The sequence below is a fragment of the Varanus komodoensis genome, unplaced genomic scaffold (genome assembly GCF_004798865.1).
Source record: "Varanus komodoensis strain SLA01 unplaced genomic scaffold, ASM479886v1 scaffold2, whole genome shotgun sequence".
Taxonomy (NCBI): Eukaryota; Metazoa; Chordata; class Lepidosauria; order Squamata; family Varanidae; genus Varanus; species Varanus komodoensis.
This window is the reverse complement of record NW_025335568.1, coordinates 34510092-34626560: the sequence shown is the minus strand read 5'-3', so window position 1 is coordinate 34626560 and position 116469 is coordinate 34510092. Positions and strand designations below refer to the sequence as shown.

At 41.2% G+C, this 116469-nt stretch overlaps 3 protein-coding genes across 4 annotated transcripts in view; 1 reads left to right on the top strand and 2 right to left on the bottom strand.

Annotated features, from left to right (window-relative positions):
• The window catches only part of ATP4B (ATPase H+/K+ transporting subunit beta), a 9026-nt gene extending 828 nt beyond the window's left edge, over window positions 1-8198 (bottom strand). Inside the window, 7 exon segments of the mRNA XM_044428549.1 lie at window positions 35-196; window positions 286-375; window positions 1234-1290; window positions 1637-1839; window positions 4004-4117; window positions 6326-6454; window positions 8087-8198. Of these exon segments, the coding sequence (XP_044284484.1) occupies window positions 35-196; window positions 286-375; window positions 1234-1290; window positions 1637-1839; window positions 4004-4117; window positions 6326-6454; window positions 8087-8198 (867 nt within the window).
• Window positions 8199-16516: 8318 nt separating this feature from the next.
• On the top strand, window positions 16517-89777 carry TMEM255B (transmembrane protein 255B). The gene is made up of 9 exons (XM_044428547.1): window positions 16517-16631; window positions 45806-45948; window positions 46984-47046; window positions 58842-58931; window positions 71976-72056; window positions 77952-78037; window positions 79004-79163; window positions 88387-88530; window positions 89480-89777. The coding sequence occupies exons 1-9, from the start codon at window positions 16517-16519 to the stop codon at window positions 89645-89647; spliced, it is 1050 nt and encodes a 349-aa protein (XP_044284482.1). The 3' UTR covers window positions 89648-89777.
• Window positions 89778-93136: 3359 nt separating this feature from the next.
• The window catches only part of GAS6 (growth arrest specific 6), a 58811-nt gene continuing 35478 nt past the window's right edge, over window positions 93137-116469 (bottom strand). For both annotated transcript variants that reach the window (XM_044429428.1, XM_044429427.1), the window contains 9 exons: window positions 115494-115619; window positions 113814-113935; window positions 112618-112736; window positions 110414-110603; window positions 107672-107836; window positions 105767-105935; window positions 102990-103162; window positions 100975-101203; window positions 93137-93741 (listed from right to left, as the gene is read on the bottom strand). In XM_044429428.1, coding sequence (XP_044285363.1) covers window positions 93590-93741; window positions 100975-101203; window positions 102990-103162; window positions 105767-105935; window positions 107672-107836; window positions 110414-110603; window positions 112618-112736; window positions 113814-113935; window positions 115494-115619 — 1445 coding nt within the window. In that variant the 3' untranslated portion in view covers window positions 93137-93589. The remainder of the gene's footprint in view (window positions 93742-100974; window positions 101204-102989; window positions 103163-105766; window positions 105936-107671; window positions 107837-110413; window positions 110604-112617; window positions 112737-113813; window positions 113936-115493; window positions 115620-116469) is intronic.

Below are 116469 nucleotides of genomic sequence, written 5' to 3'. Positions count from 1 at the left end.
GAACTCTTAAGTTGTCAATCAGTGCTGTTGCTGCTTAATTTTGTATCCGAATTTTGAATTCCACTTTTCCTTCATATGGGTCATGTGGATTATCTGAAGTAATTCCAGCACCAACAACTCTGCATACCATGCTTACATCTGTGTTTTTGGGAATGTTGAGAAATTTCACTGCTACAAGTGGATTTCTGTAGGTAGGCTGAAATGGAAATGAATGTGTAAAATGTTAACCATTTTGTTACTTAAAATACCTGATAAGCCTGTGAGAACAATTGTGGGAAAACATACCTGTGCTTTACATCCATAGTAGGGGAAATAGTGAAGGTTAAAAGTTCCATTTACAGGATAATATTGTATGTCCAGCGGGCTGGTGTCATCCTGTTGGTCATAAGTAAGCCAGCTGTTAGCACTAATATATGAAGTAGCATTTAGTCTTAAGGCATTCAGTCCTGCAGCACAGGAACTGCTATGTGTAGGCACGTAATATAGCCAAATGTCACAGGTTGCATGTTACTGGAAGAATGTTTTCATTTATTTGAAATGAAAGTGGAAGTCTGCCCAATATCATATCAGCAAAATGCCCTACAGTATAACAGATCTGTCCTAGTACTGCTGCAAATTTCAGAAGGAAAGATGTTTAGTTTTGGTACTTTTTTTATTTGCAAACTTGGGTATATTAGAAAGTGTTGACATTGGATAGCATTAATTTTTGCAGAAGTGCATAAATGAGGCCCTGATTAACTTTTGTAACTTCATCCAAAGAAGAGCAGTTTGCAAGATGATTTTGGTGGGAAAGAACACTTTTCTGCTCCAAATTCTTCTATAATGAAATGGCTTTTGGAGTGGGGGCTGAAGCAGAGCCATTAGCATTTTCATTCTACACATTTGTGAAGCCATTAAGATTACATTTCTATGTAAACATGGACTTTGGACCGCCAGTAGAATTTCTAAACAAACATGCACACATTCTGGATTGTATGCTATCTGAATAAAATAACTTCAATATTAATATTATATTTATAGCCCACCTTTCTTCCTTTTGCAAGGAACTCATGGTGGCTTACAAGGTTTTCCTCCTCTCCATTTTATCTTCACAACAAACAACAGCAACCCTTTGAGGTACGTAAGTTAGTATATGATTTGCCCAAAATCAGTCCATGGGGATTAGAAACAGATCTCTGAAGTCCCAGTGCAACACTCTAAATGCCATGCCTCATTTTGGTAATGCATGCTTACCAGTCTTGTGCAGTTCACTTTTGGTGCAGTGCCTTTGCCAGGAAAAGTATTGATAATCTGTAATAAAGTAAGGTTCTCCTTAAGTACCACAATGAGAACTCTATAGATTAAAGTCAATATACCAAATATTTCATTTCTTTTATATCCTGCCTTCTTCCCTACAAGGAGCACAGGGTGACTTACATAATCTTCCTCCTTTTCATCATCATCTTCACAACAACCCTGTGAGGTAGGTTGAGAGCCAGTATGTGGTCCAAAGTTACTTGGTGAGTTTCATATCCATTGTTTGAGTTCTGGGCCAACACATTCCACACTGGCATAATGGATATCTTATTCCCAATAGGATTTCCTCTTCTAGGCAGTTACTGTGATTTTACCAGATAAAATATATTTTGGTACTTACTCTGTTCATTTTTATTATTAAACATGGACTTCCTTCTGGAAAACCAAATGTTGAATCCACTGCACCAGAGCAGTTCCCAAGCAACTCTTCTGGAAATTTGCAAGAATATTTTGTGTTTTGTGGTCCGTCAAATTGCTTTTGCTTGAAGTATCCAGATATTTCGGAACAGTTGATATTATCTTGTTGTGCAGTTTCATTATATGCTATATGCATTGATTTGAAAAACAAATCAAGTTTGTTACCATTACTTTTAGATTTTGCCTAATGTAAATATGATTACTGTGGAGCTACCTATGAAAAACGTTTGGACAGATCAGTCTGTAGGTGCCAAGCCAGATTCAAAGTGCTTGCCTTTCAATGATCTATACCAGCCTTAACCTGAATACCTCTAGTCACAGTTGATGATAGCCATCATCCATGACCATGTTGAATCAGCCATATCCACCAACCACTGACCATGTTGAATGAGGATGTTGGGACTTGCTGTTCCATATAGTTTGGTTTCTATATTATAGAATGTCTCCTCTTGTACATGTGCTATGCTCTCCAACACATCCCCGTTTTAGATTTAATAAGATCCCGTTCCAAATTTCATCTTAGGTTGAGGCTTCCTTAGTCTCCACTAGGAGATGGGCTTCCACAAAAGCAGCTCTGCTGCTCTGGGTTTTTCAAAAAGGTGATACAGCCTTTTTGCATTTCTGTTGTTGTTAAATAACTGATTAAAAGCTGGGTCAGCTGCAACTTTACCCAATTTGCAGGGATGGCGCTTGTGCTTCTGCTTTGTTGAATTTATTTTAATTGTATTTTATCAATGGCTTTGGTTTGAATCTGCTGTGAAACCTTTGGATAAACAGGTATATAATTTGTTTTAAAATACATTATTTCCAAGTTAATAAAATATTTTCTCTGGTGGAGGGAGTATCTCAGTGGGACTTAGGATAAATCCTGAAAATGAGAGCGGGAGAGCATGTTCTCAAGTTGTACATCTATTGATATATTAATCAAAGTTGTGTTTTAAAAAGACTGTTCTGTTGAACAAAAGGGACAACAGTCTTACGTCTTTGCACTCTAACATGTGTCAAAAGATTAATAGGCAATAGAGTTGGAAGACTAAGGACATGTTTTTCTTTGTGCTTAACAGTGCCCCTGAAGGGGAATTTGTGAACCTAGAGATTTCCTCCCCTTCATTTCCCTAGGTTGATCCCCTTAACAGCAGCCTTTGCCAGCCTGGTGCCCTTTGGAAGTTTTGGACTTGAACTTCCAGCAGCCCTTGCCAGCAGGACCAATGGTCAGGATTCCTGGGAGTTATAGCTTGTGGTTTACCAGTTGAGGAAGGCTGCTTTACTGGCATTTTGTCTCAAGTGTGTGCTAAATTCTAAAAAATACAGACAGAAGAGTTCTCCAAAATGCTTCCATTGATTTTAGCTATAGTACCAGTAATCAAAGAGGCAGAGAATTGTAATCCAAACTTGCTTGATTTATTATTGTGATTCATTTGTCTTAGTCATGTTTGCTGTTTTTTTACTTAGTAAACCAATTCACATTCACTTTTTGATGATGCTACAAGATGAAGTTGATATTTTGGGAGTTTTTTCTTGTGTTTATCATATGTCGGGCATATAAGATGATCCCCAGTTTTTGCTTTACTATTTTCAATTTCAAGAGGCTCTTATACATTGGTGTATATGGGTATTTGTCAGCCGGAAGCTTCTGGATTCTTGTGACATCACATTACCATATTCTAGTGAATTGTCACATTCTTACTCCAATTTGGAAGTCAACGGCAGCCCACAAGAGGGCTGGCTGGCTGGATTCAGTCAAGGAGGACTGCTGGCACCAGCATTGTGGCCAGGCATGGAGGACCAGGCAAAAGGAGGCCTGTGCGGGCAGTGCTGTGTCCAGCCACGCAGGGAACACTTCCCTTCTGCTAGCGCAGAAAGGAATGCTCCTCTCCCAGCAGGGGTGGGGCAGGTGCCAGACTTGAACAGGCTTGCAGCTGCATACAAAGTCACAATGTGACACAATGCAGGACAAGCTTCCCTGATAGCAGCAAGAAGTGTTTTTTTGTTTTTTTTTTAAATAAAAATGAGCTTGTAAATACAATTGTCTTTATCACCTTTTAAAAAACAATGACTATAATACAATTGAATTTTTTTACCTGGCATATAGAAAGACACCCCCCCACCACCACCCCATTTTTGTTTCGTTATTTCTGGTTTCCAAGGTTGTCTTATATGCTGGTATATACAGTAATATACATTGGTGTGATACGATGCAAGTTCAAAATCTGCTGCTGAGGATCATAATCTTTCTTGTACCCTTAACACAGTTTTAATCAACATTTCTGTCCAAGTTACTATATATTACCTGAAAGAAAAGTCTCAAGAATCTTAACATAGCGAATCCAGGAGTCCCGGTCAGAAGCGTTGTAATAAATTTCCAGGCCTTTTTCTCCATAAACATCGGGTCGTAATGTTACCCCTTTGTGGAAAGAGCAGTTACAAGTACCAAAGTAAATAACAGAAACAATACCATTACTTTTAATTACATTTACATCCTGTCTTTTTTTCCTTTTTGAGGAACCCAAGGTGACATGTAGTCCTCTGTTCCAAAGATGTGATGATACAATAATAGTGAAATACGGTCATAATGTCCAGTTCCAGTGAGTACCCTGCCTGACATATTTTGCACTAATTGAAGTTTCTGGACCATCTTCAGGGTAATATGTATACAATACATTGATTTCAGTAATCTAACTTGGAGATTACCAGGGCATAAATTATTGAAGCCAGGCTGTATCTATCCAGAAAGAGTAACAGCTAGAATAACTGCCTAAGTTATTTGCCTGTAAGCATGAAAATGGGAGCTACAAGCACCCATAAGTTCTGAACTTGATTTTTTAGGGGAAGTGCAACTCCTTCCAAAATAGGCTAAACCCTGCTTGCTCAGATGGATGATAAACCATCCACCAATAGTACCTCAGTCTTGTCTAGAATGAACTTCAGTTAATTGTCCCCTGTCAGTCCATTTACTGTAGATGGGCATTGATCAAGCATTTCAGCTGCCTCTGTACCTGACGAAAATGTGAAAAAGGCCTGCATGTTATCAACATTTTAATGATGTAGCACTCTTAATCTCCAGATGTACTCTGTGGTTTCCCATACATCACATAGTTATATGGGGGACAAGAGGGGGGTTTGGGGGAACCATGAGGTTGAATAAAAAACCTACAATACCACTTTATGGAATAACCATTCAAATATGAATGGACCTATTGCAAAACTAATCTGCCCACACCTCGCTCAAAAAACTTCTAAAGCATAAGATTGTTAATAGTGTGAAAGCAATTGGGAGGTTCAAGAGAATCAACAGGAAGGCACTCCCCATTTCTTGCTAGGAAAAGGTCATCTGGTAGGATAGCCGAGGCAGTTTCTTTGCCTAAGCTGTGACAGAAATGAGTCTAGCCTTACAGTGCATTTCATCCGAAACTGCCTGGATTTGATGCGTTTGAGACCTTGCTCAAGAAGGGGGTTTTAGCTACTAACTTATATTCACTCATATCGACTGAATCCAAGGATGCTTCCCCCCACCCCCCGAAGAACTCTTCACCACCACCTTAAAACTGCTGAATTATTCCCATAAGGAAGATGTTATAACCTCTGACCTACACAATCACACCTTCCCTGATTGGTATAATAAGCCACAAGGGGCAGGGGTCCTGCAAAAAGGTAGCTGATCAAACTATTAAGAAACTTGGGCTTGGAAAACAAAGTTATTCAGCAATATCTGATAATATAAAATTTTGCATATACAAAACTCATGCATTAAACTAAAGTCAGGTTTACAGTTCTGTTGTATGCTTTTTCACTCAGAAGTAACTCCCAATGTGCTCAGTAGCATTGATCTCCTAGTAAGTATTCAGGATTTCAGCCTTATAGCGCAATCCTATACATGTCTACTCAAAAGTAAGGCCAGTGAGACTTAATCTCCAGGCAAGTGTAAGATTGCAGTTAACAAAAAGACAAAAGGTAAGGAGATCTACATTTCCATATAATGGCCTCCATCTCATGGTATTTTGTCAGAAATGTGAAGTTATATGTGCTACAAGATCTTACCAGTTTTACCATTTTACATCTTAAAATGTTAAAGTACAGTGGTACCTTGGCTTACGAATATAATCCATTCCATGACTCTGGTCAGGACCCAGATTGGTCATGAGCCAAGTCAAATTTCCCCTTAAGGTTCAGTGTAAATAAGGTTAATCTGTTCTGTAAATATTTTTTTAATCACAGGGAAGACGGGAACAATCGCGGGCGTGCTCAGGGGAGAGACGGGCGCGATTGCGGCCATCTCCCCCGAACACGACCTTGATCATGCCTGTCTCCCCCCCCCACACACACACACACACGACCGCAATTGCACCTGTTCAGGGAAGATAGGTGCGATCGCACTCGTCACCCGATGAGGAGTTCGTGACCTGAGCAAAATTTTTCCTGAAATTTCTGTTTGCGACCCGATTTGGTTGTGAACTGAGGCATTCGTGGATCGAGGTACCACTGTATAAGCACCAAAGTATAATGGTGTTTTGTTCATTTAGCACTCAATCCCTCAAGAACATACATTTAACTTAATTATAAAATAAGTGTTGATTGTACCCTTTCAGTGTAATGGGCAAAGATGTGATAGTACCTGGTGATTTTAGCTGATCTTGGTAGTCTGGTGTATACGGATTCATGGTCCTCATTAAAGAATATAGAGAAAGTGCGAACAGCCCAACCATCACCACATAGAATGCAAAATAGTACAGAACAATCCATACTATTAAGAAAACATATTAGAAATACGTTAAAAAATTTTTACAAAACGTTTTTCAACACAAAATAAGCATTACTGTCTGGGAACAGATTCCACAGTGCAGTTAAAGTTTCACGCACTCTGAAATTACATATCAGTAAATGAAAAACCAGAGTCTAAATTGGATTAGCACTTGTAAAGCATATCAGCAGAAGAACAGATATACAGTCTAATGCTAAAGAAAGAGCACAAAAATCATCCTTGTTTCTGAAGCTGCTCCATGATTCAGGAAACCTCTGTACTGAAAGCTCTTCTGAAGAGATGCATTGAGGCCTTCCAGGTACAGCTAACTGACATGTTGGTGGAAAGATGAGTGTACATTCAGCAATGCTATTTATCTTATGGAAGTTGGACGCTCTTAAATAATGGATCCTATAGCTGAAATACTGGTAACTAGAAATCTGCCCACAGGTTTTTGGGCATATTTATTTATTTATTTTGGATTTATATCCTGCCCTTTTCCTACAAAGGGCTCAAGGCAGCTTACATCATTCTCCTCCTCCATCTTACCCGCACAACAACAACCCTGTGAGGTAGGTTGGGCTGAGAGTCTGTGACTGGCCCAAAGTCACCCAGTTGGCTCCATGGCCGCACGGGGACTAGAACCCGGATCGCCTGAGTCCCAGTCCCATGCTCTTAACCACTACACCACACTGGCTCCCACTAAGATGTGTGACAGCAAATTCTTTCACCTTCTGTGTGAAGATGTTGTGGAGATTGCCAGTGCTAATTTTCAGATCAGATAACTACTGCTTGAATGTGTTATTGCAAGAGTAAAAAAACAAGGAATGGGTCATATGTTGAAATAGAAAAAGAAATTTGCGGTTTCTTACTTTACAAGTAATACCATCTGAAATGAAAATGAATATACACGTATACTAAATCTAAGATAAAATGATGCCCGGTAACATATCAAAGGTCATCTCACTTTCATTTTCCTTTGTGAAACATTTTCCTTTGTGAACTTGGAAATAGATGGAAAAAATACATTGGAAAAAGATGGAAATATTTACAAATAATGACAAAGACCAGATCCAACAAGCTACACTAACCATGTCCAAGCCATTGTATGTGAACATTGATTAATTTTTGACCTCTCTGCACCTGTTTGGTCTGCCCTTGGATCAATCATGAACTCTTTCTTGAAACTTCTTTGATGCAGTGGTTTGCTATTGAGCACTGGAGAGCTAGTATGAGCATTTCACTTGCGTTCAAAGAAGTGGTTTGGAGAGGCAAGCTGGATCTAGACCAAAGAAGACAGCATCAAACATGCATTTCTTGTTTCAAACTAGCATTTATGGATCTTTTGTATAGTTCTCCATTCTGTTCACACTTTGTATACCTGATTGCTTTATTATCAGTAATCTTTCACTTATATCAAGCTGAATGCTAAGGCATTATAGCAAATATAATTGCAAAATGGGCTTTAATAAGTAATTTGCAGCTTTTCCAGGTTTGTTCCAAGAAATGTAGTGGGTAACTAACTGTCTTGTTGATATAAAGCATCATGCTGATGCAAAAGTTTAATCATACAGGAATACTGAAAACAAATTCTAATACCAAATCACATTCTCACTGATTTTTGTGACCACATACCCCAGTTAATCAAGGTTCTTCCCATGAACTGTCCTGTGTCTGGATTCCACATGAAATGCTGGAAATTTTCCATTCTTTGGCTACAGGTCTTCTTTTCATTCATAGTTGCCATTTTCTCTCTACCCAAATACTAGGAACGCCTGAAAATAAGGTCTTCAACTGGTGCCCAAAGAGCTGACAGGGTAGTTCTTATGGTTTTATACCTTTTTCCCCTGAAGGTCATGCAGATTATATCTATCATCAGCAAAGCTGATAATGGCCGCCCCACAGAAACATTTTTATATGACTAGTGATAAGCAAAACATTCAGTTTGGAACAGGAAAGAAATTGCTATCAAATGTTCTCTTCTGTCTGCCTTGATATTACGTATTTTGCACAGAACCTGTGGTACATTCAACACACAGGATGATAACATTTAACAGCTACCTTGGATAACCCAGGCCCATTGTAGCCATTCTGCTTTATAGATTTTCTCTCTACTGTCTTGTACAGGTATTATTCTGGACATTTCCATGATGGTTCACAGCATCTTAGATAACTGGCCATTTGTAAAAAATCTATAGAGGCAATTAGTATCAGCTACTAATACTGTTCCATCCCCCAAGTGGTAGTGACCTGACCTAGCAAAAAAATGTGGTGAGAGGGCCTAAGGGGTCAGGGAATCATGGTATACCAAACTAAATAGAAAGTAGTCTAATGTTAAAATTTTATACTTAGATACCATGGTATAAGCTGCATAGGAATTACGTTGTAGAATGCTTACATTTAGTAGAACAGAACATGAAATGAATGCTGAAAATTCAAAAAGCAGAAATGGAATATCTAAATGGGTCAACAATCTGATTTCTATTTGTCATCCTTAGAGCATCATATCACATGCCCAGGTAATGGATAGCTTACTGCAGGCAAAGTGCTTGTGTTCTCTCCTGTTCTGTTTAAATAGAATTATTCTGTAGAATGCAGAAGAATGCACAGAATTAAGGGGACCAAATAAATTAAGAAAGTTTTAAAAATTACCTGCAGGAGAAGGGCAGGGTTCTTGCCTTCCCAACTGATTAACAAGCTGTGCAACTACTGCTACAGTAAGTCATCTGGGGAGGTCTTCCTCAGTCCCTTCTGTGCCCTGCTCAGACACAGGAAGGGGGTTGCCTTCTTGTGGAGGAGAGCACAAGCAGTGACAACCAGTGTTAGAAAAGGTGTCCCATACCTGGAACAATATATAAAGCGGAGGATTACTCATCCTTTATCACTGTTCAGAATAATTTTTTTACAAAATTCAAGTTATTTTTATTTCCCTGGAATCTTACCTTGGTGATCACAAAACATGCACAATTTCTTCACTGCAGAACTTGCTGCCAAGGGAGGCTGTTTTCCCTTCCTTTCTATTGTCTTTCCATCAGCAGGAAAAGGTCCTTTATTCAAGTGCATATTTGGGGTATAAGCAGATCTCTTGGCTTGGATGCTTTTTTTTTACTCTTACTGTTTGTGTTTGGTTGCTTACATTGAGTTTAATGTACTTTTTAATCTGTTTTTATTATGTTTTATGTGTGACTGTAAGTCACCTTGGGTGTGATGTCTGGTAGAAAGGTGGGTATAAGTCAAATAAGGAAATAAATAAGTTTCTATAGCTCTAATTATATCAACCCAAGACACTGGGTCTCATTCAGATATATCTCATGTCTGGTAGTGTTTAGGCTGCATTGTGAATTTATGCTGTGCTTTAGACCTGGGGTATGCTTCTCTTCTTGTGGCAATGTACCCATAAGTAAAGCTTTGGACCGCTAGAGAAGCATTTGCCCTGATGTTGGGCATTGTATATCCAATTTCATATAAGGTCCTTGAAATACACCCAAGAATTTGTTCCTGTTATTCATGAATGCAAAGATTCTCATTATTTCATTGTTATGCTCCTCCAACCAAATCCTTATTTCAACTCTCTGTTGCTCTGCATCACATTTCCATGTCTGCTCCTTACTTATATAGGAAATATCTAGGTACACACGCACAAACGATTTTGTCACGGCTCTTAGGAGGTATTTTGTACCTAATATCCCTTTGTTGTACTTTGTACATTATTTGAACATATTGTTTGCTTTCCATGTTGCTTTTTTGCCCTTGGGCTCTCCTGTGCAATGAAGGGCAGCCAAACTTGCATGTGAAGGTTATGGGTGAAATTCTAGGAGTAATACTGAAGATGAGGAAGATAACAAGCACCAAATAATCCAGGCCAGGCTTCGCTTCTGGTAGAATTTGTTAGAATGCATAGGCGAGTCTGTAACTCTATCATTAGAGGCATTGTGAGCCACTTAAAAGATTCAGGGCTCCACGGCACTGTTACTGTGCTTACCCCACCAGGAACTCCCTGTTTGTCACCTGGCTGACAGGCCAGGAACTGGAGCACCTGATTCTGCGGAGGCTGCTCATGGAAAGGCTCCATGTTGGCCCCAAAGTCTTGCCTGAAATCCCATGAGATTTTACAAACTTTCACAAGATTTTGCCAGAGTTTTGCTTTGCAAGACTTGGCCTCAATCTGCTAGCAGCTGTTGCTTAGTCACATGCTGGGTATAGTATTCCTGACCAGGCAGCAGCTGCTTTTCGTTTAAGAAAAGTGCTTGCCACATTTTAATCAAGGGAGAAAACAGTGGGGGCTTGTTCCCTCTCATCCCATTGTATGCTTGGAGTGTGTGGGAAGGTTTAGGGCTGAGCAATGGCACCTGGGTGACACTCCAGGAACTGAGAAATGCATTTGGGGCCTGAAACCCATGGGATCTGGGCCTAATGACACCCTGTTTACTACCTTCTCTTTCTCCCCTGCTGCCTGAATTTGGGATTCTCTGTCAAATGACAGTAGTACATTTACTGCCTGAGTATAGAAGCAAAATAAATTAAGAGGTCTGTGTCCTCCTGAAGTTCATTCTGGAAAGTGGCTGTATAAAAATAACAAATGTAAGGCTGGTTCAACCATGCACTTAATATCACATGATTTCTCTAAATCTGCAAACCTATTGAAAATAATTTGGTTGTCTTCAATACAGTAATGGGTTTGTTTGTAAGACAATGTGCCTGGTTTTGCTTCCACTCCTAGCCTTCTGTACCATATCCCATACTCCCATATCATTCTAGGAAATACCCGAACAGTCGTCATGAGTTTTGTGTGTGTGGGGAGGCATGATGCATTGTAAAATGGGATGTCTGAAAATTGGGGATTCTGCTTTGTGCAAAGACAACATTGGATACAAGCCTACATCTTTAATTTTATGAATGATATCAACCCAACATACATTCAAGCACACTATGGGCAGGTTTTCATACCCACGGAGTGAAATTGAGCCCCATGGTTGTCAGCTGCCTAATTAGCAGAACTCCCCTTGCCAGTATAAATTTGTTGTGAAGTATGAATCTGGAGAGTTTGGTTAACAAACCATCCAGCATCTCTAGGACAAACCAAAAGTTTCATAGTGGTGTGTAATCACCAAGTATGCACAAAGGGTTACTTTATGAAGGAGTAGTAGTATAGTATAGTATTAGTAGTAGCTCCTTCATGGATCACTGCCTTGTGGCGAAGGGGCTTGCATAGCTCAATGAAGCTATGAGCTATGCCGTGCAGGGTCACCCAAGATGGACAGGTCATAGCGGAGAGCTCTGACAAAACGTGATCCACTGGAGAAGGAAATGGCAACCCACTCCAGTATCTTTGCCATGAAAACCTCATGGACAGTACCAAAAGGCAAAAAGATATGACGCCAGAAGATGAGCCCCTCAGGTCGGAAGGTGTCCAATATGCTACTGGGGAAGAGCAGAGGGCTAGTACTAGTAGCGCCAGAAAGAATGAAGCGACTGGGTCAAAGTCGAAAGGACACTCAGTTGCCGATTTATCTGGTGATGAGAGTCCAGTGCTGCAAAGATCTATACTCCATAGGAACCTGGAATGTAAGATCCATGAATCAAGGCAAGCTGGATGTGGTCAAGCAAGAGATGACAAGACTGAACATCGACATCTTAGGAATCAGCGAACTAAAATGGACAGGAATGGGTGAATATAATTCAGACGACCATCAGGTTTTCTACTGCGGGCAAGAATCCCTCAGAAGAAATGGAGTAGCCTTCATAGTCAATAAAAGAGTAGGAAATGCAGTACTGGGATACAATCTCCAAAATGACAGAATGATCTCCGTTCGAATCCAAGGAAAACCATTCAACATCACAGTAAGTCCAAGTTCATGCCCCAACCACTGGTGCTGAAGAGGCTGAAGTTGACTGGTTCTATGAAGGCCTACAACACCTTCTAGAATTAACACCCAAAAATGATGTCCTTATCATCATGGGAGATTGGAATGCTAAAGTAGGAAGCCAAAAGATAACCAGAATAACAGGCAAGTTTGGCCTTGGAGTACAAAATGAAGCAGGGCACAGACTGGTAGAATTTTGTCAAGAGAATATGGTGGTCATAGCAAACACTCTTTTCCAACAACCCAAGAGATGACTCTACACATGGACATCACCAGACGGTCAACACAGAAATCAGATTGACTATGTGCTCTGCAGCCAAAGATGGAGAAGCTCTATACAGTCAGTAAAAACTAGACCAGGAGCTGGCTGTGGCTCAGATCATGAGCATCTGGTTGCAAAATTTAGGCTTAAGTTGAAGAAAGTAGGGAAAAGCACTAGGCCACTCAGGTATGACCTAAATCATATCCCTGATGAATATACAAAGGTGACAAATAGAGTAGAGGTGAGAAATAGATTTAAGGAATTAGATCTGATAGACAGAGTGCCTGAAGAACTATGGACGGAGGTTCGCAACATTGTACAAGAGGCAGCAACTAAAACCATCCCAAAGAAAAAGAAATGCAAGAAAGCAAAATGGCTGTCTGAGGAAGCTTTACAAATAGCTGAGGAAAGAAGGGAAGTGAAAGGCAAGGGAGAAAGAGAAAGATACACCCAATTGAATGCAGAATTCCAGAGAATAGCTAGAAGAGATAAGAATGCCTTCTTCAATGAACAGTGCAAATAAATAGAAGAAAACAATAGAATAGGGAGGACTAGAGATCTCTTCAAGAAAATTGGAGATATGAAGGGAACATTTCATGCAAAGATGGGCATGATAAAGGACCAAAATGGCAGGGACCTAACAGAGGCAGAAGAGATTAAGAAGAGGTGGCAAGATTACACAGAAGAACTATACAAGAAAGAGCTTAACATCCCTGATAACCACGATGGGGTGGTCACTGACCTTGAGCCAGACATCCTGGAATGTGAAGTCAAATGGGCCTTAGGAAGTCTGAGCAACAACAAAGCTAGTGGAGGTGACAGTATTCCAGCTGAGCTATTCAAAATCCTAAAAGACGATGCAGTTAAAGTGCTATACTCAATATGCCAGCAAATTTGGAAAACTCAACAGTGGCCACAGGATTGGAAAAGTTCAGTTTACATTCCAATCCCAAAGAAAGGCAATGCCAAAGAATGTTCAAACTACCGCACCATTGCACTCATTTCACATGCTAGCAAAGTTTTGCTCAAAATCCTACAAGCTAGGCTCCAGCAGTATGTGGACCGAGAACTACCAGAAGTACAGACAGGATTTCGAAGAGGGAGAGGAACTAGAGATCAAATTGCCAACATACGCTGGATTATGGAGAAAGCTAGGGAGTTCCAGAAAAACATCTACTTCTGCTTCATTGACTAAGCTAAAGCCTTTGATTGTTGTGGATCTCAACAAATTGTGGCAAGTTCTTAAAGAGATGGGAGTACCAGACCATCTTATTTGTCTCTTGAGAAACCTATATGTGAGTCAAGAAGCAACAGTGAGAACTGGACACGGAACCACTGATTGGTTCAAAATTGAGAAAGGCGTTTGGCAAGGCTGTATACTGTCGCCCTGTCTATTTAACTTATATGCAGTGCACATCATGAGAAAGGCAGGGCTAGATGAATCACCAGTTGGAATTAAGATTGCTGGGAGACATATCAACAACCTCAGATATGTAGATGTTACCACTCTCATGGCAGAAAGTGAAGAGGAACTAAAGAGCCTCTTGATGAACGGAAAAGTTGGCTTGAAACTCAACATTAAGAAAACTAAGATCATGGCATCAGGTCCTCTCACTTCCTGGCAAATAGATGGGGAAGAAATGGAGGTAGTGACAGATTTTATTTTCCTGGGCTCCAAGATTACCACAGATGGGGACTGCAGCCAAGAAATTAAAAGACGCTTGCTCCTGGGGAGGAAAGCTATGGCAAATCTAGACAGCATACTAAAAAGCAGAGACATCACCCTGCCAACAAAAGTGCGTATAGTCAAGGCTATGGTGTTCCCAGTTCTTAAGGCCTCCACAGGCCTTAAGAAGCTGGTTACACTTTTATTCCTATGAGGAGCTCAGGGAAGTATACGCATCCCCCTTTTATCCTTGTAATGAACATATGATACAGTTTTTAATATATAATTAATATTCCCATTCTTTGATTTCCAGGGCAGCTTGCAAATAATAAAAAACTAAAACAACCAACTCAGAAATTAATAGGACACTAACAGGTTAAGGTACAAGAGACCTGCAGTGGTAAGTCCTGCCTTGCTAACCCTTCAGAGTTCTTTGAGAGTGTCAGTAAGTATGTGGAGAGAGGTTATCTGGTAGGCATTGTTCACATGGACCTTCAAAAGCCACCTTACAAAGACACTCAAGCATACTTAGCAGTCTTGGGATAAAAGGAGAGGTCCTTTCATGAATCAGTAACTGGTTAAAGAAGGCAGAGATTAGGAACAAATGGACTTTTTACAACAGAGGCATGTAAACAGTGGTAGCCCACAGTGATCTATTTTGGAATCGGTGCTTTTTCACTTGTTCAATTATACATTATGAATGAGCAGTGAGTGAAGTAGCCAGGTTTGCTGATGATAAAATATTCAGGGCAATAAAAACGGGTTGTAAGGAGTCCCCAAAGGATTGTTCCAAATTGGGTGAACAGGCAACAAAATTACAAATGTGGTTCAGGGTTAGAAAGTCTAAAGTGATATATGTTGGAGCAAAAAATATATACTCATAGATGCAAATGTCAGTGACCAGGGAAGAGTATTGTGGATAGCTAATCAAAATATTGATGCAGTGTGGCAGCCATGAAAAAGGGGCAATTTCACATTACAGGTGAATGGGATTGAAAATAAAAGTGCCTGTATAATAATGTTTTGATAACATTCTATGGGGCAGCCACACTTGGAATATTGTGAACAGTTCTGATCACTGCATCTTAAAAAAGTATAGAGCTAGAAAAAGTGCCGAGAAGGCAAGACTCACTGGAGAAGACAATCATGCCAGGGAAAGATGCAAGCAGAAGAAGAAAAGGATGACCAAATATGAGACAGTTTGAATCTATAAAGGCAACCACTGCCTTGAACTTGGGAGAGTTGAGCAGGGTTGTCAGAGACTGGACATTCTGGAGGGCTTTCATAGGTCGGAGACTACTTGACAGCATGTAATGGCAACAAAAAAGTGCAAAAAAGTACACCCAAAGTGTTCAGGGCCTTGGAACAATTCTCCTGTGAGCTAACGTTAGAACATTTAGCTTAAAGGGAAAACAGTGAGCACGTGAAGATGTGACAGAGGTGCCTCAAACTAAGGAAGGTGCACAGGAGGTGGGCTAAGAAAAGTCTTTTTCTCCCTTTCCCATAATACTAAGGACGTCAGAGTCATCCAAGGAACCTGAATGGGAGGAAATTCAGAACAGGTAAAATGAAACATTTCTTCACACAGTATGTAGTCGCTGTGGAATTCATTCTTCAGGATGCAGAGATGACTTATTTTAGACTGCTTTAGAAGTGGATTTCAAAAATTCTTGGAGAATGAAGTGATCAATGGCTATTTGTTGTAATGTCTCTGCTACCTCCTAGATCTAGTTGGTGGGGAGCAATGGGAAGAATGGGAGCTATTGCATCCAGGCCTTGCTTTTGAGCTTCTGCAGGTGTCTGGTGGATGGCTGTGGAGAACAGAATGCCAGACAAGATAAGCCTTTGGTCTGAAGGCTGAGTGTGGATTGAAACCTGAATCTTACCTGTCCTATTCTGACAACCTGCCCAGTACACCCAACTCTTAGGTTAGACTGAAAAGCAGTGGTTGGCTTCAGACAACATAACAAGCTATGGTGGCTTTTCAAACCATGATTTAAACCATTTAAACCACCATCATGTTGTTTGAACCCAGTTGTGGTATTTCTCCATACTAAGTTTGGTCTTTAGAAGCCATGGTAAGAAACAAAGTTTTGTTCTATGGTTTCACTGTACCGCCATGGCTTGTTATGTTGTCTGATCATAGTTATGTAGGCCTTGTATACAACTGCTGCAGAATCCTCTGGAGAGTGACAACTGCAGGAGCCACTCCAGTCACCCAGCTTCTGTGTGTAGACCAATGAGGAAGAGGCAGGGAACACATACAGGGAGAGATGCAGCTTGAGATGGAATTTCAGGTGCAGAGGATGATGGGATACATGCCAACAGTGAAAGAACTTAGCAGAGAAGATGGAAATCACAATAAAGTAGAAACCACTTGTCTGTCAGGTAGGTCATGATTCTAAAAACCCCGTGAAACATGGTAACTTAAACTTACAGAAACTGGGCAGGGATGGATGTGTAGGGATATGCTCAGAAAATGAGGTAAGGAAAAAGGTTTAGTTACCATTTATTTGTCCTGTGCTCTGGTCTCAATCTGATTCCCCCCTCCATTTCTTTTAATGTAGCAAGATGAGAGATCTATTCAAGAGTGTCTAGTTTGGCCTCAACTCGTCTTTTTAAAATGTTCATCAAAGACAGCTGTTGTTCTTGAAGTTGTCCTTAATGAAGCTACTTTTACCTCATGTTCTGTAAAGATAAAACACTCTTGCTCTTGCTAGTATCAGATTATACACTGCCATCTTGTGGTGACAGCAGTAAACGATGAATGTTTGGGTCTCAAACTGTCCTTGAATGTGAATTAACATAGCACACAATGTAGTGGTTTTCTAAGGATGACTTGGTTCTGATGACACAACAGACAGATCACCAGCTGTTAATTAACCCTTGCAACCCTACCTGCCATCCATCATTATGAATATTCAAGTCCTGGCAGGGAGTTGCTAAAGCTTGCGTCATTTGAACCCAGGTGGCAGGGTTTATTTGAGACAAACAACCCTCACATAACCCACAATTTTAAGGTTGTTCAGTTCCTTACAGGTAAATTAACCCATCCTGCTCTGTGTTGTGCAAAATGGTCCAGTGGCTTCCTTGTACCATCTGATTTCAAATACAGATGAATTACCTTGCTTACTTGTGTGACGTATTACTTATAGAAATACATTTTTTAAAAATCAGCTGTGTCAGGTTGAAATTTTTGCTCAAGGATATTCATCATACACGTGTTTGGATGTTTTTTATCCCCCTGAGAAGACAGTGCATGCCACAATAGTAACAGCCTTCCCCATAAAGTTTTGCTTTTATTAAAGGCATCTGTCTGCCCTATTAGACTATCAGAGAAGGCCTTTACCTCTTCTCTGTGAAGAAGGACAGTGAAATACGTAAATACATAAATAACTAAATAAGGCTAAGTCATTGGATTGTAGTTTTCTAGAGAGATTTTGACCATCATGGCCTTGATTAGCACTGACTTTTGATTTATAAATGTAGTTATGTGGCCAAGTTCAGACATCCAGACCCATGGGAGCTGTTTCTGTTGCTGCTCCACTGGAGGGACTAGGTGTGATCTTTAGGCACATGAGTCTCCGGCACCATGCAAGTCTCCAGCACCATGATACTCCAGTATCATGTTTGTTAAGTGTGCTTATAGATGGGAAGATTAGACAGATTGCCATGAAAAGTCATGTGTATACAATATATGTGCAATTTGCTAAGCTCACACAAAGCATCACGTGGTGTCAAATCATGAGACTTCTCCTGTAGTGCAAAATATGTTACCCACAGCCTGAAATATCTGAACTGGTCAACCTAAAGGTGTGTTACAATTAGATAACATAGTTCTCTCTCTTCACTAAAGTGAAATAAGCATATCCAGAACCAATTCTTTTTTTCTTCCTTTTTATAAGAATAATTATTTTTTAATTTCATTTGCAATTTCACTATTTTATTACTAAGTGATTGCAGAGTGTTAAAAATGTTCAGGCTGTAACTTAGCCATAAAATGACACAAAAGCAGAATGTATCCTTAGATTTTACATCTAAGCTTGTCATTGTTCTTTGTAGAAATGAAATCAACAATCCTATATATATATATATGCCTACTGATTTCAACAGGATCTAATCTCAAGTACATGAGCATAAGGTATTTTTATTTTCTTTTAAAGAGAATATTGCATCTCATCCTTGGTAGTCATTAGAGGGCACCAAAAATTTTTCTGTACTTCTTTTATTTCCTTTCCCCCTAATCTTCATGATACTGACATGAATAGGAAAAGGTTATTTTACTGTGACTGCAAATCTTCATTTATTGTAAACATTTGCAGAAAATGGGATTAAGAGTTAAGAGTTGTTCAGACCATCGCCTTTAGTAAGATTAATTAGCTTCAGATGGCTGCTGCTAGGATGGTCTAGTTTTTAAGGCAGCCCAGAGAAGCCAAATCCTTTATCTGATTTACAACTCATAAAAGGGAAGGTTGATCTTCTAACTGCAGTAATGATTGTCTGACCCATCCAGCAAAGGATATTGGCTTCCCAGTGAATTGTGGCTTGATTATCTATAGCTACCAAAGGAGAAGGAGAAGAACAGTCAATAGGTAACATATCACATCAGTAAGACATAGTTTATTGGCATTCCTGTAGGTGGCAATATCAATACTAAGTAACTGATAACCTTTTCAGTGTTTCATTTAGTTTAACTAATTCTCACCTTTCAGCACAATTCTGCTTATTTTCCTTAGAAAATAGAAACAGTACTTTTTCAAAAAGTACAGTTGGGGTAATCAGTTCATTGATACTCCGTATTAGGCAAGACTCTCTTGTCCTGGGCAAGCTGCTTTGGCCAGACATATTTAGACACAGTCTTGTGAGGTAGGTTGGGCTGAGAGGCTGTGACTGGCCCAAAGTCACCCAGGTGGCTCCATGGCCATGACATCCTGAACACATTATTCAAATGAAATAGATCTGCAAGTTTTATTTTACATATTTTTATGCCATGACTACCAGTCAGTGTCTATATAGGCCACTGATGTTCCTCCCCTCAGGCGGGTAATCTGAGACATCTGGTGAAAGGTTGGAACTGGTGCCTTATTGAGTAGGAAGCTTTGTGAGAGAGCTGCATCAATCAATACAGCCTCAATAAATTACACCTCTTGATTTGGGGGCATCACTTACTGAAAAGCCAGTGGGTAATTATTTAAATTATTTTACTTTTGGCTGCCAAGGAGGAGGAGAGATGCTTAGGGTCACTCTGTAAGAGATGAAGCTAATTATTTAATAGAAAGAATTTTGAGGATTATCTAAAGGACTGTTTTCCTTGCTTCTCCTCCTTCAACTGTCTATGCCTCTTTATGGTTTCAGAATCACCACAACAGACAAGGGACCAAAGGATCAATGTAATATTGAGCAGTGTATGTCAAACACTGTCTAAATATGATGAAGACGTAGTTACATGACAAAGTATCCTGTTAATTATTTGGCCGAAACCTAGTCCTGACAGAATTTTGGCCATCAAATAAATGGATCTTGGCATTAAGACCAATGATTCAGGATGCCTGATGAAATTTAGCATATGCCTAAATGCTCCCTCAGGTTTATATATAACTAAGAGAGCCAGTGTGGTGTAGTGATTAAGAATGTGGGTCTGGGACTCAGGTGGTCTGGGTTCTAGTCCCCACATAGCCATAGAGCCATCTGGGTGACTTTGGGCTAGTCACAGACTCTCAACCCAATGTATCTCAGGATTGTTGTTGTGGAGGTAAGACTGAGAGCAGGAAGAAGAGAATGTTGTAAGCTACTTTGAGTTCTTTAAAAAAAGTGGAATATAAATCTAATAAATATACAGAGAAATAAAGCATCAATCCCCCTAATACCTGTAGCTGTTTATTTTACAGTATTTAGCAGGACTGGCAACCCTTTTGGCCAGGGGTATATTTAGTGATTTGAGAAACAGTCTCAATCACAAAATGGCTGTCATGAGATACATACAAAGGAAATGAGAAGTAATCTGCCCAACAGGTCTAAACCACAACATACTTAACAACTCCTTTGAACTTACAGTTTTCAGCACCAATCGAAAGCTTTTTCACAGCAAAATGCAAGAATTAAAGTGGGTGGGGATAGGACCCTTGGTGGGTGTTAAGAAAGGTGTCTGAGGGCACACCAATGTCAGCCTCTGGCTATATGGATGAGACTAAGGTTCAGCTTGGTTCACAGTATAATATGTAGCTGTTTTCTGGCTTTTAAAAAGTCCCATCACTCCTCTCTCAGAGCCAAAGTACTGCCACACCACTTGTGAAAGTAACCATAAACATACCAGTGGAGTCTCACTTTCCTGATTTGAGAGGAGTAATTGGATAAATAATTAAAACAGACTTGATCTGCTCATGGGAGTTTTGAAAGTGTGCTGCCAAAAAAAAAAAAAACCAAATTGAGTGGCATCTGTTGTTCACAGCAGCTCATCCTAAATTAAAACTGATGACTCATTGCTAATCATAATTTTCCACAGTGTCGTGACTTCAGAATTTTAATTCTGAGTTTTTGAAAATGGCCTATGCCTATTAATCTTAACATTAAATAAGAATAGGTGTTGCCCTTCGGCACCCACATCTTTTCTTGTATTATCAGCTAAAATGGAAGTCAGTCTGTATCTATATCACATTCCTCCTTTCTCTAGACCCCCGTCCCTGCAGAGCAGGCAAGTAGTGGTGGAAAATTACCACCAGAGTACAAGGCAGAGCCCCCTAGGGCAGGTAATCTAGACATTCATTTCTTGTTCAGTTTTCCCTGAGAGAAGACTTTGGGATTCGGGTATTGCTCCTGGCTATGTGGAAATTTGCATGGATATCTTGGGTATCTTGCATTTGTTTCTGAAATGTGGACAGAGAAGCAGAACTCACCTCTGCCACTGCTCCTATGCTCCTACCTGCCTGCAACAGTTTGATGGGGCACTGAATATTCAGATCTTGGAGGACAGAACACATTGGATTGCATCCTTAGATGCTGCAGGGAAACATGCAGGTGGCACATCTGCCAGCATGAGCATGCATTTATTGATTGATTGCATTTGTATGTCGCCCCATAGTCAGAAGGCTCTCTGGGTGGCTCGCAGCGCAATCATAAACAGTGATACAGAATAAAAATAGAAAATATGGTGCCAACTCCAGATGTTTGAGGGCCATTGGCAAATCACCCTCCGTGAGTCTTTCTCATCACCACTGTTGCAGCTGTTCTTACTCATCCTTTTTCTTATCATTGACAAGAAACACTGCGCAAGCAGACAGTTTTGTTTGCTGCTCTTCTTCCCCAAGCAGAACGAGCACGCTGCAGTGGTGAAGAGAAGGAGCAAGACCAGGGAGTTCTTGTTAATGGGCCCCTGCATAGATATGGGCCCCAGCAGGTATCTGACTAGACCTGACTTTGACACCATGCCTCTGTGCGTTCCAGGCTAGTGGGAGGGAATGCACTGCAGCACTGCGTTCCAGGCTCCTTTGGAGAACAATTATTTTGAAAGCGATCTTGAAAAATAGCTTGGAGTGAAATGTTGGCTGGACAATCTGTACTAATAATGAAAAAATGGAGAAGGCAAGATTGTGAAGAAAAGAGGGGCAAAAATTAAGACACATGATACTGTGCTATCAAGGAGAAGTGAAGGGGGAGGAGTGACTCAATTTAAAAACTATCATCGGACAACCCTAGCAGAATCTCTTTATGTAACCTACAACAAAGTTAGAAAAAAGCTTATAAATCACCATTAAAAGAGTGATAACTGTAATCTCTCTCTCTCTCATTGACTACCAGCTCAGTTAAAATGGGAAATGCTGTGAAAAATCACAAGGGTCACCTTTCTTGCAGTGTTCATGGTATTAAAAAAAAAAATCTCCCTTTTCTCTTACATGCTCATGTGAGGTCTACATCCCAAAAGCTTGTTCGCTACCCTCTGAGATATTTTCACCCCACCCCAATCTCCAATTTTTGTGAGACCAAAAAGTTATTTCTGCAGCCTGAAATAAGACAGCCTGCATGTTGGTTTAATATATATGTTTGGTTCATACTCACCTGTTAGCACTTTCTAGAGATGAAGGGGGGTTTTGACCCTCTTCAGAGTGATGCACTTTGAACACTGCTCTGGCTTATCTGGATCCTGACTGGCTGTCTATCTAAACCACTGATGATTCCTCAACATTTCTTGATGATTTCAGGAAAGAAAATTTCCTTGGCTTTCTGTGTTTGTTTGTTTGTTTTTTTGTCTGGAGAAGCCAGGGACTGAACCTGGGCCTCTCCACATGCAAGGTATGTACTCCACCTCTGAATGGTGCTTTCTGCCCATGGAGCCTCCTGTTCTTCAGCGCAGATACTGAAAATTAGACCAGCTCTGCAGGAATATGCAACAATGCAACTGTCCTCCAGATGCGTTGGACTACATTTTTTTAGCTGGCACAGACTGACGGGGGTTCAAATCCAAAACATCTGAAGGTGACCAGACTGGGGAAGGCAGAAAGAAAGCCTTTGCAGAAGGCACTCTTCTGCTTGAAGGACTCCTCAAGTTCAGTTTAAAGTCAAATTGCCACACAGAAGAAGGACAAAAGGAGCCTTACGCTAGTCCATCAGCAGTTAATAGCTGCACACCTGCTTGAGCAAGCATACAGAACAGCTGGCCATAGTCTTCCTCACTCTGTTTCTGTTTCAGTTGTAGTAGTTACTTCTAACTTTACAGGCACAGCTTTGGCAAATCTGTGACCAATTGTGTCCTTTTTTGTTTTGTTTTTTGATTGGGCATTAATTGGCCACCACATACATGGTGCTGAAAGAACAAGCTATACCTCACAGGATTTGAATCTTCCTTGCACTTGTTTCTGCATGGCAACAGACTGCTACTTTGCCATCACTGATGCTAGTTCAAGAACAGTATACCATACATTCATCATGCTGCAGATAAAGCAGCATCTAGGAACTCTTTAAAGATTTAAATTTAAATATTTAAATTAAAATGGGAGACAGTAAGAGGAGGATGAAGTATTTTTTAATCAAAATACTATAATTTCAAAAGTTCAGCAGCATGTTGCCAGCACCACCATCAGTTTTATTTATAAACATGAATTGTATGGCATCATTAAAAAAAAGTAAACTAAAATAAGTTTCTTTTCCCGTAACCTACATAATACAAAAGTCAGGAAAAGAAATGTAATAGCGACAACATTGCATTTATATCATGCCTTTCTTCTTGTAATGAACCCAAGGCAGCGTACAAGGTTCTCATCAACCACAACAAATTTGTGAAGTAGGTTAGACTAAGAGTCCATGACTGGCCCAAAGTCAGTGAGCTCCTTGGCTGAATGGGAGCTAGAACCCAGATCTCCTGAGTTCCAGTCCAGAATTCTTGATACTCCATCACACTGGCTCTCAGTTAAAAGGGGCTTACATCCTTCACAATGAAGTTCACAAAAGAAAACTTCCCTCTACTCTCAGGAGCCACCTGCAACCCCTGCAAATCTTCAATCACTTTCTCTAATGTCCTTCTCTGTAGGAGTACCACACATAGTACTTCATTTCCAAAAGAAATTCACCAGGTGTCTTCACTTTTTTCTTTTCCACACTAACTGATAACACTTATTTCACAATTAAATTTTTTGAATAAGCTGGTTTTATTATGGTTTATTGATTTGATGTTGCCACTTTGAGTGTTTTTAGCTGCCAGATGATAATTATAAGATTGATTGTCTTTTAAATGGTTTTATTATTATTTGATTGTTATAAATTTATTTTATTCTTACTGTTTTAATGTTTATTGTCTGACTGTTCAACTGAATTGTTTTAATCTAATGTTTTAGTGTGGTGCTATTGTAAGCTGCCCAGAGAGCCTATTGGCTAAGGGTATGGCATGTACGTATAAGAAAGAAGAAAGCATGCAATTAATTAATTAATCCTTTGCATGTATAGACAGAAAAAAGCATGACTGGCTGAAGGCTGCAGATAGCTGTAGGACATCCCTGCCCCCAGGACACAATCCTATGCCTATCCTAGGCAGAAAAAGTTTCTCTAAATCCAACAGTCCCCAGAAAGCCTGGAGAATGCTGGGCTGTTTTATTTCCTATTAAACATGCATAGGATTGTCAATATGTTGATTTATCCAGGCCAAACATGTGAAAGCTTGCAAACAGAGAGCCAGTGTGGTGTAGTGGTTAAGAGCATGGGACTGGGAGTCAGACGATCTGGGTTCTAGTCCCCGCTCAGCCATGGAGCCAACGGGGTGACCTTGGGCCAGTCACAGACTCTCAGCCCAACCTACCTCACAGGGTTGTTGTTGTTGTGGGGATAAGATGGAGGGGGAGAGATGATGTAAGCTGCCTTGAGCCCTTTGCAGGAAAAAGGCAGGATATAAATCGCAATATAAACATAAATAAATAAATAAATGTTGTGCCTATAATACTAACAGTGCAATCCTAAGCCTGCCTATTCACAAGTTACTCCTGCTACATTTAACTGGACTAATAAAGGTACATAGGCTTATAAGTGCAATGAAAGCCAGTGTGCTGTAATGGTTGGGATGCTGGCCTGGGACTCAGTTCTAGTCACCACTCAGCCATGAAGCTCACTGGGTGACTTTGGGTCAGCCACGAACTCTCATGGGGCTGTTGTAGGAAAAGAATGAAAAGGAGGTGGAGGACTAGGTGAGTTGCCCTTGGTCCTTTGCATGGAAAAAGATGTGATGCATAAATATGTAATACAGAAATAAATCAAGCCAATGGGAGAGAGGTTGCAAACTGGAGAAAACAATGGCAGAATATTATGTACAGATAGAGAACGATGGGAAGCAATTTTTGAGCTACAGTTCCAAAGGTAATGGGTCTTTTGTATTCTTTGCTTTTGGAAGCAAAATCTAAAGAAATGTGTCCTGGATTACTTACAAATCTGAACAGGGTTTCTGGTCTTTCAGGTTTAAGTAGAGTTTATCTAAATTGTGTCATATCTGTGTTGGTCACATCTAAATAATTATAGCTGCAGACAGTGCCATCTGTGCATAAAATAATTTTCTGTAATGGAAAAACATGCTGTTAGACCATGAAAAAATAAGTGGAGGATTTGATTAGGCACAGAACACTTCACTGGAGCACTAATGTACAAGAGAAAATTCTAGTGGATGAATAACATTTCCTCTTATGTATACCAGTAACTCTAATATCTTCATATGGTATATTGTTTCAGATGCATTGTTTAATAAGCCTATATCATTAATTGCATATTTCAGGCAAGGGCTGATGCAATCCAGTTTCTTTAGCGCTCAAATGGGGTTTTTGCTGGATTATTGCTCCTTATAAGCTACTAAGTAACATCTCTTTTGGTCAATATTATTCTTTTGAATACCTAGTTGTATTATAGACTGATTCTTGCCTATTCTGGCAGGTAGAAAAAAGCGTAAGGGTCTTTGATGAATGTCATTCTTATTGCTTGCTTTTAATTGGATCTACAAGTAAATGGCAAGGCATCAGGTGAAACTCTTGTCTGGAGACTTAAAACAAGTAGTGTGTTTCTGTCATAAAAAGGCATTACGTTTTAACATAAAGAGTAACTGCAAGATCATTGGATTATGGCAACTTTAACAGTTTTATCCAACATCAGTCTAAATTGATTAATTTTCATGGTCTTCTTTAAGTAGGCCAAATCACTGGATACAACCATATATGTTTAGGGTAAATGTGGAGAAGGAACTAGTTCTTCTATGCAATCCATAAAAGACCTTTTTTCAGAATATACAAGACTATGCTTAAGTGGATGAAACCTGTTTTACCAGACTAGAGAACATCTGACATACTTAAACTCCTTAAGCACTTAAGTAATTTGACAGAAGTCATAACATAACAAGTCATGGTGGTTTCTTCTGCAGGAAGAAGTGCAGTACCTTTGACATTGCTTGCCTCTCCTGTGTTCCTTCTGTGATGTAAAATTTATTAGTGGTGATGCTAGACAAAATCTGCTTACATTTGCAGCAGGATAAGCTGGGCAAAGCAATAATTTATATTCAGGACCTTTCCAGGTTTTACCAATAAGTTCACAGTTATCCAGTTGTTGCACACAGTCCAGACCACTCCTTCAAAATTGCACAGGGTGGGAACATCTCTCCAGCTGTGGCCGTGCTATTTTTTCCCCGGGAAAATAGTGTTCTTCCCATACAGAGCATCTCTAATTTCATTTGGTTGCATGGCCCTTCTACGAATTGTAAGTGGACTGTTTCATCTTAGTGTATACTAAATATTTGTATGGTTATTTAAACATGTGTTGTCTTGTAATTATAAGTGAATTATAGCATCTTGCCTGTTGCTTGCTGCTACATGTGATGTGAATGATGCCGGCTCCTTTTTCCTATGACCACACTACTTTGTAACTCTGAAAGTTTATTTTATTTTTAAATGCTTTCAGAGATAGGTAACCATCACTGAGTTCATCTAAACTATTTTTTAAAGTAGTGAACATCTTTGAAGGGTTTGTTCTCTTTTTTAGCAATGTCCTGGTATATTATATTTAGTTATTTCAGTAAGGAACTAAAGCTGTGTGCATTCTCTCTCTTTCTATCACTGAAGGGCACATCTAGTTCATTTTTTGTACAACTATTCCCTCAGAAGACTACTTTCCCCAATCAATGTAGACTGAATTTCATGTGATTGGTTTTGAACTTGTCACATTATCATACAAATGAGGCATAGATTCACAATTTATTTAAACTGGCTTATACCTCCTGTCATTCCTATCTGGATGCTTGCTTAGGATGATGGAAGCTGTAGTACAATATATTTGCAGAGTGCCAGTTTGGAGAAGGTTGGTTTAAAACAGGGGTCCCCAACCCCCAGGCTGCAGAGAGGTACCAGTCCATGGCCCATTTAGAACCGGGCTGGACACCAGGAAGTGAGCGGCGGGTGAGTAAGCGAAGCTTCATCTGTATTTGCAGCCACTCCCCAGTGCGAGCATCCGCTGGGAAGCAGCTGCAAATACAGATGATCATTAGGGTCCTCTTGGTCTTGAAAGGAGGAGGGAGCGGCAGCAGAGCCAGGTGGCAAGTGAAGCGGGGAAGCCGGGTAGGGAGCCTGCAAGCAGCGAGGGAACTGGCAAGCAGGTCAGAGTGGGCTGCAGGCCGGGCTGTGGGGGGCTCCCACTGAGTTTGTGAGTTGCATAAGTATTTCATTATATATAACAATGTAATAGTAATAGAAATAAAGTGCAGAATAAATGTAACTTCCAGAAATGGTCCCTCGTGCCAAAAAAGGTTGGGGACCACTGGTTTAAACAGTAGGTAAGCCTATGCAATCTTGAATCTGTAAAACATGGGTCCTCAAACTTCGGCCCGGGGGCCAGATTTGGCCCACATTTATCTGGCCCGCCATGCCCATTTGAACCCACTGCACCTGCCGCTGCCCACCTTGCCCTGCGTGTGGAAGGCAGAGGTTTGCTTGCTCGAAGAAAACGATCTCCAAGCGAGCGAGCCACTGCCTCGTATGCCCGCCTGCCCGTGCCTCCCCTCACTGTGAGCCCCACCCCTGCCTCAGCGTGCGTGCCCACCCGCGCCACCCCTGCCCCCGTGCCCACTGGTACCACCTTTCCGGCCCACGCCCAGCACCGGCACCTTTCAGCTAGCCCCCTGGTGAAAAAGTTTGAGGACCCCTGCGGTAAAACATTTTGTTCTGATACAGCAATTGTGGAGTGTGTGGATCTCCTATGTTAGTCTATCGCTGTTGAAAAAAGCCTATTTGCCAACTTCATTAACAGGATAACAGGAATGGTGCACAGCTGTCAAAATGCAGAGCCTAAGTTGTGACAGCATTGTGAAATCCCATTCTAAAGGACGTCAGCCAGATTTCTTCTTTGATCAATATCTCTTGCTATAGATGGTTACCAGTCATCATTTGTCACTGACATTTTATTCTGCTGGACTGTAGAATATTTTGTGTGATTTTTAAAAAGAATTCTGGTTGTCTGTGAAAGGGAATTTATTATAAACTAAAATAGTTCATAAATTTTAGTTGTGCTTAGTTGAGTACCTTCAGCTGGAGAAAGTAGTCAATATAATGAAAATTAAAGCAAAGGATTTTGTGATAACAAAGATTCTCAGTCTATCATTTGTAGTGTCCAGTTGAATCATGGGCTAGAAATTATTACAGAATTGCAAATAGTGTTCCTCTATCATTGTTAATATTCTAGAATTCTCCCTCACTTTTTTCTTTTCAAATGTAGGCATGTGTGTTTTATGACAGGAAAGCCTTTAAAGACAGCAGCTAGGTTAACATCCATTTTAATTGTTCACTCTTCAAATTTAATTATAAGGAAAGGTTGCCTGGTGGGTTTTGAAAATTTTTGAAAAAGAAGGTTCCAATTATATCCATTGCTTTCTCTTGGCCTTTATCTCTGAAACCGCCCCTTGCTACCTTTACGCTGACATTTTAGAATGTAATTGAGTTATCTTTCTTCAGCACGGTTTTTGTTTAAAATTAAATGCAACCCCATTCAGTGAAAGCCATTTTGACTAACGGTCACGATAGAAATCTAATAAATAAATAGAGGTAGCACATTTAAAATGGTGGGCATATAGGCCCTCCATATACCTCACCTTAATTAACATATGGTGCACTGCTATGCCCCCCAAAATAGTATTTTTTTTTCCTGAGATCTTTCTTTCTAAATCAAAATATTCCCAGGTTGGTTATGATTATTCATGGCTTTCCATGTCTGGTTCTAAAAGCATCTTATGCTAAATTTGAGCACTGTGCAAATGTTCTCAATGGAGGATAGAAACTGGAAAGAGCCATGCTTAATCACATGCATTTTGCCTCACTGATGCAGGCAAAGAAAAGAAAGCACTCCCACATAATTTTCACACGAAACCTAAGCCTTTCCTGAATTGATCAAGCATCTTTTTAAAAATGGGATGGAATGCCCTTTATTCAGTGATGACTTTATTTTCACATGAAGTCTGATTCAAGCCAGAATAACATAAATCTAAACTGTGCTTAGCAATATTTGTGAGCGGGAACCAATCATCCACAGTGCTGAAGGTGGGCACGTCTCGAAGTTCAGAACCATCCCTTCCATTACTACTTCAAGGTTTGAAAGCCAGTTCTGTGCTGAAGCCCGGGTGCCAGAGACTGAACCTGGAACCCTCAGTATGGAAAAGAGGGTGTCTTACCTTTCCAGGTAACTCGATAAAGGAAAAATCCTTCTAGTATTGAATTACCCACCATAGACAGAAAGCTGGCACTAAGATACAGAAAGCTGAATCTGAGATGATGTTACCCGGAGCATTGGCTCCCAACCATTTTTTTTACTTGCATAACCCTTGGCAGCCTATTTCCATAATTTGTACCCTTTGTATTAGCAAAATGTTCGTAATTAATATAGTTGCTGTTATTGCATATCTATATGTTGTAACTGTAAATAAATAAACCAATAATAGAATTAAAAGGCAATGGAATAATGTGAACAGTTAGTGCATATATATTTACATTAAAACTCGAAAGAGTTTTCCACCATTATGCAATTTTTGTGTACCCCTAAATTCCCTGGTTTGTACCTCTGGGGATGCAAGTACCCCAGGTTGGGCATCTCTGACCTAGAGGATGTATGCTTCAGCTACTGTTTTAAATAAATAAAGAAATACTGGACAGCACAGAAAGGAAATGTATCGTTAAAGTGATGTTCAAAAATTAAGGCTGTCAACTTAACCAAAGCCACCTATGCCTGTACTAAAAGCAGACATTCAGAAAGTGAACTTTCCGTTCTGTTTCGAAAAAAGATTAAACTGTTTTAAATAAACTTCACCTCCACCTCTCAGCACCACAAGTCAACGCCCAGAGAAAAGAGCCAAGGGCTGCATTTTTCTTCTAGGCAAATAGCCACGACACGGGGACGGGTATGCACATGATCTGGCAAAGAGTTTCTAATCACAGTGTGGGAAAACAACCCAACTCTCATTTGCTGCATTGCCCCTGTGACTTAGGAAAAGCCAGCGCCGCGCAAAGGGTGGCCGGATGCTCCCGCGTAATCCTGGAGAAAAGCGCTCCAAACGATCGTTTAGCGCTACCGTGCGGCTCGGGATGAGGCGTTGAAGGCGTACCAAAGGAGCGAGGTTAGCGCGACTCGCTCCTCCCTCTGCGCCGACACGCCTCTTGCCCTGCCTCCAGCGCCTCCCTCCCTGCTCCTTTTCCACGAGCAGCTGCGCCCGGGAGCCGAGTTTGCATGCTGCCCGTTAGGTCCCGCCTTTGGAGGAGCGCGGAGCTCCCGAAGGATGCCGCCTTCTGCTTCCCCTGCCTCCATGACGGACCCTTTAGCCATGCTGGACCCCACAGGTGAGTCCTACCTGAGGCGGACGGCGTGGCGGGGAGGAGGACCCAAGAAAAGCTGCTTTGGCGTCGCCTTCTCTCCCTTTCCAGTGTTGCACATTGTGGGGCAGCGGGAGGGGGATTGTGCGGGTGCGTTTTGCCAGGGGGGGAGCGGTGCGTGGTTAAATGGAAAGGGACTTTTGAGGGTGGGCGGCTAGAAGGGCTAGGAAGCCGTGCCGTGTGTCATCTCGTTATCTGTGGGCCGGGCCTATCTTGCTTCTTTGCGCCACCATTGTAATGTGGGTAGGATTTTATGCACCGACCGTGTGGTGTAGTGGTTAAAGTGCTGCACTAGGACTAGGGAGATATTCAAGTCTCCATAAGAACACAGGGAAGTGAATCGACGGGTCCATCTGATCCAGCATTCCATCCACACAGTGACAAACAAGCTAATGTTGTCGCCATTCCTAAAGTTCAGGGGCAATGCAACAGGACTCCGGCAAGCACGATATGAGCACAACAGCAGACTCCTGCCCAAGTTCCCCAGCAACTGGTGTACCCAGACACAGCACCTCTGGCTTTGGAGGTAGCGCAGAGCCTTCCAGACAAGTAGTTATTGATGGCCACTTGGCCATGTTGCTTACCGAGTGACTTTGGGCCTTTTGCTGACTCTCAGTCTGATATACCTCACAGGGTTGTGAGGATGAAATGGAGAGGAGGAGTAGGATCATCATATAAGGCACCTTGGGTTTCTTGCAAGAGGACAAAAAAGTGGGATATAAATCTAACAAAGCAGCAGCTGCTAGGATCACTTCGTACCTCTCCCCTCATATGATATAGTAACTTTGAAGGTCTGGAGCAAACTGCTTTTTCCCGATGGTGGGTGGGTGGCCCAGGACAAATTTGTAGGAGAAAGCAGGCCTTAGTTCAGAAGGAAATGCTGTGGAGGATAGAGCCCTGAGGGTTGCTACATAGATATCCATGCAGTTAAAACACCCTACGACAACACTTTTGTGAGTTTCTGCCTGCATTTTTGTCCACAGTGGTTTGTTGCCTGCTTTCTGGCAGTTGAGGTTCGGAGCTGTAACTTTTTCTGTCATGAGAAAACTGCAGTGTAAAAAAATCTGTTATCCAGTATATAAATAAATAATACAAAGGATAGGGGCAGGATCCTGCTTCATGTTTCTTGTTTGAACTCTCCATCCTAAATGTTAGGTTATGTCACTTGGGTAGGGGTCAGTGGCTTAGTTGCTTCAGAAATGCTAGCAATTTGTAGAAGTTATGCAAACTTGCTTACATAGTATTTTTATTATTTTTAATTATAATTAGTCAGCCACTTTTGTCAGAGTGGCTCATAGTATAATAGGAGTCAATTGTTTATATCTAAAGTGCAGAAGCCTTTCTCCCTATTTCACCTTATTTTCCCTTATTTGCAAGCAATGAATTGACTAAGCCACAATTCTTCCTCTCTCCTTCTTTTGCATACACACAGGTGCTTTTTAAAGGAATTTTGTTGAACTTGCGCTTAGACACTGATTGGCTTCAGAGAAATAATAGGATTCATACTTCTTCTCTTGCTGTTTCTGTATTTTGTCCCAAGCCTATAGATGCAGTCCCCACATATGTCCCTCATCTGCTGTGGAAGGCTGAGCAGATTCGGGGTATGTTCCAGGAGGAGAGGGAACAAACAATGGGGGTTCCTATTGCATGAGTGAAAGCCCACAGATAATGTTGGATGGAGCCCCAAGTATGTGTCCAAGGGGCTTGCCGCATTTCCCATACACAAAGTTCTGGACCACTTACGTATCCCTCCTTTACCTCTTTAGAAGCCACCCATGTGAGCCTGGAAGTGTTTGGCATACCAAGCGCAAAGTTTGTGGGCTGGATGTTTCTCAGTGATTTAGGAAAATACAGTCTATTGAGTGGAAAATCTGTTAGGGCTTATCAGGATACTGTGGTTTAATGCCAGGGAAGATTAATTCACAAAATCAAACAATATGAAACAACAGAAAATGGCATACCTTTGAGTACGTGCAGAATGCATCTCCTGTACCAATGAATAACCTTCTCCTCCTATACCTATATGAGATGCATAAGGGTTTGGGGCAGAAATGCTGTGACTTTCAGGTAACCTCAACTCTTCCACTGGTTTTTAGAATAAATTTAGGACGCTTCCGTGGATTTTCCTTGATAGAGCAAGCGTTCTGTTACCCCTTTATACAGATTTTCACTTGTGAAGTAAAACTTTTATTTAGCATTCATACTTACACAGAAATAATCCTTCTTTTAAAAAAAATCTATTTCATTCCAGTTAAGGGAAACATTAAGTTGGAATCATCCCTTAGCTTGCAACAAACCATATGTAAACTCTTCCTGTGGAACAGTTTTAGCCATACCTTTCAGGTACACAGTTCTGATATACAACCATAATGTGGTAATTTGGCTTAATTTATGTATACACATTATAATGTTCTGCTTTCTTGCTGCAGTTTTACAGATTCTTTAAACTAAACCTCCAGTGTCCCACTGTTGTTAACATAAATTAGAACTGTGATAAATATTACATGTTCAGTGTTTAATGATAAAATGTTCAAATTGTGTGGGGAAGTTAAAGAGTGTTAAGAGTTTACTGTAGAAGAAATGAATTAAAGGGAAAGGCAAGTAAATTTCATAGTACATAAAAATATGGAGAAGGGATAAAAATGGTATGGAGGAAATTTGTTGTCTTACCACTACATAACATGTGGGCTAAATGGTATAAAATTGTTTTTGTGGAGGAGGAAAGAAAGGGTATGCACATATGTACCAACTATAGTTTGGTTTCAAGTCTTATGGAAGCCTATGAAGCAGCTTGTTCTGGATCTGACAATTTTATAGCAGCAATGAGAAGAGATTATAGAATTCCATTCCACTAGCAATTGATAGTTCGAAAGCCATCGCTTTGCATCTAAAAATACAGGTCAATTCCAGCAAAAGTCAACGATTTTTAAGACCTGTGGATTCCAGTGGGAGATAGGAGCATATGGCTTAACCATTGTTTTACTGGAATTACAGAGATGGCTAAATCATGCCATCTCCCCCCCCCCCCCGCTCTTCTGGAGTAAAATGTTTTATCTTGCTAATTCTCCTAAAGGACAGTGCTATAAGTTTACTGGTATATTGTACAAACCTGCTAGAAGAGCTGTAGTTTGTGAAATCATTCCATGCTATTGCCTAACAACTCAGAGACTAGGTTCACGTGATACAACAAACTATTCTGTGGTTTATATTTTTTGGCCACAAGCCACCCTGAAAAACCATAGTTTGTTCTAAGGGTTGCTTGACCCATGATGGGCCATCATGCTTTTCAAACCCTGGACAGCCATTGTGGGGATTTGGTAGTGAGCCTCTTGTCAAGAGTGGCCAAAAAAACCCACACACCCCTCTGTACAAACTCGCCCTTGCTGTACTCTCCACCAATGCCCAAGTGGCACTAGTTCACCACCATTAAAAAAAAAAAAATGGCCGTAGAAAACTGCATGACTCCATGTGTAATTTTAAAAATTATAATGATTATATTTGTCTTTCATTTCTGCACTCTTATGGCTGCCTGATGAGTGCAGTGTTCCTGGTCAATTTTGTTGTACATTTAGCTGTCAAAGGGAGCCCCAGAGTGTAGTAGGAAACATGCATAGCAATTGACAAACTGAGAATGCATATAAGCTAATTTGCATACCATAGCCCTGAGATCACTTGCCTAGCTACATACTGTAGCTGAAAAGCACTAGTAAAGGGGGGAAAGCAGCAAAGTCAGGTGCATCAAAAGGACAGAATCTCTCTCACCTGGCTATGTGAACCTCTGGCTTTCAGGGTTTCAATACCTGCATCTCAGCAGCCACCTTTTCAGCACTTCCCAAAGTCTTCAGCCAATTCAGAAAGGAGAGGCTTTCCTGAATTTTTGCAGCTCCTTTTCAGAGCACTTAACTACTTCAGTTACTGTGGTTTCCCATCAGTTCAGAAAAGAAATGCAGAAATGTATGGGAAATTACAGACTGGAAAATAAGTGGAGGGGAGATTTGTGGACTTGTCCAGGAACCACAGTTACTGTGGCAGTAAGGGCTCTAAAAATGAGTTGTGAAAAGTGGGGAGAGTTGGTGGCTTAATATCAGAGCAGAATATCAGCAACCCCCCCCCCCCCAGTTGCTGGGAAACCAAGAAAGACTTCCTGAAATAAAGATGTTTTCAGGAGGTGCCAGAAAGAACACAATATTGGTTCCAGAGAAATGGAGTCACTGCACTGTAAGGTCTTCTCCAGGTGGACTGCAGTTGGGCCATAGATCAGCAGAGAACCATGCCATCTGATGACCTGAGTGACAGTGCAGGGAAAGGGAAAAGGCCCTCTCGGATATCTTGGTTCCAAGTCCTCTAGGGCTTTGTATGCTAGTACCAAGACCTTAAACCTGGCCTCATAGTGAAAGGGCAGCCAATGCAAGTCCCTCAGCAAAGGAGGTAGCTTCTGGCACTAGCCAAGCTGCTGCAGTCTTCACCAGCTCCAAGCTATGGACCAGCCTTAAGGGTAGCCCCACATAGATTCATTGCAGTAATCCTGTCCTGAATTTACTGGTGCCTGTAACACTGTCAACAAGCTATCCTTTCCTAGGATTGGGACATTATTCTGTTTGGGACAAGAAAAGAAGAATCTAAATTAGAAAGTGTGAGAAAGTGTTATTGTGGAGTTAGGTTTAGATTTATAGCCTACTATTTCAAATATTTTAGGATTAAGCATTTTCAATATTTACTCACACTGATCTCACAGTAGAAGCTTTAAACATGGGGTTAATTTTTCTTCATGGTTATTCTGATGTTGTGCTTATGAAATAATAGGAGAAGTAAGACTAGACCTAAGGTACACAACCTTATTTGTGTAAATAGCATTCTTTAAAAAAAAAAAAAAGTCGGTGGGCTTCTGTTAGTTAATGGATCATGACAAGTGGGACCTGCAACGAAACATTGCAGTACGAAGAGCTCCTGCTCAAGTTTCATGCCAGATTTCTGAATCTTTCTTCCCTTACTTCCTCAACCCAATAGGAAGCATTCTGTGGTTACTGAGCATGCTCAGTCCTCAGTGGGCTTGTATTTCAGAGTTTTTTCCCATTAGGATTCATTCCAAAGTATTTTTGTACTAATACAAACCTTGAAGTTCTCCTGAGAAGGCTGATATCTCATGTTTCTCAGTGGCACCATTTTGGCTACAGTTGTATTTACCCCCTGAATTCTCTAATAGAGAGAAATTTGCAGTATTGTCTTTGTTTCATTTGTAGGAGGTTTATTGATGTGATGGGCCAAGGCTATTTAATGCTGCAATCCTGTGCCTGTTTAGACAGAAGAAAGTCCTGCAAAGAGTCCTTTAAACATGCATAGGGCTGCACCTTAAGAAGAACAAAATGCTGTATTTCTGATTGCAACTGTTGTGATAGTCACATGAAAACTGGGTTTATATTTCCATTTTAGCTATCCTACCTAGATTACTACCTTAAGACAATATACTTACTTGGCTTTTTCTTGCCCTTGACTGTCTCAGTTTATATTCTCATAAAGAAATATAATGGCACATAAAAGAAAGGTCAAACAAGTTATTGCTTTCCTAACGCTCATTAAAGCCAACATGTATTGATTCCTGTCTGTATAGTGTTAGTATGAGGTAAGCAAATCTTTTCATTACATGTTAAAGTAAGTTTTCTTTTGTGCTTTCTTGACTGGAGCTTGAAGGAAAAATGGAAAAAGGAAATCTTTAGTCACAATTTTTTCCTTTGACTGAAAGTAGTTCATTAAAACTGTAAAATAAAGATAAATGTGCATCCTGTTATTTTAGCCTGCCATTAAATTATTTATTGGAGAAGTAATTGACACCAAAGCTATTGAGACACAATGATACTAGGTTGCTACTAAACTAATGAAGAAATCAATTCAGGGTTTCCTTCTGCCCCAACTCCTAAAATTCAACAAGCTAAGGATTATCAAGTACTTTGCTGTAAAAAAAATATCATAGCACAGATAAGGCACTGCATTGATAATGGTTTTAGTCTTGGGGTTTGCAGTCATATCTGGTTAATTTCTTTCTGCATGCTGGGCAAATCAAGCATTTAATCAGAGGAAGCAACTGCCAGAAACCGATCTGATATCACCATCAACTCATTAGCCCATCATATTTAGTTTTAGGATCCATTAATATACCTTAATTTTATGAGTTGTTAAAACACATGCAGCTTAAAACAATCCAGGACAATAAGGTTCTAAAGTGATGAGTACAGTACTCAATTGTTAACTCAGGGTACAATCCTATCCAAGTTTAGAAAGGAAATATAGCCCTTTTTCTGCCTAACTTGCTAAAGATTGTGCCTTATTTAAATATTGGCATTGCTGCCAAATATTGGCTATTTAACATTCCAGGGTTTCTGTGCATACGTGCATGGATTAAATGAGGAACACCGTCCAAACTATATGGTTCAAAGGCTAATTTGAACATGTAAACATTATGCCAAGAAAGCATTCATTTATTCATTGCATGTATGTGTCTCCTTATACATGTGAATTACTTTTAGGGTACTTTACATATGCTGATTGCATGAGATCACACACACAGAAGGTTCAAAGTGAGACCATTCTAGGCATAGACCAGACATTTGTAGGAATTAAGTAGCACGGACCATGGGTGGAAGGCTTGTTTGAATCCTTAGTAGTGCACTCTATTGCATGTTAAGCCCTGTTGAATTCAGCAGAATGCACTCCCAGGTAACTTTCTTTAGGATTGCAGCCTGTAGCAACCAGCTGTGTTGGACTACATCACCAGCCAACATCTGGAGAGAGTCAGTTGTAAAAGTCTTCATTTCTGTACTTCTGAAGATAAGGAGAGTCAATTTACCTCCAAATTGTTATTGGAGGGATACAATGTGATATGATACAGTATAATATAACATACTAGCAGAGGAACAAGACAAAGAATGAGGAATTTTATCCTATCAACAGAATGAAGACTTGCAAAAATGAACCTGATTACAGTACTCCTATAACAATCCAATAAAACTGTCTAGGGCAAGTGATGGCAAACCTTTTCAAGACCGAGTGCCCAAACTGCAACCCAAAACCCACTTATTTATCACAAAGTGCCAACACTACAATAAAACCTGAATACTGAGGTTTTAGTTTAGAAAAAACAGCTCACAGCCAGTCCAAGCAAATACCCTTGGCAGCGTACTGACATGCTATGTGAAAGCTCAGATGAGTCGTGGCTAATGAGTCAAGGCTCGTTCTTCTTCATGGTCTCTGTGCATCACACATAATGGGTGCTGCGTCTGCGCAGTGCCTATTGCCGGGTAGAATACAAAAACTTTAACAAATTTTGGCAAGAGCTCTGCACATCTCCCCCTTGGTGCTATAAAATGCGGAGTGCCCACCATTTCCATCAGTCTTCTTTCGACCGCCGATCACTTTGCCTCGAGCTGTTCATTATCGTCCATTACATCCTCTTGCTCTTTGTTCTAATCGCCTTTTTCTCTTCCTCTTCTAGTTAAGATAATCCTCCCTCCAAGTTTTATTACCTTGCCTAGTTAAACAATCCTTTCCTTCCTTAACAAAAAAAAAAAGTTGTACTTCTTACCTCTCTACTATCCTTTCAATCCATGCGTTTCGCTATCCGCTCTTCTCGATGGCTCAGCATGCGGCCTTTCGAAAGTGCTCTAGATGCGGGGCCAAAATGTCTCCAATGGACCCGCATGAGCTTTGCCTCCTCTGCTTGGGAGAAGGACATCACACTGACAAATGTGGTCATTGTCAGGCATTTACTAAACAAGCCCAGGAAAATCGGGAGAATTGGCTGAGGAAGATCCTTAATTATTTGTTTTTCGGCGCCAGGCAAAGACCTTTTTATTTAAACAGCATAAAAAATGTTTTAATAAATAAATAATAAATAAATAAATCATGTCGACTGCGACTCTCATGCACTCGTCGGATCCATCGCCCTGCGCTGAAACGCCTGGCTACGCTCCTGCAAGTTCCCCGACGAGACCAAGAGGTGCGACAAGGGAATGCCCTTCAACGGTTCCGACCTCTTCCATGACCACACGGACTATAACATTTACAACGCTCAAGCTACTGTTCGGAAGATGGAAATTCCGAACTCCAACCGTCATAAGTGGCTGCAATCTCGCTACCCTCGCTACCAGCCTTACCATCGCTATCAGTCGCTCCAGCAACTACCTGGCAACAGACACTGCGCAGGCGCAGCACCCATTATGTGTGAATGCACAGATGACCACTCGAAGAACGACAGTTACAGGTAAGCAACCTGCCTTGATGTCATCACTGTCCTGAGATCTTGTATAATAGGACGGCATACAAACACTTTTAATAAATAAATAAATACAAATCACCTGGTGCCGCTACTCCTTTCCGAGCATACGCATGCCCTTTTGTGCGCTGTTATCCAATGCTTGGCTGTTGGGGCAATGCTGGGGCGACTCGGCTTGCGTGCTGACGGAGAGGGCTCTGTGTGCCCACTGTGGCACGCATGCCATAGGTTCACCACCGCTGGGCTAAGGCATCACTCCATTAGCACCAGCACCTTTGTTGTGGATGAAAATATCTGCCTTAGACCAGGCAGAAAACCACCTTTCCACTGAGCTTAACGTCTTCCTGAAGCACATGTGCCCAGGGAACTCCCAGAGGAAGGGGTGGGCAGCAAGAGCAGCCCTCCAGCCAGTCCACCTGCACCTTCACAGCCATTCCCATTTGCTGGGGGTCAGAGCTATCCCATGTGGCCTGAACAAGCAAGCTTGTTCCCCTTGGTGCAGTGGACGATGCTTTTACACCGCCACTGCTGAAGTGGGGTTCAGCTCCCAGTTCAGTTATCTTCTGGATGTGGAATGCGGCAGGCACCAGTCTCTCACCCCCAGCAGCAAAATGTCTTGAGCCAGCCCCAGGATTTCCTAATACAGTGGCACCTTGGTTCACAAACGCCTCAGTTCACAACCAAATCAGTACACGAACAAAAATTTCAGAAAAAATTGCCTCCGTTTGCGAACTCCACATCCGGCGACGACCACAATCATGGCCATGTTCCTGCACGAACACTATGCTGATCGCGCCCATCTTCCCCGCTTGCAGTCATATACAGACCTGTGGTCACTTGCCATAAAGTATTATTCAATAACAATATTGAATAATGGCTCCAAAGAAAGTGCAGAGCAATCATGGTGATAAAAAAAACGTGCAGAGTGGTAATGAAGGTGACCAGAATGTGCAGAGCAAGAATGGTAAGAAGAAGGTTTTGAAGAAAATAACCATTGAAGAAGGAAATCGTAGAAAAGCATGAGAGTGGTATTCGTGTGACTGATCTGTCCTCCAAGTACAAGATGGTGAAGTCGTTACTTTGTTGTTCTTTGTTACTTTGTTTCAGATTTTTGTGATTAAAAAAAAATATTTACAGAACAGATTAACCTTATTTACATTGAACCTTATGGGGAAATTTGACTTGGTTTGCGACCAGAGTCATGGAACAGATTAAGTTTGTGAGCCTAGGTACCACTGAATTGATTCAGAACAGCCCAATCCTATGAATATAGTACTACTGTTCTATGTTTCTATTACTTATCCTTGGTTTTATTGCACAAAAATACATGCTTGATGTTTCATTATTTTAATTCATATATTGCCTCAATTACTTTTTCCCTTCCCATGATACTTCTAACTATTAAAAAGGTAATGTCTATGAAATTTCCTGATACCACTCTAAGAAAAAGAACTCATTTAATAAAGTACAATACAGTGAGTAGAAAATCCTGCTTAAGATGGGACAGAAAGTTTTTGAAGAGAAACCACACAATTTCAGTGTGAATAAAGCTGAGTTGTAAATGTACACTGAAGTGCAATGATAGGTAAGTTTATTACAAAACCTTTTACAACCAGCCCAAGTGACATATCTTTACTGAAGAAGTCTGTGTGTATAGCTGGAAAAGCTCAGAACGGTAGTTGCATTAGCAGCTGTATCTGAATTGGCAGTCATTTTGGATTCCTGAGCCAAAATTGAATGGGTTTCACCACTGCATTTCATCAGTACCATACTGCTAATATGCATGCAAAACCACCTGGTGGTTCACTAAATCTAGTTTCCTGTCTCATTTTATAGCAATTAGTGCTCTTTGTCTCTGGATGGCCTGTAGTGATTTACATCTGTATCTTTCTGCTTCATAGGTCTACGACCTGGCATGCTTGAACAATAGAACCCTCGCCTCATGTTCAAATTCTTCACTGTAAAATGGACTCTTAACGAGAAAATCAAGTAATATAAACATTTTTGTTGTCTTGGCTTTATTACAGCCTTCAACAGAGAAAGCAACACACCAAACACTGAAATAGTTACCTTGCTTGTTGTTTCAAATGTGATGCAGACCAAACCTTACTTATTGGTTTATTGAATTACAACTCATCTTGTCTAATTTTTCCATTCCATTTCCATATTTTTCTTAATAATGTACTGCTCCTCCATAAATTAGTAGGAAAATATATTTTCCTCTAGAAGACCAAATAGCTAGTAAGGCATGGCAGTGTATCCAAAGTAAATGGCCAGAATCCTCCACTATCTTTAACTTTCTGCTTGATGTAGCTCCATGTTTTCCTCCCAGCATCCCACATCTTTCTAAACACACCTATTGAATGAACTTTCCTTTATCCTGTTATCTCACACATCTTATTTGTAGATTACTGTCTTAGAAAGTTTAACAGTGTTAAAGAGGATACTGTCCTAATCACTTGGTGCAATGGTTTGGTTTGGTTCGGCTAATAACATTATTATTCCCCTTGAAGTGAAAATGGAGACATGGATCTGGGGGTGCATGTTTTTTCTCTCTCAGGAAAGGCAAGGAGATGGGGGACAGGTGTGAGCAGATAACATGTGAAAACGCTAATATGAATAATCAATGCTAAGGTATACTGACAATGAGGACAACAGGATATCTATTAGAGGCAGAAGAGGTTACAATTAAAAGAAAAAATATGGCAGCCAATAAAGCCTTTGGGAGATAATAGTGAGGCACTGGACAACTGTTATATATTGTGGAAAACTGGCAGGCTCCAAGGAACTGGCTTTCAGTGGGTGATGTTTTTCATTTGCAAAGGAAAGCAGCCAAGGAACTCCAGGCAACAGGCTACTCTTTTTGGAAAGTATAAGAACCCCTGACATTTTGGAAGCAAGAGGGAGCAAGCCTGTGCTTGTTCTTCCAACCCATCCTTCAGGTTAGGTTATTACCATGCCATTAATGATGGCACATTTGCAAATAGGAATGGGTCAATTGCTTTTCTGTTGGCTGAGTGTACTGCACTGCACTTTCTGTCACCGCACCTGCTGCATTTTGGGTTTGGGTGAGCAGACCTTCCTGTTGATGGTGAAAACTATTTGGTTACTTCTCTTTGGAAATAAAGCTTTACACTTTCATCCAAGCTTGTTGTAATTGTTAACTCACCCAGCATGATCAACTGAGATTTCTGATTTGGTAAAAGGAGTGTTGCAAATGTAGCTACATTTACCATTTTGTTTCCTTTTGGTCCTGGCCCCAGCACTGCCCCTTGAAAGATATGGAACATGCAAACTGAAAATATCCTGGGGCTGCATCTGATCTTCTTGTATCCTCTGTGCAAAGTAGAAAATTTGGGGTAGTGGGTCATCTGTTTGGAGTCCTGGCAAATATCCAGCATTGTCACCCCTGGAACAGGCCCAATGATGGTGTTACATCTCCAAGACTGCCCTGTCCTAGACAAAATTGCTATAGATTGTAATTTCTCCAGTCTGTCTGACTATATATAAAGAATTCAGTGATGGGAGCCTGTGTTTTTATTCTCATCTAATTGCATTGGGCAGCTTATAGCTGTAGGAAATACCTGGCTGGTTGGCATTCAGCGCTGGTTGGCATTCTTCTGCAATGCTGAAGCAATCAGAGCTGAGTCACAGAGCCAGATATTGCAAAATCCCTCACTGCTCTGAGCCTCAACCTCCCAGGAAAGAGTAGAAACCACCGGAATTCAGATGTACCAATCAGCATCCATGGTGGGAATTTCAATTCACTGGGTGTCCGTCATTGCAACCTGGTCATCAAAGGTGTAAAAGGGAACGGTACCGTGCTCTCTGGGTCAATTGGCCATTTGCTGTGATGGGACTTTTCTCGAGAATAAAACTTAGATTCTTTCCCTTTTTTTTTCGTGCTTAATTGGGCAGAGCATGCCAGGATAGGAACCCTTGTGTCCAACAAAGCCTTCCAGATTTTTAGCTTAAAACTCCCATTATCCCTCAGCAATGATTATGCTGGCTAGGGCTGATGGGTGTTGTAGGCCAAATCAGGCAGGTACGCCAAGTTGCCCACCCCAGTTGGGTTGCACTTGTTTGCAGAGTGGAAAATTCTTCATCAAAGTAATCCTCATGGGCTGACAAAGATAAATATACTTTTCCAAAGCGCATACTGAGCAGTACTTAAATCCAGTGCTTTTTTTTGTAAAAAAAAAAAAAAGTGCCAGAACTCACATCTTGTTAATCTTTTATTTAGGTTTTTTTAGGGTAATCTTTTATTAGCAGGACTGGTGGTTGAGAAGTAATTAGTATTTTTTTTCATTTTTAAATTTGGGGTCACACTTTTACACTAAAAATGAAAGATTTTCAATTCACCAACTTTTTTTTAAAATAAAGAAATTATTTACCTTTTGCACGTAGCCAGTCACTCTACACACACCAACACTGTGTAATGAAACATAATGGTCGCCGCCTGCAGTAAGCACTCAGCACACAACCACATGACCAATCACAAGCCGAGCAATGTCAAAAGCTGAGCAGCACCATCACAACCAGTGCGGACACACAAGCAGCCCGCATGCACGATTTTAATGATTTTGCCGCTGACCTGCTACGCCCAACAGGGCAATTCAAAATCACCTGGAAAAATCCGTCGAAAAAAGGTGCCGGAACACCGTTCCAGTGTGTTCTATGACAAAAAAAGCCCTGCTTAAATCAATCGGAGGGGTTGGTTGTAGAAGTGGTGTTACCTACCTTCTACATTGTTTATGTTAATACTTCTCACAGTGAAGTATGAAGTGCAGCTATCACCTTGCCAACCAAAGTGGTCAAGCAAAATTATAAGCTCAACTGTAATGGTTCAAGAACTTCCATGACTATTCCCTAAGGGTTTCTTAACTCAGCATTTAAGAGTAAAAAATGCTGTTGATAAGAAGTTAAGTAGTAATGGTATGAAATAGCATACCACAATGATAGGCAAATTTGTGACTTCTGCATGATTGCAAATTCTTAAATGGAGGGAAGTTGATTACATAGCCTTCTTCATTATCTAGAACTTTTTCAGCTCATTTTAATTAGTTGTTAAAAGATAAAAGCTCAAATCAGCTAAGGCATGGTTGACCATTTCCCTTGGTACCCTAGAGAAAAGTATGAATTTAAATAGCTTTGGGTCACAACTGCTATAGTACAAAAGCATTGGCTTATATCAAAGATAATTCAAATTGCATTGGAAAAGTGTTATTAGTAGCTATTTGTTACATCTCTGTCCATGTGTAATGAGCAAATAAACAGTTGCATATAAAATCATTTAAAACCTTCACTTATGCACATATCTGTCCTTGATTCCTCCATGCTTCTGTTTGGCTTGCACCATGCAGTGCTATAGATGGAATTAATGCATACTGCTGGGTCCAAAGAGCCAGCATTATTTATACCCTATCAATTGGAGGATATGACACATTCCACTGTGTTGAGTGACTGGAGAGCTGAACAAGTTGCTTGCAATAGTTGTGAATGGAGTGTGTCCGTGTGGAATTGCTCATGTTGCCAACAGTCGACTTAAAGCAGGTCATTCCAGTACTGTGTTCTTTGCTGAATTTTATTTGAATAATGGCAAGGGTTACAATAAGGATTGCCTTAACAGTGTTGCATGCTTGCTAAATGCAGTTGGGAAAAATGTGCCACACGTATTGTATAGTGTAGGTATCATAGAATGGTAGAGTTGGAAGGGGCCAGAAGGCCATTGGGTCCAGCCCCCTGCTCAGTGCAGGACACCCAGGTTAAACCATCCCTCTCTGATGGCTGGCCAGCTGCATCTTGAATGCCTCTAGTGTGGGAAGACCCTTCAGCTTCCCTAGGTCATTGGTTCCATTGTCTTACTGCTCTAACAGTCCGTAATTTTGTTCCTGATATTTAGCTGGAATCTGGCTTCCTGTACCTTGAGCACATTATTCCATGTCTTGCACTCTAGAATGATTGGGAAGAGATCCTGTCCTTCCTCTTTGTGACGGCCTTGTGACGCTTCTTTCCTCTAACACTTTACAGCTACTTCTCAGCATTTGCCACTTAGGGCAACTGCTTGACTTTGCCTAATTGTAGCAAAGTCTTTGGGTTCTAGAACTGCCCACCACTGTCTTTGATTCCATCCAGCTCTGGCATGTGGCCCCAGCTTCTTACTCTCATGCGAATGCAGTCTTTGACAGGAAAAACGTTTGCCTGTCTTTGGTAGTATCTCCACTGGAGCCCTTTTCATGTGTGAAGTTGCTATGGGGGCACACAGTAATCAGTGTAATGCAATATACATAATTTGCTTTTTTCGAAAAAAAATCTGCTATGTACACAGCATTAATGGTTCACAGAACTGGAGCTTAAAAAAAAATTATTCACGGTCATGTCATCCCATAAGTGTGCACTAAAAAATAACTACTCCCCCCCCCAAAAAAAAATCTTGGAGTGGGAGGAGAGGAGCATGTCATGGTGCCAATGTTAAGGTGTTTTTTCTGTATACAAATGCCATGAAGATCACTGTAATAAAAAGAGGATGAGAGTGGAACTCATGCAGAAATTGCAAGCACTGGGAAAATAATAAAAGTAGTTAACAATGAAATATTAAGGGAGAAATTAGTGCTTCAGGTTGTGGTGTACATCATGTTTCCTTTGCATGAGTTATACATTTGGTAGTATATAATTGACCATTAAGAATATTAAACTTAAATATGAAAACCTGATGTCAAAGTCACACTTGTGAAACTCACTGGATGGCCTTAGTCAAGATACTGTGTCTCAGCTGTATGGTTACTATACCATTTTGAGCAAATGTGGGATATTGTAGCCCACCCAGGGAGCCATGTAGCTAATGGGGTGGGTTAGAAATTCATTAAATAAATAGTGGCAAATTACTGCCTTGGGATTTGCATATATTCTGTATGCATTTATGATATGTTTGTTCACAGGCCATTTTGCAAAAAGAAAGAAAACTTCTCTTTGGTTCACAGTGGCTCTGCTGGTAGTATCTGTTTTCATACTGACCATAGGCCTTGCAGCTACCACAAGGACCGAAAATGTAACCGTGGGAGGATATTACCCGGGAATAATTGTAAGTGGAGCAGAAATTTTATTTTAGATTTTCCAGTATTCCAAGTGTTATTCTGTATAATGGACCAGCCACAATAAATCTGTCTCTTTCGCTCCTGCCCACCCCTACCCCGAAAGAACTGTAAGCATTACTGAAGAAGCTGCTAGTTACCCGTACCTAAATATTTGTGTCAGTATTGCTCCCTGTGATGCCAATGTTATTCCACATTTATGGTTTCTGAGAATCACTATTGGGAATATTAATAACCTGTCTCCCTTCAATTCCAGCTCTGTCCTTAGTGATATTTCATAGAGAAAGCCTAAGTGACTGTGATTACTCACTATGTTTAACATACACAGATTTATAATGCCTTGCTGTAGGAAGTACAAAACAGGCTTAAGTTCATATATCTGCGCTATAAGTCAAGGTTGGATATGCACATTTTTTTGTGATTACTGCCATTGAGGATATAAAGAACTGCCTTATGTTTCGTTAGGGGTCCTCAGCATTTTGGGTTCAGTAGCTTATTTGGAATTTTGAGACTGTTAAGGATGATCTCATCTAAGGGTTTCTGTTGTAGGATACTTGCCATTCAAACTGCTTTTTTGGTGGGCATCACCAGCCACAGATATGGGACTCTGAACTCAGAAACCAAAAGCCACCTGTTTGAACCACAGATGATACTGGAGGCCAGTACTTTTTGTTTTCATATACCAGCCTCCCATTTACAAAATGAAGGTTGTAAAGAAATCTTAAAAAATAAAATAAGCATAGGTAGGTACAGGGAGCCTCTTGGATGCTAAGAGAAGTATAAACAGGTTGGAGATACACAAGCTCAGCCAGCAGTTTTCTTGGGGCTTCATAAAAATTGCTTGTGATCTGCCATCTGAAATCCTGTAAAATAAAGTGTCTAAGACATGTGAAACATATACTTAAGACCTGGACTGTGGTGCCTAGTGCACTTCTTCTTCCTATATATCATTGTAAAAAAACTCATTGTATTTTTTGTAAGCAGCTAACCTGACCTATTAATTCTCAGTTTGTTCTTTGCCATAGCTTGGGTTTGGATCCTTCCTTGGGATTATTGGTATCCATCTGGTAGAGAACCGGAAACAAATGGTAAGCAAGCAATACTCTAAATGCCATTTTAGAAATCTAAGCTATTTGAAGGTGCAATCCCATCTTTGGTTAGACAGAAAAAATGTCCTCCAACTACCAGCAATCTTAGGTATGTGTAGATTGAAAAAAGCCCTATAACTCTCCTACATCTTAATGTATATGGCACCTAGCATATTGTTTTGAAATTCTTGTTGATGCACCTCTGCTATTCTTGTTCAGACCTCAGACACCACACATTATTTTCTACCTGAAATGGAGCTTACTAGCCAAATATTTTATTAAAAAATAAATTGTCTTTCACTTTTATGACCTGTTCTCTTGACTTGCTGAAAGCAGTGAAGTCCCGAAGCAGTGGAAGCTGTGTTTCCAGGAATTCAAGCCCTACCTGTTTTCAGGTATCCCCTCTTTATTGCCAGGAAGGTAGCAGCCATGCAACTTCCTGGATGAAACTTGATTGTCTGGACAGTCTCATTCAATAGCTGGTTTTGGATTGGAAACCGATGGGATGACCTTTGCTGGGAAAAGACCAGGGAAAGAGCAACCTTGTTGGTTTTCTTGGACCTCTCTGTGGCCTTCATAATTGCCCTTGACCATGGTGTCCTTCAGTATAGGCTTGGTGGATTACAACTTCCACCAGCTTACACACCAAATGTGCTCTTGGTAGTCTCTTAAGGGTAGTTCTGGTGCAGTCATTCATTCTCTGGTAACTTCATATTTAGAGTACAATACATGAATGTGCCTTTGACAGTGGTCCAGAAGCCTGAACAAGTACATCGTGTGACTGACCAAGAGCAGTCCCTGGGTGTCAAATTTTGCTCCTGTTGAAAGTATGTCATACCTGTGGAGCATTTCTAAATAATGTGCTTAACTTTTCCCATATCAACTTACCACGTCCATCTGTTGATGCCCTCTTCTCAGTCCCTCTGCCAGCTCAGGTGAAGCAGGTGGCAACTGAGAAGATACTGTTTTTGTTTAAAATACTTTCTCTGGAACTCTTTTCTGGGGCAACTCAGTTGGTGTCTATTTGATTATCCATTTCATTTCAGGTGAAGACCTTTTTATTCTCACAGGTTTTAAAAAAACCTGATTGCTGTGTAGCTTTTGGCAATGTGATTTTCATCATTTTATATGTGAGCTTCTGAAAACTGTTGGGTAATACAGGAATTTCTTAAATACATAAATTTGACATAGTGCTGCACTGTCTACCTTGTAACTAGCTTACAGAGGACAAGATGGTTGCAGGAGAGTAAAGGAACAGAATGTTATTAGCAAAGGTATTACAGTCCAATATACCTCCAGGACCAACTTCAGTCTAGGCAAAACTGTTACACACATGAAATTCATTTCTGTTAAGGGGGTTTAATATGTCTGAGGTATTGGCACAGAGTTTTCAAATAAAATAATGAGTTTGGAAAGTCATGTTTAAATAATAGCAATACAGCAGTCTTGATGGCTTCTGAAATCTTGTTCTTTAATATTAGATGTTATCTTTCATTCTGGCTGTTTTCTTTATTGCCCTCAAGGGGAACTGTAATTAAAGCAGTGAAATGTGTTTGAATATTGTGATCGGTGAAGAAGCCTCTGTGAGAAATCATGTTCTTGGCTGATACCCATAATACCTCAATTGGTGTTCTATATTGTCAAATTGATTTGTACAATTTTATCATCTTTTTTCTTTAGCATGGAGTAGTATGCTTTTTTGGTATGCTTAAGCTGTAATAATTCTTAACCAAGTGTTTCTATTCATGCTAATTAAGGGAGTATTAAGTGGGTCCCCATGACTTTTGGAGTGCTGCTTCCTAATTGAAAATTGTGTTTTGTATTCAGTACCATGGCATTTTCTGCCTTATGCCTTTCAGAGACCCCTTTCTGATGAGTTCTTAGTGAGGGCAGAAACTCATGCAAGTTTCAGCCCCTTTCTTCAAACTGAAAAATCAGAACCTGCAGTGCCACACTCCAGTTCACAGAAGGCAGCAGGCAATCTCCAGCGAATTCCCTGGCCCCGTGTTTGTTGTGTGCACATCAGTGGATCTCATGTATAAGCTGTGCTGGTGCTGTTTTTAATGCAAGTTGTTCTCCACTGGTTCATTGGAACTGTCTCAGTCTGATAGTATTTAACCACAGGGCTGGAACTCATCTGTATTGTGGCCTGTCAGATGCTTGACCAAATAGTAGGCCAGGCAAAACAGAGGCTTTATTGGGTCCCTACTGGGCTATATATGGATGATTTGCATTTGCCCTGGTAGACCACACATTTCTTAAACAAAGAGCCAAGTGCTGGCAAAAAGTGCAGAGGAAAAAATCTGCTTGATGTTTAGTTTCACATAGGAAAATGATCTTTCCTGATAAGTTAAACATTGGACTTAGAATATAAAATAAAACTGATCACTTGCATCCTCTTAGGAAAAACTGCTTTACCATCTTGCACAGCTACACTCACTCAATTGGGTGATCCTCTCTGCTGCCTCTTTAAAAAGAGCAGGGAAGTGACATCACCAGTGGAAGCTTAAGATGACCACTCCTTGCCATTCTATTTGGCCAAAGTTAAAAGAAAAGTGAAGTAAACTAAAAATAAGCAGAAGTGAATCAGTGATATTACAAAGTGTGAGAACATGACTTGTTTATGAGCTCACACACTATCAGCAACCTCAGGGAAGCAAAATCTGAGCAACAAAATCTGAGGCAGCAGATGGGAATTCTGAGATAAGTGAATAAATGACTGTTCTTCAAGCAAAGAGTGCTGCACTGATCTTTATAAGCAAAGGAAAAGGATCAGATAGGAATTTATTGTACATTTGTGCATTATCCCTCTCCCAAGAAGATAAAAAGGTACCACTTCGGTGGGGTTCGAAGTGTTCCGTGCACTTCGGTGTTTAGTCATGCTGGCCAAATGACCATGGAGACTGTCTGCGACAAACGCTGGCTCCCTTGACTAGGAAATGGAGATGAGCACTGCCCCCAAGAGTCAGACATGACTGGACTTTAAAGTCATGGGGGAACCTTTACCTCTATCTTTTACACAAAGCAGTAGCCCCTAAAGTCAAGCAGGGAGTAAAACCAACAGACATAATGGAATTGCTCTGCATGTTTTAATGAAAGAGATCATTGCTGATGAACCGTGCAGCTTCTGTCAAGAAACATAGGAGGAATAGCTAGTAATCTTCTTTTAGAATCTTTGTTGGGTGATGCTGAAAAAAAAGGCACACCCTTTGATCCTAGGCCGCAAAGTTTAAAGAAGCCAACATACAGGCAAGAATAGGGATAGCCATTCCATCTGGTGGTGTGTATTGATAGAATAGTACATTCCATCACAATAAGCAAGACATCAGAGAGCTCCTGATGTTGCTAAGGTTAGAACCACTTTCAGAAGCTGAAGATTCAGGAGGATAATCCTGGTTGTGAAGCAAACAGTTGGAACATCAAACTAGGAAAATGAGATTCTGTAAAATGAACACAGTATTAACGGGGCAAGTCTAGAACACCAAACACACAGAGGAGATGCTTGAGATCATTAGTGGCCAACAAGAAGAATTAATCATGAAGACATTGAGCAAACTGTGCTGGTAGTGGTGGAGATTAGGCAAGATTAGGATCAAGTGACATGATTAACTAGAGTAATTAGGATTTCATTGTCATATAGATGGGGATGCACCTACAAATATGCATCTGCATTAGACCAATTCAGGTATTTGCTAAATGGAGCAGACATTGTTGTATCAGAATTTTCAGACATTAAAGATGTGAGGAATGGTTTAGTTGTATTTCTGCCCTTGCTATGGAACCAAGAATGTGATAAGGCAGAAATGGTCATTTGCATGCCCCTGTAATTATGCATTTTTATATGCACATGCAGTTTTATTCCTGCAGATGTTAGATTTTTATAGGCAGCACAGATGGTGAATCTCATAGTTGAAGTTACAAAGTCAGCCCATCATAAAATTTTCTGATGGGTAATAGGCTCTTCATAAAGTGCTGACACTGAACAATTTGGAAAACCAAAATACGGTCACAATTTATTGTTCTGATTTAGTGGCATCAACTAAGGAAGCAAGTTTTTAAAAGCAGACTGTGAAAATTTCCTTTTTAACAATACTCCTCAGAACCAATACAGCATCTCTACATCCCCGAGAGAACTGACTGTCATCCTTTCTAGACCATGGCTTAGGGAACTTTAATTCAAATGTGCTAACCTCCAACCAGTCTAAAGAACCAAAGCTTCCTCTTGCTGGCTCTTCACAACATAGATTTTCAGCTCTAATTCTTCATTATCTCTCTCTTGCCTGACTCTTGCATGCTGTTTATAAAGTAGTCACTGTAGTTAGGTCACACTAGTCCCTGATCTCCACTTCCATCCATTTCTGTCCCAAAACAAAACTCAGGTGGAATGATACCATTTATTTATTTATTTATTTAATGTTTTTGTATGCTGTCCCCTTGCTATATAGCCATGGGACGGCTCACAGAAATAAATAAATATAATACAATACATAAAATATAATACAATTAAAACCTGGAAACACCCTGGCTTCACAATTAAAACCTATAAATATTAGACATTGTTAAAATATTGTTTGAATAAAAAGGTCTTAGCCTGGTGCCGAAAAACAAATAACGACGGTGCCAGGGGGACTTCTACCATGCAGAAGTCTGGCAGAGTTAATTGTGTTACTGTGTGCACAATCCCTCACAAAGAGCTATTTTGTTTGATGCTTAGAGCAGGGCTTTTGGCCCTCTGCGTGTTTTGGCCTATGACTCCTATTAGCCATGGCCAGTGTTGAGAAACAAGTTGCCCAACCCTGTCTTAGAGGGTTTTTTCCACAAATAAGGACCAGGAACTGACCAATAACTGCATGGTTGGCAGCTGCAATCAAGAATAGTCACTGTTCCCATTTAGCCAGGATTCGAAGCGGCTATTAAAGAATGATCTCAGACCCTGGTTAATAATGACTTCTGGTTATATATAGCCAGAATTAAAGTGGTGTTGACCTAGCTCCTAACCATGGCTAAGGAAGGAGGGGAAAAGAAAAGAGTAGGTGATACCATGGTTGATTTCTGATTCCTTGATCACAGGGAAGAGAGAGCCAGTGTTAGCAGCACAACACACTGGCACATCATTTCATACATATAATTAGAAATGAGTGTCAAAACATTACTTAGAGCTTAAGCCAGAGAAGCTGTTGCTATGACTATTATATTGTGCATATTTATATTAAAGCTGAGTAGATCCAGGAATGTATAAGCAAGAAAATTAGGTACTCAGAAATGAAACTTGAAACTTTCTTCATTTTAACAGGTAAAGTAGGAGGGATGGCCCCAAGCTTTGGTCTGATGGCACATGATGAAGCAACTTACAGAAGTTCAGCATGTGTTGTGGGTCTAGCCAGTGCCCTGATGGTACACTGGTCCAAACCCGCTGGAGGAAATGCAACCACTGTAATTGGCATTGAAGAAATTCCTGTTACGCTAACATCTGATTGAAGCAATGGAAGCCCTCTGCTTTCTTGCTTTCCTCTGTTCATGCAGTAGCTTCAGGAGTGACGGCTCAGCCTTCTGCTGCCGTTGCATTTCTCTGAGCGGCAGCCGTGACGACCCTGAACACCGGCTGAATCATGCCGAACGTTATGCTCTGCTTCTGCAGTACAGTGAGACTTCCAATGAAGCCATTCATCAAAATAGCTAACATTGCTTTTAAAAAGAAGCAAAGTGCCCATCAGTAGGATATACTCCTATCAATCAATAGGACAACGGTCTCCGGTTAGCAGTAGCATCACTGGGATGGGGTACAAATAAAACCTCTGCCTTAGAGCTGGAGACTGGTGGCAAGAGGGCAGGACATGTTTTCTACCTACTTCAGCATTCCTAATTACAGACCCTTAAGCAAACCAATTAACTCCCGGATCCTGCAATAGAGTGATAATGTGCATCAGCCCTGGCTGTCCTTGAACTTTCTGACATTGCTGTGTTTGTTCTGGACTTCTCTTATGCAACCAGCCCTGAAAACCTTGTGTCTTTTTCATTCCAGCCTTTGCTTCCTTTCAACAATCCACAAGCTTGTGAGTCAGCATGACTTCTAGGCTTGGCATTTTCTTGACTTCTACTTCAGGAGTTATGCCACTAAAACACCTGGTCTCATTTGTACCTTTCATCTGTCCTGTATTTCCAAACATGTTTTGTGTTTGTTTTTAAAGACTTTCTTTCCTCACTGGGCTTGCAAAAGCACACCTGCTCTTATTTTCCAGGTCTACCCAATACTTCCCTTGACACCCGAATTGGTAAAAGAGGAAGTAAGGAAGACCCAATACTGCAGACAGAGTTCCCCAAGGAAGGGCCTGCTGCAATTCAGACACCCAGGAAAGTCACTTTCTTGAATGCAGCAACCCCTTATTAACTTTCCAGCAGGCATTCCCATGGTTTCTGAGGCTTTCTTGCTTCTCAGTGCAAGAAGGGGAAAGAGGAAATAGAGTTTGCTGCAAAGAAACAGCAGTGCTAGTACTCTCCAGGGCCACCGCTCTCACAATACCTCACTTCAAGGAAGCACCTCACAGCATGGCATAGGGAGGTACTCCAGAAAATCCTGTAGGAGCACCTCTGAATGCTGTGCTTCAGAACTGGTGCTTGGTAGCAGGAGCTGGGCAGAGCTACTGTGATTGTGACAGGCAGTCCTGTGCTTAGGGTAGCAGATGGGGGCATCATTCTTTGCCCCCCCCCCATATAGCTGCCACCTAAGCCAAATGATTCCTCATTATTCATGGTAGGACCAGCCCACCTTTCCTGCTAGTTTAATAGCAAAAATCCAAAAGCTTCACTAAAGCAGCAGGATCCTAACGCAATCACAGCATTACTAAAATTAGCACATCCAGTTAGATAGTCAATCCAACTTTCTTTTCCTTCTTAGCCACCAAAGACATATGTAAAGAGTAGCAAGAGGTGCAGATGAACTTTGCCTGAGACCTTAGAGCACCCCCCCACCTCCAGTTAGAGTGGACCAGGTTGCATTAGACAGACTGATGGTCTGGTTTGGTATAAGCCAAACACACAGGACTTCTAATTTTTCTGGAAGGGCAACTTAGAGAAGTATTGACAAGGTTATGCCTTCAGTTTAGGTATTGCAGAAGATGGTAGCTTTGAGGAGCAAGGCTCAGGGCCAAATCAGGTGTTTCTTTAAATGTATAGCTAGCAGCTACATCTACATCTTTTTCTATGTATTTTTACTCCAGGAAGGTGCAGGGGGCTTCATCCAAGTTGCATAGGACAAATGTATAGCATAACTTTAACAGAACCCCTGCATGATGAGCCCAGTCTGCATTGTGCTCACCCCAGCTCTGCAATTTCTGTGGCAAAACAGAGCTCCATGAAGCAAATTACAAACACTGGCAGGAATGCCCTTTGAGCTCAGCCAGCTGCCATTGCAGAATTTGGCAGCTTTGAAGCCCAGAGGTAAAATAATAGAATCTGCTTGTTGGGAGATCTAGTTTGAGGATACCTTCCTTCCATATCTTGTAGAAGGATTTGCATAGTTTACTACAAGTTTACTACATATTTAAAAAAAATCCAAATTACAGCACCTAGCAGTCACAAGTTGCCATTATTAACTTGAAATACTGAAGGAGTAGACAAGGCGAATCAACAAGCTGCATTTGTTTGAAGCCATTGACCACCACTGTTTCTCACTGTAGACTTTCCACATGAACATTAGGTTTTATCTTAGTTAAGCATGCTCTTAAGCATTCTGTTTAGCAAAAGTCTACCTAACTATCATGCAGCCATTCCTAAACCAGCTTTATATTACAGATGGTGACAGTAAATCACTAACTTATATGGATGGCCACTTGCTTCCTTGAGAAATAGGGGAATTCCTTTTATTTCCAGAGCTTAAGCCAATGCCCCAGTTCATAGGCAGCTAAAACATAAAATTGATGCCAAACTAGACTGGGTTTACTAATGCTTCTAAGTTCGCTTTTTTGCCCGTCTCCAAAATTGTATTCTTGAGTCAGTTGCCAATGTGTTTCCTTTTGTCCCAGCACTGGAATTACTTTTCACAGTGGCTCAGATATTGCTGCTGCTGCTACACTGCATGTCTATACTGCCTGTAGCCAAAGCTCTCAGGGTGATTCACAACATTTAGATCACCCATCCAGATTTCAACCAGGCCTGACCTTGCTGCACTTCAAAGATCAGGCACTTCAGGCTATATAGAAGCTATGAAAATAATTTCCCTCAGGCATTTGCATTACGTATGGGCTCCCACGAGAGGGTCATTGAGGCCCCATCGGTGAGGGTGCTCAAAGATAGGCTGGACATGCACATGGTGGGCATGTCGTGAGTGGAGCCGACTGGAGCTGGGGGTCAGACTAGATGGCCCGGGAGGCCCCTTCTGACTCGCGCTGTTTCTATGTACAAAGGAATGTGTTCAAAATCTTTTGTCCCAGGGTACTACATTAAAGTACCCTGACTTGAAATGCCTGCTTTCCCAATACCATCTTGGATTGTGGCTGGCTTGGCAGACGAATCCATTAGAAATCATCACTTTGCCCTTGGTCTCCTGAACAGTGGAAAATGCAGTCTTTACATTTTTAAACTATCTGGATGACTATTTGAGCAAGTGAGGTGCTTTATACATTTTAAAGAAAATATAATTAAATGATCTTACAAATATTGTCCGTTTCCTACAAGGAGTAATTTGACAGAAGGGTAATTACAAACACATCTTTTCTCACTAGAAATCCACTGTAATTGTGCTCTGGCACAATTGCAAGTGCTCTGGCTAGAATAGGCATAAATGAATAATGGACACCCAGTACCCATGACAAAGTCATATCTTGTCTGGCATGACAGCCCCTGACTGAACTCTCAATTACAACAGTTCTATTACTGAGCCACCGACCTTTGGAAAGAATAGGTTGATGGAGCATAAACTGCGAGACTTGGAGTCTACTGTAGCGATAAGCTGCCTTAATAGCAAAGAAGTAGGCACCCGTGCAAGATCTCATGTCTTTTAATGCTTCACTGTAGAGGTACAACTCACATTTCAGTATATTGGCGATTGGGATGGGGAATCTGCCACACGGCAGATATGACTTAGTATCACAGTAAATTAATGGGTAATTGCTTATCCACTGTCTGCTATGAGCTGACAAAACAGGTGCCCCTATACTGATAGCAGCAGTTGAAACAGGATGCAATGAATGTCAATCTCTGCATACCCTTTACTAGGATATTAACCTATATTGCTGATTAGTTGCTATAGTAACAAATGTGTTTTCTTGGTCATGACTCTGCCAGGCAGTGTAATATGGATGGGACTGCAGCACTAAACCTATCTAGCGATTCTGCTGTGTATTAGTCTCGCAATATACAGAAAAGAAACATGAGTTTATTTCCCTGTCTTCAGGACAGCGAGAAGTCACACATCCCCAAAATCCTACCCTGGTCTCATCAGATAAACAAGCTTTACATAGCACAGCCTTCCCCAACACAGTACTCTTCATGTTCTTTGGATTACAGGTTCTATCTGCCCCAGCCAGCACAGTATTGGAAGATGGAGTTGTAGCAACATCTGGAGGGCACCAGATGTAGAGGGTAATAATGTATGAACTGGCCTCTGATTAGGTCTAGAAGAGTTAGCTTTGTGATGATCACTACTAGGGAATAATAAATTTATCAGCCCTCCTCTTTTCTTTCTAAACATGTAATAAATCTCTCTCCTTCCAAGGACACACTCCTATTTCTTAGAAGATGACTGTTTTGAACAGCAGTATTTAATAATGAGTCTGGGGATTATCTTAATAGGTAGAGAGATATTTAGCAACAAAAATAACTGGCCTATCGTTGTATATGGCTTTTAAGTATGGACCTTTTAATTCAGCATCATGAATAAATAGAAGCATGCTTAAGAAGATACAACTCAATAACAGTGAGTTCTACAACATACAGTGGAATAAAGCAGTAAAATAGATGATACCACTTTTGGTTGCAGGTGAGGTATGAATGTTTTGAATTTTAAAAAGCTGTTGCAAGTAAAACAGCAACTCTAGCGCTCCTCTTCTGTTTAGATGAAGTCTTGCCCATTTGCTGCTGTATTCAGGAATTACATAATTTTAATTATATAATTCTGTAAAAATTTAAGGCCTGCAGCCTTATTGCAGCTGGTGTTACAACTCCCCACTCCCAGGATATTCACCTTATTCTGCTGTGTTGGGTAAAACAGGCCTTAGCTAATTGTGTGAACTAGTCCTAGACTTAGTATGAATGGGAAACTACTTTATATTCTCCTATCTCACAATAACCATATTAGGTAGGTGTTGTTTTTCCCTGTTTAATAAAATAGGCTACTGATTCTGAGGAATTCATTCAAGACTCATCACAATATTTGCAAGTCTTTCATATTCATCTACAACACATTTATTTGGGAAGGTTAAAAAGTATCTCAGCATTATAAAGTCAATGCGGTACAGTGGTTAAAGGGTTGGAATTGAGACTGGGGCACCAGTTCCAACTTTCTGCTCAGCCATGAAGCTCACTGGGTGACTTCGGGCCAGTCACTGACTCATTGCCTAACCTACCTCACAGGATTGACCATAAAATGAGGAGGATGATATATATTGCCTTGGACTTCTTTGAGGAAAGATGGGGTATAAATGTGGTAAATAAACAATGAAATAAAATACCCTTTTGTGCTGTGTGCTGGGGGGTAGATTGAATGGACTGAGTGAGGGGTTGTCTAAATTTGTAGGGAGTTCAGAACATTTGGAATTCTGAGGGTGCTCTCACAAAAAGATTGTTATGAGTGGGGTTATTATGCATAAAAGGCTACCATTTTGTGCATGGTGAGGTACAAAACATTTATTTCTCAGAAGGCACTGCTAAGATTAGAAGAAAAGTAATCTGCCCAACAAAGCAGAGATTGAGGGTCTCAGTTCCCAAACACAAAATCCCTCTTTTGAAACCAAATAAGCATGATGTTTCAGCACTTTGCTTTGAAGCATACCAGCCTCCCTGTTAAAAAGAAAAATCTTAAGAAGAAAAGGAAAATGGGGAGGGGGAGGAAAATGGGGAGGGTCCAAGGGACATGTCCATTTGCACATTGATACTCCTGGCACCACATTGAAGACCCCTGATTACACACTCCCTGTCTGCACAGATCACTTACAGATTTGAATTATTTCCTGAGATACTTTTCTTTGGTATGTTCTTAGCTATTTACAGGCTTATTTAATGCAATGTTTTAAATAGCGTTTGTTGAAAATCTTTTGATGGACTGTATTACGCATGTGTTCAAAGTTAACCGCACTTGCTAGAATTTTTGCTTCCTTTGATATAATATGAATGATGAAATAAATGCATGAAACAAATGAAGTGCTATTCCTTTGGTGTGGCTTGCTTCTCCAGAAGCCTCCACCAGCAGAAGTAAGGTGGGTGGCTATTAAGAAGAGGGCCTTTTTGGGTTGTGAAGTGAAATCTCCACGAGGCTAGTCTAGCAATTGTTTTAGAACCCGGTGAAGACCTAATTTCCACTAGTATTTCAGTTTCTAATTTTGAATGTGTTGTTGGCTTTTAAATCTAAAAGATTTAAGATTTAAGCAGACTTGCTGCTAAGTTTTCCTTTGCTTTTTCAGTTTGATTATATGCAATAATTTTAAACATTTAAATTTTATGTTATCATTTATCATATGGTTTAATTGTTGTGAGGTATCTGGAGAGATTCAGATAATTGGGTGGTATATGTGATAAATAAAATTTAATCAAGTTTCAACAGTTGTATAGAAAACATGATTTGTCCCATTTTCTCTTTCTAGTTGATAGCATCCATCGTGTTTATCAGCTTTGGAGTGGTAGCAGCTTTCTGTTGTGCAATTGTCGATGGTGTGTTCGCAGCACGACACATAGTATGTATGTTATTTGATACTCCTTTCTCCTCTATTGACTTGAAAATACTTATGGCACGTACTGAGCACCTGCTTTCATGCAAAAGGTCCCAGTTTTGATATCTGGCAGCTTTAGATAGGGCTGAGAAGTACTCCTGTCTGAAAAACTAGAAAGTTGGTACCACTAGGGTAAGTAATATTGAGGTGGGTAAACCAGTGGCTTGCCTTCATATTATGCATATGCCACATGATAAATATGTAACAACAACAACTATGTTAGTCTTTAAGGTGCCACAACATTTTGTTGAATTTATTAAGGACTTCTACTCATTGCAGATCCACAGAAATCTTCTGTTATGATTTCTTGGTCTTAGCTCATCCACTTCTGCATGAGGTAGTCTCTTCTGTAACTCTGCACTTGGAGTCAAATAACAAGTCACATGCTAATACATGCAAGAGTGCCCCACTTCTCTGTGTTAAAAGCCCCTCAGAACAGCCTCAGATTTAGCATATAAAGGGCAGCTGGGCCTTTAGTATTCATAGAAGGTGCTTGAGTGTATAGTGCAAGCACAGCAAAATACATTATCCCAAGTACAACCACACTGCCAGGTGGGTCAGTCTCATGGTCAGGTGGCAGTCTGAAGCAGAGAGAAGGTATAACCTCAGCAGGGTTGCTCACTGAGTTAAGAGTGAAACTGGGACCTTTTTGGTACATGGTTTTTATTACTGTGAAATGGTTGGGTGGTTTTTTGAATCTGAGAGAGTGAAACAGCTACAGATGAACCAACAGGGCAGGTTAGATGAACCAGAGGTGGAGACAGACAGTGCACTGTATCTGTTTAAACTATTTTTGAAGCTTAATGAATGGGAGAAACAACAAATCCAATCACTTCCACAAAGGACTATCAAAAGACTCTAATTATATCTTATTTGATGTCCAGAAAATATGGGAAAGCAGAGACTCAGTGTTTCCCAGAACAGTATTTTTTAGCATGAGCCAAACATGACTTTTATAAGAAATCTACACTGGGACAGCAGTATAGTAATGGAGCACTATGTCAAATATAACATAAGCCCTTTATTTGGATTGCAGTCACAATTGCATTAGAAAGGGGTGGAAATGGGATATAATAAATCTTTTTCACTGAGTGTCTTTATTAATGCAGATAATTTGTTCTCATTCTTTCTTGCTTTTAAAAAGAAAAATAATGAACATTTGTCACATTCTCTACTTAATAAGGTACTTTCAGTTTTGTTTTGGTTTCAAAGGAGAAGATAAAATAGAGGGGAAATCATTTGTCACTACATTTGAAAATGGCATAAATTCAGCAAAAACACTATTTTAAAAGAAAGATATCTTTGAAGAAGGATGGGTAGGTAGACCGACCGACCGACCGACCGATAGATTTCTACATGGTTTGTCCCATTCAGGAGAGAAACACTTCTCTTAATGGAAAGCTCCATCGAGAGGCACTTATAAAATTAGAAATGGATGTAAAAGCGCTTTATTTAAATACCCCGTCTTGTTTGAGAAATTATAACACAGACTTAAATTGCTGTGTTAACTTCATTTCTGCATTTGAAGCCATTCTTCACCTTCTAAAAAAAGTACGATGCCTGAATCAAATGAAATAAATACAGCTGGAAGTAGCTTGTAATTATATTAGTTTGGAAAGAATATGGACATTACAGGAATCCATTATCTGTGAATCATGTTTGCTGAATGGATATTGTTACCTGGCACAAGAGCTGGCCCTTACACACTGCAACCCGATACCCTTGCAAAACAAAAACAACCTCCCTCTTCTCCTGTTGCTGAAGAGAAAAGGGTTGCTTTCACCTTGTAATTCTTTCTATGGCTTGGGGAAGAATAACAACCTTCCAAGTGACCCCTCTTCACCTAAAGGCTTAAAAAGAGATGCTATCCACAACTGAGCATTTTCCATTATAAAATGGAAAACTTTGATTCCCCCCATAGGGATCCTGGTCGTACGCTCCGCATTTACTTATTACGACCAGAGGTGGCTTACATAGAAATCTGCCTGCCGTTATTGCAACTGTGAGGCAGAATACCAGGTGAAGGTAACATGAGCTTGGAGAAGAAACCAGAGAGGGTAACTAAGCTAGGAGAAAAGGTAGTGCCAGCCAGTCTGGAAAGGTATGCATGTGGTATTGAGTTAAGCAAGGGGATTGTAGGCTAGGAGCTTTCAGGGTTTGGAGGGCAATATCCAGGCAGGTCTTATACCTGTTATTTTAGAAGCACAGCTGTGTTTATGGAAAGTTAATGCTTGAATATTCATGGGTTGGATGATTTGAAGTGAGAGGAGCAAAGTGAGGTGGTAGAAAGGATTGAACCAGGTAGGAAACCAGTTTCTATCATCATCAATTTTATTTTATTTCTATACAGCCAAACAGCTGAAGCTCTCTGGGTATTCACAGTATGTTTTGTCTTGGGTATAGTCAAGACGATGGGGGTAAAAGGGCACAACCGCTTCCAATCTTCCAGATGAAGGCTGCCAAAACCTTTCCTGGAAGGAACATGCTTCTTACAGTTTATTTTTAGTTCTGTTTCAAATATTTATAGCTGGCCTTCCATCAGTGTCCTCTAATGAGGATGTATAACTTTTCCCTCTCACTTATTATCGAAAACACAGTAAGACCCATTGAAACCTAAGCTAGTAATTCTACCAGTCACTTTCTCAGTCATTTACAACAGCTACTTGGCACTCTAAGCTTTTCTACACAAGGCTTTTGTGGTTTGCGTGTGATAACTTACTAATGCTTGTTTAGAGATCCTTTAGGTAACAGCATGACCCTCCCATTTCATTTCTATTTTTTCAGAGCACCTCCTTTATTTTAAGTACAAAAATGTGGATTTGTTTTAGAATGGGGAAAATGGTATTGTTCTCCTTGTCCATTTGGGGCACTCCTAGAGGTTATGTAGTGCGGAAGCAGGAAAGAAACATCTTTGTGTAGAGGTTGGCTGTCAGTCCACTACAGAAACAGTAGTACAGTAGATACAGTAATTAACATCCTCATGTAGAAAAGCACTCAGTCCAGTTTCTTTTCCCTCTCACTGTAAGTTGTACTGTGTGACAAAAAAAGTCACATAATTTAATCTCACTTCAGTGCAGATGGCCAACAAGGGGCAGAGAAGGCGAATTACAGCATCATGACAGTAGGTGACATTTTCTGGAATTTATATCTGGTCTGTCCAGTTGAAGAACTTCATACTGTCTGTCAGGCATACATGTCAGTGTTCCCTTTTGAGGCCCAAACACATACAGTCCTTGGTAATCTAATAATTTAAGTACTAGATTTATTTATTTATTATGTAGTTATTTATTAAAAGCTTTTGTATGCCGTCCTATGATACAAGATCTCTTTAACAAGAGTTAAAATTTGATCCTCTAAATAAATGAATATTTGAAAAATATATTTATCTGCTTTATGCATTCCTGAAACTTTGCATATATCCTGTGCTTAATCTTTGTAGCTTGAGAACCACAAAACTTAATTAGTAAGCAAATTGGAAACCTTTAATTCTTCTCCTTCCAATGTCATTCACTGTGAATTCTTTTTAATGGGTTCAGCAAAAACCTGAATGTGGTGTATTCAGTGAAGTGGAACTTCTTAGAAGTTGACTTTCTTTTACTATGAATGCTTTTGAGAAATTAGTGAATTCCATGGTGCCATCTGGTGGTTTTATTCTAGAATAGTAGGAAATTCACAGAAATAATGTTTACCGTTATTACGGCACCTTCGGAATTGTAGAACATGATCTAAAATGGAGGTATGGATCAGAGTATGATGTATGTAGCATGCTAATTTTAACACTAAGGGGATTTTATTTTCAGAGTGAATCTCATTTTTCCAGATCTTCAGTCAGGCACCTTTCCTGCTCACATATGTCCCCTTACATATGTTAATGTATTTTAAGAAAAGTCAATATTATTAGGAAAATGATACTTTTTATTACCTTTCTGTAAAAATAGAGACAATTCCCTTGATAAATGGTAAGGTAATAGGAAACTGAAGTCAAATAATATGCAGTGCCTCCCTTCAATTAAATTAGCAAACTGCTCTGGAGGAAAGTCTTAGGCATATTTTCCTTTCTTCATGGTTCTGCATGATGCAGAATCATAGCTAATTGTTTTTAATATCGTTTCCATCATGAGTGAGTCATTAATATAACTGCCTGGCTCATATGGTAATTTGTTAAAAAATTAAATTAGAATGATTCATCCTTAATGGGAAAATAGCATTAGTTAACTCGTTTAAAGCTATGTGGCCAGTTCTGAGTTTTTAAATGTTGTTGAAAGAGCACTTCAGGAATAGGTGATAATGCTTTAAAACTAATGTCAAAAAGACATACATGCTTTATTATTTAAAATATGTGTGTGATTGTCCTGGTATATTTTCATTCTGAAAATATGTCTCTAGCTATGTGAACTGATGACTATCCCTTTTCCCTTTTATACTATTAATAGCATCCTTCTGTGGGTGCTTCTGCATATTACAGTGTAGAAAAGAATTGGCTCCAAGTTAAATTGGCCACTAGGGTTTGCTAGAAGGCCATTTCAGTTGGTAACAGAAAATAATATAAGGGCAAACTGAGCTTTTCTCAGGCAGAAAGTAAGTTAACACAAATGCAGTTTGAACCTTTTTACTGGAAATCAAAGAACACATAAGCAGAAGATAGTTTAATGAGATACCTTAGTGTTTCTTTAATGTTGAAATAACTAGACCCTGTAGAGTGAGTGGCATATGCCCCCTGTTTACGAGCAGCATATTTTCTCGAGTTTTCCCATTCTTTCATTTGAACAAATGGACATAGATTTGTTAAATATTAAATGAAAAGGTAGACAGGATTAGGGTTGCATTTCTATACTCTCTTATCAGGGCACAAGACCTACTGTCCTCAATAGCGTTCCATCGTAATAGAATATTTGGTGTATAAATAGGGGAAAAATCAAGTTGAGTGGCACTACTGTCGAAGAAAAAATCCCTAAGGCACTATTCACTATTTATGAAAACTGGCTTGAAAATCATATTTTTCAACCCAGGAACAGTGTCATCATAAAATATAAACTTCCTAAACAGTGTACAAAAACTTTTTTCATAGTAATTTTTCCAACTGTTGGAGCATTATAAATATGAACAATGAATGCTGCTGTTTTACCCTGTGCTTTGATAGCAAATGTAGCAGATGCACAGAGTGGATTTCATAGCCTAAGAAGAGATGCTGAGATCATGAAAGCATTCATTATTCTCATAAAGAACTCTGATTATCTGCCTCTGCATCCCTACCACATCTTGCACAGGGACCTGGCTGGGTTAGAGGTTCAAGTTATCGGCCTCAGTATTTTATCAGAAGAACACATGTTCAGAAAGTTTGTTATGGAGAGATATGCCAACTATTACTTGAACAGTGGGCAGGAGAAAGGGATTATAGAAAAATGCAGTTATTGTGGCAGAAACATGAGTCCTGTGTTGTGTAGTGGTTATGAGTGCTGAGCTGGTACTCAGGAGACTTGTGTTCTAGTCCCCACTCAGCCATGAAACCCACAGGGTGAGTTCGGGCCAGTTACTGCCCCTTAGCCATACCTACCTCACAGGGTTGTTGTGCAGATAAAAAGAAGAGGAACTTTGTAAGCTACCCCAGGTTCCTTGCAAGAGGAAGAAAAGTGGGATATAAATCCAATCCAGTCTTCATCCTCTAAATCATGTTGACACAGCTCCGTATTCCAGACAAACATGTCCTAAATATCATTTGGCTTTTGTGGGATTGCCTCATAAGTTCAGATTCACTGTGAGTACTGCTATATATCCTGACCCTAAAGTAGAGATGAGCTCTGTTCACAGGGGCAGCCATACTGTATTTCTGTATTTCAACTCTGGAAAGAAGAAACTCAAACCCTTTAGAGTGAGTTGGAGGTAACCTAACTGGGGGGACATGCTGTGCGATCAGGACTAAAGACAGACTCAGTGTTTTTATCATTTATAGTCAAAAGGGTGGGCTGTATTGCATGGTATAGTCGTCTTTTTCTTCTTCGGCTGGAATCCATATCATCTGTCAGCAAAAGAGTGAATACTTCTGCATTCCTCTAGAGGTCGCAAATGCTCTTTCTGACACTGAAACCTTTAGCAGTTTAAAATGGCGCACCCAATTAAGGGTTCTTTTCTTTTTTTCTCCAGTAAAACACATACTGGTTACTTTGGCTAGTTGCCAGTTGCTGCAGCATACTGGCAAATGTACATGCAGCATCCATGGCCAATATAACAGAGACGTCCAGCTTTGTCCGGCAATTACTGGCTTAGTGGTAGAGCTGCAGCACAGTTGAAGAGAGTCTTCTGGAGTGGCCGCTTCTCTCCACCATTGCATGATGCTTGCTCAGCGGACTCTCAGCCTGGACCAGAAAATGGTGGTGGTGAGAAGGAAGAGGAGGAGGAGACACTGCTTCTCTCTCTGTCAAGCAGGCAGGTGGTGACCAGTGTGAGAAAGGAGGAGGAAGAGCAACAGCAACCAGTGAGAAGGTAGGGAGGTGGGTGGGAGCCAGGCCCTCCCCCTGTGCAGGTAGCATAAGGGGGGGGGCTCCCGCCCAGTCCCTCAGTTTCTTTTTGACCGCTTTGAGTCTCTTTGGAACAGATCCCCTCTCACAAAGCTTACCTGGTTTGCCATTTTGTCTCTTTCTCTCTCTCTCCTCTATTTAAAAAAAAAATACTTTTTTCCCCCGCTCATCTCTTTTCTTGTCTAGAGAGAGAAGCCCGCTCTCTCTCTTTCCCTCCTTAACAAACCTCGCCGGTCTTCTCTTCCCTGTGCCACATGCACTCCCATTCAAGCCACATGGCCAACTCTTCCTGAGCAGCCCAGATGCCCGCTAATGACAGGCACTCCAGGTGCCTCCTCTGCCTTGGCGAGGGGCACATCGTGGAGACCTGCCCTCACTGCCAGACCATTAAAAAGCAAACACGCTGGCAGAGGGCCACCCGCCTCTGGCAGGCTCTATGGCAGAGGGCCCTCACCACTGTCCACCCCTCAGAGGCAACAACCCTCCTGCTGAGGGCACATCCAAACCCCGCAGGGCTAGGAAACGGGCAGGCTCCCTGGCCGAGGGCCCCTCCAGCACTGCTACTCCCATGAGGAGGAAATGGTGCCTCGCCGCAAAGGACTCCACCCCCCAGGCAACTGAGGCCGCCATGGACCGGCTGAGGTCCCCAGCCTCTGGGACCTCGCTGAACGAGACCCCCCATCTAAACTCTACACCAAGATGCTTTGCCCTTGTAGCCATCCACCTGACCGTAGCCTCAACGTCACAATGGAAGCCTTGAACAGGAGGACCGAGGTGACCCACAAATGGGAGCTGCATGCCGAAGTTGTTGAACGGCTCTTCCAGATCTGGGGCACCCGGCTGGTAGACCTTTTTGCCACTCCAACCAACACAGTGTATGACAGCTTCTGCCCCTGAGCCGGACCAGCCAGGGTTCAGTTGGACATGTGTTCCCTCTCTGTTGGGAAGGAACCCTGTATTGCCTGTTCCTGCTTCTCACCAGGGTGCTGGCAGATCTGAGGGAAGGCATATCATGCATCCTTAATCATGCTGTGGTGGCCCCAGCAGGTGTGATTTGCCCACCTCCTCTGCCTGCCAGACTGCAACTTCATACAGATTCCATCAAGACTGGACATCATCTCTCTGGACCGAGATGATCCTGCATGCAGATGTCAGTACCATCCATCACACAGCACAGAGGACTGGTTGGTTGTTCACTGGCCTTCCCCCCCAGTTCTGAGGCTACAATGGTGGTTGGAAGAGAACTGGGGGAAATGGTGGGGGGACCCTTCTAGGTATATGAAGGGCTGCCCCCAGAACGCATCTAGCTTGGAAATCTTCCCGACAACAGACCTCACACAGGCGCAGAGCCCATATGTGTGAATGCACAGATGACCACTCAGTGATAATGAGGGGTAAGCAGCCTTTACTTTACAAGGTCTGCTTGGGGAACAGTCAGTAAACCCTGATGGACAACCAGATGAATATGAGGCGATGTGGATGACTGGTTGGGCAGCATGAGAGCAATCCTGACGTGTGAGTTGGACATTAGCTTTCTGAAGTGGGTGCTTAGGTATGCATTAGACCCTTTTCTGCAGGAAGGACCTTGCCAGCATATGAATTCGTGTATTAAATCTATGCCATTTCACAGTGGTCTGAGCAGTGGTTTGCAATTAAATCCTCTTAGCAGTATCTGATATGGTTGGATGCCTAGGGAATTGCAGGCATCCTAGGATGTGCCTTTCATGCTGCTCTGTGGCTTGCAGATACTGTCTAGTTTCTAGATTTGCCTCCTCCACCTCTTTTGGTTTCCAGCATGACTGTTGCTGCATTATTTTTCCTTGTGTAGTTCAGTCCAACATTTCTCTAGTGCAGGACTCAAATCCCCATTCCTGTTTCCTACATTAGTGCTTTTTCCAACAGAGCTGTTCTTTCTGTGTTTGCAAAGATCCCAAGAAGAGCCAGGCTGGGTCAGACCAAAGGCCTACTTCATAGAGCATTCTGTTCCCATAGCAGCCAACCAAATGCCTATTACAAACACATAAGCAGGATGCACACACAATAACACCCCCTTGTTCATGTTCCCCAGCAACACTCGGCACAGAGGCATACTGGAGGGTAATATGTAGCCAATGCCAGTAATAGCCAATGATAGCTTTCTCTCTCATTTAACTCTCTTTTAAAAACATCCAGGCTGTTGGCCATCATTACATTCTGTGGTCACAAATTGTATAATTTAACGATATTCTGGCTTTTCTGACTCTCCCACCATTTAGCTTCATTCAATCTCTCTAGGTACTAATATAAACATTTCCCTACTCCCTTTTTCCATAACTTGTATAATTTTATATACATCGGTTGTATTCCCATTCTCTCACCTTTTTCCTAAATGAGGAAGTCCTAAATGTTGTAACCTTCATCACAGAGATATTGATCTAGTCTTGATCATTTTGATTGTTCTTTTCTGCTCCTTCCTAACTGTATTATCTCCTTTTTACATGCACTGTGCAGAAATCTGCACAGTATTCCAAGTGCGATCACACGCAGATTTGTATAAAGAAGTTATACAGTTTAATTTTCAGTTCCTATCCTTATAATGTGCAACATGAAATTCTCCTTTTCCACACCTGTCACACCTGTCTCCTTTTCCACACCAGGGTCAATGTTTTCACCAGGCTATCGACAATAACCTCAAGATCCTTTTCCTTGCCAGTTGCTGCCAGCTCAGACTGTGTCCGCATATATATAAAGTTAAGCCTTTTTGCCCCAAAGTGTATCACTTGCCTGTATTGAGGTGCGTTTGCCATTTCAGTGCCCATTTCTGGTTTGGAGAGATCATTGCCTTTTTGTTTTGACCCCCATATTACTTGAGCATCTTCAGCAAACCTTGCCACCTTGCTGCTTGCCCCTAAATCCAGGTCACTTACAGGTAAGTTAAAAAGGTGCAGCTCCCAATACAGACCCATGGAAGATGCCACTATTGACATGTTGCAGCTTCCACTGCTCGTTGTATGAGTGTCTCATTTGCCTCTTCTGTGCAGGCAGTTTCACCTCTTCACATAGTCTTATTTCAGAAAAAGAAAAGCATTTCTTAAGTCCCATGTACTGACCAAATAAATCAGAATCCACATCCCCCTTGGCACTGGTGTTCATGTTCAGAGCAGAAACAGAGGATGCACCTCTCACTATCTCCAGCGTAGCAAAAACTGACTCAAAACTTTTCTCATTTAATGATTTTGTTCTGCACTGGGTTCCTAATCCCACATTCATCTATTCATTTCACTTATGAATTCATACAAATATTTCAGCGCTTTATAAAAATTGCAGTGAACAACTGTCCTTGCCAAATGCCTATAAGTTCAATTAACAGAACTTTTCATCTCCAGGCACAAGCTACATTAAATTTGCAGTGATTATTCCTTCTTATGCCAAAGGGCTGGCCACACAAAGACTCTTTTTGGAATGAATGTGCAAAAAGGAAGAAAAAACAAACAAGCCCTGGAGTTTTTGACAAGGTGCTTTCTCCTGTTACAAGGACTTTTCTTTTTCTTTCTTTTTTTTTGTGGGAATATTATTTTTGACTTATTCAAGCTTTCACAAAGATTTCTTTGCACATGGTATTTCAGTAAAGCACAGGTGGAAACTGTTTAGCCCCTGAAGGCCATATGACCTCCCAAACCTGCCTACTAAATGACATCACGGGGTGGACACCCCTTCCTAAAGCTCCTCCACTTTCCATTTAAAGTCCATGACATCATAGGGATGTAGAAAGAGAAATTCTGTGAGAATGTCCATGAGAAAATCAGTGCAACATTTGAACACAAAGAAGTTTCTCTCAACCATAGAGAAAGGCAGCCCTTCTTTACCACTGAGAGGAAGAGAAAGGACCCTCTCTGATGAATGATCAGAGAGATGAGTCGAGATTCTTCTTTCCTGTTGAGAGGTGGCATTAGCAGACAATTTCCATGGGCCAGATGGGGAAATGCTGCAGGTCGGATTAGGCCAGTGGGCCAGAGGTTCTCTCTTGCTGTAGTGAAGGTCATGCATAAAATTAAAAGTGAGCATATTTGCTGGGTAAGATACTTAACTGTACTTTTGAATTCTGGACTAAAACAGGATTACTGAAACTACAGCTATTGAGAGGACAAAATTGGTCATGGTTTCCTACTCCATGCAAATAGGGTGGCAAGTATACATGTGCTACCTTACCTTGTGAAAATGTGAGAGGAAGCCTTCAGTAATATTTTGTCTTCCTTTTAGCTTATAGTTTTAGAAATGTTTCAAAATGTCTAGTAAAGTTAAATAGGTAATAAACTATAATTACTGTCAGTATAGGAATGTATAATAAAATTTACAGTAATGTAAACACAGACAAAATTAGAAAATAATGAGTGGCTTTCCGTACGGTTCCTGTTTGCCCTCTCCCTTCCTCCTCTGGCAAGGCAATTAAAAAGGTGTCAAGTATGATTTGTCTGAACAAACCAGGGTAGTAAGCAACAGTGTCAAACTAGTTTGTTCAGACAAACTTGTTTTTCTCAGTTCAATCAGTATAATAAACCACACTTAAAATGAAAGCAGATGCTTCTGATCTCCTCACAGCTGCACCAAAGAAGCAGAGGAGGAGTGGACAAGCCTGAGACTTGTAGTGCTAATCCACAGTTTAGTATTACATCCAAAGGCAGTATTTATAAATCTTCATGCTCCTAGGTCAGTGAAGTGAGACGAAGAAGAAAGGGATGTTGAGTGCCCCATTTTAAGGTTGGGGCAAACAATTCATATGAAGTATGAATCTGGGGTAAATGCCTCTGTCTTGAAGTTTTGCAAATAAACTCCAAAAGGGCAGGTGAATCTTGTTTGTGCAAAGGCTTTGGGCCTGCCTTGGGTGAGTGTGGTAGAACAACTCTTTTTAAAACCTTCCAATATTGAAGGCATGCAGCACAAAACCTTCTGCACCTATTTGTTGGATATTTAACAGGCTTCATCTTGAAGGGATTACTTGTTTTGCAGATTTAATCCAACTCTGCAAAAAATAAAGAGGTTGTCAGTCTTCCCTCCCCCATTAAAGTCAATTGGGGAAGACTGAAAGGTGACTTTCAGTGGAACTGAGGCTTAAGGGCTGTCTCATTTTGAGGCTCTGATATGAGGCAGCCTCCTCCTCTGTAAGCCGGAGAGGCAGGTTCCCAGCCAAATAATTCTTCAGTGTGAAGCCCTAACATACTGCAAAAAAAAAAAAAAAAAAAACAGATGCCAGTATTACTTCTGTATATTAACACATACATTTATACCATTTTTCAGAGCTACTAGCATTTATCATGATTTTTGAAAACTCAAACACTAATAATCTCAAAGAAAAATATTTGCAGTGTTGGATGCTAAACCAGAGCCAGTAAGGTTTCAAAAATCATGTTTTCAAGGCCAGTAGCCAACTCTGACAGAACTGCATCTGTTATTTTTGTTTATCGCTTGGGCCTCCCAAGTTGATGTTGGATTAGTGTGACAATACAGTGCAGATCACCTTGATTAGCACTGCACAACCCATGAGGGCCAGCTTAATATTGATGTTTTACTATTAATATGGATGTAGACCTCGGTCTATACACAAATGGATATTGAGAAAAGTAGACATACTCTCAACTCTGAGAACCTGGGCATCTTTTGTGGGCCAAAAGCATGAAGTGATATTAGCTTTTTTGAGGTGTTATGTTGGAATAGGTTATATCAATGTATAGAAGCAAACCAAGTACAATTTTGGAATCTTGTTTAGAACCTTTTAGACATTTCAGATTCACAGGGCTTTTAAGTGAGCATACCTGAACTTAACATAGCAAGCGGACAAACAGTAGGATGGTTTGCTGGCACATTGGGCCAATGAGATACAGTTCAAATAGTTCAGACTGGACAGAGTGCCATTGGTGAGGAATGTAATTGATTCTGGAGCAGGTGAAACTCTGGAGTGCTCTGAGGTTCAACTTTTGAAAACTTGGGTTTGCTCTTTGGGTGTGTTCTCGGATCCAGTGCTACTCCTGGCTGCTCTACTTTGATTAAACAAGGAAGTAATTCATTAAGCCATTGGGAGAAAGTAAGTGTGTGTGAGCCACAGCTAATTCCCAGTCTTCCAAACTTTCATATGAAGGATTATCCAAAGGTAACCAATGTTTTCCCAGGAAACTCGGCACTTTCATAATTGCCCAGCTGTTCTTGCTTGGAAATACTTTGTGAGCTCCAATCTAGATTTGGTTTGCCACAGCTGAGCCTTCCAAATGTCACTGAATGGATTGGGCCCATTTTTGGAACAGTCTATGCATGCATAGATTATTTTTCTAGTGTATATAACCCATCTTGCAAATCTAAAGGAAGCATATGGAGAGTGTTTTGTGGATATTTAAATGGACTTCCAACTTTAACTTAAAACATGAAGAGCTTGAGAGAGATGGGGTGGCTGATGTTAAGTCAGATATTGTGGTCAGGCTTCAAAATACATAATTATGAATATCATTTTTTCCTCTTCTTCCAGGAACCCAGGCCTTTATATAATAAACGATGCCAGTATTATTCAAGCGGAGAAGGATTTTTATATGATGCCTACCAGACAGAGGTAAACTACTGCAGTTCAGTTAATTTGCAGCTTTATGGAAGGGAAGGTTACTTACAAGGTGACTGAACACATGACTGTTTTCTAACCTCAGCACTCAGTCACACACCCTTAGCTATCGTATTTGTAACAGGAATATTTGCTTTGGCATCAACTTCCTAGCCTCATTCCATTCTTGTTGTATAATGTTTCCTTGAAATTAGACGTAGCAATTTTTTTCCTGAGAATTTTTTACTGAGTGGCAAACTGTCATATGTACCCAAGTTAAGTTAATAGTCTTATATTGGGCACGAAACAACAAATCTCCATTGTACTGAACTGACACAGTCGATGAATGTCTGCATTTTGTATTCATGGGTTTTTTAAATCATTGTTCTGCAGCCAAGAGGAGGAGATAGCAGGTTTAGACAATCAGACTTTTAATGAAAACAGACTGAAGAAACATCTTTGTTTCTGTTATGTTTTATGAAAACAAATTTTAAAAGACAGAAATAAAGTCAGCCCTTAGGTGTCATCCAAACTCTACACCAAGAAATGGTGCTTTCTGTGCCATAATACTGACACACATTAATAATATTTGCATATCTGCCTGATGCACATATTTTGTTCTACCTCTGCTAGTAGTAGGAAAAGGAAAAGAACTCATACTGGAGCCTTGGTTTTTGACTTTAGGAAATACTTCTCTGCTCCACATAATGGCTTCTGAAGATCCTGACTTTTCATCTTAAGGGCTAGAAACTTAGTTTTTTAGAAACAAAGCTAGCACATGCTGCGATTCCAAGGTCTGAGCATTGTACCAGTACCCGATTCTAGTACTTCATTGGAAAACTTCCTGAACACATATTGCAGGCCACCGAGAATAAGTCCCAAACATTTTTCAAATGATTTTTTAGATATTTATAATACCCAAGTACAAAATGCATATGTCGCATATCATATGTCAACTGTACTTGTGTATGTATATAGTTTTAGGTATGCATCTACTTAAAATGTATGAAATAGATGTATGGGTAGGGGCTCGGGTTTGCTCTTTCATTATGCTTGCTTTTTAAAAGATGACTAGTTAAATGCCCTTAGGCTTCAGTGCTTTCCTATCAGGAAGTACGTGGCATTGAAATCAGTGAGAACATGTTTTTAAAATATATATTTATTTATAATTCTTGCTTTTAGAATTGAAAGTCTTGTAAAGCAGTAAAACACATAAAACTTGCATGGTATTAAGAGCTTAAATCTGAATAAAAATAACTGCACAATCAAAAGATGCGATTTGAAGACGAATCAGAAAAACCATCAATAAAAGGAGTGATCTTATTAGAAGAAGGCCAGAGTAAATACATTTCCGAGATCTTCTGTCTGCTGGAGCACTGCATGCTTACAACTCCAGAAAGGACTCTCAATGTGTAATCATCCACTTAACTGCTCTCACTGGTAGGCAAATGAGAAGGGCCTCTTTTACTAATTGTAACATGTGAGCAGGTTGATATGGGTGCAAGCAGTCCAAGTAATTTCGTCCAACATTGTTTAGATGTAAATGAAGCCCAGAAACCCACTGGCAACCAGTGCAGCTTTTGCTGTCAAGGTATTAAATGATAACATGGTCCCAAGCAACCTTCAGGCAGCCACATTCTGCACAAGCTGGATTTTCTGATTCGTCTTCAAAGGGAGCCCCACCAGGCAGCATATGACTGCAGTCCATCCTGATGTGACTTCTGTACGCATCACTGCAGCAAGGTCCATACTCTCTGGATGGGGCTGCACCTGCCATTCCAGGAGGACTTTCAGTTTTGTGCTGCAGGTCTTTTAGCGGGAGTGGAATGCCATCAAAGACCAGTTGTGAACCTCCATCCAAAGCAGTTTCCTAACTAGCTTATCATGTCTGGTCTCCATTTCAGCTTTTTATCTGCACTCACCCCAAAACAGCCTCCAAACACCGACTGATTCATGAGTTCAGCCTGTATACTGACAACACTTCAATCCAACCCCCCTGATGACCTCCTGCAGCATGTTCAATTAGATATTTAAAAAATGGAGGGGGTGGCAGAACAGAATTTTTGGATACCCCACAGCCATGGGTTGAAAGAAAAGTCCCCCACCTGGAACTGTTCCTCCAGGAAGGACCAAAATCATGGTAAATCTGTGTCTCCCAGTCCCAGTCCTGATAAAGGATCCTGAAGGATGAGAAGGTTGATCATTTCAAAAGCTGCTGAGAAGTCCTGTAGAACCAATAAGCTTGCACCCTTGCTAAAAATAGACATGTGTAGGGCTCCATTGTTAAGCAGCAGAGTAGCAAATATGCATGTGCAGAGTTCAGATCTGACATATTGTTTCTGTAGAAAGCATTCTTGTCTGAAGCAGCTTTATGGCTATGACTTACCCACAGCTTTTTGTTAGGTTTACATATTATTAAGATTGCTACAGTATGTAAGCATGGAAACCAATATGTGGCACAGGCCTCCTGAAGATGTCACTTTTGTCTTATTTCAATTGGTGAGTGGATAAAAATGTGGACATTATCTGGTGAAATTGAAAGAAGAAAGTGCAAAAGCAGTCTGCAGCTGAATATCAAGAAAACAAAAATCAGGGCTGCAGGAGAATTGCAGAACTTTGTTAACAATGAAGAAATTGACATTGGAGAAAGACTGTGCATACATTGGCTCATTCAAATGGAGACTGCAGCCCAGAAAGTTGAAGAAGGGACTTGGAAGGGCTGCAGTGAAGCATCTAGAAAAGGTCACGCATAGGTGGGTTTCACTGGAGACCAAGGCCAAGACCATCCATACAATTGTATTCTTGATCACTATGTATGAGTGTAAAAGCTGGACAGTGAAGAAAGCTGACAAGAAGAAAATGGATGTATTCAAAACATGGTGCTTGGAGGAGAGCTTTCCAAGTACCCTGGACTGACAGACAAATAAGTGTCTCTAGATCAAATCAAGCCAGAGCTTTCCCTCAAAGCAAAAATGACAAAGCTGAGGCTGTCTATATTTTGGGCCCATCACGAGAAGGCAAAACTCTTCAGAAAAGACAATCATGCTAGGGAAAGTCAAAGGCAGAAGAAGAAAAGAAAGCTCCAAAGTGAGATGGGTTGACTTCTCTTGAATTCACAAGACCTGGGCTGTCATGGATGGGACATTTTGGAGGACTTTCATTTATAGAGTTGCCGTAAGTCAGAGATGACTTGGCAGCACATAATCACATCCTGTGAACTCTCACTTCTGTTTCCATGTTCGAAAGATCCTGTTTTAGACTCCTAATTCATCCCATGTTTCTCCTTGTACTTCACCTGTATATTCATTATCATTACCTAATTTCCCCAGTCTCTGCAACCATCTCAGTAGTCCTTTGAAAAGTAGGATTTTGCAAGTTACATGGACACACTCGTTTATTATCAAAATAGCAGAATTTGGATATAATTTCTTGATGTGGAATTTAATTTTTCACACAACTCTGTATCAGCTTGCTCTTTATTTCCAACAAAATGGAATTGCCCATTGTTAGGAATTAATCAATTAATCATACTGCCTAATGGCCAAAGCTCTCTGGGTGGTTCACAACAGCATATTAGAAATACAGTATAAAATACAGCATATTAAAATGTTATAAAATTTACAATGCAAAATTAAAACTAAATTTTAAAAGCTTAAAAATATAATAACTAGAAGAAAATCTGAGGACCTATTTTTTAAAAAAAGCTATTGGACCTCTGTAGAATAATTAAATGTCCTGCAGTAGACAACAGTCTTTACCTGGCCCCAGAAAGATTAAAAAAAAAAGTTGATGCCGGGCAGTCCTCAGTTGGGATGAAGAAACTGACATTGTGACTTACGTTGGATGTATAATATTTCTAAAATTGAAATGCCAAAGTGGAGGTTAAAGTAGCAGAATATGGGAAATTAATAAAGCAGATCTGGAACTGAAAAAACAAATAGCAGTACAGTAAAACCTTGGATTGCAAGTAACTTGTTCTGTGAGTGTTCCGCAAGATGAGCAAACATTTCTAATAAATTTTAACTTGATAAAAGAGCAATGTCTTGCAATACGAGTAGTACATGACACCAAACATCACATGATCACAACTGAGCCAATGGTTCTTCTCTCTCTCTCGCTGTGGTCCTACAACTCCCAGCATCCCTCCAGGAAGGGACGGTATGCTAGGGATTACAGAACTGTTTTTCTGTCTAAACATCCATAGGATTGCACTGGAAGCAGCTTTAAGCTGACAGCATTTCCTTGTTGGTTAACGCAAGGCATATGCTCATTCTGAAGACAAAGGAGTTGTTTTTATTAGAGTCTTAGGTTGTTTAGTGCTGTGCACTGACATTGACTAACTTAAATCAGGTTCTACTTAACTGTTCCAATGATTTGGTGTATATTTGGTGTTTTGTTGTGTAGATCTGTTTAAATATCATGTCAGGTTTTAACTGTGGACTTCAAGGCTTGTGTGGGAGGAGTGCATGGTGTGTTGTACTACAAGGTTAGAATCTTGCATCTGCTTTACCTTTCAGTATCCCCCCCCCCCAGGGAGATACTGAAAGGTAAAGCAGATGCAAGAGGTTATGGAGGGGATCTCGTCTACGGAGGGGGAGGAGAAAAAGACGGAGCAATCCCTCACTTCAAATGAGAGTAGGGAGATGTGTAAAATGTGGCAAACTGCAAAATGTTGTAGAAAAGCACCATCCAAATAAGGCTGTAGCAGTGCAAGAGATGAATCTGTTTAACAACAATGTAATGTCACATTTCCACAAAATCCTCAAAAGGCGGCAAAAGCAAGTGTCATTGGATAGGTTCCTTGTTAAAGTTGTACGAAAAGAAAAAGATTCCATTGAGCCAACAGGTAGCAGTGAATCCGTTAGTGATAGTGAAAGTCGTTGTACGCAGTAGCCCTCCTCTCTCTTGTCTCCCTCCCACCAGCCACGAAGGTTTTCAAAGATAAGTGCAGGTTAATTTGTTTTACTTTTCTTTATATTTTGTATTTTCTTTATTATTTTGTATTATATTGCAGTACTGTAATCATTTTATATGAATATTTTTGGGTTGTGGAATGAATAATCTGAGTTTCCATTATTTCTTATGGGGAAATTTGCTTTGATATACAAGTGCTTTGGATTACAAGCATGTTTCCGGAACTAATTATGCTCGCAAACCAAGGTTTTACTATACTTCTTGCAAAAAGCCAAGCATGCATCATCTATGTTTTTTTCATATCTCAGAAATTGCTTACAGATATCGTTACTGTTAATTATGGAAATAGTTACCACTAGGAATACTAGATTAGCCTTCTCCAACCAGGTGCCTATTTCTAGGCTTCTTCATTTAGTTCAAAAGTGGGGCAGCCTCAGGCAAGAATTAAAGCTCTCTCTCCATTACAGGAAACAGGCTATTTTGGGGGATCCTATGCATAAACCCACTTTTCAGGGAGTTGTGTTGGAATATTTAGGTGCAATCCTGGGGAAGTTGTGACCATTTTCAGTGTTTTAGAATGGAATTTTAGTATGTTCAATTTGTTTCTAAAATGTGCCCACTTCTGAGCCCTCCCACAAATGTGCTATTGTAATACTGTGGCCTGTTACACTCTTTTCAAAAGAATTGGTCTGTCTGACATTTAAGTTTGTAAACACAAAAACTTCAATTCATAGATCTGTGAAGTAGCTATTTCATTTCCCACACATATGACTGATGCAAAGTGGTGCTTGTATCAGAGGCACACCTTCGAATAAGAGGAAGGTGCTCCTTATAACAATCAACTTGCACAAGTAGCACTGTTAATCACCTCTTGTTGCCAAAATGACCCCTTACTAGTTTAGAGCAAAGTTCTGGCTGCAGCACTTCCCCAGATGCATGTCACCAGAAACTTAACTAGCCTTAATAAAGATACGGAGCCTTCTTTTCTTCCTTCAGGTAACGTGTTACACCTTAAACAACAAATGTCAGCTGAAGGTGAAGAGTAATACCTGCTACTGCTGCAATTTATACAACTGTGAAAAGTAAGTATTTGACCGATAATAGCAGAAGGCTCTTGCTGGGTGGAGGAGGTGGGTTTGTGGAGATTCTCCATTCACAAAGTGTTTTTCCCCCAGGCATGTATTTCTAATCTTCTTAAAATCTGGGAAGAAACAACAGTATAGCTTGCCAGTACTATTAGCTGGCGGTCTAATACAACCCAATTGATGTGGATGACCAAGTATAATACGCGGATGACCAAGTATAATACGCCAGTCTGGCCTCTTCTATTCCCATTCGGATGGTCTATTGCTAAATAGAAGTTCAATGGGGAAAAGGCAACAGTGGTGCGAGGGTTTATGTTCTGCCTGCTCTGCATGTAAATCCTTTCCTCTCAAAACCTCCTCCCCCCACACAGATGCATGTACAAGGAATTTAATGTCCTGCAAGAGACTGAAAATGATGAAAAGTAGCACTGGAGATTCTATGACTACAGCTAAGATGATCGCTCCAATTTTCCACCAAGATTTTGGCTCTGATTTACATGTATGCTTTCTACCCCGATTCATTCTCATTTTCTCTCTCTCTCTCTCTCATTCAGACTGCTGGTTACATGCAGCTGTTAAAAATGTTTTTGAACGTTTTATGTTACAGTATGGAAATTTTGGCTTACCCAATTGACAAGGCATCGGGCAGCACACAATATTTGAACAGAGATGTTAAAATGCCACTCAGCATTCAGCTTATTTATCGCCTTCCAAGAGAAACACTCATTAAAACAATCCTTCAGTCATGATCTTTAGCAACTTGTTGTAATACCAGGAATCCCATCCATTGGCCCAAGAGCAATCGTTGAATGTGAGGAGTGAGGGAGAAAGTGGCTGTTTTCTGTCAGAGTTGAGCAGACGGTCACTGTTTCTGAGTACCCCACAGTATGGGAATGGGGTGGGGCTGGACTGGGATGGTGTTCCTGCTTCCATGAACTGCTTCCTGTTTTCTCTTCTTGCCAGCTCAGAACACTCTACCAGCTATTACGAGTTCCTGGGCGTGAGCAGCTGCCAGGATGTGGTCCACTTGTATCGGCTGCTCTGGTCCTCCACGGTCTTGAACATCATTGGATTGTTTCTTGGCATTGTCACAGCAGCCATCCTTGGAGCATTTAAAGATGTGGTAATTAACCCTTGCAAAGTCCATGGAATTTTATAGTGATGGTGATGAGTTAAGTCAACATGTCAAAGATCCCCTTTATAGGACAGGGCTAGATGCAGGTTCAAGAGAGAGTATTTCTAGGTGCGTGAATTGTTACTGAGTTTTAAAGACTCCTTTTAGCAGCCCTGTTTGCCCCCCTTGCTTGCTCCATTCAAATGACTGGTCTTACTGCCAACAATCTGACTAACTAACATATGCAGATTGAGACTGGCTTGTCTACATGTTCAGCAGCCCATGGGTACTGCACCCCCATAAACTGGATCTCTAAGTAGCAGCCTGCTTGATCATTCCGTCTGAAGCACTGCTTTATTCATAATCACAGTGAAACATGTCAGGTGGAAAGCACTAAGGAGATGGTTTATGCCCAGCGCATGGGGCAGTATCTGATGCCGTCATACTACTGGTGCAAATTCCATTGTGCTGGCAGAAACTAGGCTCCGAACTCTGCACAAGGGGAGAATTCAGCTGATGTTCTGCTCATGAAACTGTTTGCACAAGAAATTGCACAACCACTTTCATGTGCTGTGTTAGTGCACATACCACTAGGGTGCTGTGCACATGTTCACACCACCAAATCAGGCAGAGTTCTTCTAGCTCTGTTTGAATTTATGAAATGGCCACTAGATACTTCCTCTTCTGGATATGCATTCTGGAAGGCACAGAGAAGCAGACCTGAAACTGGACACAGGAAGAAGAGAGGGAACTGGGGAGGTCGAGCTGCATACAGCCCTCCAACTTTCCCCAGAAGCAGCTGCCCTTTGTGATAAATCTGCACAGCGAGGTACTTAAAATCCATTGATAAACAGGACATATGCAGTCTGGCTTGGGTAGGGTGTGTGTACTTCCATCTTATTTCATGATACTTGTCATTTTAGGGGGCACATTTATGGAAAACTGCCTCAGAAAGTTGGTGGTATAGGGTGAGCATAGATGCCTTCCAGCAGTTGACCCAGATAACTGCCCACAGACCTTTGTCTTGTGGACAGTATAGAAAGGAAAAATCAGCATCACCATCAGCATTTTTATTATTATTGAACAAGTTGCATTAACTACTATTAGTGCAGCTGTTTGATACGTTCATCTCTAAGGGAATTCATCTCTATACATTCTGTCGTTCCTTCAATGACAGGCAGCCACTTCCCTAAAAAGCATAAGTCAGGGATGGGGCCATGTGGGTCCCTAGATATTGGTGGACTGCGATTCCAAACAGGCTTAGCCAGCAGAGCCAATAATTAGGGATGATGGAAGCTGGAACTGCCAACATCATCTGGAGAACCACATAGTTCCTGTTCCTGGCACAGATGCCGTTCTGTGTCTCAGCTGCCTGAACCTATTCACCCCGCAGAGGTGCGTCTGGCGCTAACGCTTTTTTCATTTTGGTGCCAGCCCAACCCCTTTTTATTTTCCCTGTATTTTAAATGTTAGTAATTTTTAAAACTGAATTTCTATATTAATTGTTATGTTGTGTCTTATTTATTTTATTGCCCCCTGAGGCACCCTGTAAAGGGTGGGATATAAAAACTTTAAATAAATTCATAAATAAATAAGAGTAATCATTTAATGATAATCCATGGGTGGGCTGAGTATCTGAAAGCATCCCCCCCACCCCAGTATAACTGCACTAAGCTGGACTTATAGTAAGCATCTGCCATTTTCTTGTTTTAACATGCCATCTCAAAACAGCTGTTCTCCTTTCATATGCCCATTCACAACATGCAGAAGCTGCTCTTTCTGGTGTGGGGGAGGTGGGTAAGATGGCACATGCATGTTCGTTGATCCTGTGGTACTGCTGACTTTCTATCCTTGGGTCACATTCTCTGAAAAATAGTTGGCAGTAATGTCATCTAGAAGCATTGTCACTTGCAGAAGTAAATTGTGTTCACTGAAAAACTGGCGCATCACTCTGAGTTCAGGCAGGTTGCTTACCTGTAACTGTTGTTCTTCGAATGGTCATTCATGCATTCACACCAAAGGGCTTGACCTGGAGCGCAAGGCCTCGATCAGAGAAAACTGGAACTGCCAGTTTTCAGAGAAAACTTCCAAAGCTCAGTGCCATGGAGTAGGTGGAAGTCTGGCCCTCCCCCTGTGCAGGGAGCATAAAGGGGGGGGGGGTCCCGCGCAGTCCCTCAGTTGCCTAAAGACCACACTGTCCCGGGGTGCAAGGTATCCGAGGAATCTGTGGAGGATATCGCGGTGACTGCGCCCTGCTCCAGCCCACACTGGGCGAAAAGCTGACGATAGCCAGCGGGGCAGGGGGCGGGTTGTGCGAATGAAATCACGTGGGCCAGTAACCACTCAAACCTACCTTTCTTCTCCGTGGTCTCTGTGCAATCACACCAATGGGCGATTAGCAAGCTTACTGTCCAGGAGGAGGGGCTGTCGTCACTGAAGAATTGAAGAGAGAATGGCCCTTCCAAAGGCGCAGTCCCGTCTGGCACGGACATCTAGCTGGTAGTGGCGGACAAAGGTCGAAGGCATGACCCATGTCACAGCCTTACAGAGCTCTTGGAGAGAGGTACCAGCTAGCAGTGCAGTAGTTGTGGCTTGAGCACGTGTGGAATGAGGGCACGGGATTCTAGCCATCTCGTAGGCAAGGGTGCTGGTGCTGGAAACCCACTTAGAGAGTCTTTGGCTGGAGACGGGTTCACCGGCTCTGGGGCCCTCAGAGGCGCTCAGAGCAGCGGAGAGGCTCAGTCTGGGCTTTGTAGAAGGTGAGGGCCCTCCTGACATTGAGGAGGTGGAGGGTGGCCTCAGGGGGGGTTGTCTACCCTGGAGGGGGTGATGGCTGTGAGGGCCCGCTGCCACAAGGCTTGCTGGAGGCACGTGGCTCTCTGCCACCGCGTCTGCTTTTTAAAAGCCTGGCAGCTCAGGCAAGTCTCCACGGTGTGCCCCTCGCCAAGGCAGAGGAGGCATTTGGAATGCTTGTCGTTGGTGGCATTTGAGCTGCCCAGGAGGCGCAGTGGCGTGGAGCAGAGTCGGCCATGTGGTTCAAAATGGAACACACATGGCCGAGGAGAGGAAAGAAAAGGGGGAGAAGGGAGAAGAGAAACCCGGGGGGGGGGGGTTGTTTCACGGCAGAAAGAGAGAAAGGGAGAAAGAGAGAAAGGCGGTAGGCTTCTCTCTCTAGAGTGGTAAGTAAAGGCGCAAAAGAAGAGAAGCTTTTTTTTATAAAGAGAAGGAGAGAGGAACGAAGAAGAAAAGGAGGAAAGGTAAAATGGCGAACCAGGTAAATGGAGCAAAGTGGAAAGTCCGATCCGAGGTGAGCTTGAAGTGCGATCGAAAAGGAACGGAGGGCCCTGGTGGGAGCCCCCCCCCCTTTATGCTGCCTGTGCAGAGGGCTGACCGGGCTCCTGCCCTCTCCGTGGCACCGAGCTTTGGAGGTTCTCTCCGATCGAGGCCTTGCGCTCTGTGTCAAGCCCATTGTTGGGATCGTACAGAGACCACGAAGAAGAACATTAAATTGTTTTTGTTTTGTTTTGGGTTTTGTTTTTGTTTTTTGCAGACCAGAGCTATCAGACTTATGTTTTAGTGGATGGTATTTGAATATTTTTTTTCTGTGTTACTTGCTAGCTACCAATTTTGTTAACCTATTTATCTAGCTCCCGCTTCACTTACAAGTGTAGGGCATATTTGTTGTTGTCACGTGCCATCAAATTGTCCCTGTCCTTTGGCAACCCTATGAATGAGCGCCCTCCAAAATGCCCTGCCTTTGTCAGCCTTGCACAACTCTTGTAAATCAAAGCTGTGGGTTCCTTTATAAAATTGATCAGTCTCATATTTGGCGTTCCCCTTCTGCCTTCAGCTTTGCCTAGCATTATTGGCTTCTCCAGTGAAGTCTTGCTTTCTGATTATGTGCTCCAAGTACAACAGCTTCGGTGTAATCATTCTTGCTTCCAAGGAAAGTTTTGGCTTGGTTTTATCTGGGACCCACTTGTTCATCTTTCTGTTGATCCAAGATGGTGATGGTGATGATTTCGTTCCTGTACCACCAATTGCCAAAGCTCTCTGGACTGTTTACAAAAAACTATTAAAACATTAAAATATAATAGATAAAAACATTAAGTATTTAAACATAATTTAAAATAACAGAAAATAAGATTAAAAGTCAATGAAGTCAGTTAAAAACAATTTTAAAAGGCCTGGCCAAGAGTAAAATAAGGGCACTGAGCTAATTGTAGCAGGCCCCTGAATGACCAGGGAGGTTTTTAAAGGCTTCTACAAAGAGGGCCATCTTAACCTGGCACTGAAAAAATGGCCAATCTTGTGCCCAGAGACTGCAGGACGCAGCTCTCCATTCACAGAGCTTTCCTCCTGCATTTCAATGCCCAACTATTGCACCCACACACAGTGATCAGGAATGCAATAATCTGAATGATCTTGGCCTTGGTCGCCAGTGAATCATCCTTACATTTGAGCATCGTTTCTACTTCTTTCATTGCAGTCCTACAAAGTCTAATTCCCTGAATGCAGTTGCCAGGGTATGCACAGGCTTTCACAATACCATTTTTTCCTTCTTGGTAGTACTGCGGTACTTCTGCAGTCATGATTTTTCTTAATGTCCAGCTGCAGTCCTGCTTTCGCAATTTCTTTTACTTTCAGCCTGAATTCATTGCTGCTTCCTGCCCGTAAAATGTATCATCTTCATTTCTTAAATCATTGAAGTATTTTTCACCAATCCTAATTCAGTTTTTCTTATTATATGTTCTGTGTACAGATTGAATAGATAGGGAAATAGAATGCAACTTTGTCTGATACCTTTGTGTAAAACCTTTTCCGTTTCTCCATATTTTGTCCTAACCAGTGCTTTTTTTGTAAAAAAATATATATATATATAAGATGCCAGAACTCACCTCTTGGGGTCAGTCACTCTACACACACACAAACATAATGGTCGCTGCCGGCAGTAAGCACTCAGCGCAGACCAATCACAAGCCGAGCAGCGTCAAAAGCCGAGCAACGCCATCACAACCAGCGCGGACACACAAGCAGCCCGCATGCACGATTTTAATGATTTTGCCGTCGACCTGCTACACCCGACAGGGCGATTCACAATCACATGGAAAAAGCCGTCAAAAAAAGGTGCCGGAACGCCGTTCCGGTGCGTTCTATGACAAAAAAAGCCCTGGTCCTAACAGTAGCTCTCTTGGCCACAATACATTAGGACAATAATGTGCTGAGGAATATTCATTTTTCAGAACTATCAGACTTTGCTATAGTCTATAGTGCACAGACTGAGCTTCTGAAATTTTTTGGTGTGCTCCAGTAGCCAATGTATATTTGGGATATTATCTTGAGTGCCCTTTCCTGTCCAGAATTCAGTTTCAATGTCAGACATTGTTCATTGCATATGTGGTTAAAATTCTTTGTTACAACACCTTGAGCATTAATTTTTTTTGCATGGGGAAATTAGTGCAATGATCCTGTAGTTGCCACACTCCATTGCATCTCCCTTCTTGGGAATTGGAATGCATGTAGAACGTTTCTAGTCTGTGGGATTTTTTTCTATATTTGTCAGTATAGTCTTGTTAGCATTTGGACTGATTCAGAAGAGCTTGGAAGCTTGGAAGAGTTCTGTTGGCACCCTATTTACTCCAGAGGCTTTATGCCTTTCCAAGTGCTTTCAAAGAAATTTTCACTTTCCTTTCTAATACCACAGGTTGTTCCTTTTAGGATTCCTCTTTGAAGGAGTTGGCATCCTTTTATTTCTTCTGTCCATTTCTTCTGTATATTGTTTCTACCTTCTATACCAGTGGTGGTGAACCTATGGCATGCATGCCACAGTGGGCACGCAGAGCCCTCTCTGTCAGCACATGAGCTAAACCACCCCAGCGGCCGAGCATCGGATAACAGCATACATAGGGGCCATGGAAAGGAGTAGTGGTGCCAGGTGATGACATCGCGAGCCACAACTCGTTAGCTGTGACTTGTCCGAGCTTTCACATGGCCGGTCAGTGTGCTGCCAAGGATATATATATATTTGCTCTGACTGGGTGTGAGTTGTTTTTCTAAACTAAAACCTCAGTTTTCAGGTTTTATTACAGTGTTGGCACATTGCGATGAATAAGTGGGTTTTGGGTTGCAGTTTGGGCACTCGATCTCTAAAAGGTTCACCATCACTGTTCTATCCTGTCAGATAGTACGCTTCCCTCTTGGGTTTTTTTAGCATTCCTAATCTAGGTTTAAATTTCCAATCGATTTCTTGGATCTTCTGGAAAAGGTCTCTTGTTTTTCCTCTTCTTTTGTTCTTTTATTTCTTTGCATTTGCCTTTGTAATAGTTCTTTTTGTCTCTATATATCTCAATACATATATTTTTGTCTCAAAGGGCATTGCTGGTTTGGTGCTGTTTCAGCAGTTTGAGGCTGGGTCTCTTGCCTGCGGGTTGTTGATTTGTTGTGTTTATTGTTTAATGTTTTCTAAATATGATTATTTTTGTTCCTATGTATATGTTTAAACATGTAAACTGTCCTGAGGGCCCAGTGGGCTATGGAGAAGTATAAAAGTATAGTAGTAGTAGTGAGGAGAAAGTGGGAGTTGCACTTGCTGGAAAATTAACCCCATTTCTCTTAACTTTTGCATTTGCTTCTGACCTTTCCTTAGCAACTGAGAGTGTTTCTTCTACCAATCTTCTAGAATTTTTATTTGCTACAGAAATTTTTCTGCATTTTCCCTAATAATGCCTCTGGTTTAATTCCAAAGTTCTTCTGATTCATGGTCATTTGAGTTCTGTGATGCAAATCTGTTCTCTATGTGGACTTGAAATTCCTCAAGAATGGTATTGAAGTGGTGTTTTGTTACTAGGTTTCTATTAGTGAACCTTTTCAGCTTTTTCTGATTTTTTTTAATTAATAGTTCATGGTCACTACAACAGTCTGCTCCTAGTCTACTTTTGGAAGCAAGAATACTGTTTCTCTATTTTCTGCTTCCAATTATGTTTGTTTTCTGTACCAGCCATTTGGTGTCACTCACGTGTATAATTGTCTGAACGGTAGCCTGATGTGTTTGCAAAAAACTGATCATTGGCTTCACCCACTTCTGTGAATTGTTCTCCTGCTTCATTTCTGACTGCTGGGCATAATTCTCCCTCACAACATACGATTCTGCTCTGTTACCTACTTTTGCATTCCAGTCACCTGTGATTATCAGCATGGCTTGTTTGGTGTTGTGTTATCAATTTCCTCTTGAAGTCTTCCATAAGTTTTCAGTCTCTTCTTCTTCAGCATTTGTTATTGTAGTGTAGACTTGAATTATGCTTATACGGAGAAGCTTTATGAAAATTCTGATTGATATGAGTCAGTCAGACCATTATTGTCCTTACTGCCTGTGCACCATCTTGCCTCAGTATAAGAGCCATTCCATTTCATTCAAGTTTGTCACTTTCGGAGTAAAACTCTTTGTCTGACTGTAAGTGTTCCATTCCAGTGCACTTTAGTTTGCTCACGCCAAGTAGTGTGATGTTAACCCTTCCATTTCTTGCTTTATGGTATCCAGTTTGCCTTGAATAAGACACATTACACACTGGTGAATAAAAGAAGACAAGTCATGAAACTCAGTAGACAAGTAAAGGAAAGGCAGTCTGAACTGGTATTTCACCCTGTTTGAGCACTTGCTCCTATTTACTTTTTGGATAAAATCCAGCTCTCTGCAGCAGGTTGAGACCAAGGGCCATACAATGCAACACCTGCTGTTCAGACTTCCAAAGAGGAAAAACAAGTAGCCCTTTTTGACATAAAATTTGCATCTCAATATCTTACAGCTTGCTGAAAGTGTTAACCTAGAGTCATAGAAACCAGAAATGAAGATCTAAAACAAAGGCAAAGAAACAAAATATGCTAGCAATCACATATCCGCTCACTTGCTCTGTAGCAAGCTCATTTGGCTTCCAGCAAAGCTGATCAGAATCAATAAGCAGCTTATGGACTCCCTTTCTCTCTTATTTCTAAAGCAAGAAAGGACAAAAATAAGTACCAAATATTTCGAAGAAGAGGGATGCATATGTGTAAATTATTGTGTTATTTTTTTAAACAAGAAAATGAAAAATGGTCAAAACACAGTAGCTTTTGCAATACACTTCAGAAATTTTTTTCTTAGTGTCCTAGTTTTCAGTTTACTGCTGATGTGCTTGTTTTATCTGGTGAAGCAATATGTTGAAAGATTTGTGGTTGTTGTTTTTTCTTTCTACTTTCCTGAGAGCAGTGCCAAAGGTTAGGACTGGATTGTAGGAAGATGTTAAATAGGACAAGTCAAGGCATCCAAAAGGATGTTGGAAAGCAAGAGTAAGTAAAGGAAAGACAATTATTTTGCCAGGTCATCTCCCCCTTGATGCAGTGTACTCAGATTTTTAAAATGTTTCTGGGCAAAGATATAAGGTTAAATTTAAATGAAACAGCTCTGTCAAGGAGTAAAAGCTTCTGCCTATGTGTGGAAGATTATTGGGTTATTTGCCACTGCACAGCAGCCCATTGCTACTAGCATATCTTTATTCCCACATTGCTTTCTTCTTCACCCCAGGCATTCTGACTTGCACTCGTGATTTCTGCAAGAGTGCTGAACTGGGTGTCATGCCAACTGCCTTCTGTTCAACTTGCTGCTTTCCTTTGTCACGTTATTAGCAAAAACCCCCCAAAACAGAGAGAATGTTTTAGGTAGAACAATTTCTTCAAAACATAGCTGTCCTCAGCTGAGGCGCTTAGCGTATTCCAGTCCCACTGATGCAGAAGAACCAGATTCCCTAACCTGGTGTTCTCCATTATTGGCTACATGATTGTTGGCCATGCTAGCTGGGACCCTTGGGAGTTGCATTCCAAAACTTCTGGAGGGGATCAAGTTGGGAAGGCTGCAGTAGAACTAATACAGCAGCAGTTACCCCAAGGAAGTGTACTGCATACATTCTGGTTCGCATTAAGGAATGGGGCCTTGTCAGTTACACCACTTGCTCATGGCCTTGAGTGTTTTTAGAAGGAATAAATGGAAATGATTGGCACCAAACAGAGCAAGTAATAGTTTTTTTAGAATAAAAGGAAGGGATGAATTCTTTTGATTTTTCATCTTTTGCTATAGCATGCTATGGAAAATGTTATATATTAATGGAAAAAGATGGAAAAGCCAGATGGAAAAAGTATTGCATAAATATTTGGAAATTCGTATTTGGAAATAAACAAAATGCATGCATCTTTTGTTCCACAGGTACCTATTTCTCAAATTGCCTTCAGCTCTGCTCCTCCACCACAGATTCTTTACAACCCAGCTCAGCAGCTCTTAACATATGCTGGATTTTGTCCTTCTGCAGCAGCTGTTCCTCATTATTCATCCTATCATTTGCCACTTCAGGTAGTGTACAGAAGGATTTCTGCTTTATTGCTTGCTGTAAGCCAGCTACTCCAGCTGCCTCTAAGCATTCCTCCAACCTTTGCCCTTTTGATGTTTTAGACTGCAAGTGACAGAATTCTTGGCTGTGGCTGATGGGACAGTCCACAAGGTCTGGGCAGAACAAGGTTGGGGAAGGCCAAGCTACACTGTGTTGGCACTGCTGGGCTCTATTCGCAAGAGGAAAAGTCTCTCTCTCTCTCTCTCTCTCTCTCTCTCTCTCTCTCTCTCTCTCTCTGCCTCTTGACATAACTTAATTGATCCCTGTTATACTAGAGATGTGAAGAACTGACTGCAGTCTGCTTCACTTGCACTTGCTGGACTTCCTTCCTGGCCACCAAGTGACCTGAGCTGCAAACAGGCCTGTGAATGCATAGGAACATTGGTGGACCCCTTCTTTACATCAGGTACACCATGTTTGCAAAGCCCAAGTCACATGTGCGGAAGCAGAACTCCACCTGCACAGCAGGCACATAGGTGGCAGGGGTGCAAGCTGTCTTTGCCGCACTTGGCATGAAGCAGAATTCAGGCAGAGGAAGCAGGCTAGTTTGGGGAGCTAAGCCAAGCAATCCCCAGACCAGATTTATCTGTTACTATGTTATATTCTCAGTGCGAGAAATATATGGAAGTGAAAGCCCCCTTTTCACGGCATGTACTGGTGCATGCTCTGGCCATCCAAAATGTTTATTTCTATTTAATATTTATATACAGTAAGCTTTGTACAGAACACAGAATCAAAATTGGACAGAACGATCTGCTGAGGAGCTGAAAAGTGATAATGATGTCCGCACACACACACAGAACACTATGCATGAGTGTTGAATTTTTAATTTGTATACATTATGCACACTTGTATAATATGCCTGAAATCCAATTTGCAATTCATCTTTGCTTTTTCTTGGTTTTGTTTCAGCCTACCAGCAATTTCCCAGCATCGTCGTCTACTGATATCTCTCTATCCGATGACACCCAGCCACCATCTCAGGCCAGCTCGAACTACGGCCTTCCTCCCAACGCCCCTCCGTTATATGCACCAGCCTATTACTTGTCAGGTGAAAAGCCACCACCGTACCTGCCGTAGCCACGGGACCAGTATCACAGGTAGTAGGCCTTAAAAAGAAAACGTTGGCAAAACTATGTGCTTCTCAGGCTTGTAGACATTGAAGAAGCTCATTCTGTATGCACAGTATTTCCCAACTTTAAAGCCAAGTAATTATTACTAGGACAGTGAATGAAAATTGCGTGAGTGTATCTAGTAGAGCAGTCAGCGGAATATTGCATGCTGTCACTTTCAACCGGCTATGGTGCTCCTCCAGTCCCTCCAAAAATACCAAGGCCTTTTCTCATCTAGCAGGGCCTGGATCCTTAAGAAGTCACAATGAGCAAGGGAATAGCTGCACTCAGATGTAACAAACTGGTTTAGCATTACAGCCATGCAGCTAGGTCAGCCTTGGGTTTGACAGGTGTTGGGATCAGCTTTTTGGGATCAGACAGTAATACTGATGTGATTGGTTGAGAGCTAGTGGTGTTGGGGCCTGGGGACTTGGGAGATCCAGGCTTCAGTCCTGGCGAACTCTCACTCTCAGCCTAGCCTACCTCACAGGGCTGTTATGAGAATGAAAATGGAATGGAAGAGTTCCACGCAAGCCAACTTGGGTTCATCACAGAAGGGAAAATGGTGGGATATAAATGCAGTATGATTATGATTATAGTCTATTAGATGGGAATGTTTCCAGTCTCTTCCTTAAAGAATCTCAGGCACGGGTGGGGAGATGGAGGGAGACCTGCAACCTTGAGGCTTTCCTAGGCTCTTTCTTGCACCATGGTTTACCATTACATTTAAATGCAGCCGTTGTCTGATCAGGGGCTCAAGATAGCAGATGGTGGTACACCTTAGCATCTATATTGCAAGAAGGATGAAAATGTCCATCTCCATCATTGCATAGCTAGTCTGTGTGTATCTGAATCACTGTGTGGACCATAGTTGAGCAGGGTGCAGGTTATCTGCTGCTAAATTTCGTTTTGTTATGCCTAGATAGAGTGCAGTCCTATGGCAAAGGCTGTAAGTGCCCAGCAGCCCTCCACTTCAGAGTGGGAAGAACAGCAGAGGCAGTCTTTACCGCACTGTCCTCTTGCCCTGCTGGAGTGCTGCAAGGAGAGGTAAGGAGGATGGAGAGGCAGCAGGATCATTCATACCCTGGTCTCACCCATTCTTCCCTCTTCCCCCGAAATGCCCGCTTCTTTCCGTTTTAAGGCTTGCTTGGAAAGCATAGTTCTTTCCATGTAGGCTCCAAAGGAATAGGTGTGGGCAGACGTACCATTTCCAGCTGCAAGGTCAGAGGGGTGTCTCTGACCTTGCAATTAGGAATCCATTTAATATATCAAATCCAAACTATCCAGGGGCCCTTCAGATTTTGTCTGGAGGCCATAGGATTGCTCCCTCTAGCTGTGAGCTTTTTTTATCTCCCCAGTTTAGAATGTGAGCACTTAGGTAGCTATGCACATAGGTAGCTAGCTGTTTTAGGGAACAAGCCTTCTCTTTTTCCTTCTCACAATTAATTTCTTTCTTTTCTGTGAATATATCTTCTAAAAGACCATAATTATTTTACAATAAAATATGCTGTGTGAACTATAGTTGTACTTTTGGTCTACATATTACAGAAATGAGGACTGTATGAACTGTATTTCCAAAGGGACCATATTGGGGGATCCAGGTTTTTTAAAAATGAAAAAAAGGATTTATTTTCTTGTCTGAATAGTTTGTCTTGTGTAGTGATTAATATTCCTAAAAATAAAAGCTATCTTTTTCATATGCTACAGATTCAACAAGTCATGTAGTATTTAATTCTTATACATAATAAGTGGAATGCTGTGCTAAAGTTTCTGTTGCTTTTCACAGGAAAGACTGGTGTATTTGAAAGTCTTCATAACAGGAGGAAGTAAATTTATTTATTGGGTGAGTCCAAGGTTGGACTGAGTCCCCCCACGTTACCTATAGCCTATCTCTAGTTTAGAAATTCTTATATCATGTGCAGTATGTTGAGGAGAGGGAAGGAATGAAGGAGGCAATGAAGTAGAAGTGTGACTATCTCTGCCTATTCTCTATCAACCAAGATTAAAACCTGGATCAGGTATCAAGTCTGAACAGTATATGCAGAAATGTATACAAGAGGAGTCATGGGGCTAAGCAAACTGTCCCTACCTCCTGTAGTCCACTGCACTCCAGCCACACCTTTCATTGCTTGCCTTGCCATGTTGAGCAGCAAGGGCTGAAGATCGATTCCTCTTTTGTTTGCTTGTATATGAATAGAACTTACTGCCATTATGGGGTCTGTGCACCTACCATGTGTGTTTAGGCGACTTGTTCAGAGTCAATACCTGAACGGGGCTTTAAATCAAGTGGGAAAGTATATAAGAAGGAAAAGCGGGGAAACCTATTTGCGACTGGCCTACTGACTTTCTGTGACAATGTACTAAATGACCGGACTGACAAAGCAAATGCATGCTTATGACATCACATCCCAAGCAGCGCCCCCACTGCTGTCAGCTTTGCCATCCCATGGCCCCTCATAGATCCTGTACTGGAATTATTCTGTTCTTATCGGAGAGAGCGAGAGGGAGAGGGAGAGAGGGAGATTGATTGATTGAGAACGTATATGCCACCCCATTCGCATAAGCCTCGGGGCAGCATGTAACATAAATTATGTTATCCTTTTAAAAATTCTGCATTAGATATTATGGATGGACAACTTGAACCACATAAACCAATGATCTTGGGAGCATTTAGTGCTTTGCACATACTGTTAACAGGAAAAAAGCAATTCATTATTTAAGTCTCCCATAAGAGATAGGTGAAAAATGCATAGATTAAAAGAAAAATCAGTCATTTAGGAGTCATGCTAGCAAAGAATATAGAGTAAATCCATGCTTGTAGCTGTTCTTGACCAATCATATTGGAGAGATTAACTGCTAAAGCCCTAATCCAATCTCCACGTCACATGAGTGTTTTGGCCTGAAAAGAGAGGAAGCAAGTCTGGCTTCTACAGGCCAGAGTAAATTATTGCTGTGGGAAAGCTAAGGAAACCCCAGGACGCAGATGGTGTGAGGAGAGGGAGAAGCCAAGGTACCTACATTCTTACTCAAGGAGACGCAAGTCCTAGCACCACTGAATATTGGAAGTATCTTGGTGGTCATCTGCCCCAGCCTCTTGCTCAAAGCTTGATGCGGCTACTGCATTATGCACTCCAGTGGCTGACAGCCGACTTAAATGGCTGTGCCTTCAACCCTTGATCCAACTCTGTATCGAACAGCAAGGGAAATGCCTTTCAAAGCACGCAGTTTGGTTGCATCAGACCAAGATGCTGGAGTGCCATGGAAACGAGTCTCTCTGGCTTCATGGGGTAAAGCAGAGCATCAGGAGAAAGCCCAAAACGTAGCAATGAGCAAGTGCACTGGGGCATCCTACCATACAGCTCACTCTTTTGTACTGTAGACAAGGGAACTGCTGTGCATAATGGCATAAGGCAATGAAAATGTCAAATGAAATTCCACCCCAAACAAAGGCTTGTCCTTACTTCAGGTAACTCCTTAAAAAGTTTTTTTTGTTTTATTCTTTCGTATTTTGTAAGTCAGGAAGCAGCATTTGGTAATAAAAAAATACATTACTATGTTTAATCTTCCAGTCCACTCAGAATATATTACCAGTTGCCACATGACAGGTATGATCTCTCTTAGCCACTCACCTTAGGCAAGCATTTGCAAATTTGGGTTATCAATATTAGTCTTCTTAACTATTTACAAATATATTACACATTTTAAACCCTTCCAAGCAAGAAAATATTTCAATAATTAATCTGACATTTGAGTTTCAGTAGCTCCTACATAACTTCAGTGTCCAAGAGAACTATACACGCAGTGCTGGAAGTCTGAATAATTTATATCTTTATATATATATGTATATAAAAAGGAAAGCATTGAAATGAACTTTTTTTGAATATAAAGCCTTTGTGTGTTGCAGAGGGACCTATTGAGCAGTCTTTACTGGAGGGCAAGAATGAGATGTGATGTCATTGGACTTGTAAAGCGCCTCGTCTAGATCCAGAGTTTGCTTGTTAACTTTCACTGTCATACAGCCATGGTAGAAAGCGGTGACTGGAGTTGAAGTGACAGGAACATCTGTAAAAAGGGGAGATTTTTTAAGAAAGGGAAGGAAAACTGCATCAATAAATTTACTAACAAGTTCCTCATTCTTAAAAATGTTAAACATATTCAACATTTTCCCTTTTGCACTGTAAGCTGTTCATGGGCCCATGACTAACACTGGCTATAGAACAGCTGAGCTGCAAAATTCAGGGAATTGTTCACAGAAGAAACATCAACTGAATTTCTGTTTCTACATATAATAAACTAAAGAAGTTGTCATTCAAATTTCCTCCCACCCCAGATTTTCTTCCAGTCCTTCTTTTCAAGGTCTTCTCTTTAATCTTTGGATGAGTTTTAGCACCAAAGCAAGTTTACCCTGCAGGTCTCTTGTCTTTCAAGCAGACCTGAACTGACTCGGATTTGAGTTGTGGCTGGAAAGAGGCTTCTTGCTATCTCCTGGACAGGAGATTAGATTTGCCACTGTATATTATGCAGCCAACTTTTGCTGTAATTTAATTATCTGATCGTCTCGGTCTGTGAAGAGTGTACTCACAGTTCTTGGGACGCTGGATTCATTCTGAATTATTTAAAGTGCAGAATAAGAGGTTTGTCTCTGCATGAACTGATGTCCCCAGGCTTGGGTGTGTATGTGGGGGGAAGTGAAATAACTTGCAGCTTGATCCATTACTGGCCCACATGATTTCAAATGTGGCACTGGGAAAAAGGGAAAAAGCAGCCTTCCCTGTGCTAGTGTGAACTGAGGCAGAGGAGTACTGGATCTCAGAGTATGGTTTTCCAAAAGACTCTGTAATGCCTGGACACCCAGGAGGGGTGAGGGCTGCCTTCCTTTTGCTCCCCTGTGGAAGGATCACCTGCCTGCTCTGGCTGGAGAGGCCGCCTCTATGGCCCAGAGGCAGGGCCCTACCCCTACCGGTGCCTACTTCACAAAGCCTCTCAATCAAGGCAGCAGCTGAAGGGCATCGCTCATTTGGTACCCGTTCAGTGGCACTTTGGGTGCCCAGCTCTTGGTGGGGAAAGGACAGTCCCACAACAGTTGCAGTGGATTGATTTAGAGGCATAGCAGCTGGTTTATTTTAGTATATTTACTGTTCTTACCATGTACATTTTAATATGTCTCTAGATGACTTTGGGGGAACAAGGGAGTACCCCTATTGCTGAGGTCACGGGTAGGGGGACGCATGGTATTGGGAGATTACCAAGCCAGCTGAGGAGAGATGGCTGGTGCAGGTGGAGGAAAACTCTGATTGAAGAGCTCATTAGTGAGCCTGCTCTGTGGAGATGAGCACAACAAAGAAACAGTTCTTTTCCACCAGCACTGTGGTTAGAGGGATTAGATGAAAGAGGACCCTCCGTAGGAAATGGGTACTGGGGCAAATAGACAAAAGGGTATACCAGGAGGAGGAGGCAGCCCGTTGCGGAAGGATTCTTCACAAGGCTGAGGCTGATTACGAGCTGAGACTTGCCAAGAATATCAAGAGCAACAAAAAGGGCTTCTATCAGCATGTAAATAGGAAGAGGAAGGGGAGACAAGTGGTGGGACCACTAAATGAGGAGGAAGGAGATCCAGTGACTGTTACGAGGGAACAGGCACAGATGCTAAATGACTATTTTGCCTCTGTGTTCTCCCCAAAGCAGGACGGGGAATATCCGCATAGAAGATTAGATGAGGGCACAGATTAGAGTCACCCCCCTTGAAGTCAAGGGGCTCCTCAGGGCATTGGAGATTACAAAAGCCCCACACCATGACGGGTTACACCCAAGAGTACTTAGAGAGTTGGCAGGGGTTCTCTCACGCCCGCTGGCCTTCATTTTTGAGGCCTTGTGGAGAACGGGTGAAGTTCCAGAGGACTGGAGGGTGGCATCAGTGGTCCCAATTTTCTAAAAGGGTAGTAGAAGGGATATGGGGAATTACAGACCTGTTAGCCTTACGTCCATTGTAGGAAAAACAATGGAAAGGCTCATAATAGAGATCTAGCGATGCTAGATAGGGAAGGGAGGCTGACAGCCACACAACACGGCTTCCGCAAAAACAGGTCCTGCCAGACAAACCTTCTGGAATTCTATGACAAGGTTTTGAGATGGCTAGATGGAGGGGATGCAGTGGATGTGGTATACCTGGATTCCAGCAAGGCCTTTGACAAAGTGCCCCATGATATCCTGGTGGAGAAACTGAGGAGTTCTGGGATACACCAAAGCACTGTCCGGTGGATTAGGGCATGGTTGACTGACCGAAAGCAGAGGGTAACCATTAGTGGGGAATCATCAGGATGGTGGCCAGTGACAAGCGGGGTCCCCCAGGGCTCTGTCCTGGTGCTGATCCTGTTTAATCTTTTCATAAATGACATGGAAGAAGGGGTGAACAGTGCTGATCAAATTCGCAGACGATACTAAAACTGGAGCAGTGGCCACAACTGAGGAGCAGGTACTCCAGATCCAAAAGGATCTGGACAGACTAAGGAAGTGGGCAGGAGACAACAGGATGGCGTTCAATGTGGGTAAGTGCAAGGTCTTGCACCTGGGGCATAGGAATAGCTGTCATAAGTACAGGTTAGGTGACAAGCGGCTGGAGAGCAGCACTTGTGAAAGGGACCTCGGGGTGCTGGTTGACCGCAGGCGAAACATGAGTCAGCAGTGTGATGTGGTGGTCAAGAGGGCGAACGCCACCCTTGGCTGCATAGCCAGAAGTGTGGCTTCTAGATTGAGAGAGGTATTACTACCACTCTATATGACTCTGGTGTGCCCACAACTGGAGTATTGTGCTCAGTTTTGGGCCCCTCATTACAGAAAGGATATAACCAGGTTGGAGTCAGTGCAGCATAGGGCCACAAGGTTAGTGGCCAGTTTGCAGGGGATGGGGTATGAGGCGAGACTGGGGGAACTGGGTTTCTTCAGCCTGGAGAAGAGAAGACTCAGAGGGGATATGTTGGCGACAGACAGGTGAGGGGATGTCACATGGAGATGGGTAGAGATCTGTTCTCCCCTGCAGAGGAAGGCAGGATGCACTCCAACGGAGCAAAGCTCAGGGAACCAAGGTTCAATTTAGATGCCAGGAAGGACTTCCTGACAGTTAGGACTCTGAGAGTGTGGAATAGGCTTCCACGAGAGGTCGTTGAGGCCCTATTGGTGAGGGTGTTCAAAGATAGGCTGGACATGCACATGGTGGGCATGTCGTGAGTGGAGTCGGCTGGTGCCGGAGGTCAGACTAGATGGCCCAGGAGGCCTCTTCTGACTGTTTCTCAGTGTTGTTCAGATCTTTTTTGAGTGGTTTGTGGCCTACTATATTCTGTGCCAGAAATCATGCAGCCCTCTGTAACTGCTTGCATTAACATTCAAAGTCTTAAACGGCCTGGGCCAGATTACCAGAAGGTGTGCCTTGCCCCGTACGTACCTACCTGGGCCCTAAGGTCATCTTCAAAGGTCCTTCTCTGGGAGTCCCCTCCCAAGGAGGGTGGCTACCAGGAGGACATCCTTCTGGGTTCTTGCACCTCTGTTATGGAATGAGCTCCCCAAAGGGATACATCTGTTGCCTACTCTCTATTCTCTTTGGTGCCAGGTGAAAACCTTTTTGTTTGCCCAGGAGCTTAATAGTTACATTTTTCAATGTTAGTTTTTATCTGCATTTTATCCTGTACCACTGCTAAGCCTCTGTGTCGATTCAGTTGCAGTTGCTGTGGTTTTATTGTTTATTGTCTTAATGTTTTATGTCTTTCTCGTTTTTGTTAACTTTGTTAACCACCGAGACAGCTTCAGCTACTGGGTGATAAGAAAATGTAAATAAATAAAAAGTGGTGGCTGCTGGAGAATACGCCTGCCACAGAACATGAATACTGAATAAGGAAATATTTGGCTGTTTTAAGAGTCACTAAAATAATTAGCTTCTTAGGTGGTAAAAGGTGTGGAAGGCAAGCTGCACTAATGAGGCTTTAGGTAATATATTGGTCATACCCTTTTGGATCAAAGCTTTGTTGGAAGTGGTAAAAATCTGTTATTAGATGCCTACCAGTATCCATGTAAACACTGAAGCAGGAAGAGAGAGAGAGGATTTTAGTATAAGCCAATACATGAAGAAATCAGCTTATATTAACATTTGCTATTACTAATTTATAATTCAGCTGCAATTTAATCTACAGAGAATCCACACTTTCATTCACATATGAATGCAAACACCATGGTGCCAGTTTCTGAATCAGCCCCTTCAGGTGCACCTATGAAAACAAATTGTTCTGCTGTGAGTTTGGAGGTCTGCAAGTTCTGTAGTCCAGGCTCCACTTAAAGGCATAACTAAAGGGACCAGTTCAAAAGCTGGGAATGCTAAGAGGCTGCACAGAAAGTGGAAGGAAATGTTTTGTTGATTGTGCACTGAATTTCACAGAAACTTTTCTGAATTAACACTTAAACACATCAACAAAACATGTTTCCAGTGAAATAGCAGTTGTACAGTGCAGGAAGCCCTATCCTTTCTTTGCAGGAGTGTCAGCAGCAAAAACGGAGTATTTCTCCATTAAAAACGAATGGGAAAGTGTTATTTTTAGATTCATGATCACATGAATTTGTCAGAATGATTAAATTGTTATGTCTTAATTTTCCCTTTGCTGAATTTTCTGAGGAAAAGCTAACAGGCTCAGTGATAGGTTCATCTGCTAAGAACAAAAATACCGCTGCCCACCCCACCCCCCCAAAAAAAACTCTTCCAAAAAGAAAAGTTGAAAGGAAGAGCTGGTGAAACAAAGGATCCTTACATGTTGCCAAGTGGAACTAGCTTCTAGCAGAACTGAACTGGCAAATGATATAAAGACCTACCACTACTCAAACTCTTTACCATAGTTATCTCCTAATGGCTCCTCAATCTGCATTTTTTTAAAAAAAAGTACTGGTGTGTTCCTTCTCCTCCAGATAATTCTCCAGGTCTGCACACATGCAGAGAACTCCCCACTAATTTCTACCTTTTTTGCAACCCTGAAGGATTCCAAGAACAAACAACAATCCAACAAAATTAGTACCATCAAATAAAACCAAAAATAGTTAATATTAAAATACCAGTAAAAGCGTTAAAGTCTGAAGCAAAAAAGATCAAGATACCTGCCAAAATTAGAGAAATAAAAGGGCCACTACCGGCTGGCCAAGTCTCCCTTAGCAGGAGGTTCCAAAGCTGGGGTACCATCAATCAAAGGTCCTCTTAGATTGCTACCCAACGCCCTTCCATAGAGCCAAGGTCTTTTAAGAGGATCTCAACATGTGGGAGTGACGGTCCTTGAATTACACTGGTTCTAAGCCGTATTATTATTATTATTATTATTATTATTATTAATTTCTATATTGCCTGTTGCCGAATTTTTCTGGGCGGTTCACAACATTTAAGTCACCCATCCAGATTTCAAACAGGCCCAACCCTGCTTAGCTTCCAAGATAAGGCAGAATCAGGCACTTCAGGCTATATATAGAGCTTTAAGGCCTGGCACTCTGAATTGAGGCCAGAAATGGCCGCCTAACATATAATGACTTGTGGCACATTCCATGTCCTCACTCCCCAAAGCCTGGGGATTAGAGTTTTCTTTTTAGGCTTGTAAAAAGCACTAGACTTATCAAAAAGCAACTAACTGGAGAAAACTAGCTAAACCGTGTAATATTTTTGGTGGGGTGCAGCCAGAAATATTCGTCCAAAGGCAGACATCTACAGATATTTCCATTCCACTTCTCCAGTGCAGCAGAATTTATCTACAAAACAAGATATTTGAACTTTCATTTCTCTAAAAACTGATGCCCAGACTTGATAATTCGGAAAATAAAAGCAAAGGTAGACTAAAGATCACAGTAGACTAAAGTACTGAGGAAGTTTCAGTAAGAATGCTTGTATTTTTAGGAAGCCATCTGACCGAACTCTGATGTTCCTATTTCCATAGTTCCCACTACTAAATTATTAAAGAGGAAGCTATTTTATTAAATAGCTGTTCCTCTTTATTATTAAAGAGGAACAGTGGCTTGCTTTTTGAGCAGTAAAAACTCTTACAGTGCTCAAGTCACTATGCTAGTATCACTTTGAATTGCAGCCGTAGTCACCGAGCTTGTGCATGGAAGCTAAGGACTACTGAGATTCTCGGAAGGCTCATTACCATTACTGCCACCAATAATGGTAATGATGCCACCTTACACTGAATGCCACAGCAACTGTCAAAGGCAGTAGACATATCTGAATTTTTGGTTCATGAATGATTTTAGAGTTGTGTTGTAATATGTGAGTCAGCCCAATTCACAAAAGTTCCTACCCAAGCCAGTGTCCCCAAACCTACTGGTATGCATTTGCCAGTGATGGGAAATCATGGTTCACTTGGTGGTCTGGGCTGGTAATATGAATAGGAAAAGCCCATCTGTAGTGACCCAGCTTATGACACAACACACATGCATATACAATTCAGTCTTCCTCATGCATTCAAAAATGTCCATTTGTATGGCCAGCGTACCCCTAGGTCAATAGATCCCAGGCTACCTTCCAACAATGGATTAAATTAGCTCACATGGGAAGAAAAAAATGCAGTGTACAACTATATCTTGCAGCATAAATGACTGGAAGCCGCTAAACCAGATGATTAGCTTCACATTAGATTGCCAGGGAGAATCTGGTATTCTTCAAAGGAACAGCTGTGTGACATTAGTTCTTGTTATACATTCTTTCTAGGGACATTTCTTTACCCTTTCATGAACAAATTGCAAATTGTATCTTGTTGCACACTCTCAATCTATACAATTGTCATTAATTATATTGCTGGTCTTGAAAAAAAATTGGATGCAACTTAGTGTAAAACGCATTTTTCTGGCAAAACTGATTACTTTCCCCTCTTTTCCACATTAAAAAACAACTTTCAGGTTCAGTTGCGTGTCTCTCTCTCAACTCTCCGAACAGCCACAATCTTCTCAATGCAATCTATTTTTTTTAAACTGAGAGCAAGACATCACCTTAATAAGACTATTTCTCGAGTCAGTCTGCCATAGAGTGTTACAGCAGTAAACCAAATTCCCCTAACTCCTTTCTTGGCTGTCACTTGTATCAACTATGCTCTGGACTAACTAACTGGACACACTAACTCTCAGCTGGGCCTACCTCACAAAACTGTTGTAAAGAAAGGGAGAGAAGGAGGCCCATGTAAGTTCCTTGGAAGGAAAAAGGCAAGATATAAATAATTGCCATGTGTTCTTAGCAAGAGGAAAAAGGACAAGATACAGATGTAGTGCCAGCAGTAGTCATAATACCTGGCAATCCTCCTACATAGGTCTTTACAGATGACTGAAGGTAATCATCCAAGACAGACAAGTTGTCTTCTAGCTCTGAATGGTTTAGTTCATTCTGTCCTGCTGTCCCATCAACAGTCAACAATATCTGGCCCTTGCTGATGGCGATATCAACCAAGTGTTCCTGTTCATCACAAATGCTTACTGCCAGTCTGGACACCACAGTGTTCTTCACTGCCAAGACGACAAACTGCATAAGGCACGATAAAATGGAAGTTAGTTGCACACAGTCATAAGACAAAAACACTCAGTTAATTTAGGAATAATTAAGACACTTAAGATACGACTGCCAAATGCAGGAGTCATTAAAAATTGCAGTGAACAGTCACCCACAAATATTCCACTAACCCAACCCACTGGAAAGTTCTGAAACACTTGTCTTGAAACTAGCCTAATGTTTCTTTACAATGCATAATCTGCATGAACATAAGCACTCATGAACTACCTTACTGGACTAGATCGTCTAGTTCAGCACAGTGACTAGCTTAATGCTTCTGAGAAACTGACAAGCTGGACATGAAAGCCACAGCCAACTTTTTGTTAACAGAATCTGGTAAATCAATGATATATTGGACCTCAAGATGGAAACTCCATTTTTAGTTGTTATGGTATTAGCAACTGCCAAGTGGGGAACTGGATCATTATCAGGTCCAGTCGGGTAAAGAGAGAAGGGCAGGGCCAAGAGGTGGACTTTTTCCTTCCTTTTAACTTCTTCCACCCCTTATTTCCTGGCTGTGTGGAGCCAGCTCTGAGCTCCTCTATGCAAGCCGAGAAACCACGGGCTCTAGTAGATTTACTGTGGCCTATTTTGTCAGGCCTATTGAGCCTGCTCTGGCAATAACCACCACATACCTCAAACTGGGTGCTGTGGCTGTAGGAAATGCATGAACTGCAGATTTACTGCCGGGGTAGGCAGCCTGGCACACTCTGAGTGCTTCTGGACTGTATCTCCAATCAAGTTCAGCAAAACACGGCCACTGGGGATTTTTGGCAATCTAGTCCAAAACATGGCAGGCACCAGGTATGGTGCTAAGCATATTTGTTAGAAACAACTCCACTGATTTGAATGAAAACTATTCCCTACAAAGTATGCTTCTGGATGCAGCCTTAACTACCCTGCTCAATTAATTCACTCTTAATTTTTGCCAGCTTTTCGGTAAGGAGAGAGAGAATTCGGAGGCATATAGGTAAAGAGTCAAGCCATGCAACTCAGCATATGATGCCTACAAGATTTGCCTCACCAGAGATAGGCCCTCTGCAATGGCCATAAACTTCTTCAAGAAAATTAGTACCCCTCACTCCTTTCCGTTCAGCCTTACCATCTCCCAAGTAGTAGAGTATTGCACTTCTGAGTATGGAGCAGAGCAGCTCACTGTTACTTCCCTGTGGTGCCTTAGGAGAGTGTGGGCAGAAGGTAAATCGCTGTATTGAAAAGTTCTAAATACATAAATAAAAATTAGCTGCCACAGAATAGCAAGAATAGCTCAATATTTAACCTACGGTGCTGGTCCTCTAACACATGGTTAAGAATTCTTTAATTCTAAGTCTATGTCTATTGGATCAGGGGTTGGTTGCTTGATTATGGAGGTCTAGCTAAAATATTGATAATTGATAATTAGTATGTTACTGATTCACCAGATTCTGTGAAAGACTTACATCTGCCCAACTCTCCTGGGGGATATCCTACAGAAAGCACAGGCTGCTATTTTACTTGCTATTTGTGTAATTCTCAATTCTTAATGGTATCTAACTATTCAGAGTAAAAGTTGTCATTTTCCTATCCTATTGATTTATATGGGAGTATAACAGGACTTGCAAAGACTCCCACCATTGAAGTCAGCTGGATTCACGATGGCTTAACTATGACTGAATTGTGTTTTTGGTCTGCACAGTCCAAGCCCTACAAGAACTCAATGAAATACCAAATGCAAACTAAAACATACTTCCAGTTCATTAATATATATTTACATCTTTACCTGTTGTTTTAGCCTCTTTGTGGAATGAAAGTCTATCAGAGCCACTGACAAAGGGACTGTTGCTTCACTACTGACAAAGGCAAATAGCACCCCGGTATCTGTGGCCGGCCGAATTAGAATATTTAATTTTATTTCCCATTGCTTCTTGGTCTCATTGCTGTCAAGCGGGTGGGCTACAGAAACAGAAACATGCAAAGAACTAGGTACATACATTTTTTAAAGATTCAAATAATCAAGCAGTGGATAAGATTTTCTCATCTGAGGGAACAGCTGAACGCATATACAAAATGGGTACATCTTATTCAGCCAACAATAAAGAGTGCGTTGCCTTGCTACAGCAAACTGATCTAACAGTTCCATTTTGTCCCTTTCCCAAGGGTTGTAAGATTTTAGGCTGTCGGAAGCCAACATAAAGCATTTTAAATCAAAAGTGAGCCTTTGATCCCCAGGGGCTACGAACCTGCCATATTCTTAGGGCTTCTGTACAATGTGTCATACAGTGTCGGTATCAACCTTGAGCTGTAGGAAGTAACTGAATAATCCAGTTTCAATCCAGTGACCCAAGGCTGTTCACAAAAGCCACAGCGAAACGAAAGCAAAGATATAAATAGAACACAATTCTCATTACTGCATTGTAGTCCTGGGTTCTGTTCTCACTTATTTCAGAGTTATGTTCTGTGAATGGACATTACTTCCACCTAATTTGTAGCACACGTGAATCTTTCTTGTTATGACACAGATCTAGTTGTAATAGAAACTAGTAAAAAAGGAAGAAAATGCATTCAATTGTCTTGATTCGTTTAAGACACTGTTGCTGAGATAACTATGGTAATTACTTATGAAATAAAATGATGAACAAGCTATATTTATTTCAAGTTTGAGGAAATGATTCATTTGTACTTAAGAAGTCAGGCTTTTTTGTACCTCAATGGTACAGAACAACTTGCCACCAGATAACTAGCAATTTCTCAAGATATATAGTCGGACAAAAAGACTCTTTGATTACTGGTATGGACAGAAGAGGAGATTTTGATTTTCTTGTCTTCTTTTAGGGCTCACAATGGCACAAAGTAAAAGCTCCTGTATAATTATATACCCAAACGGCAGTTTCCAGAATTTCACATTGGTGACCTTATTAAAAGAAAACCACCTATCCCTCCTAGGACATCCATCATGGGAGATTTGCCATGCAAACTTCTCATCTCAGGCTAATACAGTTGTATAAAGTAACACAGAAACAAGGTGAGTAAAGTCACCTAACACATCATCTGGGTTGCAGCCCAGGCTCTATGGTCATCACCTAAAACCCTCTTCCAGGTCAGGATGTTATCAGAGAGAAGGAGCTTTTCCAGGGGCAGCACCCAGAGAAGCTCACCTGCACCATATTATGGTCGTTTTGGTCCAAGGTGAAGTCCCCCCTGCCCTGCCAAGGCTTGTAGTGCTTTTAGAGAATTACATTTTTATTTTGCAGCTGGTTTTACTTTGGTTTTATGTGCTGTGGTGATTTTACTCTTTGCTGGTAGTTTTATCTTATTGTTTTAGTATACTGCCCAAAGAACTCTGGTTATTGGATGGCTTAAAATAAACAGCCTTTCTGATCCTAAATATTTTAACTGTCTGTATATAACTAGGGAAGAGGGGAAAAGGCATATCTTAAGATTTAACTGCTGCATGAAAAGGAATATAGGATTGAATAACAATCCTATATTTTAAGTTCTTTTCTAGTGCTTTACCTTTTAAAAATTGTATTACTTGACATTGGGTTAAAAAAGTATGAAGCTTTTCAACACGGCCCATTATCTGCGGAGAACTTTATGTCAAGCAGAATTTAAATGAAGTAGAAACGTCAGTCTTTCTGTGCTCATTAAGAGGACCAACCTTTCTTTCTTCCATTTATGTATTTATTTATATTGTAATTTATATCCTGACTTTCTCCTACAAAGGGCTCAAGGAAGCTTACATCATTCCATCTTATCCCCACAACAACAACAACCCTGTGAGGTAGGCTGGGCTGAGTGTCTGTGCCTGGCCCAAAGCCACCCAGTTGGCTCCATGGCTGGGCAGGGACTAGAACCCAGATCGTCTAAGTCCCAGTCCCATGCTCTTAACCACTACACCACACTGGCTTTCTTGCGCTTCTTGGCTGAGCCGTGTTAGCTGTTGCTTTCTCCCTGCAAGTAGCTTTCAAATGATGAAACACAGTTACTGCTCAGGAATCAAGGGCAGATTTCAATTTCAACTGGAATGGGGAAGTGTATTAATCACCTTAGAAAGGCTTCTTCTGCAGTTCAGTTTATGCAAGCTTGATTGTCACTGAGTAAGTGACCACATTGTCTTTGTGTCTAATCAAAAAACCCTGAGGACCACTGAGAAAAATGAACCTCACCATTATATTTTAGATCACAGTGAATTTCTCTCTTGGTAATAAAGCAGGACAATGCACTGAATGAAAGAAGCCTAAAAAGTGAAATTCAAAACAGAAAATAAAAAAGCCAGTATTTGCGAGAGATTACAACCACTGTTGAAGTGTAAGTAGCAAAAAGTGCATTAGAACTGCAACCAGTGGATGGTTTAAGCTAGAAAATATTAGATCTTTTATTCCATAAAGACATGATGCAACTTCCTTTGTACAGATTTTCTTTTCATATGCAGGAAGTTGACTTTTTAAGATAGCTTTATCATTTCTCCATTCCACCCCTAAAAGACATTTGATTTTCCCCCTTTATTGCACAATTAAAAAACACACATCTAGCAACTTAATAAAGCCAAGTACTTACCGTAACTAAGATTAAACACTGCAAAACCATTGCCTGGGTAGAAAGAGCCTCTTCCTGCAACTGCAAAGCACTGCATTTTGTCATTCAGTCTCACTGTCTCTTGAATAGTCATATCTTCACCATTCAGCCAATTCCAGCCCCTCATGCAGCCATCCAGGCGAGGGTTAATCTATCAAGACAAAGCAAAGGCCCTTACTTTGAATTATTAATGAATCTGGGAGTAAGAATGTTTTTAACACACTTATTGCAGTTCACAAAACAGCAATAAAACCACAAGACAAGCTTTAATCAAACTTATTGTTTTAATTCAAAAAAATGAAAGACTCCGTCAACCATGACTTGGAAATGGTACCACATGTATTAAGGAGTGCAACAGCTTTATCGCTTTACTACACTGACCTTATGGCAATGCATAATGGTATTTAACTCCTTATAGAATATTATTATACAAACCCAACAAATCCACTGGCCATGCTGGCTTGGAATTATGGGAGTTGTACTCTAATAGGTCCAAAGGATACCCAGTTGTGGAATGTTGGTTTATAGGGTTTAGTGCCACAGGACATGTCCATTATAGTGTCACACTGTATGTCTATTACTCCAGTGTTTGGAAAAATACTCTGGAAGTCAACTGGGAACCATCCAGCCGTCACTTGAGGCTCCATTGCCCCAGGAGAGTCCACCAGTCCTAACCATAATCTACCACCACTACTGTCTGTACTCTCCAAAATGGCGAGAGTTGCTCCCCACAGCACACACACCTGAAACAGATGGACCGCACTGTTTTACGGTGGTGGATGACATCTCGTCCTCCACTTCCACTTGAACGATGGAGAAAGCAAGTGGCATCTATGCAGTATCCACGGTTGATCACCTGCCCCATGGGAAGAGGCAAGAAGAGACCCCAGGGGCTGCTAGGCAGTGGAGGGCATGGAGGATAAGCAGAAGTACAGTGATGGGCAGAGCTGGCCCAAGCCTTTCTGGTGCCTGAGGAATATTGTGCCCCACACCCATTCAAGTCGCAGTGGACAGTACTCAAAGCTGCACAAGTTATTTTGGCTGACACTGCAGAGCATTAGCCAAATGGCTCTCCCATTCTTGATTGTTAAAATATTAGTACTACTGTAACAAATTAAATAATTAACCATTCTTTACCCTTTCACGTCACCTACAACCTGCTGCCTGAGGCTAGACAGTAAGTGGCATAGATTTTGCACCGTTCTTGCTAAACAAACTTTATGAACATGGAGTCAGAGATATCACACCACACATCAGAAATGGCAAGCTTCTTTCATCCCCATACTCCTCACAAAATTCCAGAGGATGAACATGTGTTTTGCTGCCAAAACTGGCCTTATGGTCCCAAGAGGTCTGACCTGATAACAAAGATAGTACTGTCCAGATTAGAGGAACATTTTACTGTAATGAGTACCTGTGCCCAAGCATGCCCTCTGTTATGGTTCAGCTGGCACCTTTTATTCTCCCAAGCATCTTAAGAACTGCTCTTAGTACTCTGTTCTGGTGTTGGTTTTAATCTGCTTTCATGGAGTCACAATGATTTTATTCTCTGCTGCTGGCTTTATCCTGTGTTGTTTCCATTGCTTTTTTAATATGTATGTTGCATATTTTAATGTACTGCACGTTGCCCACAGAGTGTCATTTGTTGGGCAGCTTAAATGTACAATAAATACATACCCTGGATAATGCATGCAAACTTTCAAAAATGAAAAATAATTTTTCCTTACTATTGATACATTATAGACAAGCATTTTAACACATCTTGAGTACAGTTGATCAGGAGTCTCAGAAACTAAATAAAATTATTTCAGAGGGTTGGTCTGCCACACAGATCCGGTCGACCATCACTGCAGCACACTATAATATTTGGTTAACAACAGAACTTACGGGCTGGACAAGATCTTTGGTCTTAAAAGGAACACCTCCCACTGTTAGGTTAAGCTGATAGAGACCTCTGCTCAGAGTAAACAGGTCCCCGGAGATTGCTATCTTCATAACAGCATCCTTATTGACTTTTATAACCAAACTTCTTTCCAGTTCTTCAACAGATATCTAAAAAAAGGTACAAAAAGTTTCAGAGAAAAATAGTAAAGGCTTAATACCTGCATGATATAGAGCTACACAAGGCAAAGACTATGCTCTGCTCTAATTTCAAATTATAAGGGCTTACTTCCACATGAGGCTTTTATCATATTATTGCTCTGCCTCATTTTTAAGGGGATTTGTGTGTCTAGAGGAGGAACTCTTTCACTTCTACCCTTTCCATGGTCATACCCCACCCTGCAGACACTGCTATAAACTTGGGAATAATAACTCTAACTTCTTCTGCCTTGTCCTTCACAACTGTTGCAGCAAGAACCACTGCAGCTGTGTTTCAGGGTTGGAAAGATAACCTTGCAGTAATCAGAAAGCAGGTGGAGAGGAGTTTCCAGTGGGCAGGAAGAGAAGAGAAATGTAGCATCTTAGGGCCTCTCCATTTCCCTCCTTACCTGCGATGGAGTCAGAGGCCCATCTAGCTGCTTTTTTAATTTAAACACAGGAATGGCAGACCAAACTGCCTCTGTTCCCTTGCTGGTGCCAGCAGGACAGAGGCAATTGGGAACACTAACTCTGGAACACTCCTTTGGAACACGCACTGGTGCCCTTAGTGAACTCCCATTCATTTTAGTGTCTCAAGATCACCAAATGGTGTTTTGGGGAACTCTGACATTTTAAGTTCTTGAAGGAGGCACTATTTCTGTATTATGCAACTTTTCTCTATCTCAGGATCTCAAGACAGAGTCAGCATATCACACCAGAGAGTATACCAGTTAGTATGCATATATGGTTGAGAACTGCTTTTTTTACATTTCCTTAACATGGGATGCTGATTGCCCATAGTTTGCTGTGGGTCACATATGCATAATACATTTTGTTGCCGTGTGTCTTTCACACAAGATGAGACAGCAATGTCAACCAAATTGTTCCAATAGATCATGCTGTTAGCATGAAATAGTGGATGTGGTGAGACAAAGGTATAGGAGATATTTTCAGGTGAGCATAATTCCAAAACTTTACTTTTTCAAAGAATGCTGGAGAAAAGATGCAAGGATGATTGTTTAAGGAAAAGCTCTGAGAGCAATATAATAAGCTCAAGTTGGATCAATAAAGCAGACATATCCATTATTCTAAGAGACTACTGGTATATTCATTCACAAGAACATGTTATCTCCCTTTCCATTTTAGCTCTGAAGACCTATTCTGAACTATTTATAAAAATGGCATTGAGGATAGCACAGCTATAAGAAGATCTCTCTAATGGATTCAACTTTCATAATTTATTTCCAAGGCATGATTCTTATTTAAAAAGCAAAGCAAAACCATAAGGAAGAGCATGAACTACAAGCCATCAAGAATACTGCAACTAAAAGAACAATTTCTGGCAGGAAAAAAAGATTAATGAGGATTAAAACTATTACCCAGTTTATCAGAAAAGCTCTTGTAATTACATCAAATTATAAAATAATTGTTTTTACAGTCCACATTTCTTTTGGTAAGTGAAGATATTGTTGGCATTGGATTCCACAGACATGGCATAAAGCCCCTGTATTTCCAGGCAAAATCATCACTTTTCCAATCAACAGGGTGAAAATCTGCAATTAATTCTTATAAAGGCAATGTTTGTTTTTTCAAACTGGCATTGCTTCACTGAGGTTGAGAAAACCATTATGTAACTCAGAAATTCTGATCTGACTGCTGCAGCTGTCAACCCTGCACATGTCAGCTGCATTAGATATTTTCCATTGCAAGTCTTAACTATTTTTAAACAAATACATTTAGGCAATTCATCATTTTAGACACCCATCAGCCCACCATACTCTTTAGGAATTGCCATGAAACCAAATGTTGTCTACTTAAGATTTTTATGTCAATCATATATCGAAAATAGCTGCATGAAAGCCAACTTTATGCTTAGGGTTTTCTGAAATTCTACCATATACCCTGCAGAATGGAGACAACTATTTTTGGGGTGAATGTTAAGGAACTGAACCAGACATGACTGGGTGTAACTTGAAATATTAGCAGAAGTCCTGCTGCAGACATGTTTTATCTATTAAATAAGAAGGCTGTCTCAACAACCCCTATTGATTCCACAGTGAAATAGTTTGCAAGCAGTTTAGTGTATTGGGTCCTGTAAGTTCTATTGGATTCAACAGCACATATATTTGAGTAGGCATGTGTAGGACTGCCCAGTCAAAACAGAATTTGGAGGCTCGCAATGAACACAAACTCTTAGAAAAATAAAATGGTGTTCTGCATCAAAGATTAAATTCCAGAAAGCACCTTTGCAGAACTGCAAGGAGCTCCAAGTCTAAGAAATAATTATTAAATGAGTGTATGTGCATGCACATGTCTGTGTATCTATGCACATGTGTGTATCACTTTTCTGCCTTACCAGAACCTTGAAAGCAACGTACAAGTTAACAATGCAATAAAGTCACAACAAAACATTCTTTAAAAGATGCCAGAATAATATCAAAATCCACTTTTAGGAGAACATTAGTTCTTGCCTATCTAAACTTGGTAGAGATGGAGCCAACTGGACTTAAGCATTATAAGTTTAAGAACAGCAGTTTGTACTATACCCACTGTCTGCCACATTCCATGGTTGATCATTGGTCCACTGCTGGTCACACGGCCGATTCCATTGTACTTCAGCTGCAGTTCTAACCGTCCATTCCGCAAACCCAATACTATCCATGTACTGTCTCGATGGCCTCCAGCAAAGAAAAGAATACCTTCAGGGTCAAAGGTTCTAAAGTCGAATTCAGCCACAAGACTGACCACCAAAAAGATAAAAAGTGGAGTTATGCAATGTTTGAGGAAGCAAAAAACACAGTGTGCCTTCTATATAGGGGCACTGATTCAGAGAATCAATAATAATGAGATATATGTACAGAGAACGCATAATTACACTGTTGCTGCTAAATAGCATTCCTTATAAATAGCAACGTGCACATTTTGGGGCAGTTTCCACAGATATTTACAAAGTCTGTAATAAAGGCAAAGGCAAAGAACCACTCATTCCCAAAGGCCTGACAAAAAGTAATGCAAGATTTCAACCAGCTCTCTACACTTCCCCTTGGCAACCATACCAGGAAGTAAGGAAGGAACGTTCCTAAAATGCATGTACTGGTGCAAGAGCAACTGAGACTGCCAAGACAGACAAGATGATGAGAATCATGAAGGGAAAGAAGGGTAGCTGTGTAGATCTGTCTCAGCAAAACAACGGGGGCTTGCAGAACCTTAAAGACTACTAATGGAAAGTGAAAAGGAGAATGGAAAAGGGAGACTGGTGTTGGTGGGCCTTCCCAGCCTGTTTTTCTCCCTTTTACCATAATTAACGCTTGCAAGTTCTCACTTGTACCAATACATATTGGAAGACTTGTTAAGCACCCTCAGCCTCTTTACGAAATCTTCCTGTGAGAGGAAGAGAACAGAGACTAAAGTGGGACTGAGCTGCTGGCTCAGCCACCAGCACCGTGCACGCCACTAGCTTCATATTCTGCACTTCCACGTGTTCAGGCAAAAATCTGCAAAAGGGAAAGCTGCATGCATACAGCTGAATGCATGAAGATTTCCAAGCAATCCGGATATGTGGTTGAGCATGAAAGTGCCCAGTCATGCAAAGGCCTATGCATGTTCAAAGGTGTACATGCACTGGTTTTCCTTTTATAGGCAGCCATGGGCAGATCCAGTAGTATGTTCCTGCCTCCCACCCACTCCTTCCCCATAAGCACATGGTACACACAGGAAGCTTGGGAAGAGCGCTTCAGTATTCCTTCTACGTAAAGGAATTCAACATAATACCCACAGACAGAGAGAGCTTGAGAGATGACCGGGGTGGAGGCGAGAATGTGTGTGAGAGAATATATTCAAAATCACAAAGAATTGTGTTGAACACAGACCAGAACTGGCTAAGGACATGAAAGGATGGTTGACTGTGTCTGCAAACGGCTTTGTAAGAAACCCAGGAATGTCAAGTAATGCCACAAGTTTCTTAATGCACAAGCTCTACTAAATTCAGTGCAATTTGCTCCTTAGTGAGTATGCACGATTGCGCATACCATAACTGTAAAACCTTGGTTACACAAATGACAGAGAATTCTGTGGCACCTTTAAGGCAACTTATTTATTTTGGTCTGACAAATGACAGCTTGCATTTTTCTCGAGGACTACTGGCATTGACAGCGTTTAGCTGCAACAGTTAAATTAAGCTGGAGATAGACAAATTCAGTGGTGAGCATGCTTTTTTTTCAATTTCTGGAGAAGCTGCATTTGTAGCTCTCCTCTCAATGATAAAGCAACTTCACTTCTCACAGCAGAACCCGGATTCAGTGGTCTTTGTATCATGTCCTTGCTGGCTCTCCTCCCTTCACCCAAACTAATTTTCAGTGCTTGAAAAGCTGGGGAACATATATTAAAACACTAAACAAACTCTGAATTAGATAACCATGCCAGATCTTTTGTGAGAAACCCCTTCCCATCAAAACCAAATCAAAACCCTGGCCTGCTACTTGCCCATCACTACATGCTACAAATCAGTTTTCACTACAGTGCCAGAAGCAGGAACCAGCAAAACAGCAAAAGCATAGAGAAGCCAGAGTTTTTCCTCAACAGAAAAATAAAGCACACAGAGACAAAACACTTCTGCTTCTAGTTATGTCTGCCTCTAGCCGCAGACACTCTTCAAGATTTTCATCTAAAATGTTGATAAGACACTATTACCATGCCAAGATCACCATGTATGTAGAAAGGAGAGGATTCTCTTTTAATTAAAAACTGATTCTTACCGTGCAGGCTGTTTTCTTTTAAAACGCAGTTTGATGACTGGTGTACCACTAAACATTCTTCCAAGATAGAGGGATTTAACACTTTTTGCAGTAGCAAAAGATACACATGGCAAAATATCCTACAGAGGGGAAAAGCCAAACACACACAAGCTTTTCAATACACTGTTCAGAGACAGGTGAAAGACAAATAAACAAACAAAAATAACTGACATTTATTTACCCACCCCACGCCAGTGCACAAAAAACTTAAAAACATAACATCAAAATTTAAAATTAAGACCAGATGGCATTGGATTTACAACCACCTCAATCCTAATTCAATTATATGCCAAAGTTGAGGAGAGTTCGGAGGGCCTGCTGAGGCCCATAATGGTGGGGCCTGGTGGAAATCAGTTGGAAGAGGACTGTACAAGCAGGAGGCCGCTGCTTGCGAAGGTCCTATCCCTCTTGCCTGCCAGCCTCATTGTTCTTACAGCTGGTCATATGAACACGACCACTGATTCTGATCTCAAAGCAGACACATTCTTATGGGTGTAGGTGGCATTTCATGCTATATGGAAATCATTAGTGCTCCAAAGTCCAATACCAGCACTTTCAATTAGGCCCAGAAAAACACTGGCAACCTGTGAAACTAGTACATTACTCAGCTACCTGGCACCTACTAGCAATAGAGTTGCAACATTTTCCAGTGGTTGGACTTCCTGAATCAGTATCTTCAAACATGAATCATTCAGTGGCTCTACAACCCTGGGCTTATAGCTTTGCTGGATACTACAGACGGTCCTCCTGTTCATAATGCCACAGAAAATACTTGGTGACGGCATGTTTAGCAATCATCCATTTCCACTTGTAGGCATGTAAGTGTAGGCACAGGTAACAGAGGGAGCTACAAGAAATCCATGATGAAAAAGAGCATGTAGCAGGTCATGTGAAAGAGTAGTGCTGAAGCCCCTGGAAAGCTAATGTCAGTCAGAACAAACAATACAGTCTGAACTGACACAAGTCCATTTCCTGTTTCCATGTTCAGTGTTCCCTTTGGTGGGAAAGTTAGCAACAAATTATTGGGTTTTTTAAATAGTAAGGAAGGTATTTAACTGAGCTAGCTGAACTATCCCCCTTTATACTACATTGTTCCAAAGTTTTGAGATTGTTTCCCTATAGTTCTGCTCACTGGAATTAAGAATTAAGAACACTACCTCACAGGTGTTCATGTCACTGGAGAGCTTAACTCCACCTCTTCCATTGCAGTGGCAGGTGTAACTTCCCGGTGAATTGACACACGTTTGCTCACAGAAGTTCTGTTCGCATTCATCCACATCTACAAAGAAGCACCAAAGGGAAAAAGAGACACAGGTTCTTATGTTCTGCTTAAAAGATTGTTTGTGTTCTGGGTCTTTAAATGTCTTATTCTTAAACTATCTCAATACTTATATGGTAAGTGTAAGTATTATCAAATGTACCTTATTTCCTCCACAGCTACTTTCCCCAACATAGAGCTCTCTGGCAGTGCTGGACTATAATACCCATTATTTTCAGCCTGTGGCCTGCTGGTTAGGGTGACGTGTGTTGTCCCACACATCTGAAAGGTGCCAGATTGGGGGAAGGCCACTGTAAAGAACTCTAGTTTACTGTTGCAGGAAGATATTTCAGTCCTCAAGATCCAAGTACATAAAACCCACAGCCACACATAGCACCTTCTGTGCTGTCTACTTCTGAGGCTTATGCCCAGATAGATAAGGATAAAATTATTGCCTGAATTACTAGAAGTTAATCACAGGTGATAGAAACACAAGTAACCAAGAATTCCAGAAGTAACAGAACTCCAAAGTAACAGAACTGAGTGTCTACTCAGAAATTAATTGCATTGAATTCAGTGGGATATACTGCCCAGGAAGTGGGTAGAGGAACCTTAATCTTTCCACATTTATGCCCATTCCATTACATCAAAGGAAAGAACTCTTAATTATAACCAGAAACACTGCAGTGATGAAGGAAATGTAGATTAAGTTGCCAGGCAAACCTTTTTTAAAGCAAACATGTAACCCAAATAAGCACAAGCAAAGCCACATTCACTCAAACTGCAGACTTGTATTAGATTGCAAAAACAGCCATGGATCCTGTCTCTATCAACTCCCAACAGCAGCATTATCAAAGCTGAATAGTCAATACCCAGAAGAGCTTTTTTTAAATAGAAGAATGTGTTGCTGCAGGAAGCCAGAAATGAGAAAACACTGGTCCAGGCAAATGAAGGGAAGTAAAAAAAATCCCTTCGAAGCACTGGTCTCCACATTTTAAAGCAGAGCTGGCACAAGAAATTTTACTGCCCCCACCCCTGATACCTCAAGGCAAACAGTTATCAAGGCCAGTCAAGCCACTGAGACTGGACTCTCTCCACCCCAAATGTAAAAAACGCAATAAATAATACTTGTCTGCCTTTTCACTTAGACACCCCAATCCAAACTAGCATCAGAACTAGCAGCCACTGATCTCTTCCTCCTCTATGAATTTGTCTAAGCCCTTTTAAAACCATCCAAACTGGTGACAATAGCTACATCTTCTGGTGGTAAATTCCATAGTTTAACAATGCCTGGAATGAGGGAGTATGCTCCTTTATCTTTCCTTTTGTGTGTCTCACCAATCAGCTTCAAAAGATAATCCCAGGTTCTTTTATTTCTTATGCTCATTAATGACCAAGGCATCAGTTTGGTGATAATGTGTATGAAAACCCTGGTTACACTAACAGCAACTCAAAAATCAATGGGTCTTAGGAGATTTACATAACTAGTAAAGGTGGGTGGGTGAAAACCCCTACAAGGCAACAGTGACAAATTTCAAGCTTTAAAATAACCTTAATGGAAGTAGTTCCATCAACTGACCTTGGCAAACCTTTTTTACATCATTGTATATGTAACCATCTTCACAAACACACATGTAAGAACTTATCAAATTTTTACACCGAGCTTCTCCACAGATCCCTGCTGATACTGCACATTCATCTATATCTGAAAAAGAGCAAGAACAGCAATCATTTAACAACATTCAGAATGTCAACATGATTTCAGCCACCGGCTCTCCCAAGTCACATGCCAGTCCCATTTTCACTTGATTGCTACAGCTGAATAATGGAAGTAGGAAATGACTTCAACCTTCCTAGACAAGTCACACTGCAATTTTCAGTGAATGCTGCAAAGCTACTGACAGTGGAAAGATTTAAAAAACCCACAGGAAGAATATTATAGTTGTGTATGTTAAGGTTAGGCTTTCTAGGACAAAAAGGATCCCATAACAAGGAAATGGCCAACTCTTTTCCTGTGGAAAAAAAGCCTCTTTGATCCATCCCTTGAGATAAACACACAGAAAATAGCTTCTGTTGTCGAGATCCAGCTCGACAATTGGTGCGAGAGAGTTCAGAGAGAGAAATAAAACACTGCAGACGAGAGATAAAGTTTCAAAGCATGGTTGGTTGGTTGTTCGGGAGAACAAAGAAGATCTTCGCAGAAAATTCGTGCTGCGTCAACACAAGCAGCCCTTTTTATTATTTCACAGATTGATACATTTATACTTGCGTAATCCAATAGCCATCGAGTAAAGCAGTGAACACCCTAGTTGATTGTGCGCAAGCGCAGGATTCACAAAGGCTTATTGATTGCTTATGCGCAGGCGCGGGCAACAGGAAGCGCACTCATTGCTACACATGGTCACAAGCCCTACATGGCTACACAGGTGAAGCACAATGCTATTAGCTGAGTAAGTTGCAATACTATTGGCTGGTAAATTACAATACTATTGGCTGAGCGTAACGTGCCTAGCTACAGCATGAATGCGGCAAGGCAGGGATGAATTCCCACATTC

What these genes read in the sequence shown, in the direction of transcription:
- TMEM255B (XM_044428547.1), top strand. Translation starts at nt 16,517, where the DNA reads ATGCAGCTTGAGATGGAATTTCAGGTGCAGAGGATGATGGGATACATG. An exon ending in TAGAGAACCGGAAACAAATG is followed by an intron (nt 47,047 to 58,841) that starts GTAAGCAAGCAA and finishes TTCTCTTTCTAG; the next exon opens with TTGATAGCATCCATCGTGTT. An exon ending in TTGGAGCATTTAAAGATGTG is followed by an intron (nt 79,164 to 88,386) that starts GTAATTAACCCT and finishes TTTGTTCCACAG; the next exon opens with GTACCTATTTCTCAAATTGC.